Raw genomic sequence first — 144,179 nt, 5'->3', positions numbered from 1 at the left:
TAACCATCGGTCTGTGGGTGGTGGCTGGTTGAGAGTCTTACGTCGATTTGTGCCAGTTGACAACACTTCCTCCAAAAATGAGAAATAAACTGGCTTCCCCGGTCGAAGACTAGTATGGACGGGAATCCATGCAAACAGATGATATTTTCGAGGAATTCCTTGGCTAGGACAGAAGCTGAAGGTAATCCTTTTAACGGAATAAAATGGGCCATCTTGGAAAATAAATCCACCACAACCAGAATAGTATTGTATCCATTACAAGGGGGCAGGTCCGTGATAAAATCTAGTGACAAGGTGTGCCCAGGTGCTGGTGGAATGTCTAAAGGCTGAAGAAGACCGGCGGGTTTTGTATTTTGGCCTTTGTTTTGGGCGCAAACTCCACAGGACATCACGAAAGATTTAATATCCTTTTGCCAGGAAGGCCACCAGAATTGTCGTTTAATTTTTTCCTCAGTTTTGGCAATGCCAGGATGTCCTTCCATCAGGGTATCATGATGACGGGAAATAACCAGTTCTTGCAATTCCTTTTCTGGCAGAAATAAGCGTCCTTGGAAGTAAGGTAGGCCATCGTTGACCGAAAAGTAAGACCCCCTTTGGATCCAATCCTGCAAGGCTTTAGAGTCCAGGAGTTGTTTTAACCGTGCTTGAATGTCTTCAAGGGTTTGTAAAGAGGTTATCCCCAAAATTCTTTGTTCGGGAATTATCGGCACAGGTTCTGAGTTTGTGTCTATTTCTCCCATTCCTATTCGAGATAGCGCGTCCACTTTGCCATTCTTACAGCCGGGGCGGTAAGTGATTACAAAATCAAACTCAGCAAAGAACAAAGCCCATCGGAGCTGACGTGACGATTGAGCCTTGGCAGTTTTTAAATATTGTAAGTTTCGGTGATCAGTGATCACGGTGATGGTATGCCTGGCGCCAAGAAGATAATGCCGTCAAGCCTAAAAGGTGGACTTAATGGCTAATAAATCCTTGTCGGTGATTGCATAATTTACCTCAGGCGGCGAGAACTTTCTGGACCAAAATGTAACGGGGTGCAGTTGGTTGGTTTCAGGGTCTCTCTGAGACAGGACAGCTCCCATGGCTAAGCTGGACGCGTCGGTTTCGACTATATATGGGAGATCGGGATGCGGGTGCTTCAAAATAGGTGCGGACGTGAATTTAGTTTTCAATTCCTGAAAGGCCTGTTCGGCTTCCTCGGTCCATTCGAAGCGTTTATTTTTCCGCAAGAGTGCAGTGATGGGTTGTACCACACGTGAAAATTCCGGGATAAATCTGCGATAAAAATTGGCAAAACCAAGCATGCTTTGGACACCTTTCACCGAACTAGGTGATGGCCATTTGAGGATGGCATCCACTTTTCGTGAGTCGGACTCCTTTAGGTGTCAGGATGAATCCAAGAAACTCAACCTTGGTGGTATGGAAAACACACTTTTCCAGCTTTGCAAACCGTTTGTGCTGGCGCAATTTCTCAAGGACGGCCCGGACATGCTTTCTGTGATCAGATTCCGAAGAGGAGTACACAAGAATGTCATTGATATATACGACAACACAAACATCGATGAGTTACCGAAGGACATCGTTCATGAAGAATTGGAAGGCAGCAGGCGCGTTGCACAACCGGAAAGGCATCACCTGGTACTCGAATAATCCATATTTTGTACGGAAGGCCGTTTTCCATTCGTCGCCTTCTTTTACTCGCACCAGGTGATAAGCCCCCCGTAGATCTAACTTGGTGTATACGCAAGCGTCCTTCACCTGGTCAAGGAGTTCAGGGATCAGAGGCAGAGGGTAAAGGTTTTTAACAGTTATCTGGTTCAATGCGCGGTAGTCGATACATGTTCTAAGGTCGCCTTCTTTTTTGGGCACGAAGAACAAAGCCGAGGATGCCGGAGACTTTGACGGGCGAATGAAACCATTGGCTAGGTATTGATCTAAATATTGTCTGAAATGCAGATTTTCAGGTTCAGTAAGGGCATAAATCCTGCTACAAGGGGGTTGTGCACCGGGCACCAGATCGATTTGGCAATCGTACGATCTGTGGGGAGGTAACGTGTTGGCCTGTTCCTTTTGGAAGACGTCCTGAAAGTCTTGGTATTCCGGAGGTAGTTGCATGGAGACAGGGGTTACAGACGCTAGACTAATCTTCAGATTTTCTGGGTAGCAGGTTTGTGCACAATCCGGGAAGGCTATTCTCTTCGCTCGCCAATCAATTCGAGGATTATGTGTCTCTAACCAAGGGATTCCGAGAATAACATGAAACTGTGGAGCCTTGATTACATCAAACACAACTGCCTCCCGATGGCCGTCCGGACCTATAAGTGTCACCTCAGCCGTGGAATGTGTTACCGGTCCAGAGGCAATTTCGGTTCCATCGACTGTGGTGATGACATCTTTGCTGGGTTTAGGACACAGAGGGAGGTTAATCCTAGAGACCAATTCACGATCCACATAATTTCCTATAGCCCCACTATCGATGTATGCCTTTATTGCATGCAACCGCTTAGGCTGTTCCGGATCTACGAGGACCATTGGCACAATGAAATGCGAGGTCTGAGAGTTAGTTTTCAAGCTCGGCAAGCGGACCCCTACGCTTGTCGGGCGTGGTCGTTTCCCGAAACAGAGTCTTCATGGTTTTTATCAGCGGCTCCTACCACCTTCTTGGGCGGTTTTGCCGGGCAATCTCGTAGAAAGTGTCCAGAGGACCCACAATAAAGACATAATTGCATCTGCCGTCTTCTTTCACATTCTTTTTGAGTTAAAGGTCCTTTAACCCATCCGATTTGCATAGGCTCAGAGACATCAGCACCCTTGGGGTTAGCGTGGGTCTTGACCAACACCCGGGTCTCAAACTTGGACCGATCTGCTTTTCTGTTTTGAAGTCTGTGATCCAATTGGACCACTAAGTCTATATATTCTGTGCATTCTTGGGCGGATTTACAACTTGGCCCAGGACATCTTTAAGTTCTCCGCGTAGACCTCGATAAAATAACGTGATTCTTTTATCCTCTGGCCACTCAGTTTCAAAAATTAGTCTATTAAAGGTTGCAATGTAGGATAGGAGGTCCTCATTGCCCTGTCGCAGGGATAGGAGTTCGTCATCCAGAGCCTGCCCCTGAGAGTGTCGAGCAAATAACCTTTCCATGCTTGCTTGAAATCCTTGAAAATCACGGAGAATCGAGTCATCTTGAGTAACCAGTGGAACTGACCAATCGGCAGCAAAGCTGCTGAGATATGACAATACAAAGGCTACCTTGGTCTGGTCATTAGGGAAGGCCCCAGATCTGCATAGGAAGTGCAAACGACACTGATTCATGAATACAGCGAATCGTTTGGGGTCCCCAGCAAAGCGTTCGGGGGGGGCAAGCGGCATGTTTCCAGGTAGATTCATCTGCACAGGGTTACTGGGAACCACAGGAGCGGGGTTCCCCCCGGTACCAGGTAGAGGAGTGTGTCCAGCTTGACCTTGCAAAAACTTTCTAGCCAGGTCATCAGTTCTTTCCTTTGATACAATCACTTCCCTCCTGAGAGCATTAGTCTCTTGACGAGCGGTGTGTACTTCGGCCCGTAATTCCCCCAGTAGTTGGGCCAACTGATCAGTCTCAGAAGTTTCCATAGCGCCTAGGTGGGAATTTGTAGGAAGGCTTCGCGTTCTGTAACGCTCACCTGACTCCCACGGAGGCGCTGGTCTAGTCTGGGTTGCTGTGGCCTCTTCGAGCGTGATGCGCAGAACTCGGAACACCGACTGAACAGGACCCTCAAATCTTGCTTGTCTGGCCCGTAGGAATATCCTTCTGCAGATGAGAAAGGGGATTAACAGTCTGCAGAATAGTGTGCTTGCTCCCCCTTCCCCCTTTCGTTCTTCTCTAACTTCCTCCGAAATCCCCGGTTGAAGCTCACCTTATGGTTTGAAAGGATGAACTCTCCATCCTGCTTCTGGTGCAGGGGCGCGTGTTTGTCCAGTTACTTCACTGGTTTTCAGAATGGCGCTGGCATAATCCACTTGACTTTTCCGAGCGGAACGCCGTAAGTATGAAGATTACAAAAGTTCAAGTGTTGAGCCTCCTTTTCTGTTGCCTTCCTAACCTGTGATCTGTCCTTTATTTCAGGTGCAGAATGAAGGCGATGCGTTGAGGGATTGACTTGCCGATGGTAAACTCAGGTGAGTTAGTGATGGGGGTGATCCCTCTTAATGTCTTTATATTCCTCCATTAATGTCTTTTGTCCTTTCCCCATAGGGGCCGGGGTGCGGTACCTGCCAACGAAGCGGCGCTTACCCGAAATGAGGAATGATCCACCAACAGAAGACCGGTAAGTGTTATGGCGGAATATTAGGCTTTCCTCATATGTTCCTTCTGCTCACCTTTTGTCTCTTCTTCTCTCCCCTAGGCGCAGAGATGTGGCGACCGGTGCAGACAGTCGCGGTGGAGCCAGAAGAACTCCCTAGGACAGGTGAGTGAAGCGCGGCGCTGCAGCGAGCAAGGCGGTGCTTTTAAATGAAAGTCTTTTCTCAGGAACGCTGGTGTGAAGGTTCCAGATGCAGGTAAGAAGTTTGATAAAATTCTTGGTTTTCACCTTTCTCTTCTCTTCTTTCCTTACAGGTTTTCCAGGATCGAGGCGGGTGTGGCTGGAGACCAGATGCAGGAGCAGACACGGTGAGCGTTCAGCTGCTTGGATGCAGAACAACGCGAAGCGTGAGCTTCTGTCTGGGCGTGGCTTAAATAGCCCCCAAAGTAGTTCCAGGTAAGTATCCTTCCCTGGCCACACCCGAGTGGCAAAATAGTCCCAATAAAAAAATAGTCCCTTTCAGGTCTCAGGGAGGCCTGAATCTTGCAGCATGGTCTGCATCAGGTAAGTGCACAAAACATCTTCCTTTATGAGCCTGGCGCCTATGGCGCCAGGACTGATGTCCAACATGAGCCTGGCGCCAAAGGCGCCAGGACAGAGTCCAAAGAGCCCCTATAAGGGGCCGCTGGGCTTTTACCCGGGGGCATGATGCCTGCTCCCGGGGGGGCTGGGCCTGGCCTGGCGCTCCGGGGGTAGGCATCATGACAGCCCTCACTCCGATGCAGATCCACATTCTTTTTGTATTTCCTGTTCGCTTGTTGCAAATGTGCAGTTGCATCCTTGAAGGCTTGAGTTATCATGGAATGCAAATGGTCCACTGCGGGCATTTCAAGGCTCAGAGGTGAGTCCAGGTCTGAAGTACGAGGGTGATGTCCATATAAGGTATAAAAGGGGCTTTGTCCAGTTCCAGAATGTACCGAGTTATTGTATGCATATTCGGCCACCCATAAAATATCCTTCCAATTACCCTCCGATTGGTGCAACATACATCGTAGGTATTGTTCAAGGGTCTGGTTCGTTCTCTCCGTCTGACCATCCGTCTGTGGGTGGTGGCTGGTTAGTGTCTTACGTTGATTTGTGCCAGTTGACAACACTTCCTCCAAAAATGAGAAATAAACTGGCTTCCCCAGTCGGAGACTAGTATGGACGGGAATCCATGCAAACTGATGATATTTTCGAGGAATTCCTTGGCTAGGACAGAAGCTGAAGGTAATCCTTTCAACGGAATAAAATGGGCCATCTTGGAAAATAAATCCACCACAACCAGAATAGTATTGTATGCATTACAAGGGGGGCAGGTCCGTGATAAAATCTAGTGACAAGGTGTGCCAAGGTGCTGGTGGAATGTCTAAAGGCTGAAGAAGACCGGCGGGTTTTGTCTTTTGGCCTTTGTTTTGGGCGCAAACTCCACAGGACATCACGAAAGATTTAATATCCTTTCGCCAGGAAAGCCACCAGAATTGTTGTTTAATTTTTTCCTCAGTTTTTGCAATGCCAGGATGTCCTTCCATCAGGGTATCATGATGACGGGAAATAACCAGTTCTTGCAATTCCTTTTCTGGCAGAAATAAGCGTCCTTGGAAGTAAGGTAGGCCATCGTTGACCGAAAAGTAAGACCCCCTTTGGATCCAATCCTGCAAGGCTGTAGAGTCCAGGAGTTGTTTTACCCGTGCTTGAATGTCTTCAAGGGTTTGTAAAGAGGTTATCCCCAAAATTCTTTGTTCGGGAATTAACGGCACAGGTTCTGAGTTTGTGTCTATTTCTCACATTCCTATTCGAGATAGCGCGTCCGCTTTGCCATTCTTACAGCCGGGGCGGTAAGTGATTATAAAATCAAACTCAGCAAAGAACAAAGCCCATCGGAGCTGACGTGATGATTGAGCCTTGGCAGTTTTTAAATATTGTAAGTTTCGGTGATCACGGTGATGGTATGCCTGGCGCCAAGAAGATAATGCCGCCAAGCCTTAAAGGCGGACTTAATGGCTAATAATTCTTTGTCAGTGATTGCATAATTTGCCTCAGGCAGCGAGAACTTTCTGGACCAAAATGCTACGGGGTGCAGTTGGTTGGTTTCAGGGTCTCTCTGAGACAGGACAGCTCCCATGGCTAAGCTGGACGCGTCGGTTTCGACTATATATGGGAGATCGGGACGCGGGTGCTTCAAAATAGGTGCGGACGTGAATTTAGTTTTCAATTCCTGAAAGGCCTGTTCGGCTTCCTCGGTCCATTCGAAGCGTTTATTTTTCTGCAAGAGTGTAGTGATGGGTTGTACCACACGTGAAAATTCCGGGATAAATCTGCGATAAAAATTGGCAAAACCAAGCATGCTTTGGACACCTTTCACCGAACTAGGTGATGGCCATTTGAGGATGGCATCCACTTTTCGTGAGTCCATTCAGACCCCTTTAGGTGTCAGGATGAATTCAAGAAACTCAACCTTGGTGGTATGGAAAACTCTCTTTTCCAGCTTTGCAAACAGTTTGTGCTGGCACAATTTCTGAAGGACGGCCCTGTCATGCTTTCTGTGATCAGATTCCGAAGAGGAGTACACAAGAATGTCATCGATATATACGACAACACAAACATCGATGAGTTCCCGAAGGACATCGTTCATGAAGAATTGGAAGGCAGCAGGCGCGTTGCACAACCCGAAAGGCATCACCTGGCAATCGAATAATCCATATTTTGTACGGAAGGGAGTTTTCCATTCGTCGCCTTCTTTTACTCGCACCAGATGATAAGCCCCCCGGAGATCTAACTTGGTGTATACTCAAGCGTCCTTCACCTGGTCAAGGAGTTCAGGGATCAGAGGCAGAGGGTAACAGTTTTTAACAGTTATCTGGTTCAATGCGCGGTAGTCGATACAAGTTCTAAGGTCGCCTTCTTTTTTGGGCACGAAGAACAAAGCCGAGGATGCCGGAGACTTTGACGGGCGAATGAAACCATTGGCTAGGTATTGATCTAAATATTGTCTCAAATGCAGATTCTCAGGTTCAGTAAGGGCATAAATCCTGCTACAAGGGGGTTCTGCACCAGGCACCAGATCGATTTGACAATCGTACGATCTGTGGGGAGGTAACGTGTTGGCCTGTTCCTTTTGGAAGACGTCCTGAAAGTCTTGGTATTCCGGAGGTAGTTGCATGGAGACACGGGTTACAGACGCTAGACTAATCTTCAGATTTTCTGGGTTTCAGGTTTGTGCACAATCCGGGAAGGTTATTCTCTTCGCTCGCCAATCAATTCGCGGATTATGTGTCTCTAACCAAGGGATTCCGAGAATAACCTGAAACTGTGGAGCCTTGATTACATCAAACACAACTGCCTCCCGATGGCCATCCGGACCTATAAGTGTCACCTCAGCAGTGGAATGTGTTACCGGTCCAGAGGCAATTTCGGTTCCATCGACTGTGGTGATGACATCTTTGCTCATTTTAGGACGCAGAGGGAGGTTAATCCTAGAGACCAATTCACGATCCACATAATTTCCTATAGCCCCACTATCGATGTATGCCTTTATTGCATGCAACCGTTTAGGCTGTTCCGGATCTACGAGGACCATTGGCACAATGAAATGCGAGGTCTGAGAGTTAGTTTTCAAGCTCGGCAAGCGGACCCCTACGCTTGTCGGGCATGGTCGTTTCCCGAAACAAAGTCTTCATGGTTTTTATCAGCGGCTCCTACCACCTCCTTGGGCGGTTTTGCCGGGCAATCTCGTAGAAAGTGTCCAGAGGACCCACAATAAAGACATAATTGCATCTGCCGTCTTCTTTCACGTTCTTTTTGAGTTAAAGGTCCTTTAACCCCTCCGGTTTGCATAGGCTCAGAGACATCAGCACCCTTGGGGTTAGCGTGGGTCTTGACCAACACCCGGGTCTCAAACCTGGACCGATCTGCTTTTCTGTTTTGAAGTCTGTGATCCAATTGGACCACTAAGTCTATATATTCTGTGCATTCTTGGGGGCGGATTTACAACTTGGGCCAGGACATCTTTAAGTTCTCCGCGTAGACCTCGATAAAATAACGTGATTCTTTTATCCTCTGGCCACTCAGTTTCCACAATTAGTCTATTAAAGGTTGCAATGTAGGATAGGAGGTCCTGATTGCCCTGTCGCAGGGATAGGAGTTCGTCATCCAGAGCCTGCCCCTGAGAGTGTCGAGCAAATAACCTTTCCATGCTTGCTTGAAATCCTTGAAAATCATGGAGAATCGGGTCATCTTGAGTAACCAGTGGAACTGACCAATCGGCAGCACAGCCGCTGAGATATGACAATACAAAGGCTACCTTGGTCTGGTCATTAGGGAAGGCCCCAGGTCTGCATAGGAAGTGCAAACGACACTGATTCATGAATACGGCGAATCGTTTGGGGTCCCCAGCAAAGCGTTCGGGTGGGGCCAGCGGCATGTTTCCAGGTAGATTAATCTGCACAGGGTTACTGGGAACCACAGGAGCGGGGTTCCCCCCGGAACCGGGTAGAGGAGTGTGTCCAGCTTGACCTTGCAAAAACTGTCTAGCCAGGTCATCAGTTCTTTCCTTTGATACAATCACTTCCCTCCTGAGAGCATTAGTCTCTTGACGAGCGGCGCGTACTTCGGCCCGTAATTCCCTCAGTAGTTGGGCCAACTGATCAGTCTCAGAAGTTTCCATAGCGCCTGGGTGGGAATTTGTAGGAAGGCTTCGCATTCTGTAACGCTCACCTGACTCCCACGGAGGCGCTGGTCTAGTCTGGGTTGCTGTGGCCTCTTCGAGCGTGATGCGCAGAACTCGGAACACCGACTGAACAGGACCCTCAAATCTTGCTTGTCTGGCCCGTAGGAATATCCTTCTGCAGATGAGAAAGGGGATTAACAGTCTGCAGAATAGTGTGCTTGCTCCCCCCTTCCCCCATTCGTTCTTCTCTAACTTCCTCCGAAATCCCCGGTTGAAGCTCACCTTATGGTTTGAAAGGATGAACTCTCCATCCTGCTTCTGGTCCAGGGGCACGTGTTTGTCCAGTTACTTCACTGGTTTTCAGAATGGCGCTGGCAAAATCCACTTGACTTTTCCGAGCGGAACGCCGTAAGTATGAAGATTACAAAAGTTCAAGTGTTGAGCCTCCTTTTCTGTTGCCTTCCTAACCTGTGATCTGTCCTTTATTTCAGGTGCAGAATGAAGGCGATGCGTTGAGGGATTGACTTGCCGATGGTAAACTCAGGTGAGTTAGTGATGGGGGTGATCCCTCTTAATGTCTTTATATTCCTCCAGTAATGTCTTTTGTCCTTTGCCCATCGGGGCCGGGGTGCGGTACCTGCCAACGAAGCTGCACCGACCCAAAATGAGGAATGATCCATCAACAGAAGACGGGTAAGTGTTATGGCGGAATATTAGGCTTTCCTCATATGTTCCTTCTGCTCACCTTTTGTCTCTTCTTCTCTCCCCTAGGCGCAGAGATGTGGCGACCAGTGCAGACAGTCGCTGTGGAGCCAGAAGAACTCCCGAGGACAGGTGAGTGAGGCGCGACGCTGCAGCGAGCAAGGCGGTGCTTTTAAATGAAAGTCTTTTCTCAGGAACGCTGGCGTGAAGGTTCCGCATGCAGGTAAGAAGTTTGATAAACTTCTTGGTTTTCACCTTTCTCTTCTCTTCTTTCCTTACAGGTTTTCCAGGATCGAGGCGGGTGTGGCTGGAGACCAGATGCAGCAGCAGACACGGTGAGCGTTCAGCTGCTTGGATGCAGAACAACGCGAAGCGTGAGCTACTGTCTGGGCGTGGCTTAAATAGCCCCCAAAGTAGTTCCAGGTAAGTATCCTTCCCTGGCCACGCCCAAGTGGCAAAATAGTCCCAATGAAAAAATAGTCCCTTGCAGGTCTCAGGGAGGCCCGAATCTTGCAGCATGGTCTGCATCAGGTAAGTGCACAAAACACCTTCCTTTTTGAGCCTAGCACCTATGGCGCCAGGACTGATGTCCAACATGAGCCTGGCGCCAAAGGCGCCAGGACAGAGTCCAAAGAGCCCCTATAAGGGGCCGCTGGGATTTTACCCGGGGGCATGATGCCTGCTCCCGGGGGTGCTGGGCCTGGCCTGGTGCTCCGGGAGTAGGTATCATGACACGAGACCCGAACTGGGAGCTTTGCTTCTAGCTTCAGCTCAAGCGGAGGAGGAGAGTGAACCTCTGCCTGACCTTCTCAGAGGCATGCCTTTAGATAAGCAAATAGAAGGAGTTAATCTCTCTTCTAATCTGACTTCTGAACAACAGGAGGAGTGCAAAGCTTTGTTAAATCAATTTGCCCCCTTGTTTTCACTTTCACCAGGCTTGACCCCTTGGAGCCAGCATGACATAACTACTGGTGACTGTTTACCTGTCAAAAGCAGGGGTTACAGAATGTCAGAGAATGTAAGAACCCACATCAAAGGAGAAGTCAACAAGATGCTTGATCTCAGGGTAATAGAACCATCTACTAGTCCATGGTGTAGCCCAGTTGTGTTAGTACCAAAGGCAGGATCCAAGGAGTTGAGATTCTGCATGGACTATAAAGCTCTAAATGCAGTCCATAAGACTGATGCCCATCCTTTGTGAAGGACAGATGAGCTTGTGGATAGACTTGGTTCAGCCAAGTTCCTCAGCACATTTGATCTCACGTCAGGCTGTTGGCAAATAGCTCTGACAGACCATGCCAAGGAGAAAACTGCATTCTCCACCCCATTTAGCTTATACCAGTTTAAGGTTATGCCTTTTGGCTTAAAGAATGCACCTGCTACATTCCAAAGGATGGTTAACCAAGTTCTGAATGGGATGTTAGACTTCTGCATGGCATAATTGGATGACATTGCAGTATTCAGCCCTACTTGGAAGGAACATGTTGACCACATAGGATATGTTTTGCAGGCTCTTGAGCAGGCCCAACTGACCATAAAGGCAAGTAAATGTCAAATTGGTCAGAGTAAAGTGGTCTACCTTGGACATGAGGTAGGAGGTGGTGAAATAAGGCCTTAGCTCAGCAAGGTAGAAGCTGTGCACAATTGAACAACACCTAATACTCAAACCCAGGCGAGAGCCTTCTTAGGTCTCACTGGGTATTATAGGAATTTCATTGAGAACTATGGGACCATAGCTTCCCCACTGAATGTAATCTCTTCTCCTAAATTCCCTAAAAAAGAAGGTCAAATGGAATGAGGAGTGCAATCAGGCCTTTGAAAACCTAAAAAGAGCCCTTTGTCAAGCTCCAGTTCTAAGAGCTCCTGACTACCACTAACCCTTCATTGTGCAAATAGATGCTTCCAATACAGGTATAGGTGCAGTCCTTAGTCAACTGGATTAGAAAGGTAGGGAACGCCCCATTTGCTTCATCAGTAGCAAACTGAAGGAACCTGAGACAAGGTGGGCAACTATTGAGAGATAATGTTTTGCAATTGTGTGGTCTCTGAAGAAGTTTAGGCCATACTTGTATGGTTCTACTTTCACCATTCAGACTGTCCACCAACCCTTGAGATGGTTAATGCAAATGAAAGGGGAAAACCCAAAACTGTTAAAATGGTCATTCTGCCTACAAGTGTTTGATTTTACCATTGAGCACAGGTCAGGATGTCACCACCAAAATACTGATGGTCTCTCTAGGATGTTTTCAACCAACTAGCGGTAAGAGGCTCATCCAGGAGTGGATTAGATCACCCTGTCCCTTAGTCTGGGGGGTGGGGGGGGGGGCGAGTGTTAGGGAGAATTCTGTTCTAAGGCTAATTTCCCTTACCCATAGAGTCCCCCAGCAGCTTTGCGGGATTTGAAGGGTTTATTTGTTTCTCCTGCTAAGAGTGAGACCCTTTTATCCCACTCTTAGACAGATTGCTAGTGTGTTTTTTAGGCTATCTTGTGTGCTTATGGACTGTGGGGTTTTTCTCACCCTCATAGGAATCATCTTTTTAACATGTGTGGTACTCAGCACCCTCTGTGCCGTACCACAGGGGTGTCGTAGCGACCCCCAAACAAAGGCTCCATACCCTGGGACTGACTACTGTCTCCCAGGGCATGTAAAGTCCCCATTGACTTTACTGGTCAATAATTATGAACTAAACCAGTACAACCCATCTTACTATGGAAGTATTGGAAAGGGTTAATAGTTTTTCCCTAGTGTTCATATTCAAGGCGGTCCGTACACTCCCTCTCTCAAATGTTTCTGGATGGTGGCAGTGGTTACTACCATAAATATTCGACCGCAAATATTTTCCTATGGGATTTTCCCATTGTTCGAAGCTACCACTTTTTCTGACAGCCTCTAACATACCGCCGGTTTATTTTAATATTAACTTTACTCCGGTATGTTTTTATTGCCAGAACTTTGATAATATTTCTTTCTCGTGTCTTTCTCTATAATCCTAACCCATGTCGGGGATCCTTTGTTCCTCCTTTTGGCGGGCTTCTGCACAGAAGCCCTCCTCTCAGCGCCACTGAATCTGGGGTAGACAGGATGTGTGGGAGGGGGAATAGGCACCCTGGACAGGGTTGCCTACGCAACCCAAGTCGCACTCTGCCCTGATAGGCTGGGGGGGTTCTCCCGCCAGGAGAGCCACCCCACTGTGTGAGTGATAGCTAGGTTGTATGAATAGGGGTCTTGCTGCATAAAAGCAGGGTCCTGAGGACTGGAGGACAAGACGTTGCCACTGGAACTAAGAAACCGAAGAGGAGAGAAGCTGAAAATATCTGCAACGACTGAACCACTGGTGAAGCCCTGCTGCAGATCCTCACCACTTTTCTCCAACGACTTGAGAAGATCTTCCTCTGCAAGAGTCTTCTTCCCTTGAGCTGGTGGGGCCAACCAGTTCACCAATCGCCTTCCAGGACCTGCCTTGGTCGAATCGCCAGTGCCTTGCACTCGGAGACTGGATAGCCAGGCACCAGTCCACCACGACTGCGATTTAAAGTAGCGTACCTTTTATTTGTGTCGGCAGCACTGTGGCTGATTTCATCCCTGGGCAGTGCAGTAACTCAAACCTTCCTCCACAACGAGAGTCTCTCTTCCTCTACTGGATCTCCTGAGCTGCAGGAACTGCCAGGAACTACCGCCACCGCAGGAGCCTCTTCTACTTTTAAGGTACATTGTTATGCCAGGCCTCCCGTTTTGTTGGGTATTGCTAAAGGTGTTTTAAATCCTTTACTTACTTACTGGGTTGGCCGCCCCTACCCTTTAATACTGTCTTTCACCTTCTGCAACTGCCTTTTTGAATTGTTAAACAAATACTTGACTGCAGCTACTAGAACAGTTTGATCCTGGGCACATTGCCTTGTACCACTGACTCTGGAACAGGCCTATTGACTCTGGCTAAACCTGTTACAACTGCCTTCTCTAGATTGTTTCTCAACTAGAAATGTGTTGGTGCACCTAACTCTGATAACCACCTTTTTCTTCCCTCTTTTTAATATTGTGAAGTGTCATTTTGCTCAGTTTTCACCTCAGTATTGCATATGCTAAAGTACTGCCTTGCCTAACTTGTTCACAATCTATTTGGGAAGTGTTACTGGTGTGTTCTAGAGTGATACGTTTTTTGTTGTTCTGAAACGGGTGGGATGCATGTGTGGTATAACAACGTTTGTTTAGTTTGTTATGAAAAAGGAGGAGTGTTAGGTGTGACCCTCCCATGTGTATTGCCCCTTTAAGGGGATGTGTCCCTCCCAAGTGTATTTCCCCTTTAAGATGGACCATGACTGTGTCATGGCCCAAGTTAAGGCACGTGAGACAGAACGGCTGCAGGCTCCAGAAGAGGAGCTACTGAGTTTTTGTCTCATTGCATGCAGGCTGCAGGCCTACATGTGGAGGCCCAAGCCTGCAGGTCTTGATGCCGTGGGTCCCTAGTGCCAGGACAGTGGCAGAGGTCTGCATGGTCAGGGGCCTGGCAGGCTGTGCCCCCACCCCGATGGTGCAGATGCCCCATAGCAACAGCGGGGCCTGCCGGATGTCCAGGGCAGGCCCCAACCCCCACAGGCACTAGGCCTTTCAGGCGCTATAAATAATAGCACCAAGGGTGCCTGCCAGATGGCCTTGGCAGGCAACCCCCAACAACCATGCCCACCACTTTACATAAGTCACCAGGTGTGATTGTGGGGGTGGGCGGGCTTCCATTATCTTATCTCAGTTATCATTTCAACAATTAGGAGCACATATGTCTGATTTACAAATACCTTTTTCAATGGCGCAATCTCATTGAAAACCCTTTGTAAACCAGGCCCTATGACTCAGTAATTATATCTCGGCTTCTCATACTATTTCAACAGAACCACAACTTTGTGATACAACAGTTACCACATATTGAGGGTCCTAGTAATTAAAAGATGTAGCAAGGGTCATGAGTATGCATCTACTATGTAATTATAGAATTTGGGATGCCGGGTAAAACAGGCGGCAAGTTGCATGGGTTGCAGCACACATATGTTTTGCGAGGCACAGCACATGTCGCTCTATTAACAAAACAAAAAAGTCAGTATGGCAGAGTAGTAGCCTTCTGTTTAATGAAATGCCAGATAGCAATGTTCGGAGGACATACCACTAGGTCCCGGATGGAGGAGGCCTAGTAAAACAAAGCGGAAGGCCCGGAAGTATTCAGGTATTTTAACATAACAGGTTATCATGCCATGTTCTTTCTAGAGAGGGAATGCCTGCTACCTTTTTTTGTAGTCAGGCGTTTTATTCTGTTTCGGGGCTGGCTAACTGACACTCAATTATCTGTAAACTTCATTTTTCGACAGCACAAGGGCCCAATTTATACTGGAAATGATTTTTTTTTCTGTATTTTCTCTTCTCACATCATTTAAAAAAAATAATGTACTGTGTCAGTAGTGAAATACAATATATTAAAATAAAAATAATCAAATAAAAACAGTTCTTATTGCAGGGTATCTTATTGGCTTTTATTATGCAAAACTGCCGATGATCTGGTCCTACTGGACCAAACTTCCATAGGACTTCAGAGGCGATTGAACCCCTTGCAGAACTATGCAGAGGAAAACTATGTGCACATACATGAGCAAAAATGCAACATTATAATCCTAAAGCCACCTTGATCAAAGAAAACTGTGAAGTTTAAATGGAAGATGTATGTGAATATGTGCTATGTACAGCACTTGAGAAGTTCCCTAACCATATTTGCTACAATCAGCAGCTTTGTTAAAAGAAAATCAGGCACCTGACTATCCATTTCCCAGCAACAGTTAGTTCATATTGGGCTATTGCTCTATATTTCTTCCTTCTCATTCTCTTGAACACCAGCACCCCTTATCGCATCCTCCTTTAAAAATCTTAAAAATCTTGCACCCTGGTGCCTAGAAATGCAAAATGCAAATAACTTCAGTAAACGCCAAAACCATTGACATTGCAATGCTCGATTTGTATTGCTTCCTTTTCAGAGATGCCTTGAAGTGGCAGGTTATCTTATGAAGAGATAACTGTCTTCTTTTGTGGGTGCCTGGGTAAAGACCAAGGATGCTGGATGGAGGTAATGGAATGGCAACATATAGGGCCTCATTACGACTCGGGCGGTAAGGGGTTTACGGCGGCGTAAACAGCGCCGACCCTTACCGCCTGATTCCGAGGTCCCTTAGCGCCATGGAGGTTTTAACACCCAGGTGTTAAAATCCATGGCGCTAAGGGACCTTGATGTTAATTACGCCACCGTAATTTACGGTGGCGTAATTAACGCCTTCCCCACTCCCATTATGCCCTATGGGGCAAAAATGGGAATGGGGAAGGGTAAATGGGGATTGGGGACTTACCGCCCGGCCAACCTCGGAATGGGGCGGTAAGTCCGCCAACCACCATGGCGTAAACGCCATGGTGGTAAAGGTACGACCCAGGCGGTAACTTACCGCCTGAGTCGTAATGAGGCCCATAATCTCCAATTTAGGGAACCCCCTGGGCCACGGTGGTGCTGAAAAGGAAGGGGAGAACAGAACAGGGCACCTCATATCAGGCTTCCCACCACAGATGACATCTTGGGCCTGCCTGATTCTCATAACATATAGCTCCGCACAAAGATACATTGGCCCTCATTACAAGTCAGGCGTTAAGGGTTTAACGGCGCCGTCGGCGCCGTTAACCCTTAACGCCTGATTCACACTTTAATGCCTGCTTTTTGCAGGCTTTAAAGTCCAAGGCGCTAAGCGACCTTGGTGCTAATTACAGCACCGTAATTTACGGTGCCGTAATTAGCGCCTTCCCCATCCCCATAATGCCCTATGGGGCAAAAATGGGAATGGGGAAGGGCAAATGGGGAATTACCGCCCCACTCACCTTGGAATGGGGCGGTAATTCCGCCATCCACTATGCCGGACTCCGGCATGGACCATGGTGCTAATAGCACCATGGTCCAGCGCCGGAGTCGTAATGAGGCCCATTGTGCCCAATTTGCATTTGCTGCTCATAGCACAAAAACAGTAGTGATTCATTAAAAAAAAACACTTTTCGTGCTGGGACAGCACTCTTTGTGTCCTGGGCAACCACACTGAACCCAACTGCGTCAGAGCAACAAAGGAACGGCAACCGCGAGGGAGGAGACTGTGGTGACATATACAGTAAGTCTCATTTTGGTGTGATAATGGGGCATACCATCGGAGTGGCTTGGGAGGCGACAGGCAAAGGAACATCTACCAACACGAGGTGTGGGCGGGCACCACTGATGTGAATGCATTTTGATCAAATACAAATGGGTTAAGGAGTCAACCTGGAACCTGAGATGTACCTTTTTTGGAGAAATATAAACTGTGAAATAAATCTGATGATATATACCACCAGATCTACTGACCACCTTCTGTAGAACAAACTGCTGCATTCAAAACACACTTAAGAACGTATGTGAACAATGATACCCTTGTATCTTCTTGGTGTCAACCCTTATTACAGTGTGAAGTGACATTTTTAATGCTGTGGAGGCAGAGTGAATAGCCTATGCAATTCGGACAATAGGTCCATCGTCAGGGCTCGTTTTGTCCTTCCAAGCACTAGCGCCACCACTCTTAATTAAACCTTCTCTGTCAAAGGTGAAGGAACATCTACACCCACCAAAGTGCAAACATACCATACTTCACAAACACAATGCAACCGTAGAGCAAAGTGGAGACATCCCAAATCTTTTCTCCTATCCAGAGCAGGGGCAAAGTACAAATGCAGCATGCAAGTACAGGCAACGTTTCCCATAATGGTGGATCTCATGCTGATAGTGCTCACACTATCACACCATGCCAGAAGGAGAATGTGGAGGAGGCTGATCGTCTACCACATCAGGACAACCATCTTCGGAATGCCCGATCAGTAAATGTACACCAGATACCAATTCCAAAAACTGGACATGGTGAAAGAGTGGGAACCTAACATTTAACACAATGTGCTCACATGCCGTATCCCTAGGCGAAAGTGTTATTTGCCCTAACAAATGTTGCAACTCGCTCAGTCCAGCACACCACCTCCTTCGCAGGGGGCATTTCACAACCCACCCAATCCTAATGCTAACATCACGTGCTTCAATGCATCACAGCTCGCTTGCACACCCACAAAGCAAAGCCCAATACCATAGAGACAATGCAGAGTGAAGCACGTGCTCCCTATGCCATTGCACACTTCCCAGGAGTGTGCTGGGGTATCAACTGCCCCTACGCAGCATTGCAGCCTCCCCAACAAACTGAAAACCTATTCCATCAATGCACAAGCCGTCGGTGAAGCCAAGGGCCAAATCATGCATGTCAATGCAGATTACCCAGTATTCACACATGACATCATCATCCTCTGCTACCTGGTCCTGCATCAGGCTCTAACATGTGGATCCTTTGGCGTCATGCTGCTGCCTGGTGAGCATGGCTCATTCCATACACCCCTCCACACAAAAAACACCCATTACAATAATGTACTTTCCACCTAAATGAAAGTAATGCATTTCTGCATATCTCTTTGCCTGGTACAGTGCATACCCACTGCTACAATTCCTACTGGCACCCATCCGAAATCCCTCAAAACCGGAACTGATGCAATGCTGCACGTATTGCCTTTAGAGACACTGTCACACACAGCTTTGGTGTGATGAAATCATGCCTTAATTTCCTATATCGTTTGAGGGTCATGTTGCTATAGACACCACCGGAAGTGTATAAAATTATACTTGCGTTTGCATCCTGAACAACATCACAGCACAGCGGGGCATACCTAGGGAAGTACAGGACGGTTTGTTTCACAACCCGTGTGCTATACCCATACTTCAAACTGGGCAAAGGGCACAGGCTGCCTATAATCATGTAGTACATACTTTCCTCTCTTACACAAGACCCATGTTGTGAGCAGAAACAACACTCGAATTTCTAATGGGCCTCAATGAAGAGAGACGTCATTCATTACCTGTGCTGCTGACTGAACACCCTGAGAAGGCCTGTGTATTGGGGGAATGAGTCATGCCACAACGTGAAAAGCAGGGCATGGGAAAGTTGCCTCCCAATATACGTTACAAACATACATGAAAAACACATAACGTCCATACCACATGAATCAATGCATCACAAACCAGTGCAAACACAAGGACTGCACTTTGGTCTATGAGCACGGCAGCCAGTGAGCCACCAACAAGCACAAGACCATTCTGCATGCACATTCATCAGAAGCATGTATATGCACACACATGCACCACACGCACCACACACACCAACCATGACTTTAAGGACACATACAACAATGCACACTCCTCCCAAGGCAGGTGATTTTCAAAGTTCACAAATGTCAATAGTAAGGAGCTGGTAATGTAGAAAGATGTTGCACATTCACATCATGCCGGCCCATATGCATCGTCTGACAGCACAATCAGTGTGACAGAAGGAATGGAGCACAGAGCACACATGGAACCAGAGAGCACATAATACTTGACTAACAGCCACACACGAGGATATGATTGGACATAGCGATCCAATATAAACAGACGAGGGCATCAAAAAGCAGTCACACACAGAAATCGATACCTCCAACACCATAAATAATGAAACACTTCTGCACTGTTAACCAATTGGTACAATGACCACAAACAAAGGGCACAAAGAGGAACATCACGTGTGCATCCTAGTGAATGTCTTTAAAGATTCCCCTGCATTTCCTCACAATTTCAATCCACTCCATCCTCATTTTCAGGTTTTGACTTGCAACATCTCTCAACCAAACCAGATGGCAATGAGAGAGAGAGAGAGAGAGAGAGAGAGAGAGAACTCCTCACAGAGCAGCTGCTTTCATTCAGCAACTGCACCTCCCAGTTTGCCTGTCTCCCAGCAAGGAGGCATCCACATGCGCAGGTCCTGGATGACATAGGCATGTGGCGGCAGAGGCCGGACGTGCCCATGGGCATGGCTCATTTGGGTCTGACAATCATGAGGACAGTACAGATTCAAGAGACATAGGGGAATTAAATGATTTATCCAGAATTTCAAATTTGGTTCCAGGTAGAAAAGTCAGAGCTCCACCAGCCTCAGTAGTTGTGCAATGTGGCTAACACACACTGGACGTGTTCTCCAGCACAGCACAGATACATCTGAAGCAGCTGTATTTATCTCCTGTTTTTTTTTGTGTACCCGGTTGTCTGGGTACCCTCAACAGATGTCGATTGAACTAGCGCAGTGTTATTAGAAGATTCTGAGCTGCTATGTGTGTCTCATGCTGAACCACCCTGAGACATCATGAGAATGTACTACTACTCCTTCTGGTTTTCCAGCTCTGTAGTAGTTCCTTGAAGACCTCATGTAGGTCACTGTGAATATCCCTAACTGATAAAGAATCAAAATGTCTGCTTATGACTGGCATTAAGCACTGTGGATACATCCTTAATGCTCCCCTCATGCACATTATAGAACAATTACACCCACATTTCAAGGATACCCTGAAAACACACAACTTGCATTCTTCATTTCTCCAAACATTGAAACCAACAACTCCATCTGCCAGTGCCATATAGCCATACAAAAATGGATGTCTCAAAACAAAACCATCAGCTACAGCAAGACAGAGGTCATTCTCTATGGCACCCAACACATTCATCACTTTCGTTTTATATGGCATCTGACCTAGGAACCCTCCCATCATCTGCTTCAGAGGCACCATGCCTGGGAATCCTAATAGACACTGACCTATCCCTTAAACCACATATAAAAGACCTTACCAAAAAAACAAACAACCTGGTAAACATCTTCAGAAAGATAGACCCCTACTTGGAACTTCACCAAAAGATCATTATCGCCAATGCCCTAATACTCTCCAAACTAGAATACTGCAATTCTATCTAAATGGTCTGTCCTTAGATAACCGAAAATCACTCAAAATTATCCAAAATAAAACTGCAAGATGAATACTAAACTACAATCCTTATGACCATATAAATCCAGGTCTAAAAACCCTCTGCTGGTTATGCATCAAAACTAAAATAGAACTGAAATTCCTAAACATTACCCATAGAGCCACCTACTCTGTTAGTCGCTGCCACCTCCAATCATTCCTTCATCTTCCCATTCCACGTATTTACACACAGTCATCAAATGAGACTAAACTAACAACTCTCAAATTTCAGTGCAGAAAACACAGAGGCAAACTTTGTCTTCAATTACAAACAAACTTCCAGACTACATCTAACAAGAACCAAAATTCAACTTAAAAAAAACTAAAAGATCGGTACACTGCCAAAGTCCAATCACAAATCTAACACACCACTTGTTTCAACCTTTATACACCTAACAATTCAACTGCATGACTCCACTCTGCCCTTCTTCCAGACTTCCCCTTTTTCATCAATACAAGCACTTACAAAACTCTGGTGCCCAACTCCACTGCCCCTCCTTCACTGTAGTTAACACTTTCCTCTCCAACCCTTCCCTCTTGCCTCCCATCTCCCTTTTACCTCTTCACTAAACTGCACTTACTTTCATTCAAATCCGACCATCACTTTCTGTCTCCTTGACAATTCTGGATTGTACTATTGTGTTCCTTGAAAGTATTTGCTTAATAACCCTAATTAAATAGAAATGATCTGTGCAGGTTTTTAGGTCCTGGCTTCAACCAGGTCAATACTGAGCCTTGAAGCTCGTGTGCACTGTGCCGCCTGTAAATAAGAAACCAATAAAATAAAATAAATGGAATACTACCTGGAGGCCAATGCAGGTTGATGTGCATGTCTTATCCTCCTCCTTTGGAGGATCCTTACCTGTAAATGACCACAGAAAAGATTTCAGCAAATAGTTCAGGGAAGGACACAATATGAACAACAGGAGGCTACTAGGCCTCTCCAACAAGCACGTTTGATATTCATACAGATAACATCTAACACCAGGAGGCTCAGCAAACATGCAAATTCAATGCATCATCAAATGCAATGTCCCGATCGGGAGCCCATGTGGGTTTCCTGGCTGTGAGTGACAGATATGAACAATCTGATTGCATTCCAAGCATCGGCATACACTCAAACAATTTTGCCACTATACATGCCATGACATCAACATTAATGGAGTCATATCTGCCATGTTCACTTCACCTGTAGGCATTATCCTGTGCATGTACCAAGGTAACATCCAGCAATCACACACCTATGGCATGCATGGCCACTCACTACCAGGTCAAGAACTGACATTAAATTTACGTAGTCATGGATTGCATGTCCTGTAATGCAAACACTAAAGTGTCTCCTTCAATGATCAACATGGCCCATAGCCATGCAGTTATCAAATATTAAAGGCAGGATACAGAAATTACTGATTTTTATCACTGATTTGGTGCAGCCTTTAATATATGAAATCTGTCACTTTTCAGCCCGTACCCTTGAAATTGAGGGGATTCACCCACAGAACCACCCTTTTATCCCATTTCCCCACCTCCCAATAACCATCCCTATTGTGATGCTGGAAATGCATTGGAGTTCCTTGTTCTGTAGTCCTTTTTCATGTGTGTTCTGTTTTATTTTATGCCCAGGAGTCCATGTGGGACTCCTGGCACTGCTGCTTTTCCTCTTTTTGGTTTGGTGTACAGACCCTTGGGATGGCCATATAGCACCCATGTGTGGGGCTATAACCCTGTACCGCTAGTGTATGTTTTAGGGCACCTGTGTGTGGCCCAAAGAGCAGGGTATGGGCTGGTGGCAACTCCAAGCTGACTTTGACAGGTGCTCTAAGTAGCCTCCATTTTGGGATACCCAGGCCCTGCCATTGGAATCAGTTGATTCCTGATAGGAATAACGATGGCCACTGTGGCTTCTTGCTTTCGGAACTGATGGTATATGTGACAACATACTCTCAACAGAGTTAAAAAATCAAGAAAATTATTAGAAGAAAATGGCAAATATTGAAAATGGATCCTTTGTTAACATATTTGTTTAAGAAAGAACCAACCTTCTCATACAGAAAGAGTAAATCTATAAGAGACTTTGTTGTTCGAGCTGATTATCAAACACCAGCGATTGGTTCTAATGTGTTCAGGGGCACTTTACCCTGTAATAATTGTCAGCATTGCCATAATGTGATTAAGGGAACCAGCATTAACCATCCTCATGCAGGAAAAAAGATTTTCCTTGGACACACTAGTACATGTGACACAAGTAATGTAGTGTATGGAATCAAATGTCCATGTGGATTATTTTATGTTGGCCTGACATCAAGAAAAGCCAAAATGAGGTGGACTGAGCACAAATCTAACATCCGATTATGCTGACTCCACTCACCGGTGGCACAACACTTTAAAGAATATAAACGCTCAGTGGCTCAGATGAAAGTGGTGATTTTGGAGCAAGTTAGATGCTCTAAAAGAGGGGGTGACATACAAAAGTTACTGAGACAAAAAGAGGTGGAATGGATTGAGCGGCTAGATACACTTGAACCAAAGGGTATGAATAATGAGTTTGATTTGACTTGCTTTATCTGAAGTGATTTTTTGTTGACCATTTTGAGTACAACTGCTTTTTTTGTTCATTTTTGGAATGGCCCTACTTTTGGGCTTAAAGTGTATATAGACTTCATAACTGAAATTGTAGTGTTGATCCATCCGTGAGGATATGTTCACAATAATAATGATGGAATATGAGTATGTTAAATAAATAAGGGAAATGTTGTCAATTGCCTCTGCTTGCATGGCGAGCGCCCGTGGTACCTGAATGAATTTAGGCATTGAACAGATTGGAATACTCTGTTTGTTTTAATATTTGATTGCAGTTATCGCCAAATCTCTGTTGGGAGAAGAGACGATGAACACCAAGGGAGCATGTCCCAGTTCACTTCATTGTAGAGCAGGGATTTTCTCTGCCTGTACTTAACGTATATAGTGTCCTTTTAGAGAATGGAATTCAGTATAGCAAGTATTATATTGAAGAGATATTAGTATAAGGCTTACCTGCACTGGAATTTACATCCACTGGGAGGTTTTCTTTCCCATGCTCGTAATAAGTATATGAGTGCTTTATTTTTGATTTCCTGACAAACAAGAATCCACAACTGTATGCCAGCTCTGGTACACTCCAGGATTTTTTTTTTACATAGACAATCTGAAGGGAGCTAAGTATAAATAGTTGAAGTTTTTTGAACTGTGTGGCCCGTTGCAGACAGGCTGTCACGTGATGACTTTGTTATCACGTGGGGCGGCACCAAGGGACAGGTATCATATTTACTAACAATCACGTGATCGGGTTGATCACACGACTGATTTAATAGATTTAACTTCATGCATTGCGGGACGGGAGGCTGTGATTGAAGCCAATGCGCCGTTCCCGCGTTGTGTTTGAAATATATTTGTATTTACCAGTATTGGCATTGCTGTAGGTCCCGAACGAAACGTACGTGGGGTCATGTGATCGGATTCACGATCATGTGACTCATCGACATCCTATTTAAAACGCACCGTGGGACGGGAGGCTGTGGTTGCAGCCTTTTTCGCCGTCACCGCGTTGCATTTGTGACACCAGTCGAGTTGTGGGCAAGTAAGTTTTGGAAATTAGATTTTGGCTGTTTTTGATTTATTTTGGAATAGATGTAGCAAGTTGTAGATTGTGGTGGGCAAGAAGTTTATCATTATTGTTTTCTCTACAGAGTAATTGAAATATCTGGCCAGACTTTTTGGAAGATTATTCAGGACGTGACACGGTAGTCAGAATTGACTATAGAGACCCTGGACATCTCCAAGGTCAGTGAAATCTATAGATTGGGTAGCTTAAAATTAATTGGTGGGATACTGGCGCTCGCTGTACCATAGAGGCAATATTAGTACAAATCTCTGATTTTTGTTAAATTTACTTTTAGGGTACAGAGACATTGTTAAAAAAAACACATCAACACCTGAAGAAGGGGTGAAGATAACCCCGAAACGCGTAGTGGACAAAAGTCATGTGATTGTGATTGTGTGGGGAAACAAAACTCCTTTTGTTAAATTTAAACTTATCATAGAAAGTACAAATTCAGCAAATCTTGCTGAACTTTTTCTGAACAAAAAAGTTTTTTTCAAAAAAATATTGTTTTCTGTTAAGAACTTTCTGCTCTTGTTTGATGAAATATCTTTGATGTACTTGATGAAATCGTGAAATTCAGATGGGCTAAAATATTGTAGGAATGATGAATACAATGACCTACTAAAAGACATTTACGGAGTATGCGTTTTTTATGATTTTTGAAAGTTTGATTGAAAAGAGGCTAAATCTTTTGAATTGATTGAAACATTTTAAAGAGATTCTTTCTCAATTAGAGTGACCAGGTACATGCCCCACAGGCTCAGTGTGGCATAAAATTGTATTGGTTTCTTGCTTTCTATTGCCTGTTACCTTGTTTTTCACAAAGTCCTGGGACGCACTGACTCGGTCCCTTCCCCCTGACTGGCTGTTCGGTGTAAGTTCCATATATGGTATTGTGGGGAAGACCAGACCAGACTGGCTGGAGCCTTCCGAATGACGGTATGTTGTGGGTATGCCCTTGGGGTGGGACCTGGGTGAATGAAGTGTATGACCAATATGCACCTCTTGTTATGGGTGTCTGGTTTCTGGTATAAGACACAAAGATTGAGACAGCCCTGCAGGAAACTGGTATGAATGCAGTGTGGAGTGCTGAATGGCTGTGTATTTGTCCCAATACACATTACTTGTTGTGAGTGTCTGGCGGGAGCATAATGGCCTGAATGCACTGTGAGACTGATTGGCTGCCTGCCTGCATGAATGCCCTTCTGAATGATTGGTTCCCTGAGTGTGACCCAGCGGAGTGAATGAGAGACCAAACAGTATAGCTGGGTACCTCTCACTGATGGAAATCGTTCAGAAGCTGAAGTTGATACTGGATGCTTATCCTTGAAACCCAGCAGGAAGAAGAAGACTTGCTGCTGCATTTGCTTCAACCCAATCCGAAAGCTGTCGTGTTTGTCGAGGACTGATCCAAGAGAGGACCTGGCTAGGAGACCTCTCCCCAGGCTATGAGGAAACATTGTGCACTGCTAAACCTTTGATGAAGCTCCCTGGAAGCCAGCCTTCGAAAGACTGTCGACCGGAGATGGGGCCGCCGAGGAATCTGAAGTAAAGCACCCAGACATTCTCTCCACCATCGTCGACCAGGGTTTGGAGGACCGCCATAACCAATGGAGGCCCATTGCAGCCGTGTTGCCCAGAAGTGGGGACAGCTTGATGCCGTGCTTCTGATGACCAGAGCCACAAAACTCCATTGATTAAGACATTTGAATCCAAGGACTCTCTCGCCAGCACCACCGACTGCTTTGTCTAGCCGGAGAAAGTCGAGGCTACCGACACGCCGAGGAGAATCTGCCCATGGGTTTCCCGCCACCCGAAGACTACAAAGACGCCGATGTCCCAATGACCTTGCTGAGCAAAAGTTCTTCATTGACTCCTTGCGGCAACAAACTATCGATGCTGAGGTGCACCGCATGCCTCAATCTCGCTGGATGTCCATGAATGATCGTCAACGAGCACCGCCAGGACCGGAGCTGCTGCCTCGGCGCATCAAACCTTTTCATCGACGACTCTCAATGCTAAGGTTCACCTTCCTCGAAGACTCTCGATGATCCAAGACTCCTGCCTTAAAGGGGGGTCACTCAAGAAGGATCTTTCGACGACCCATCGGAGGAATCTGCTATTCCAGGTACATTGAGGTGGTAGAACCTTTATAGAAGGAAATAAGACTTAATAGACAATGGCCCTCATTACGACCCTGGCGGAAAGGGGAAAACGATGGCGGAAATGCAATACCGCCATCGAATAGCGCTCGGTGTGACTATGACCCGTCACCGCAAAGTACGAAGCCATTAGCGACACCGTAGTGAACGCCAACGCTAACTGCACTAAGCACGCGCGCGCGCGCCATGCCAAACCGCAAACACCACCATGGTGCAACGGTACGCCAATTCCGACCCCAGCGGACATGTACCTAACGCCATCAGGCATGGCGGAATGGACCATTCCGCCATGGCGAGAAGTACGGCATCGCGAATCAACCGTAAACGGCCCCACTGAGTGCCTGTACACCGCTCCCTGCCCACAAAGTACAACTCCCTGTAGGTGCAATGAAGTCACAATGCAACCAGTGAAATGTACAAAGCACCCATGCATGCCAACGAACAAAAGCAACACAAGAGGGGCCAATGGGAGCTGCAGGTCACAGATGGCACGAATACAGAAGCCATCCCAATGGACATGACCACAGTCCCCCACCAAGAAACGCACGCAAACACAGGCACCTGTGACCAGCAACATTCCGAAAATCACATCATTCCACCAGTCCACCTGGCTGACCGCCATCTGTCACACAAAACCCAATCCCCCGCCCCTGAGCATGACAACATCCAAACTGTCATATAGGCAGCCCCCATCCCTGACCTCACGGGCTCAGTAGGCAAACGCGCCCAGCACAGTACCACGCAACTAAACCCCGAAGCAGGAACCCAATGCAGATCTCCTCACAATACATCGCCCCACATATAGGCACATGCCACATCACTTGCAAAGAAAAACGCTACACGGGCCAAATCAGAATAGAAATTTAATGCACAACAAAATCACCAAGCCCATACAGCCATCAGGCCATGAACTCCAAAACACATTTCACCATTGTGGGCTGCATCCGCAAGAAATGACCAGCCACTACTTGTGTGACGCCCTGTCCCATCATGGTACACAGAGCCACAATCACGTACGAAAAGGCAAAAAGGAAGCGCACACAACCGCAGGGCCGTCCCAATGGGGAGGCACTAGTCCAGCTGAAAGGCCGAAATGTTGCTCCGAGCCACCAGTACTGCGTAAGGGCATGTGGGCCACTGGCGATCGTCCCATAAGATCGTAATGCTGCTCCACCGATTAACACGAAGCAGCAGGTGTCGGGAGTAAAATCCATCTGCAGGAGTGGCATACAGATGGCAGTGGCAAAAGGGGAGGAGATACCTGTCAACCAAAAGAAAAGAACAAGAACAGAATGGCCATCAGAACTACATTCGAACAACTCACTTCAATGAGCACACGAAATCCACAGCCATATGCATGCTAGCCCACTCCAAAGGATCATCACCACCCCAAAGCCACTTGCGACTCATAACCATCTATACCTAGGTGTAAACACCATCACGAACGAGTGTACCTGTGCATGCGTCTGCCAAAACAGAATCCATCAGATGGGAATGTTAACGTGCATGGACACAAGTGTCTGAGGGCGCGTCGAGACAGGGAGGGCTCAACAAGGCCAGATAGACGATGGTCCCACTATGGCAGCCCTGCATCACATAGCGTAGGGGAGGCGGATAGATCCCAAGAAGCCCTGTACATGGCAAACTCTGCATCAAATCACCTGCCCATGCATCCATTCATCATTCCCTCATCCCGGGATCAAAACGCCTGAATAATTACTCACATGACATTAGAAACGTCCATTGAGTCTGTGCGTAATGCAGCCTGCTAAATCCACAGTGCCCCAGCCCGTAAATCCAGTGTTGTGAAGTAACATGTATTTGGGAATGGCCGGCCTCATCGCCCACGTAGCTATTGCGCATCCCAAACTATTCATATCAATCATTGCTCCCTCGCCATGGGCCCTGTCTCAAGGACATAGAACAATAGAACGTTATATTTGCAGTCAGACCTGTGGGCATCTCCTCGCCGCTAGCTGGAAACCGAAAGCGCCGCCCTTCGAATTCCTCATTTGCAACATCACGTCGAAAAGGCATCTGTGGCCGTTTGAAATCACTAATTATTCCATCGAGTGCGGCTGTGTGTGAAAATGGCAACTGCCTTCACCCACAAATGGGACGCCCCGCCCGTCGTTGCAACTCGGTACAGTGATGCATGAGGGCCCACCGTTACTCGAGTACTACGTTCCACTGACCCTTCACAAGTCCGTTCGCGACTGCACAGATAGTATGGGAAACAATGGGACCACAGCAGAATGAACATATCAACCAATCTTACACGCCCATCGGGTACAAATACATGATTGCAATAGCAAGATACCATTCCCCGAATTGCAGCGTAGTGCGCGGGACGTGCTCGGCCAAAGGGGAGAGCAGTTTGCACAGGTGGAATCAATCACCACAGGTGGAGGCCATACAGCCTGGAAACACATAAATTGCACACCCAGTCTCCTCCCACAACCACAGCGAAATGCTACCGGCAGGACTCGCGATGTTGGCCCTGGGGGACCTGATAGCACTGCAAGTGCTCCGACTCCAAGAAGAAGACGAACAACAACTACAACCAGCCGCACGGAGGAGACGCAGGAGGAGGAGGAGGCCAAGGCAGGGCCAGCAAGGCCCAGCAGCACAGCCACTACCACCACGCAGGCAGCCCGCAATCCCACGCCTCCGAGCACATCCGTTCAACCTCACTGATGAGCAGATCCACACCCTCTACCGTCTGGACCGGGACACCATAGCCGCCATTGTGGACATGACACAGGCTGACCTAGTCAGCATGATAGATAGCCCAACCGCAATCCCACCCCTACTGAAGGTGGTGTCTGTACTCCACTTCCTGGCCACAGGCACCTACCAGCACACAGTCGGACAGTTGCATGGCATTTCTCAGCCACTGTTCTCACGGACACTATTCCAAGTGCTCGATGCCCTCCTGCAGCACGCAGACGACTACATCTCCCTACCACGCTCGGAGCAGGAAATAACCAACACATAAGTGGGATTCCATGCACTTGCCGGCATACCGGGTTGCATTGGTGCCATCGACTGCACCCATGTTGAATTGGTCGTGCCACATGCCATGGAGGCCCAGTACCGCAACCGAAAACAATTTCATTCCCTGAATGTACAAATGGTGTGTGACTCCAACAGGATCTTTACGCATTGTTGTGCCCGATTCCCTGGATCAACCCATGATTCCATGGTCTTGAGGAACTCTACCATACCACGCTACATGGAGCGACACGCAGGGAACAGATCCTGGCTACTCGGTGAGTCTCATTGCATGCATGATGATGTGGGGTATGTGATTTGGCAATGTACTGGCAGGAAGGGGGGGGGGTGTGCGTACGTATCAATGGCATTCCACATCCTACGTTTCTCGTCCACATACAGGTGATGCTGGATATCCACTGAAGAGATGGCTCCTCACACCAGTCCGGAACCCACGGGACCAGCATGAGGAGGACTACAACCATGCCCACTCACCCACCCGTGTAGTCATTGAGCAGGCATTCGGCCTACTGAAGGGCCGTTTCCGCTGCCTCAGCAGGTCTGGCGGGGCACTCCTGTACCGCCATGAGAAGGTTGCAAAGATGGTGATGGCATGTGTCATGCTCCACAACATGTGCGTACGTAGAAATGTGCCCATGCCCCCTGACGCAGAACTGCAAGCACCGGATGATGGTCATGATGAGGGTGGGGATGTGGCAGCACCTCAAGGAGTCTGCGAGGCACAGGAGGCCCGTGACATTCGTCAGCATCTCATTGATGTATGCTTCTAGCACTCATGCCTGGTGGCTGATACATGGACACGGGACACGTGGCACTGTGTGTGTCTGGAACATGCACGAAATGGACTGTACGCCTATGATGGCCTAGTACACAAAGATCAATGTCCACACATCTCATTGGTTGATCGTGCACTGTTTATGGCATATGTGATATCATGTTGTACACCCTATCGACCCGCCACCCAAGTGAGCCCAACACACCCCCTCCACCCTCCTACCTCCCCCCCGAACACCAGTGTTCAAAGATGCTCATTGTCAGTGGGCTGTCGCTATTGCATGCCCCCTCTGCGGGTATCAGGGGCACCCCTGCCTGTGGAGCGCCGGGTCCTCCCAGATCTACGTTGGGGGCTGCCCTGGACGGAACTTGCAACGGATGATGTGTCTGCCTGCTCACGTCCATGCATGTCCCTAAGGGTTTGCGAGAGCTCAGTGAGCACACGGCGCACTGCGGCAAGTTCGGCACATACGTCTTTGGACGTCGCATGCAGTTCCCCCCTCAGGCTCTCGGTGCTTCTCTCAATTTGTGACCTTAGCGTCTCTGTGCCTCTCTCCATTTCTGCCCTAAGTGTCTCAGTTGATGTTTCTATGTCTGCCTTGGTGCCCCCACATTCATCGGCATGGTCCTTGAGGAGTTTGGCCAGTTGCTGCTGTTGTTCGATCAACTGGTCGAGGGACTGTTGCCTCTGCTGGGCCATGGCCATTTGCGGGGGTGTCGCAGAGGGGCTGTTGACCTCATGTTGCCTTCCCACAGGGCTTGGGGGGGATGGCCAGTCGTCGTCTTGTGGGTGCCCCTGCGTGGTATCCTCATGTTGTACGGGATTGGACAGACAGGGGGATTGGGACAGGTCATGGATGGATCTGACTTCGGCATCCCCGTTTTCTGTGTCCGAGCATGCTGCCATCAATGGGGTGTCACCTATGGTGCTGCTGCCACCAGAGGCAGTGCCTTCTGTGGCATCCATTGGGGGGACCTGTGGTGGTGGTGTTGTGGGCATGCTGGCTGCTGGGGTGCCTGTTGATGTTCCCTCCTCTGTGCTGCCACCTGATTTGTGCTGCTGCCGTGTCTTGATGCGTGCAGCTGAGGTGGAGGGTCTCTGGCCGTTGGTCTTGGCCCTCTTTGCAGGTGTGCTGGTAGGGGTGTCCTGTTGCTCGTCGTTTGGATCGGACCCTGTGGTGGAGTAAAGGAGAGCGAGGGTCATTGATGGGTCTGTGGGAATTGGAATGGCATAGTATCACATGCTTTGGGGTGGTACCTGAGGGTGATTTGGGTCGGGGCCTTGGAGGTGCTTTCATTTGTGTGTGGAGTGAGGGTGCAGTTGTTTGGCAGCCTGCAGTTAGGGTGTGCCTGCTGCACGTGTAGTGCGTGTTTTAGGGGTTTTTAATTATTTATGTATTTATTGTGGTTTTTAACGTGCGCTATCAGGCCGATGTGTGTGGACGTTCTCCTGGACATGTGTTTCTGTTGCACTATGTGGACGCATGGTACTTCACATGGATGGACTGTGTGGATTGTTTTATCTGGCCCACCTACCTGAATCTTCGGATGTCTGCACTCCTTTCTCCATCCCTCCGACTCCCTCAATGCTCTCCATTCCGATGGTGGAGGCCCAGATTTCTTCCCAGGGGGTCAACTTGATGGGTGATTCAGGACCTCCCCCGGTGGCTGTGGCAATGTTGCGGTTGGCAGAGAGTATGCTGCGGACGCGTATCCGCAGGTCGTCCCATCGCTTGCGGCATTGCTGTGGGGTGCGGGGTGCGGTCCCCACCGCACTTACCCGCTGTGCAACCAGAGTCCATATGGCCTTCTTGTTTGCAAGTGCCGTCCTGGTCATTTGCGTGGAGAAGACCACGGCAGCATTCTCCTGGAGGGTCTCTGTTTGCACGGTGAGTTCCTCACGGGAGAAGTGGACCTGCCGCTTGCGGTCGCACGCTTTCTTCGCTGCTTTTCCCATTTTTCTTGGTTTCGCTAGGGTGGTTGACGGGGTGGGGTGTGTCTCAGGGTAGTGTTTTTAGTGGTTGTGTGGTTTTAGTGTATTTATAGGTGTACGCCGGGATGTTTCCCGTTCCGGGCCCGTGTTTTAACTTCCGTTTCCGTATATTTCCGGCCACCGTACTTTCCGGTAGGCGCACACTGCGGTGACCGCTAAGAGGGGTGGCGGTATTGCACCTGGGGCGCCGTACGGCGGCGGTGTGGGCCGTTTTGGGGTCTTTTCCGCCATCGCAGACTTTGCACTTCCGCCATGCCGTGGTGCTCGTGCCCGATGGGTCGGAATGGGCCGCACTTTGCTCCTTCGTGCAATGGCGGAAACGCTATTTACGCTGTGGCGCTCCGGTCAGTCGATTTCCGCAAGGGTCGTAATGAGGGCCAATATATGGACTGGGCTTGTTAATATCTTTATTTACAGGTTGCCCAGGTGGAGAGATTCTCATACAGAACAGTGCCTAGTGGTAGGGGCCCAATATTCAGCCTATTGTTTTAATCAACCTGCTTTCCTCCTATGTCTATTGGTGGTTCCCTTTATTAACTGATTTGGATGACATTTGAACTGAGTACAGTTGATGCATTTAAATGGAATCAAAGACTAATTGTGGTACGACATAGAACATGTATATATTTACCATTTTAGATTAACTTGAGCACAAAGTGTGTTATTATGATGTGTACATAATCAAAGCCTTATTTATATAAAGTACTGTGTTTTCACTAACATAGTGTTTGGACATTCCTTTGTGGGTGTTTGTGGAAGACACTGTACTTAAGAACCAGCCTGCAACACCTCCTTAGAGCTAGACCGTGATTACTGGCCCACGTTTTACCAAATAGAGAATCTTGGCACAGGTGCTCTGTGCCTCTCCTCTGCCAAATAGAGAGCCGGAGTACAGACACCACCTCCAGTCTTTACACCTACTGAAGCCCCTCACATAGAAATACACACAGACACATGTATACATACCCAACTTCTACCCTGCCCCTTCTCCTCCACACTACAAACACTGCCCCACAACATACACACAGGTATGAGGACAAACACTTCACAGCTGACTTCCATCTTCCCCCACCCATCCCTGCATCACCTGTCACTGCCTACGCACACAGGTGTGGCCAGGGTCTGACAGTTAGATTTAGAAAGACTGCTCTGAGCAGTCTCAGAATGGTCTTTCTAAATCGGTCTTTTCAATTTTTGGGAAATTAAAAATACTTTTTCACTCAAAATCAGCCACCAGTATACAAGACCCAGCCAAATATAGGCCGCTCTGTAAGCATCGATATGTGTGAACTAATAGTGTCAACTCTGCGCACCTTACCTTCACACACCTGAAGGTTGTACCTATAGTCTGCCAGGTATAGATGCCAAAGCCCATGATACACATTTGCCGCAAATACAGCGCAGCACTATACGTGGTCTGAAATGCATCAACAGTATGTTCACTGAAACATTCAAGCTGTCATAAATCACAAGATGGAGGCACATGGGTGTTATACTGAACCAGGGGAATTTCCTGCTCAGTGGATATCAGTCAACTGATTACCTTTTCCACTGGCATCAGAACGTCTATGTGAGGGCTTCTCCACCGGTGGCCCGAGCGGACATCTCATTCCTTACCAACATCTCGTTGGTTCACCAATTCAGCTCTGTCATGTAATTCTGCATCTCATTTCTAGTTCAATGTTCCACTCCATATGCATGAATCTGGTCTTGCCACCTGCTGCCTATGGTCAGCTTGTTTTGTCACTGAAAGTGTGCTGCCAGCCCAATTATAAACAGTAAAATGATGTCCCTCAACAAGGTCTCTCTGGGTAACTAACTCCTCATCGGTGAACCTCTTCATCCTAGGTGGGCCCTTATCCTTCTGAGGCTGCCCCATCTCACTCATGATGTAATCAGTGTGCTCTGTCTGGATATATGTAGCAAACATGTCCTGTGACGAGGCTGCACATATGCCAAAGGCGAGTGTGAGGCACAAGTATATTCTGTGCATGCACATCCCTAGTGTAGCAAAAGAATGAGAAGAAAACATGCATGTGAGACCATGACGACCCACATAGGCGTCATGGAGAAAAAATTACCGAGTGAAAAGCTGGAGAAAGTGTAAATGTGAGAGAAAGCGCACCGGGGGTACTCGCCAGCATGCAGATATTTGAGAAAATTGCTGAGGGAAAACCTGGAGAACATGTAAAAGTGAGAGAAAGCTTTCCATGACTGCTCCTCATTGCCAGGCCCTTGACGGGCCCTTCCTGCCTGCATCTTGATCCGGTAAGCCCTCGCTCTGTTCAAGATAAGCCCTGCTATCAGCTGTGCACCTCGCGCCTGCAGCACAAATTATGCATGTAATTATAAATTATTTTTTCTTTTTAAAACTGCATTGTTTGCTAGTGGGTGGCAGATGGCCTGAAGAAGCAATCTCTTTCTTGCTTTGAATACAGCTTGTGGGGTTTTGCCATTCTCATCTATTGGGCCACACTGCTCTGCCCCTTCCAAGATGGCCACATCTTTTTTCTTCAACTAAGGTTCCCTACCTGGCCTGACTCCCACCCCCATTGGTTGCCTGGGCCCTGATAGGCCAATCTAAGCAACCCGGAGACGGGAGCCGGCACAATATACTAGTCCCACGGGAAGGCCTTTTCATTCATTCCCCTCTCAACTTTCCATAGCTGCTCCTCGTTGCAACGTCCTCAGCAGCCCCATTCCTGCCTGCATGTTGATCCGGTGAGCACTCGCTCTGTTCAGGGTAAGCCCTGCTATCAGCTGTGCGCATCATGCCTGCAGCGCATATTTCGCCTTTTAAACAAAGAAAAAAAACAAAAAAATCAGCATTGTTTGCTGGTGGACGGCGGATTGCCTGAAGAATCAATCTCTTTCTTACTTTGAACCCAGGTTGTGGGTTTTTGCCATTCTCATCTATTGGGCCAAACTGATCTCCCGCCCTTCCAAGATGGTAGCATCTTTTTTTTTTCAACTAAGGTTCCCTACCTGGTCTCACTCCTACCCCCATTGGTTGCCTGGGCCATGATAGCCCAATCAAAGCAACCAGGAGGCGGGAGCGGGCACCATCTACTAGGCCCACGGGGATGCCTTTTTATTCATTCCCCTCTCAGCTTTCCATGACTGCTCCTCGTTGCTAGGGCCTCGGCAACCCCCTTCCTGCCTCCATCTTTAACCGGTGAGCACTCGCTCTGTTCAGGGTAAGCCCTGCTATCATTTGTGCACCTCGTGCCTGCAGTGCAAATTTCGCCTTTTAAACAAAAACAAAAAAGAAAAAATCTGCATCATTTGCTGGTCAGTGGCAGATTGCCTGAAGAAGCAATCTCTTTCTTACTTTGAACCCAGCTTGTGAGTTTTTGCCATTCTCATTTATTGGGCCAAGCTGCTCGCCGGCACTTCCAAGATGACTGCATCTTTTTTCTTCAACTAAGGTTCTCTGCCTGGCCTGACTCCCACCGCCATTGGTTGCCTGGTCCCTGATAGCCCAATTAAAGCAACTGGGAGGCGTGAGCCGGCACCATCTACTAGACCCACAGGGAGGCCTTTTCATTCATTGCCCTCTCAGCTTTCCATGACTGCTCCTCATTGCCAGGTCCTCGGGGGCCCCCTTCCTGCCTGCATATTGATCCGGTAAGCACTCGCTCTGTTCAGGGTAAGCCCTGTTCTCAGCTTTGCGCTTTGCGCCTGCAGCTCGAATTTCACCTTTGAAACAAAATGAATAAAGGAAAATCTGCATTGTTTGCTGGTGGTCGGTGGATTGCTTGAAGTAGCAAACTCTTTCTTACTTTAAACCCAGCTTGTGGGTTTTTGCCATTCTCATCTATGCCGCCACACTGCTTGCCGGCCCTTCCAAGATGGCTGCATCTTTTTTCTTCAACTAAGGTTTCCTGCCTGGCCTGACTTCCACCCCATTGGTTTCTCGGGCCCTAATAGCCCAATAAAAGCAACTGTGAGGCTTGAGCCGGCACCATCTACTAGGCCCACGACTAAGGCCCCTGTCTGCTCCCTGTTTGCTACCAGAACGCTAAATATACTTGAAGTTACAACCTCACTCTGCATTGGAAAATTTCTATCTGAAACCATACAGCACCCTGCCCCTTTTTTCTCTCTGGACTTACCAGACTCACCCTGTAGCCTCAAACCTAGCACTTGCCACCTGCTGGTTGCACTACCACTGTCTGTCTGTTTGTTTGCTATTATGCATTTATTTATCTGAATTCCTTTGCTCTGCACTCTCCACTTCTCACCCCTTCCATGCACATTCCCCCTTTTCCCACTGCCATGCACTTACACATTCTCAATGTCACTGGGCCTAGTAAGATCATTGTTTTTGTTCTCCCTTGTTACCCTCCCTTGCCTTGTCGCGATCGGAAACACTTGTGCACGAGTGTGATATAAATAAAATATCAATCAAAACATAGCATGTGCTGTGCAAGCACAAGTTTTGAAACAAGGGTCTTTTGCCAGCACTCCTGCCTTGCTGCATGTATGTTTTGGCCATCTAAGGGCCCACACCATCATCTTGTCTTTCCTTACTGTCCTGTCTAGTTAATCTGTCAGCCCAACAACAACTGCACTCCCTCATCTGGCTTAGGTGACCATACCAATGACACCGTCCTTGCGTGAGTCATTCAGTACCACAGCCAATCATTCCATCCTAGACCACTCCCTGACTTCTGCACCGGTACCATGAATCCCCCAAATGCAACTTATCTGTCTCATCTACATCTAATAACCGACAATATAATCTAAAAGGACAAAAAAATAGAACAAGTAAAGTAGATCATAGCAGTAAAGTGGATAATAAGGAATAATCGTACGAAAATAGTAACGAGATTTAAATTAATGAAATGGATGTAATGCATGATGAATGAACAAAGTGAATGGAGTGGATGAAATCGTTAGAATGGACGAAGCATGCAGAACGGATGAATGCGCTGAGCGGATGAATGCGTTGAGCAGGTGAGTGTTTAGATCGGATGAGTGTTTAGATCGGATGAGTGTTTAGAACAGATGAGTATATTGACCGGATGAGTGTGTAAAGCGGTTGGATGTGTAGAGCGGACGAGTGTGTAGAGCGGATGAGTGCGTAAGTGCAGAGGAGCGTGTAGAATGCAGGAGCGCGTAGAGCCGATGAATGTGCAGAACGGATGAGCGTAGAACGGATGAGTGTGTAGAGCGGACAAGAGTGTAGTGCGGATGAGTACGGAAGTGCGGGAGAGTGTGTAGAATGCTGGAGCAGATGAATGTGCTGACCGGATGAGGGTATAGAGCGGATGAGTATATAGAGCGGTGAGTGTGTAGAGCAGATGACTGCGTATGAACAAACGACTTTGTAGAGCCGATGAGCGCATATAGCAGACAAATACATGGAAAGAACGAGTGCATAGAGCAGATGAGTGCATAGAGCGGATGAGTGCGTGGAGCGGATGAGTGCGTGGAGCGGATGAGTGCATGGAGCGATGAGTGCGTGGAGCAGATGAGTGCATGGAGCAAGTGGGTGAACAGAGCGGATGGGTAAGCAGAGCGGATGGGTGAGCAGAGCGGATGGGTGAGCAGAGCGGAAGAGTGCACAGAGCGGCAGAGTGCACAGAGTGGAGGAGTGCGCAGAGCGGAGGAGTGTGTAGAGTGGATGATTGTGTAGAACAGACTAGTAGGTAGAGCCGACGAGTGTATGGAGCAGATGAGTGCGCAGAGCGGGTGAGTGCGCAGAGCGGGTGAGTGCACAGAGCGGGTGAGTGTGTAGAGCAGGTGAATGCGTAGAGCATGCGAGGGCATAAAGCAGACGAGTGCCTAGAGCGGATGAGTGCCTAGAGCAGATGACTGCCTAGAGCAGATGAGTTGCGTAGAGCAGATGAGTGCATAAAGCAGATGAGTGCGCAGACCGGATGAGTGCGGATTGCATGTAGAGCGGAAGAGTGCCTAGAGCGAAAGAGTGCGTAGAGCGGATGATTGCATAGTGCAGATGAGTACGTAGAGCCGCTGAATGCATAGAGCGGATGGAACGGGTGAAGTATGTGTATGGAATGGGTGACGTATATAGATAGAACGAGTGATGTATGTGATTAGAACGGATGACGTATATGGACGGAACAGGTGATGTATGTGGATGAAACGGGTGATGTGTGTGGATGGATGACGTATGTGGATGGAACGGGTGACGTCTGTGAATGGAAGGGGCGACGTATGTGGATGAAGCGGGTGATGTATGTGGATGGAACGTGTGAAATATGTGGATGGAACAGATGAAGTATGTAGATGGTACGGGAGAAACATGTGGATGAAGTGCATAAAACAACTTAGAATACACAGAACGAATCAGAGTAAATAGAACAGATTCGAATGCATGAAATGGATTGGAGTGTGTGGAACGGACTGGAGTGTGTGGAATGGGTTTGAGTGTGTAGAACGGACTGGAGTAGGTGGAGCGGAGTTGAGTGAGTGGAGCGGATTGGAGTGAGTGGAGCAGACTGGAGTGCGTGGAGCGGACTAGAGTGCGTGGAGCAGACTGGAGTGTGTGGGGCGGACTGGAGTGTGTGGGGAGGACGAGTGCGTGGGGCGGTCTGGAGTGCGTGGGGCGGACTAAAGTGCATGCAGCGGACTGGAGTGCATGGAGCAGACTGGAGTGCATGGAACAGATTGGAGCGCGTAGAATTGCGTAACCTACATAATATGGTTTGGAGTGCATGGAACGTTTGAAAGAGCAGGTAACCCATCATATCACATCACCATGCTTACTCTCTTCTTTACACCACCGTTCAACTAGAACTCAGGGATACTATGACACCATTCGGTATAACTGTTCTCATACCAATATCTGCCGCATACTCCCCATCACTCTAAGTAAACACTGCTGGTTACACACCCCCCAGCCAGGCGTTCTCCTCAGGCCTAACGCAGCCACATTCGGTCTGGATAAATCCTGTCAGAATGAACACATACTTCTGATCTCTCAACCACCACACCTACCGCTAAGAAGCAGCTATTACACAAATGCCACACCAGCTGCACACATATCCGGTGCTCACACGCACCTTTGACTCTCTCTACTCTCTCTACTGACTTGAACTCCGGTTCCCAAGGGCGTTCAACCTACCAGCGCCTTCAGACCATACCAATGGTACATGAGGCGCTATATAAATGCAAAATAACATAACATAACATAGCATACCAACATCTCCATCTCTCAGTTGCTACTCCTCTGTCTAGCAACACTTGTGATCCATTGTCACCCCTACTAGACTCCATTCCACTTTGACTTTCCCATCATCAGAAACAGCCAAGGTGGTCAGACTGAGGGCTGTCACATTCTCAATGTCCGGACTCAAATGTGAGTCCCTCTTAAGCACTTTAAAGCAGATTGGGGACACAGCTGGTCAGATGATCTGGGAGACCATTACGGCTATTGTCAATGAGGAGGGGGTGCATTAAATAGAGAAAATAACATCAAGAAGCATTGGGATGATATGAGGATCCTGAGTCAAAAGAATGGAAGGGTATCCTTTGAGGTCTGTCTCAAGATCCACACCAGTGGCCACAATTGGATGTCATCATAGCAGGTCTAGATCCTTGAGGATGTAAGTCTGATGCTTCAGGTCCATGTCCTTGACCTGGAGGCCCAGATCCCAACCCCTGGAAGGTACCCAAAGGTGACCAAGGCAAACAATGTGGAAAATGGATACATGAGATGTCATGAATGCCTCTGGGGGATTGGTCTGCCTTCCACTCATGGGTCTATACTCATTCGACAATCAAAACAACTGTCTGGCACATATAAGCCTAGTGGCATCTGTTCATCTGTCCACAAACTGAAAACAAACTTCTCCTGTGATGAAAGCCATGTGTACATTTGATTTGAGCACTCATCTGTGTCGGTGCCTGGTGCATCCAAGACATACATGTCAGGTTTTGAGATGTATTTACATGGAAATGGTATGTGTGCTTGTTATCTTCTCATCTGCAGGGGGAACTAGCCTCCCTATGTGCATAAAGGCTTCATGGAATGGATGCAGATCCTGGAGTAAAGGGAGATGTGACAGGAATTTCACTAACCTCATAGTCTATGACAACAGGCCTACACATCTGCAGGACTAGATGCTAAGGTCTGTGAGACATTGCATTGCCCCTCACTGTGCCTATGGAATTGCTATCGATGTTAATAAGTCTGACACATTTGTTAGCTGTCAGGGTATGTGAGATGTTTGTGTGGGGAAATGCCAGGGTCTGTGAAACTTGATTGCCATGTGTCTATGCTGTCATGCTTGTCTGACCTGTATCTGTGTCCATACTGACATGCACATGTTTACTACAAACATGACTACTTGAGTACATCTCAGAGTGGTCTGCAGAAACATTAAGATTTGTACATACCTCAATGGTAGTATATGTTATCCTATTTTGCAGTGCCACAAACAGCTGAAGAGGGGAATTTATTGAATGACCAGCAACATAGCAGGGAGAAGGCATCAAGAAGTGGTCTTAGACCAATTCCACTCACCATTACCTCAAGCTCAAAGGAGAGGCATGTGACAGGTTGTTGATACATCTGAGGCTGGAGGGACTGTTATTGTTGTGGACACCCCAGCAGCAGAAGGAGAGGGAAATGTGTCCCAGGACACAAAGGAGCCATGGAGCATGTGAACCTCACTTGATGTGGCAGGGTTGGGTGTGGATGGGGGTCAAAAAAGTTTGAGGGGGTGTCCTCTCCATCTGGTACAGTATCTGAGAGGAAACCCATGCTGCATAGATAGGTATGTGGCAGGGGGCTGTGCAGGGTCCCATGGGGGTGTCTGTGCGGGCTCCAGCCCTTAACACGTCTGAAGCTATGCCACATTTCTGCTGTGATGCCTCTATCCACGCACATCCAAGGCTGGGTGTGTCTGGCTAGATGCATCAGAGCAGGAAAGTAGATTGGCAGCAGAGTTGTGTGTTATGATAGCGTGCATAGCACTGTCACCTGATGAGACCATGCAGGAAACAGTGTGAACCCCAGTGATAGCTGGATTGCAGAGAACCAATGCTCTCCATAATACCGTGGTTGCGGATCAACAGCAGGCTGCTCACCATCAGGGAAAGGTGGCGGTTATGCTCTTTAGCCACATGGCAGCAGAGTTGGATTAGGACAAATGTTAGGCCCGGTCACCCAAAAGAAAGTGGCTCACCCCTCGCCTCAAAAAAGTGGCCCACCCCTCGCCTCACTACCCTTGTCCTCTGATGACATCACCGGAAGTGATGTCATTTGACCCCACCCCAAAGTGACATCGGGGGAAGCGACGAAACATGACCTTTCACCCCTTGACAAAACAGGAAGTGGAATCAAATATCATTGTTCCCAAGTACACTAAATTACTGTGAATCCAAGCAGACGTCCAAGGCCAAACGATAATCGGGGTAATTCAAAGAATTTAGCGCACAAGTGGCGCACGCGGCTGGCACACAGTGTGCACGTGCAGCAGTCTGCGCCAGCTGCGTGCGCCAAAACCCATTTCAACGCACAGTGGATTCATGGATTTCAACATGAGCAGCTGTGGCACAGAGTGGCGCAGCGACCCTGCAGCAGCGCCAGTTACTCCCCCAACCCCACTCTGTGCGCCATGACCAGCGCACAAATCCAGTACATGGCGCAAAGGCCAGTGGACCAGCATACAGCCCCCCAACCACAAAAATGCGTGTAAAACTTCCCGCGCATGTCCCAGAATACACATACCCCTCCCGCGGCAGCAAAAACGCATGAAAAACTCCCCACGCAACCCTCTGAATACACATACCCCGCTCGTGCCAGGTAAATACCTTAGAAAAAGAACCCCCTCTGTGGCGTCGGCTGCCTGTGGGGCATCCCCAGGGTGGATGGGGTGCCTGCGTGTATTTGGGGGGTGCGCATGAAGTATCACATGCGATAGGCCTTGTGCGAGCGGGTATGTGTACTCTGGGGGTGCGCGGGATGTTTTACACGCGATAGGCCTTGGCCGAGCAGGGTACGTGTATTCAGAGGGGTACGCAGGGATTTTTACACGCGATAGGTCTTGGCCGATCGGGGTACGTGTATTCCGAGGGGTCCGTGGGATGTTTTACATGTGATAGGCCTTGTGCGAGCGGGGTACATGTATTTCAGGGGTGCGTGTGAAATATCACACACGATAGGCCTTGGCCGAGCGGGGTACGTGTATTTCAGGGGTGCACATGAAGTATCACACGTGATAGGCCTTGTGTGAGCAGGGTACGTGTATTTCGGGGGTGCGCGTGAAGTTTCACACATGATAGGCCTTGTGTGAGTGGGGTACATGTATTCTGAGGGGTGCGCAGGGAGTTTTACACATGTTTTTGCTGCCGCAGGAGGGGTACACGTATTCCGAGGGGTGCGTGGGACGTTTTACACACAATAGGCCTTGTGCGAGTGGGGTACATGTATTTCAGGGGTGCGCGTGAAGTATCACACGCGATAGGCCTTGTTCGAGCGGGGTATGTGTATTTTGGGGGTGCCAGTGAAGTATCACACGCGATAGGCCTTGTGCGAGCGGGGTACGTGTGTTCTGAGGGGTGCACAGGGAGTTTTACATGCGTTTTCGCTGTCCCAGAAGGGGTATGTGTATTCTGGGGGTGCACGGGACGTTTAACACGCGTAGGCCTTGGCCGAGCGGGGTACGTGTATTCTGAGGGGTGCGCGGGGAGTTTTACATGCGTTTTCACTGCCACGAGAGGGGTACGTGTATTCTGGGGGTACACGGGATGTTTAAAACGTGATAGGCCTTGGCCGAGCGGGGTACGTGTATTCTGAGGTGTGCGCAGGGAGTTTTATATGCATTTTCGCTGCCGCAGGAGGTATACATGTTTTCCTGTGGTGTCCCAACGCGAATTGGCAGTGTGTGTCCTCCCAGGCCCTGCAGGCAGCCCACAACACAGGGGACTACCCTTCACCCCTGGCCATGCCCCGCAGGCAGCCCATCCACCCTGGCCATGCCCCCAAGCCAGCTCACATGTCACCATGCACAAGTGAGCACTGACACATGTCCCCCTGCGCCCCCACCCACCCAGCAGTGACAGGCACCTGCCAGCAGTCCCCGACTCATGTCCCTGCACCCCCACCCACCCAGCAGTGACAGGCACCTGCCAGCAGACCCCAACTCATGTCCCCCCACCCACTCACCCACCCAGCAGTGACAGGCACCTGCCAGCAGGCCCCGACTCATGTCCCCCCCAACACGTCATCACAATCCACAATCATGGGCCATATGGTGACCCAAATCACACCCCATGCCACCCCAGTCCAAACACACAACCAAGTATTACATCCACCCCACATAGAAATCCCCATCACATGATACATCCCAAATGGCAAGTATGCACATCAACACATTTCCGTCAGACACACACAATGGGTGCATGCAATTGAGAAAACACACATTGTTACATGCATGAAACCAAAGAGAGAATACCACACATTGAAGTATGAAATAAAAATGTATTAAACACAAAAGCAAGGGAATGAAATGAAACACACAATAATGGAAATAATTAAGAAATAGCTGCATGTCCAAAATATAAAATAAAAATGTGAGAAAGGAGAATCCAAATCAATCCAAAAGCACATGGGTCCAAAGTGTCTGTCTGTCAAAACAAATCCAAATTGAAAAAATAAGACAAAACCATTGATCCATGGAACAAAAAAAAAAGAAGTGAAATCCAGTGTTGAACTATATACAAAGTACAAATCCAGGGTCCATGAGCCCAACCATTGAAAGGAAACCTACAAAAAACCCTACATAATGAACAATTATATACAAAAAGGTGGGGCATTGTCCAAGCACCCCAAAATAAATAAAAACAGAAAGGAATCCTAACACTAATTAACTATATACGATGGCGGCAGGCAAGTCCTACGGCTCACTCTGTGATGTCCCGGGCCAGGGCATCATCGCACTCCATGTCGATGTCCCGGAGGCGGGCCTCTCCCCTGGCCCCGAAGTCTCGCAGGGATGCAGTCATGGCCTGTTCCAACTCCCTACGAGTTGCCTCAAGGCACTCAGCCCGCCTCAACACCCTGCGCATGGAGAACTCCGCCCTGACCATAGTGAGCCATGCCTCTTCCGCCCGCCGCCGCTCCGCATCTATCCGTTGGCCCAACGGCTGCCACACGGAAGACACTCCTATTCCAGGGTCCTCCTGCCCTCCAGCTGATGCCTGCCCCTCTGATGTTGATGGCCCTGAGCCATCATCGCTCCCACCTTGAGCCTGCTGCTGCTGTTCATGTGCCCTGCCCGATGATGCCGCCACATCCTCCATCTGCTGGTCTCCAGTTGGTGGGGGGTCCACCCCTGCTGGACCTCCGACTCCTGACTGTGGCAGGGATGTGATCTCCACCAATCTGGCTGTGTTAGTCGGGCCAGGTCTACAGGGGGCCCTGGTGGAATCTGGGCCGGAAGACGGCAGGGAGAACGACTGGCGCATAGTCTCCACAGAGGAGGAGAGGGCCGCCAGAGTGCTCGACACATGTAGGAACCCTCCGACCAGGGCCCCTCCCAACTGTGCCACATTGCCACACAGCTCTTCGTGATGGCATGCGTGGTCCCCCCAGGAGGCACGCACGTCACCACGAATGTCACTCGTGCGCAACGCGACACCAATCGGGACAGACCCCATACGGTCATGGGTCTACTCGTCTGCAGGTAGTGGAGTGCCAGATGATGTGGGCCTCCCCCCTACCTGCAGACGGCCTGGGATAGGGCATCCCTGCTGGTGCATGGTGGTGCAGTCACAGGGTCAGGGACAGTGACATGCACAGGCTCCTCTGCGGCGACCTGTGCTGCCTTCTGCCCCTGGCCCTGGACTGCAACACTTGCACCAGTGGTACCACCACCACCAGGCCCCATTTACAGGTCAGTAGTGGCCTCTTCCTCCACTGTGTAGACCACCAACCTGGATGGGTCTGCACTGTCTTCCGCCATCGCAAGCCCCTGTGGGGGCTAACCCGGCCCTTCCGCTGCAGCCATAGTGGCAGATGCGGCACCAGTCCCCTCGCTCCCGAATGATGGTAATTCCTGGGAGGGTGGCTGGGCCTTGCGTCGCCAGCCGGTGGAGGCATCCCTGCCGCTATGCTCCACAGTGCCGTCTCCGACCTCTTCTTCACTGGATGCTGTGTAGAGGGAGACATAGAACACAAGCATCAGGGTACTGTACAATAGTCCCCTAGACAGGAAGCAATAGCACATGAGTGGCACTGTCAAACGTCACTTCCATCCTGTCCCTCCACAACATATGGGTCAATGCAGGCAACACACATGCAGAAACAGGCACGGCGCATGCAATCAACATTAGCATCCATGTACAAGGGCATCTATTGACATAAATGTTGTCTTCAAACTCACATGCATCATGGCTCATACTGATCCCATGTACACACATCACTGGAGGCTCATGCATCTGGCCTCGTACAACACAGACACAGTGGATACAAGGATGACTAGACTACATCAGTGAACCAACACATTGTCACGGACAAGTGTCATGCATCCATGGCGTTTCAACGTCACACACACACTACTCATACACACAGACATGTATACCATACATGCCCATGACAGCAGCACCCATCTCTCACACTCCATCCATGTCCAAGAACAGAGACAGGCAAGCATTCATGTGTGCATTCCGCATGCTGCTCCCCATGTTGCATTGTAACACATGCACCATCCATGTTGTTCACACATGACTGGTCTGACATGCAGCACCATGATGTCCCTGCACACACACATCCATGCACACACACATCCATACATGACCTATGTTACACATACAGGCAAGTAGCTGACTACCAGCACACTGCAACATGCCCTGCTTCACACAGCAATGCATGGCCACTTACCGCTCAACTCCAGATGGGTCTGCCTCTGAAGGATCTGGACGTGTAGCACTGGGCTTATGCGTTCCAGGATCCTCGTCTGGATGTTGGTCAGGCTGACCCAGCACCCCTCTCCATCCTCTGCCTTCAAGAGGTGCCGGCCTTGCTGAGGGTCCTGGACCTGAAGTCCTCCCGGCACTTCCGGTCGTGTCACGGGTTGCCATCCCCTCCGCGTTGATGGCAACCACTACATCCTCCCAGATCCTCTCCCGTCCTTCCTTGTTGGTGCGCGATGGTGTGAAGAGGGCATCATAATGCTCCAGAACTTGCTCCACCAGGATTCCAACTTCCTTATCGCTGAAGCTGGTAGCCCTCTGCCTCTCTGGCTGGGGGTCGCCAGTGGTCTCTGGTGGTGTTTGCCCTGACATGGTGACCCCCGAGGCAGGTGTGGGTGGGCAGCTGTGTCCTGGGGCTGGGCTGTAGAGCGATTTTATACCAGTCGGGAGTCTTCTGTTCCAGCAGGGGTGGACACAGCAACTGGACCCCTGCAGATGGCTGACGTGCAGGCACCAAATAGCAGGGCACGTGGGCAACAGGCAGGCAGCAGCAGATGGCAGGTAGAAGCGTGCTCAGGGCTCAGGGGGGCCTTCTGTGCAGGAGCCTGGTCTTCCGTGTGTTGTCGCGTGGCCAGCTTGATACGGAGTGATTTGACATGTGAAAAAACTGCACGTCAGCGTGTAAATCGAGGAAAGGCCCTTAGCATGTAAGCGCGTCTGTGACGTTATGCGCATGGGCGTTTCCCTCATGACAGGTGCATAGTGATTCAGCACGTGAAAAAACAGCACGTCCGCGTGTTAATGCATGTAATCCGAGGAAAGGGCCTAAGCGCGTAAGTGACGTGACGTGCGCGGGTGTTTCCCTCAGCACGGGTTAAAGGTGAGCGGGGCCAGCAGTTTGCTGTACGTGCCTTTCATGGAGACCGACGTGTGTGTTGCTACTTCGTGTTGTTTTGCACACCATCACAACTTCACAGCAGATGAAAGACGTATCTCTTTTGGCAGGTGTATTGGCTACGCGTGTTTTTCATTATCACGGTAGTCTGACAGTGAGTCGCGCACGCTATTTTTCCCACTGCGGGTGCCCCTGTGTATCGCCTACCCATTTTCGAGGTCATAGTAGCCTGTGTGTCCCACGCGTACGTGTTTTTCGTGTCCCTGGGTGCCACCGCGTACTGCGGGAGGTTAATTCCACACACGTGGGCTACCAGGGGTTGCGTGCACAGTTTTACTGCAGTTTTGGGGTGCCTGAGCGTTGCGTGACCCGTCACTTTGTCACATGTCTCACATACGGCCTTGCAGGTGCAGGGGTCCTGTTAACATCTTGTATCCCACCCCCTTCACCCCAATTGCCCAGGACAATTGTCGTGTACACCTCCCATTGGCACTACTCCATCTGTGCCGGCACTACTCCATCTGTGCCATGGCTGGGAGGCCACGAAAGGTGAGGGGCGCCTCAGCTGGGCATACTCCACGTGGCGGGTGTCTTCAGGGACGTGGCCATGGTGACCAGGGAGTAGGGGGACTCCAGGGTGTCCAGGGTGGCTGCAGAGGGGGAAGAGGCAGGGGTGCAGCAGCTCGGCACGATGTTGTGCCACGTGTTGGTGCAGTCATGCCACCACCCCCTGCGGCTCCAGGAGATGCCATTCTCGCATCTGACACTGGCGCCCATGTGACACGGCAGTCGGTTGCATTGACTTCCGCGGGCGCAAGTATAGTGGTAGCTGCAGGTGCAGCTGTGGACACCACCACCCAGGCTCAGGGTCTGCCAGTGAAGGCTGCGTTGGCACTTGAAGAGTCCATGGCAGAATCCCAGGTGGTCAGGAGGCACACCGTACGTGCATGCAGGGCTGCCCTGACTGAGGGACGTGTTCCTGGGGTAGCAATGTCATCTGCTGCCCCGACCAGCCGGGTGTTGGCAAGTGCAGGGGCAGATGCAGCCGACAACACCCCGGTTGTGAGTCTATCAGCCAGGACAGTCCCGGTCAATGACCCTGGCACAGAGGATGTTGCTGCACAGGGTCCATTCCAGGGCAGCCAGCAGCCACTGATGCAAGTCAGGGCCTCACTCCCTCGGCTCATTCCACCAGCACCACTGTCCATACTGATCAGGGCGGCAATTGCCAGCTAGAGTCCGGACCAGCGTCCAAGAGAAGGAAGGTTGCACCTGCAGTACAGGCTGGACCCCAGACACAGCTACGGTCTCCAGCACATCGAGGAAGAAGCCTTTCTGCAAGCAGGAACTGGACTTCCTCATGGACTACGTGCGGGACCACAACCGTGACATGCTAGTGGGGCCGAATTGTCAAACTACGGCTGCCCATCGTGATAACCACTGGAAGCAAGTTGCGGAACATGTGAGTGCATTCGGCCACGAGGTACGCACGACACAAGAGTGCAAAAAGTGTTGGAATGACCTCAAACGCAGTGCTAAGGCGAAGCGAGCCTCAAATTACAACAGGACTCTGGTGACTGGCAGTGGGCCGGCACCTGAGGAGGAAGACCTCACTCCGTACGAGTCACTCGTTACGGAGTTCATACCACCAGAATTGGTGGAAGGAGTGGGAGAGATGCAGGACTTTGATGCCCAGTCCAGTGAGTGTTGTTGCATGTTTGTCAAGGCCATGTGTGTTTTACTTGTGTGATGTGTTGTGCATGACTGGCACTACATGTCATGTGTACATGGTTCTCATGTGCAAGTCATGCAATGCTTCACTGAGGCATGCCTGCTGTGCAGGATGGTGGACATGTAGAGCAGATGGGGACTGTCCTAATCACCACACTTGCACCCTACTCACATGCTAGTCACCCGGATACCGCTCCAGTCCATGTTCCAGCTCACTGGCCCTTCTGCATGTAGCCTGGGGTGTCCTTCCTCTCAGCACTGGGACTATGTCATTGCATGACTGACGTGCATGTGTCCTCTGCCTGCATGCGGGTACTCCACGTAGGCATGCTCCCTTGCCCCTCCACCCCCCTGCAGCCCAATTTCACCATTGCACTGGTGTGCATCATTTTTCCGTGATGCAATGCCCTGTTCAACCCTCCTGTGTACATGCAAACTTCCACCAGCCAAATGGCCAGACACATGCAGTGGGGTACATCCTCTGTCCTTCATGCAGGGTGTCTCACTTGGACTGTGCAGATGGCAGATGCTCCACAGGGACATGAGTGCCCATTCATGCTCCATGTGCATTCCATGCATGCCCCTATGTGTCCTTGACTTTATGATCATTGTAGTATGTGTCCAGGGTGACCTACATTTCATGGCATTTCATCAGTCTTCCCATGCCCACTCTGGCTCAGTCCTGCGTCCAACACATGTTTAGGGTGTGACAGTCTGTGTGGGGCACAGGCCTCACCCTGTTTCAGGCCCACTGACCCTGTCCAACTGGTGTAGTGTCTTCTGCACACATGGGTGTACTACTGAGGGTTCATCATGTGTCCTGCTTACTGTCCCATCATCATATGCTGTGTTGTCAGTTGACTCAGATGATGCAATTGATGCTAGTCAACAATGTCTGCCAATACACAGGTCTTTGGTCATCCTTTTGATACCATGCAAGCCATCCCTGCATTTCCACTCAGGGGGAGGGGTGGTTTGCTTGTAGCCATGCAACCCATTGCATGCACATTGCACATGATGCCTGAACTTGCCCTTGCACTGCCTTCACATATATTGATGCACATCATAATGCACTTGTTCATGTAGATAGTGGGTAACGTACACATGTACTGCACTGCATCAACCCACTTCTGAGCTGTGTTACACCGTTCTACATGCCTGCTCACTGATGCCATGTCAAAGTGAACTTGCATCCATGGCAGGTTCTCAGTTGTGTCTGACATGTCTGCTTGAAGCGTTGGCTGTCTTTGTGATGTCTATGTGTGTGTGTGTTATGTGCTTCTAACATGTGTACTGATGTGATGCTGTTTCCCTGCAGTACATGATCTATTACCATTTGGGTATCCTGTACATGCATCATTTGGTTATTGATTAGATTTGTCATTTTCATGTGATGCTCAAGGTGTATCTGCAACACAATGGCTGCTCAATGTGCTGTGTGCTGATCAGTGTGTTGCAGGAGACATACACAGCACACGGCTTTGGGATTAGGTTTACTGAGTGGGAGCAAGACATGACTGCCAATTCAGAACATCAGGGGGCAGCAATGGAAAACATCGCTGTGAGCATGGAGCGTGTGGCCCAATCCGTGCTCCCCCCTGCTAGGCAGGTTCTTCTCCAGCGGCGGGCGGAACAGTCCATGACCAGCTCACTCAGGCTGGGCATGGCAGCCTCAGACAGGGCACGCCAGGCTGAAATGTCTTCGCATCAAGGAATTGCTGCTCACGCAGAGGCACACATGGGGGCCCTAAGGGCTGAGTATGAGTCCCTCAGATCCACTCTGGGTGTCCTCTTGATGTCCCAGACGGTGCGGTCAGATGAGAGGTTTGAGCAGCTTGAGCGTACCATCTCGGCTGAGCTACGTGCTTGCCGGGAGGTGCATCAGTTGTCCAGCCAAGCCACGCAGGAAGAACTCTGTGTTACATGTGTTACCTTGCAAGAGGAATCAAGTGTATCATGGGAGGTTCTGCATGCTAACCTACGTGTATTCGCCGCACAGAACCAGGCTCACCCGTCCAGCAGACTTGCTGCCGACGAGGGGCAAGCTGCACCTAGGCATGGGCGGGCTCCTGTGCCACGTCAACCTTTTCAGGATGAGGCTGACTCGGACGACCAGATATCTCCCACACAGTTCGGGCTGTGCAGGCGTTGAGCCCATGGAGTTGTTTTTTTTTTGTCTCAATATCATCGCATGTAGGTGTTGAGGTGCACCCTGTACCTCCCCCTCCTGGGTGCCCCCCCCGGGTTGTATGGGGCCATTTTTGATTTTTGATTTTAGTTTAGTTAGTTAATATTGACTATTTGATAGTTATTTTAATTAGGTTATGTAGGTTGTTCATTGTTAGTTTAATTAGTTAATATAGTTTAATATTGTTTGTCTATTGTGCATTCATGTGATGGTGTGGTGCTTTGTGGCTTTTGAAAGCATCCACTGTCTGTTCCAGCTGGGCCCTTCAAGCTTGTCTCATGTATGTGTTTGCAGCTTGGGGTCCTGACTCACATAGGCCATTCCTGCTTCCCTTATCCATGGGCTTGCTAGGATGATTCGGTGTAACAAACATTTACACAAGGGCTTTGGACTTTCGTCATTACTGTGGCCTGTCTGCTGCTGTACTACTTGTGCTAACACCCCTAGTGGGAATTTGTAGCGTTTTTTCCACCCCATGTCTGTAATCAATTTGGGTGAGTACGTGATTGATGTCTCCATTAATTGATGTGGATTGTGATGTATTTTCTTTTCTTGCCTGTATATGTGCTTCATGCCCTTCATGCTGTAGACAGTAGCCTGCACCCTTGGCCTGTCAAAGTCACACTGATGGTGGGAGGAGTTTGGATGTAGGTCTGTAACCTGGCCCAGTGACAACCAGCATGAAGACACACACACAGGGAACTTTCAAGCCTTATTAATATCTTGTATGCCCTTTCTGTAGGAAAATGAGTCTCCCCACTACCTTTGCCAGCAGACACAGGGACCAGTAATCCTGATGACTTGCCACATTCGGTGGTGCAGACGTGTGCAGGTGTGCACAAGCAGAAGCACAGGGCTTGTGCTCAGACGTCTGACAGAAGCAGACATGTTTCCAGGAGCTCCAGGCAAGGTGAGCAGCACAAGGGCCCACACCACAGCCAACCTTCCACCAGGCCACTTGCACAAGCATGCTAAGTAGCAATAGTTCTGGGGAGCTTAGTCAGGCATTGTTGGAGAAGGGAACAGTACAGCTGACATGTGTTGAGGGCCAAATCGAAAGTGGCTTTACAAGTTGTCAGGGGCACAAGCAGGGGCCATCGAACATATCCTTGAGTACCCCCTGCTCAATTGAAGCAGAGCTATTAGGGCGGTAGCGTTCCTAACCAGAAACTGATACAGCGCACAGGGACACCGTACGTGGCACAGACTTGTGTGCAGTGCATATCATTTGCATGTGCAAATGGCCACCTGCACTACCTATTGAAATCCGCGGCTACCAGAACACAACTCGTACTGAAGTTGCACGTCGCTATACTCGTGTAGCAGCTCACCCAGGGACCATTGTATCATGTGTGATTCCTAAAGCATTGGTCTTCCATTTCCTGCTCGCCCACATGCGCCTGCATTACTGCATTGACAATGTATGAACCATGAGGGGGCCAAGCTAACGCATGGGTACAAAGCAGCAGACAGGAGTGTTTGTTTGTGGAGGAGTCACTTACTTTGGGGCATGGATGGTGTTGTGTGTGTGTTGTTAACACACATTCAGATTAGTAACTCATGCTCTCTTTGCAGCACTGAACTGCTTCTGTTACCAGACCTGAGAGTGTGCAGGCAGGAGGCCAGCACTCACCCCAGAGATAAGTCTCTCTTTGGCTTGCATTTGACTCATTTGGTACAAGGTGCATGATGAACATGTTTTCTCAGATTGAGTATGTGTTATTGTGAATAGTAGTTTAATGTATTTTGACTACTTTCCCTTGCCAATCCGACTTCCCTATCCTGCCCCTCTTTCCGGTTATCCTGCATACCAATGCCTGTCCAAACAACATATCTCTGACACTCCTTCCCTGCCGGGTTCTCAGAGGCCTGTGTAAGTTTGACCTTGCAGGCGCCCAGACCACAGAGAGGGTGGTTGGTTCGTACCACTCCTGCGCCTGGACACCGGAGCTGTGACACTACCCATCAGTTGTTGCATCCTCATGGTATCTTATGTACCGTAAATGGTACCCATCCTGTAGGACCATTGTTCAACTGTGCTACCTTGGTTGTTCTATCATTGTGCTTATACATGTGCTTTGACATTTCCTGCTACTTCAAGTCATCTACTGGAGACTCTTCCTGGGTTTTTTGGTGCCTACAGGCTTTTTCCTTGGTTTGTGGGTTTGGCTCCTTAGAGTTCTCTGCGATTTGGTATTTTTACCAGTCAAGGTGGCCTCTGAGGGGGCTGGACCCTATTTACACACAAGCTTGAACATGGAGACCAAGGGGTAGGATGATCCTGTAGCCAGGTAGACTTGAAGGAAGAAGGCTACATACCACAGACACAGTTGTTCAGAAGGTCACGGTGATGTGTAAATGAGGGAGGGCCTTTTGTTGTTGGACAGTTGGCTTGGGCTACAGTGTTTTGGGCACTCTGACATTGTAATTGTGGGGTACTATGTACATGAAGTGTTGTGCTGGTCAATGCCTGTTCCTGTGTTATCTTTACTTTTCAGGTGTCAGGGGATTGGTGTGGTTTGACATGCTGGAGTGTTCAGATGTGATGTGTACAGGACACTGAGGGTCACTTTATTTCACATGCATATATTGAGTGCATGTCCCTAATGACTCTCACAGTGCACAATGATCCACCACATGTACAACCACTCTTCCATGGGCACAGGTGCACCCAGATTGCATTCTCGGGCACGCTGTGTCCCTGCAGCACATGATCTATTACCATTTGGGTATCCTGTACATGCATCATTTGGTTATTGATTAGATTTGTCATTTTCATGTGATGCCCAAGGTGTATCTGCAACACAATGGCTGCTCAATGTGCTGTGTGCTGATCAGTGTGTTGCAGGAGACATACACAGCACACGGCTTTGGGATTAGGGATTTTGCCATGCCCAATGTGCATGTGAACAGGCATTCAGTGTTGTGTTCATGCTACGACTGGTGGAAAGCATTTGTGTCTGACGTTGAATGTGTGGGAGGTTGTTGGTCAGTCATTTCATCTGATTCCATGTCAGGCATCATTGTCTCATGCCAGTTTTCATTTATGACATGTCACTTCGGATCTTATTGGTCATGTGTTGGCCTTTTGCTATTGCATGCCATGTCATGGTGTGGCAGACAAGGGTGACGTGGGTTGGGAGGGTTTGGGTGACATACCAGGGATTGTGATGGCCTGTTTTGCAGGGGGGGTGATACACACCTTGCATGTGTTCCTTTTGGTCACACAGGATTGGTTATGTTTAAGTAGCTAGGGATGCACGCAATGTAGCACTTCCGTGGCAACATTCTCAGGGTGGTAAGGTTGTGACAGTTGACTGTCTCTTTGTCATCATCGATTGTCACCTGGTATGTGCCAGGCCTGTGTTCATTCTGCAGGGTTGGGAGTTTTGGTGAAAAATGTGGCCACAAGCTGGGTCCGGGCTGCCTCACCAGGTGCCCTTTCCCCTCCCATGGGCAGCGCCTGTGCCTGTGGTTGGGGATGTTGGGGCACCACCATGTCCACCGGTACGTCCTGCCATGTTGCAACATTGTGCAGGACACATGCTAACACAATGATCCTGCACACTACTGGGGGTGCATATAGTAGCTTGCCGTCAGAGAGGTCAAGGGAGCAGAAGCGTGACTTGAGCACTCCAAATGTGCGCTCCACTATGCCCCTGGTTGCAATATGGGCAGCGTTGTATCTTACCTGGGGTGGTGTGGTGGGGTTCCGGATTGGCATCATCATGTGGTTGCTCAGAGGGTAGGCACTGTCCCCTGGGGAGGTGATAATGGTTGTGATTATTGAGGTTTATGTATTTGGCTGTGTGACATGCATGCATGTGCACAGGCATTTGTACTCACCTAGGAGCCATGTGTCGCCATGTTGCCCAGCTTCCAGGGCCCCGCTGAGGGCGGACATTCTGTATATGAAACTGTCATGGGTAGACCCAGGGTAGTTTGCATAGACATAGGTGATGATTCCCTTTGCATCGCATTCGACCTGCACGTTGATGGAATGCCAGTGCTTGCGGTTTTGATAGATGTGCTCAGTGGCCCTAGGTGGACATAGGGTCACATGGGTGCAATCCATGGCACTGAGCACTTTGGGGAAGTGTGCCACCCTGTAAAAGTCCTGGACCACGGCCTGCCTTTCTGCGGGTGTTCTGGGCATGTATATGTGCCTGCGGACTGAGGGGCGCGCAGTGATGATTGCAAACACCTGGTATAGGCAGCGTGACTGCGTGGCCTGTGAGACCCCCCCACTATGGCAGTTGTCCGCTGAAATTACCCAGTGGCCAAAAAATGCAGGACATTGAGCACCTTCTCCAAGGGGCTCAATGCTTGGGAGCACAGGGTGGGTGATGTAAGGTCATCTTCCCACTCCCTGACCAGGTCTAGGATGATACGGGGTGGAAACCTATACCTGCCATAGACCTGGTCATCAGGCATCCCAAAAAGGCTTGTCCAGGGAAAGAAAATGCGGGCCCTGGCTATTCTCTTCCTCCTGTGGTGTCCCACGATCAGTGCTGCAACAAATGGGGCATTCAACGTAGCTGGATATACGTGTTTGTTGTTTTCGCGCACTTTTATACTGTGCGTGGGGACACTTCCACGTGCCTTCGTGTGGCGGATGTGTTGACGCCTATGCACGTCTTTTGCCATGCGCGGGTTTCCCGTTTTCGATTCCATGAGTATGTGTTGTTCGTGTGCGTGTGGGCATTCCGTGTATTTCCCTGCAGTACTTCCCCAGTTATGTCTTCTTTTTCATGCATTGTTCCCCATTCCGCGTGTTACGCCCCGTGTCCTGCCCCCTTTTCTGTGTGTGCGCCGACGTTGTGCGCTTTCCCTGTGCGTGTCGCCCACGGCGTTCCGGATGTTGCAATGACGTGTGCTTCCAAGTGCGCCACGCGCAGATTTGGCGCACATCCTTGGGAAAACACTCGCAGGCCCTTCCTTGAATCACACGCGTGTGCGTGCACTTGCTTTTTCACGCTTGCGCCAGCTTGTGCTGAGATTTTCAGGTGCACATTTGTTCCATGAATCGGCCCCCAAATGGCATTGTATAGCACTTACGCTTAAGCTCTTTTTAATAGATTAAATATGCATACAATATCACCCAACCTGTGTTGGTACTCATTTATCGAAAAAACAGTTCATTTCAAACAATCATATATTTTTGTAAAAAATGGATTTTTTGTGCAAAGAACGCATTTTAGTGTAAAGATCTCTCGTGTACATATATCACTAACACACAATACAACCATTATTATTCTCAACCAAATCCAATTTAGTAAAGAATTTATAAATCTCAGTTGTAGTAGTAATATTCCTACTTTGAAAGTCCACCATTATACATCAACTACAAGTATCCAAGATTGTTCTAACAATATTCCATCCATCATTGGATTTCCTTTTGTATAGTTTTGACTTGACATCAATTGGCCAGTACTTTCATAACCATTGGTCAACGTCTTCTTCAGGATAAGTAGACTTATTCAAAGGCTTTATCAATGCTACAATACATAAAGCAACAGCAACACCATGTTTAAAACACTTAAAAATGCTTAAAAACATAGACAACAACATCACAAACATTAAAAAATACAATCTCCTTCTTCCTCAATATGCAACAATTATTTCATAAATGGGGAGCAAACTCAAACTCAATTTTTTATAGACTCAAACCCAATAGGCTAGGGGTCCATCGACCTCCTTGTGCGGAGACATAAACCAATTACCACTTTAGAGATGGGCCAATCAATCCCCAACTGTCTTCAATCAGAACCAGGAAACCCCACTTACTGTGAACTCCTAAACTCGCTCAGTTTGTCCCCCAAGGTCGAAAAATCACTTGCCCGCCGTTGGTAAGCAATAGAAGAATTTGTATTTATATTTATAGAGAAAAAGGCATTCTCATATGTACCTTCAAAAGTCGTTTTTAAGGTCTCTTTTTTTCTTTTTTTAGAAAAGAAGAGTGGTTCTAGTGGTTTCCCACTGCATCTTCTCGCTAACTTCAGCGAACATTTTGGATTTTTCCTTTTTTCTTTTTTCACTACAATGTAATAGTTTCAGCTAATTTCAATTCCTACAATCACCAAAAAGAAATGATGAAAAAAACGGGTAGATCCAGTGCCTCGCGTTTTACTAAGAAACAATTTGTTTCCCATATGTAATAACATTATTTAATCCTTATGTTTAGATGTTTAAGATACCAGTGACTATGAGACCTATTTGGCATTATAAAGATGACGACTTTTACCTTCAAGGCGCCTAAAGGACTTAACACACGTTGTTCCTGGCTATGAGGCTCATGGGATTTCCTCCATCAAATATGAACTGAAAAAAGCCAGGACGAAATAGTCATTAAAGCTTTTGATTAGTCTCAGTTGCAAACCTAAGCTAATTCACCTCGCTTGTATCTTCCGGGTTATGGCTCTTCATGTGTCCGAAAAGCGTCACACTGCTTCAAAAAGAGCAACAGCCACTCGTTCCAGCCCGTTATGGCGCAGATGTTACTGCATAATGTGATCAGTTGCCGCGAGCTGACCGCTGGCTTTACTTCCTCCTTGATTAGTAAGTGTAGCCGCGCCCGAATCAACAAATCCCGCGGCATCTCTTTCAAACATGAAAGAGATAAAAAGAGGACTAGAGAATTCCTCACCCCTTCCTGATTCGGGAATAGGGTCCTAGAGGTAAAAAACAGACTGTTTCTTAAATAGATGTAAACGCTTTTGAGTTAACAAATCCTCTGACATCTCTTTCGAATGTGAAAGAGATAGAGAAAGGACTGGGAGATTTACTTAGCCCAATAGGATCCTCAGAATGGGACAAGGGATGCAGTTCTTCAAATCGAGATAGGACTAAAAAGCTAGTCTGTCCAAATAAAAATGTTCCTCACAATACATAAAGAAGAATTCAAATTAAAAAATTCAGCCCTATATGAGCCTAAAGTAAAGTATTAAATAACAGAAAAGGAGCTAATCCTCAAAGTATTCTTTCAGTGAGGAAGCTATTTCCTCAAATTGCTCCACCAGCAACAGACTAAAGCAAGGCATCACAGAGTGATGTACAAATATTAAAGAGCTAGATAGTGTCTCGAGATAGAAGAAAGAAGAGCTACTCTTTGCATAACTAGGCATAGTGAGGGTGCATAGCGTAAGCAGCTAGAAGGCTGAAAAAAACACCCCAATTATATAGTGTGTTCTTGATAACAGGACACTGATGTTTCGAGTTCTTGATGTTTAACAATTCTGGACATATATATTAAGGTATATTGACCATGGAAAGTATATTAGTTCCATTCTTCCTGTGAGTAAAGCCCATTAGTATAGCTCTTAGTATGATAAATCCACCATTGTTCCCTTTGTGAGAGCCTTTTGGCAGTGTTTGCTAAATCTGTACCTCTTACTTTCTCTATGGCCCACCATTTTAAAGTATCTGGATTATGATTAAATTCCAGAAAGTGAGCCACAAGGGGCACATTAGGATGTTTATTCCTGATTTGAGATCTATGTTCTTTGACTCTTAATTTCACTGGGTGCAATGTCTTTCCTATGTATGTCTTTTCACAAGGACATACAATAGCATAGATTACATTGCTGCTTTTGGACGTAGTGTGGTCCCTCAGTGCCCATTTCCTCTTATTGATAGTTACATTCTGGCAGGCTGTAGTAAGGATACAGTTACAGCATCCACCACAGGGATAATGGCCTAGGACTGCTGGCATACCCCATAGGGTAATAATCGATGGTTGTTTATCTTGTATACTGTTCCTATCTGCTTTGCAGATCCAGTTTTTTATATTCTTTTCCTTTTTTAAAAGCAAACATCAGTTTACCAATGTAGGTAGATTTAATTGGAGCAGATGCCAATGTTTTGCTATGATCTTCTTTATCTTATTTTGGTGTGTATTAAATGTTAATGCATATACAAATCAATCATTTGGTGGTCTATGTTCACCATCTTTTTTGGACAATAGTATCTCTCGGTGTTGATATCTCGCTCTTTCTTTAGAATTTCTAAGCAGTTTGGATGGATATCCTCTATCTTTTAATCTGTTTTCAATAATCTTAGATTGTTTTGCAAAATCTATTAACCTGGAACAGTTTTGTCGAGCTCTAAGAAACTGACCGCATGGAATATTTGATTTAAGCGCCTGTGAATGGATACTTCCATGGTGGAGAATGGTATTCCTATCTAACTCTTTTCTATATAAATCCACCATCAATACACCATTGACTTCTTTGATCAATAAGTCCAAAAAGAAAATGTCCTTGTTATTTGACTGAATAGTAAATTTCAGATTAGGATTCAACTCATTTATCCACTCAAAGAAAGCAAGATGATCACCTTCTTTTTGGTCGCATATTATTAATATGTTGTCAATGTATCTTTTGTAGAATTTCAATGCTTTTTTAAAAGGGTAATGGCCTGCCAGAATGTTACACTCTTTAAAGGCCGAGATGTATAATGTTGCATAATTAGGGGCAAAAGCTGCCCCCATTGCAGTACCTTTGACCTGCATAAAGTGCGAGATCTTAAAGCGAAAGAAATTTTTGGTTAACGCAATCTCTAGTAACTCAACTAAGAAGTTACTGGGTACTGTGTCTGTATCTGCCCTTTTAGCTAGACATTTCTTGATCACTCTTAGTGAGTCTATTTGCAGAATATTAGAATACAGAGATTCAACATCAAGAGTAATCAACAGGTCACTGTCGGAGTCAGAAGGTGAGGATTCCACAGCTCTAATCACATCGGTGGAGTCTGCTAAATAGGTAGGTGGAAGTTTAGCCAGGGTTTCATAAAGAAATCCAAATATTGACCAATAGGTTTGAAATAGACCTGCAAAGGGATACGATGGGCCTCCATGGGGATTGATGGTACTCTTATGTATTTTAGGCAAAATATATATCAAAGGGGTCCTATCATATTAGGAGTCAGAAACAAAAAATATTTTTTGTTCAGAATACCCTTTTCTAACGCTATGTTGCACAGTTCTCGGATGTCCTTCAGGATAGACTCAGTGGGAACGCCTTGTAATTTAACATATGTATCTGTATTATTTAATTGTCTCATCATTTCTTCATCATATTTATGAGCGTCCCAAACCACTATCCCCCCTCCCTTGTCAGTCTTTTTTATTACCACAGATTTATAATTTCTTAAGGACTGCAAGCATTTCCAATCTGTTTTGAGAAATTGAAACTATGTCCTTGTGTTTTTTTCTCAGTTTTTACCCTCATAAATGGCCCCAACATCTCATAATACAGCTTTTTCAAAGGTCGCTGTCTCCTTTGAGATCATATGCATCGTGGGGGTAAAAATGGAAACAGGTTTAAACAGGGTATTTGCCCCGGTCAGTTGACTATTCATTTCACTTACTCCAAAGAAATCTTTTAGTCTGAATTTGCATAGAAAAGCTTGCAGTTCCATTTCTGTCTCCATCTGACTTGGGTTCTTCATAGGGATGAAGAAGAAACCCTTTCACAAGAGTAACCTTTCTTCTGGTGATAGTGTCCTATTTGAGAAATACTGCAGAAGGTGAACTTACCTTCTGTAAGACCTTCTTCTCGTTTCAAACACAATTTGTAAAGGTGGTGGTCCTACCTGTTGAGGTGGAAAAGGGAGTTCCTGGAGTGGAAAAGGCAAGCCTTGTCCTTGGATATTGAACCCTTGGGGGTGGCCATAGGGGGGAAAGTAAGGAAAACATTTTTTATATGCTCTCCTCCCTCCCCTTGAGTGCCCTCTGTTTCTCTGTCTATGGTTATATTGGTTTCCTCTTTGACCTCTCTGACTACTATCTCTGTCATCCGAAGAAGTATTAGAGAATGTCAATCGCTTTGCTCTTGTGGGTACTCCCATTGTATTATTATCCTGGTCCTTCCAATATTGAGGTCCTGGGTAATCGGGGCTCAAATAGGGATATGCTAACTCCTTGGAGAAATTCTTAATATCTTTAGCTAATTTTTCCATCATTTTAGTTTTCGTTATTTTAATGAACTCATTAACTTATTTTTCGATGGTTTCAAATGTTTCTTTGATGTTTTATATAGTTTTGTCTGTAGTGAATGCTAATTCCGCTTTCTGAATTTTTTCTTCTTTTATCATGCTCTTTTTTTATAGCTGTATTTATCGTCAGCAGCATCCAATCCCTACTGCATTTAGTACCAATGCCTCTGCCAGTTGTTCTTCACTAAACCATACTGTGCCAGATGCGGCCATGATCAGAGTCCGTACGGGACATTTCCAACTTCATTGAAGACAGAATCGCTGTGAGGGATAAAATAAAACCTCACTGCTTAACAGAAATAGGGTGAAAACACCTTCTTCCCACTCAGCAAATGGTTGCTGCTCTTAAATCCAAAAACAATGGTGGGGACCCCTACATGGGCATCTGGGGTGAAATCAGTATACACTAAACAGATGTGATGCCCTATGTCCTGAAAAATTCAATACATGTATTTCAGAAACTGCATACTGAGGACCAGAGACTGTGTTCTTGTTAAAAATATATCATTTTATTCCATTGTAATTTCATAAAAACATGTAGATACATCATTTCTAAACATACCAATAGTGAAAAAAACAGTTAATTTCAAACTATCATACATTTTTGTAAAAAAATGATTTTTTTGTGCAAAGAACGCATTTTAGAGTAAACATCTCTCATGTACATATATCACTAACACACAATACAACCATTAGTATTCTCAACCAAATCCAATTTAGTAAAGAATTTCTAAATATCATTTGTAGTAGTAATATTCCTACTTTGAAGGTCCACCATTATACATCAACTACAAGTATCCAAGATTGTTCTAACATTATTCTTCTCATCATTGGATTTCCTTTGTATAGTTTCGATTTGACATCAATTGGTCAGTACTTTCATAACCACTGGTCAACGTCTTCTTCAGAATTAGTAGACTTATTCAAAGGCTTTATCAATGCTACAATACATAAAGCAACAACAACACCATGTTTAAAACATATAAAATGCTTAAAAACATAGACAACAGCATCACAAACATCATTAAAAAACACAATATCCTTCTTCCTCAATATGCAAAAATTATTTCTTAAATGGGGAGCAAACTCAATCTCAATTTTGTATAGACTCATACCCAATAGACTAGATGGGGAACAAACTTAAACTTAGTTTTGTATAGACTCAAACCCAATAGGCTGGGGGTCCACCAACCTCCTTGTGCGGAGAAGTAAACCAATTACAACTTTAAAGATGGGTCAATCAATCCCCAACTGTCTTCAATCAGAAATGAAAACCCCCCTTACTGTGAACTCCTAAACTCGCTCAGTTAGTCCCCTGAGGTCAAACAATGACTTGCCCCCCGTTGGTAAGCACTAGAAGAATTTTATTTATATTTATAGAGAAGAAATGCAATCTCATATATACTTTCAAAAGTCATTTTTAAGCTCTCTTTTTTCTTTTTTAGCAAAGAAGTGTGGTACTAGTGGTTTCCCAACGCATCTTCTCGTTAACTTCAGCGAACATTTGGGATTTTTCTTTATTTCTTTTTTCACTTCAATGTTATAGTTTCAGCTAATTTCAATTCCTATGGACACCAAAAAGACATTATGAAAAAAACTAGTAGAGCCAGTGCCTCGTGTTTTACTAAAGAACTATTTGTTTCCCATATGTAATAACACTATTTAGTCCTTATGTTTAGATATTTAAGAAACCAGTGACTATGAGAACTATTTGGTATTAATAACACAGTCTCTGGTCCTCAGTATGCAGTTTCTGAAATACATTTATTGAGTTTTTCAGGTTATAAGGCATCACATCTGTTTAGTGTATGTTGATTTCACCCCAGATGCCCATGTAGGGGTCCCCACCTTTGTTTTTGCATTTATCAACCTGAGAAGGATGAAAGGCTTTTTGAAAAACAATGGTTTTTTTTTTTGTTTTCTATTTTTTTTCTTCCAAACTGGGCCAGGCATGGCCAGAAACCGGCCCGACCCCCCAGGGACGAATCCGACCCTGCATGGCAGCAGCACTTAGCAGGGGTGGCTTATTTGGGCTGCCAAAATCAATGCCGTCCTCCTCCACTTATAATAACTTGTAATAATAAGTTGTTATTTATAAAGTGCTTTTATCCAAACTGCTCTACCTAGAACTTATTTACATACATTATTATCCAATTGAAATTGGTACACTTCCACTACCTCAAGTGGGGTCTACACACTTGACATAACTTCAGGCCCCTCCCGTAGTGTCCCGCTCTCTACACCTTTGAATATGCCATTGTTCTAGCCTGAGATGAAGATCCATTCCTAGTTGTTGTTTACTGCATAGCAGCCACAAGTAACAATATCTGCCTCTTTTAGGGTTTGCAGCACAACAGATGTCTTTGTACAACTGATTTCTTATGTTTATGTTGCTCACAGTTGGCATTGTCCTTTATCCATCACTCTTAATGTGTCTGGTGTACATGTCAATGCATGGTGGATATTTATGCTGGTTGTTGGGGTTACACTACACATGACTCACATGGGCATGAAGACATGAGATTCCCAATGGCCATTGTGTGGTGCACCTTTCCATGTAGTAGAGCCTTTTCTATCTGACAAATATGTATCTCTCAGGGTTTTTAGGGTCCTCGTCATGTGCCATGCAATGGTTTACCTTTGGGATTCCTTTGTGTATTTTTGTGATATGTGTTGGGCATTTAATAGACTTGTGCACCATGTTATGGTGGCTATTGCTGTCAATGAGTAGGATATTCATGTGCAATAAGCTCAGCCATGCAACAATTTGTCATCATTTTTTGGGTAATCAGGTGGATGTGCAACCAATGATTTGTCAGCATTGGAATCGAGAATGTGGCCATTGTGGCATGGGCCAGGCTGGACTGGCCTATAGGGAACTCTGGAGATTGCTCAGCAGCCCTCTGCACCATGGGCCTCTTTTATGCTGCAACCTATTTTATTTCCACATTTTCTCATAGGGAAAGGCTTGGGCTTGCTGAAAATGTGTAATTTTTAAACACTTTGACATTATTTCCAGGGTCTCTTTTGGTCCCCAGTCCACCCCTGGGCATTGGGGAAGCCCTGCAGGTGGGAGTTTGCACCTCAACATGGGGTCTTTTGCATGTGGGTTGGATCTTGTGATGCTGACTTACTTGTCAGGGCTCATCCTCAACACATCCAAGCAGGTGGCATCACTTCTGGATGCAACTGAAATGGCATGATCTATGGAATGCTTCCTGAGTTATCCTTAATATGTATTGAAAGCTGCATGTTTGGCAATGTTGTGGCTAGCATGGACTTGTCAGAGGTGCATGGCACATGTGGCAGTGTGTGATGGCATGACTCTAGTGTTTGTCATGGACTTACATGTACTGGTTTCTCTAATAGGGCATCCTTTTGTGACGGGTCTCACTATCTGTTTTTCAGTTGCTGTCTGACAATGGTACACCATGTTAAGCTTGTTGGATGGACATTGTTTCTCTTGTGAACTGTAGGTTACCTAAGGCACATGGTGGAGATGGTATGAGGATGGTTGGCAGGGGTGTCACATTTACACTGGCATGGCATGTGCATTGTCATGTTTGATATCTGTTTTGTTTTTAGATGCTATTTTCATCCAATTTCATTCTCTGTAGGTAACAATACAACATTGGTAAAACCTCTGTTTCTGTTGTGGTCTTCTTCCTGGAGTGTAGTTCAAGGCTGGTGTAGGAGAGTCTCCCTCATTTGTTTAATTGCGTGAGTGCTTTTCAATGGTGATCTGTGCTGATCTAGGTCTGGTGCACTGTTTGTGGATCTTTCTCTTGCCTTCTATTTATATATGAGTGGCCTTTGCCATGGATTTCATTGATGATTTTGCATTTTGCAGGGATTTTGTGCGCATTGCTCTGTAAGCTGGTAACAGGTGTTGCATGAGGATATGCACACACCTTGTGTTGACTTTGGCTATGTTTCTGCATGGCGCCTGAGGCACATTTGTGTGTTTTGTCAACTTGGCATGTTATGTTATCTTACACTAACCGGGGTACCCGGCATTGCCCGTGTCCTGATCGAGTAGTGTTTCATGTGTGCTGGAGGATGTTGCTCTTGTCCTCATATCAGCAAGTCTTGCTTCAGTTTGCTCTGGCATCTCATTTGCCCTGGAGAAAGTTGCTCTTGTCCTCTGGTCGACAAGTCATGCTGCTGTTTGTTGTGTTTCAGAAGCTCTTGATATGGATTTTCGCATTGCATCAGATGGAGCTTTTCCTAGCGATGTTCATTTCTTTGGGTGGCATGTTTCAGTCATTATATGGCTTCAGCACATTTGAGAAAGTGTACAAGAAAGATTGATTGATTTTGCTCTCTTCTTGTGAATGAACATAAGAAAACTAACCTTGCCATTTCCCATATTTGGAGTGGTGTGATACACAGGTTTTTTTTTTTTATTCCCTTTAAAAATGCTTTAATAAACACTTTGAAACTGTGTACAGTAGTAATACATTTCAGAGGAATAACCAACACATCAAACATTTTGCTTTAGACACTTTTCCAAATGTTGCCTCCTTCTAGTACCTACTGTAGTGAATCGTGGTGAGCATCAGTAAATGAGGGTGTCTCCAGAGTGAATCTTTTGCATCAAAACATAGACTACTATCTTTCCCCAGACAAATGAGGAAACCATGCAAAATTTGGTTGCAGTGGGCCAACGGTGTGGATTTGTACATTGCCAGACAAACATTGACACACACATCCCCAAAAAACTTTGCATATGTTTTTTGCATCCAAACATAGACTTTTGATTTTGCCCTAGACAAATGATGAATCCATGCAAAATGTGGTAGACTTGGGTTCAACGGTGGGGATTTGTATAGCTGGACAAACATACATACATACATACACTCCTCCTTATATATAAAGCTTTGTATAACCGTTCCTGCCATATTTAATGGCATTGAAGCACTGTCAGAAAAGCGGCCATTCAGAAGAGCATGGTCTGAATAGATTAGAGAGAGGAGCAATGCAATGCATGAAACAGAATTTGTGTTTAAGGTACTCTACAGATAGCAAAAATGTCTAGTGTGGAAACATTTCAAGCTGAAGAGTGTCTAGGGAAGGGTGAAAGGCTGCATTAAAGATGATGGAGACTCTGTGACTGCTGGAACAATTTCCAAGTTATGGGACTCAGCTGTAAAGTTATGGGGTACTGCCCTAAAAGTGTATGAATTTCCCAAGGGTAACTGTCTACAGTTGAAGGATCTGCTATACAGTCACATGAACTAGATATTGAGTATATCTCTTACCTTGACTCAGCAACGTTGGTGCAGCACATCTTACCTGAGAGGCATTTTCCTCGTCATGCTTCAATATCCATCTCTGATTGCTTGATATTCCATACTCAGAAACATCAAAATCCTTGCACCATATGGTTAAGGCCACATCAGTGCTCTCACGAAAGCCTATGTATTTGCCAAGCAGAGCTGTAGGCATCAGAGCCCACCGGAGTGAGACTGGTGTAGCACATGGACACATCCCACATCATCTTGTTGAACTCCTGCTGGTAGAAACCCTCTTTCCCTAACATCTTGAGCAGGGCCGGCAGGGCTATGCTACACTGCACTGCAAACAGGTCTCTGGGAAGTTCGCACAGGACAACTCGCCCCCCTTCTACAGGGAAGAGTCAAGATCTGATAGTGTGTTCGGTCTTGTTAGCCACTGATGTGGGAGGTTGTGTTATGGTTAAAGTGACCTTAGTCAGACTCTGTGTTGGTGTGCTAATGACTAGTCCTGTGCCGACCCTCTGCAAGAGGTTTTTGTGTGTAGTGTAAATTGGTAGGATGTCTTAGAGGGAAATCAGTCAGAGCAATGAGGCAAAAGGCTTTGCAAGGCCATCTAATCATGGGGATTTGGCAGCATAGGTCTGGGAACAGAAGAAATATATTATCATGAAATCATGAGTAATGATACACTAATAACACTAAAGCGCATACAACTTGGTGCTCCATAATTAGCGTGTCCTTAACATAATGTACCAAGAGAACACTAATGAGCTGACTGACAGCCAGCGAGCAGAAGAAAAAAAGTATTGTTTATACTATTATTTTTGTATTATGTACGCTCATGTTTAAGTGTATGTGCTTGTTGAGCGCTCACTGCCCAACTATTTCTTGTCTGGCTTCGTGATGATGCATGAATGTAGAACAAAGCAGTGCAATTAGTGGCATAATGCGTTTTTCGTAGGAAGATTTTTTGAAACTTAGACCCTGATGAATATATATACATTCTGGAAGAATAGGATCATATTAATTTATAGACTGTATTCTATAAAGTATATTGTTTATCATTATTTGAGTAGATATACCCTTACAGACACAGAATGCAACGTTTCTCGAAATCACTCAGGTGCTTTAACATTCTTAGCATGTTTCTTCTCCCTGATGAAACAGGCAATCTGGGATTCTTGAAAGAAGCGAGGGGTTTTACTCTGCCTTAGATATATGAGGAATATTATAGACATTATTTGTTCATGTAAACTACTTTCCGTCTGTTGAAAAAAGTGCAGGAGGTTTACAGAGGGTGTTATAATGTCCACCACTCGGATGTGCACATTCTTTTCACCTTTGCGAGTACTAATGTACGATTGGACAATCGGACTGAAGGAGGATTGTTTTCTCACAATGAAAAGGGAAACACATATTCACAAACAGCAAGCACGGGTGCTTGTAGGGAAAGTCCAGCAATCCCCCAGAGTGTGAGTGAAACAAGCAGAGGGCAATGAAAAATGCGCAGCTATTATCACAGCACTGCTGCTTCATGAAACACTGCAGCTCCACTTTCATTGCAGTTCCATAAACCGGTATTGAAATACATTTTTCTTTTTGAAAATATGTATGATTTCAGGGTCACTCAGAGGCCCTCATTAGGACTCCGGCGCTAAACCATGGTGCTATTAGCACCATGGTCCATGCTGGAGTCCGCCATGGAGAAAGGGGGAATTACCTCCCCATTCCAAAGTTGGCGGGGCGGTAATTCCCCCTTTCTCCATGGCCCTTCCCCATTCCCATTTTTGCCCCATAGGGCTCAATGGGAATGGGGAAGGCGGCAATTACGGTACCACAAATTTCAGTACCGTAATTGCCATCAAGGTCCCTTTGCGAACCCCTACTTTAACGGCTGTTCCAGACCAGCCGTTCAGGTTGTGAGCCGCAAAGGGACCTCGTAGTAAGGCGTTAAGGGGTTAACGGCACCGCAGCCTTTTACAGCGCTGTTAACCCCTTAACGCCTGGGTCCTAATGAGGCCCAGAGTATTTTATTACATAATGCACGCAGAGAGCCTGTGCGTTCCCTGAGAACCAACAAATACACTAGGAGTGAGCAGGCACAGTGGACTTATGTATTCTAAAGGTCTGGCCAGTGAATCATTTATGCTGGTACCTCCAACAAATAAAGGGTTCAGGGTTCATACCTTTATGAATTCATTGATGATTTTCAAGACTTCTTCTCCTTCCCATATGTCCCTCTTAAGCTCCCTCATATTTCCAACTGTCTCTCTGTAATCGATCCTTAGATAATACTCCAGTGCTAAATGTTGATCTTTAAAAACACATATCTACCTCCTACCTTCATAGGTCAGAAATTTTATCCCACCATATAATAATTGCAGTGGAATTGACTTGTCAACAATGCATTTTCTCTACTTCCACAGATGCCAAGATAATCCTGATGACAAATTCGGTCAACCCATCACCCGCTGTTGCACTAAATCGTTGATTTCCACGCATGTCCACATGTGACTCGATTATTGACCCTGTCACCTCCATGGCCTTCCTCTTTACTCTTTCATTTTCTCCGAAAAAGTATTGAACTTTGCAGTGTGAATCTTCTGCCTCCCCCGCCTCCTCCTTCAGACAGTTCTCCATGCAACACTGCTCTCTCTTCAAACTCCTACTCCTGTGTACATAATTCCAATCATTGGCTGCCCCCCACCTAAACCTTGCTAACTCTGTCTACCCTTGAGCCTCACCTAACACCAACCAGAGTCCTATTTTCCCCTTTACTCTCCTTGCTCTGTTCCACTGCAGATCTGTAGATCAGGGGTCTCCAACCTTTATGTTAGCTAGAGCTACTTCTAGTGGAGGACCAATAGTGGAGAGCTACTAGCAGGCGATATCGTGGATGGGGATGTTCATAAACATTGGAATTTTTACTAATTTCTTTGGGCTCTTTAGTTCCCCTTTTTAAGTAGAGGGAATAACATATGCCTTTAAAATTATAATAATAAGTTTAAAAACCTCTGTACTGCATTATTTTCTATTAGTAGCTTTCTCATAAAAAGACTATCACAAGGTAGGAAAACGATTGGGACATTCAATATGAAGGCTGGCAATGCATGCTATCCACCTGTGCTCTGTAGTCTGGTGTTTAACTTGATACAGGAACTCTGATGGAGTCACTCAGATGCTCAACGGTGAGGCTAGTTCAAAAATGTTACTTGAGGAAGTTCATATATGAAACAAAAAAAAATCCCTGAGATAGGTGGAAATAAACAGAGAAGTCACATTTAAGGCTGCTGTGCAAAGAATATTGTATTCTGTGTAATAAACTAGTCTGCAGTAATTGGTGTGAGATTGTCTGCTTTTTAACTGAATGTCCCCTTGCACGCTGACAATCTCCACTTCCATTGAAAAACTGTTCAGGTTGAACAGCTCACTCATTTGTTCTGCAAATTCACAAAGATTGACTTCCATGAAGGGGTTTTCGGTAAACATCACACAGGGTACTCTATCTTTGCAAAATCCCTGAACCAGTCACTCAACTCTTCCTTAAGTCTGCTCAGGAGATTGCTGCATTTTACAATGTTCAGGAGTTCACCACTAGCTGTATACTCTGTCAGCTTTTGAATTACCGAAGGAATATGCTGCATTTTCCTTTTCAGCACTTGTACTGCACTTATCACTTCAGCAATGGTTTTACCTCTGCCTTGCAGTTCACAGTTCAGAGTGTTTAATTTCTCTCTAACATCTGCCAGAAATACCAAATAAAGAAGCCAGGAAATGCTGCATAATTGGCTATCATGTTTTCATTCCTTGACCCAATGAAATCTTTGATTTCTGGCAAAAGTGAAAGAAATCAACTGAGTATGTTTCCCCTGCTAAGCCATCAGATATCTGTGTGTATTAATAGATGTGCGGAGAATAGTTCTTCCAGGGATATTTTGAACATTCTGTGCTGTCTGGCCTTTGTACACATTGAATTAATACTTCTCACAACAGAGTCATTACATGATCAAACCCCATCACTTTGGCACACATTGCCTGTTGAATGATTCAATGGTGGTGCAATAATGGAGGGGAATCAGGATTTCCTTTATAGCACACAACAAAACCAGAATGGCGCCTGGACATTGCTGATGCACCATTGTTGTTATTGCCACCAAGTTGTTCAATGTTTTTTTTTCTTCAAAATAATGTTTGTGGATTTCAGAGGCAGCAATGTCACAAATTACTCTTTATTGGTAAAGTCTTCAAACACAATTAGAACAAACAGAGCCAGCTAAGCAGTATCACTTGCATCAACTGATTCATCACATTGAATGGAAATTAAAATGCATGTGCTCAGATCTTTTTCTAGCTGCCCCAACACATTGCCTGATAGTGCAGATAACCTCCTTGCACATCTGAAATGTCAAACATAATTTAAGGGGAGTTTTTAAAATCTTTTAAAACTGACTCTGCCATGAGAGTCATCACACCTTTTAAACTACAACTGCACCATCTGTAAAAGTACATTTGTTTTCCGTCAATTAATTTTCAACTTTGAAGGATGCCTCTGTTGCAGCATTTGCTTTCTTTGCTGGTTGGGTAAAAAATGATTGTTGCATCTGCAGGGCAGCTTTTAGATCAGCTACTTTTTGGGATCACAGACGGCTTCCTTTAGAAACATTCTTTTCATAATTTGAATGCATTGTTGCAAAATGCCTCTCGACATTACTCTTTTTCCCCACTGCAACCTTGGCACTGCAGATTAAACACACACTTCCCTTTTACACATGAGAAAAAGAAATCAGACTTTTGTTGGATGGTGTGCCTACTTCTGCATCCATGATTTCAACAAGTGTAATTTGTACTTTTCGTTTGGGACAGCACTTGCACTGTAATCGCAGGAGGAATTTAATGTGTTATTATGGTTTTAAAAATAATTGAGCACAAACAAAGTACTTCTTAGTCAAAACATAAAAACCAGTGCCATTTTAACACATCCCCAATTCCTGCAACTATTAAGTTTGTGGCATGCACCTATGCCAAGTCACAGAATTGAGCCAAGGATGATCAAGGTCAAAGCCTACTTTGTTGACTGCCCTTAAAAGTCCTAAAGTCAGAAGCATGGTATGAAGACATGATCAGGGCAGAAGGGGAGAAAATCAATGTTGGCTCTGCAACATTCAGTCCTCTATACTGGAATCTCTGGTACAATGAATGGCTGATGAGACTCTCTGCCTGTCAAATTAAGTGGCATGGGACAACGTGAGGTCCAGAGCAACAATAAAACAATTGTAGGTTACAGCATGGGGGCCATGAACCGGTGCATGAGGAGAGACTATTTTGTCTCTAAAATCAATAAATCGGGCTCCATGTAAGGGCATTAAAGCCTGAAACTTCTCCTCCTCACAATTGCACCTTCACTACTTTAACACACACACACACACTAAAAGAAGTTTTGTACAGTCAGGTAGGTATGTCGATTGTCACAAACCTTTAGGTTGTTGTTATGATTGATGATAAGAATATTTTACCGTGGGCACAAAAGCAAATTTGTTGTTGCATGCCAAGCTATTCAACATGGATATTGGCTAAAATTTCAGGTGAGCTAACGCTACAAATGATGGAAGAGGTGCTAACATCAGAGACTTTGAGGGAGTGGCAAACTTACTTGTGTGGGACATCTAACTTTGTTTATGCATTCTAATGTGATTATTCCTAGTGAAGCTTCAATGTTACAAGTAGTTAACTCTCTCCTTCACATCTGAAGCCACAAGTAAGGAATGCTGTGAGCATGACCATCTCCTATCCCCCTACACTGTTAATCACTTTTGCATGTCCAGCTCTCTATTTCCACCCTGTAATTAAGTTTCAGTTGCCATATTGATGAAGCAGCCTTCCCACTTTTAAGTGAGAATCACTTGCTAATTTTGCAAGATGCATGCTAACACTTCACTAAATCTCATCCCAGCAAGGGAGGAGACAGAAACCCTGTTACCCAGAGTGAGTTTAAGCAAAGCAGCCACCCTTTTTATGTTTTAGTTTTTGGTGACAAACATGAAGAATATCCCACAGGGGCAAAATTACACTCCTGCACCCATGGTTCAACCAGTACGGTTTGACGGCCCCCTTTTCCTCCATGTACTCTTCACCTATGCCCATGGCATGCAAGTACTAACCCCATATCACAATTACAATTGCCAAAAATGCATGCATATCAACTGAGATACTAACAAGGAAAATGAGCCCAGGATGAACCAGAGCCATTTAGCTACCATACTTAGGGGCCGATTCATGGAACAAACGTGCGCCGAAAATCCCAGCGCAAGCAGGCGAAAGGAGGCGCAAGCGTGAGAAAGCAAGCACACGCGCACGCGTGCGATTCAAGGAAGGCGCTGTGCTATTTTCCCATTGGTTGTGCGCCAAATCCGTGCATGGCGCACATTGGCGCATACGTCGCTAAGCGCACAGCAAAAGCGCACATAGCGTGGCGCACACAACAAAAGTAGGCGTAACAGGGGGCGTAACAGGCGGAATGGGGAATAACGTGTGAAAAAGAAGGCGTAACTGGGGAAGTAAAGCAGGGAACTACACGGAACGCCCACACACACACGAACAACCCGTATTCATGGATTCCAATACGGGAAACCCATGCACGGCAAAAAACACGCACAGGCATCAACGCGTCCGCCACACGAAGGCAGGCGGAAGCGTCCCCGCGCACAGTATAAATGTGCGCGCAAACAACAAACACGTATATACAGCTATGATGAATGCCCCATTTGTCACAGCACTGATCGTGGGACACTGCAGGAGGAGGAGAATAGCTAGGGCACGCATTTTTTCACCACGGACAAGCCTTTTTGGGATGCCTGACGACCAGGTCTATGGCAGGTATAGGATTCCACCCCTTATCATCCTAGACTTGGTCAGCGAGTGGGAAGATGACCTAACATCCCCCACCGTCTGCTCCCAAGCATTGAGCCCCTTGGAGAAGGTGCTCAATGTCCTGCATTTTTTGGCCACTGGGTCTTTTCAGCGGACTACTGCCATAGTGGGGGGGGGTCTCACAGGCCACGCAGTCACGCTGCCTACACCAGGTCTTGGCAATCATGACTGCATGCCCCTCAGTCCGCAGGCACATACACATGCCCAGAACACCTGCAGAAAGGCAGGCCATTGTCCAGGACTTTTACAGGGTGGCACACTTCCCCAAAGTGCTCGGTGTAAGAGATTGCACCCATGTGGCCCTACGTCCACATAGGGCCACTGAGCACATCTACCGAAACCGCAAGCACTGGCATTCCATCAATGTACAGGTGGTATGCGATGCAAAGGGAATCATCACCTCTGTCTATGCAAACTACCCTGGCTCACCCATGACAGTTTCATATACAGAATGTCCGCCCTGAGCCGGGCCCTGGAAGCTGGGCAGCATGGCGACACATGGCTCCTAGGTGAGTACAAATGCCTGTGTACATGCATGCATGTCACACACACAAATACACAAACCTCAATAATCACAACCATTATCACCTCTACAGGGGACAGTGCCTACCCTCTGAGCAAGCACATGATGATGCCAATCCGGAACCCCACCACACCACCCCAGGTAAGATACAACGTGGCCTATATTGCAACCAGGGCCATAGTGAAGCGCACATTCGGAGTGCTCAAGTCACGCGTCCGCTCCCTTGACCGCTCTGGCGGGCAGCTACTCTATGCACCCTCAGTAGTGTGCAGGATCATTGTGGCAGCATGTGTCCTGCACAATGTTGCAACACGGCAGGGTGTACCGGTGGGCATGGTGGTGCCCCTACATCCACAACCACAGGCAAAGGCGCTGCCCATGGGAGGGGATAGGGCACGTGGAGAGGAACCACAGACCCAGCTTGTGGGCAGATTTTTCACCTAAACTCCCCACCTTGCGGAGTCCACACAGGCCTGGCACATACCAGGTGACAATCGATGATGACAAAGGGACAGTCAACTGTCACAACCTTACCACCCTGAGATTGTTGCCATGGAATTGCAACATTGTGTGCATCCCTAGCTACTTAAACACAAGCAATCCTGTGTGACCAAAAGGCACACATGCAAGGTGTGAATCACACAGACCTGCCAAACAGGCCATGACTATCACTGGTATGTCACTCAAACCCTCCAAAACCACAACATGACATGGCAAGCAATAACCATACACCAACACAGTAACAATAAGGTACATATTGCCATGTGAAAAATGTAAATTGGCATCAGACAATTATGCCTGACATGGAATCAGATGAAATGACTGACCAACAACCCCCACCCAAAATAAGTCATACCCAAATGCATTCCAAAAGTTGTAGTTGAAACATAACAATGAATGCCTATCTACATGCACAATGTGCATTGCAAAATCAACACTGCAGCTACTGTGTGCCGTGTCCACGTCCTGCAACACACTGCTCAGCACACAGCACAGTGAACAGACATTGGGCCTCATTAGGACCCTGGCGGAGAGGGTTTTACGCCAGCGTAGTGCATGGCGTACCTCTCCGCCATACTACGAGTTCCCGTAGCGCCATGGCGGCCTTTTCCGCCTGGTTTTACCAGGCGGAGAAAACCATGGCGCTACGGGACCTCGTTGTTAATTACGCCGCCGTACTTTACGGCGGCGTAATTAACTCCTTCCCCACTCCCATTATACCCTATGGGGCGAAAATGGGAATGGGGAAGGGCAGAATGGGGATTGGGGATTTACCGCCCCGCCAAGGTCGGAATGGGGCGGTAAATCCGCCAACCCCCATGGCGCTATCGACGGCTTTCCGCCGTGCTTCGCGGTGCATTTAGCACCGCGAAATCCGCCTGGGTCGTAATGAGGCCCATTGTGTGTGATGCACACCCTGAGCATGGCATCTAAGCGACAAACTACATAAAAAAACAAATTAGGCATTTACAGGATCCACAAATGGTCAGAGAACATGTGCTGCAGGGACACAATGGGCACCAAAAGGCAAACAGAGTGTACACGTGGACATGGAGGGGTAGTTGTACATGTAGTGGATCATAGTGCGAGCGTGTGGGTCAGTATGAAAATGCACTCAACATATGCATGTGAAATCAAGTGACCATCAGTGTCGTCTACACATCACATGTGAACATTCACCATGTGTATACCCCAGCATGTCAAACCACAACTATCCCCTCACACCTGAAAGGTAAACACAACACATGAACAGGCAGAATACATCATGTACATAGGAAAGCACAATTACAATTTCAGGGTGCTCATCACACTGCAGGGCAAGGCAACTATTAACAAGAAAACACCCCCCCTCCCTCACAAATCACCACGACCCACTGAACAACTGCATCTGTGTCATTCATCGTACATCCTTGAATTCCACCTGGCCACAGCATCACCATTCCCCTTTGTCACCATCTCCCACCTTGTGTGTAAAAAGTTGCCACCTAGATTTGCAAAGTATGTACACATTGGGTGGTCCTGTCCTCCCTGAGTTCTGTATACTGCTCACAATTTGAGGCAGCAAATGATTCAACCTTCCTAGGAACCCCATGCAGAGGTGCAGGGATCCCGAGCATGGGTTGAGAAAACAACCATTAACAATGTTTGGTTTTTTAAAAAGTAGCCTTATTTTTGTTTCTTAAATGGCTTTTTCTTGTAACTTTTTGTAAAAACAAACATTCAATTAGAATCAAAGATATAGAAAAAGAGTAAAGCATGGAAAGCACAGTCAAGCACCAGGGTTTTAACGTCACATAATTTCAATCAAAAACTGGTAAAAGATCAGTCTCTCTCGGTCTTGGACCAGCCTTGGCTGGCCACTATCATTAAAACTATTTCTACATAGAAATGACAATAACCCACCCAGGCCACTATATGTAAAAGAATTGAATTGCAAATTATAATACTGGACAGCATTGTAACTAAAAGGTTATGTTTCAATATGAAGTAATATGACATATACCTCTATTCCATGCTCTTGCTAAACATAAAGAGTTTCTGCATATTAGCTACGCAGACTTGTGATAAGTTGACTTAGAACACTGTTAAACTCCTTCTTTGTTGCTACAACACAGTTCCTTACCAGTTTTTGGCAAGATTGAAGAACACCAGTGCAAAGGTGGAACTGGGGTGCAGAGTGACGGAGGAGGGGCAAGGGAGCATGCCTACATGGAGTCCCCGCATGCAGGCAGAGGAGACATGCATGACGGAAGCATTGCATTACTTACACATCAGAACCATGTACACGTCACATGTAGCGGCAATCATGCACAACACATCCCACAAGTGAAACACACACGTCCTCAACAAACACGCATCAACATTAACTGGACTGGGCATCAAAGTCCAGCATCTCTCCCACTCCTTCGACCAATTCAAATGGTATGAACTCCGCAACGAGTGCCTCATGCGGAGTGAGCTCTTCCTCCTCTGGTGCAGGCCCACCACCAGTCACCAGAGTCAAGTTGTAATTAGAGGCAAGCTTAGCCTTAGTGCTGCGTTTGATGTCATTCCAACGCTTTTTGCACTCTTGCGCCGTGCGCACCTCATGGCCGAATTAACTGACATGTTCCGCAACATGCTTCCAGTGGGTGTCACGTTGGGCAGCCGTAGTCTGACTATTGGCACCCACTAGCATGTCACTGCTGTGGCCCCGCACGTAGTCCACGAGGAAGTCCAGTTCCTGCTTACAGAAAGGCTTCTTCCACGACGTGCAGGAGGTCGTGGCTGTGTGTGGGGTCCCAGCCTGTGCTGCAGGTGCAACCTTCCTCCTCTTGGACTGTGGCACAGATCCTGGCTGGCTAATGCCGCCCTGACCAGTATGGCCAGTGGGTTCGGTGGATTGAGCCAAGGGAGTGGCAGATGGAGGGATGACCAAAGGACTGACTTGTGTCAGTGGCAGCTGGATGCCCCCTAATGGACCCTGCGCAGCAACATCAGCTGTGGCAGGGTCATTGACCGCAACGGTCCTGGTTGGCAGACTCACAACCGGGGTGCTGTTGGGTGCATCTGCCCCTGCACTTGCCAACACCCGGCTGTTCGGGGCAGCAGATGACATGACTGCCCCAGGGACACGTGTCTTGGTCTGAGCAGCCCGGCCTGCCCCTATGGTTTCCCCCCTGGCCTGTTGGAGATCTACCAAGGGCTCTTCAAGTGCCAACGCAGCCTGCGCTGGCAGACCCCGAGCCTGGGTGGCGGTGTCCACAGCTGCACCTGCAGCTACCACTACCCTTGGGCCCGTGGCAGTCGATGGAACGGACTGCCGGGTCACACGGGCGCCAGTGCCAGATGCAGAAGCTGCATCCCCCGGAACCACAGGGGGTGGTGGCATGACTGCACCGACACATGGCACAACATTGTGCTCAAGTGGCGCACCCCTGCCTCTTCCCCCTCTGTGGCCGCCCTAGACACCCTGGAGTCCCCCTACTCCCCGGTCACCACCGCCACGTCCCCGACCACGCCCGCCACGAGGAGTACGCCCAGCTGAGGCGCCCCTCACCTTTGGTGGCCTCCCAACCATGGCAGACATTTGGTAGTGCCGGCACAGATGGAGTGGTGCCAATGGGAGGTGTACACCACAATTGACCTGGGCAATTGGGGTGAAGGGGGTGGGAAGCAAGATGTTAACAGCCCCCCTGCACCTGCAAGGCTGTATGTGACCCCGGTGATGTAGTGACGGGTCACGCAACGCTCAGGCACCCCAAAACTGCAGTAAAACCGTGCACGCAACCCTGCAGCCTACGTGCGTGGATTCAACCTCCCGCAGTACGCGGTGGCACCCAGTAACACGAATAACGCGTACGCGTAGGACACGCAGGCTACTATGACATCGAAAATGGGTGTGATTCACAGGGGCACCCGCAGTGGGAAAAAGAGTGGGTGCGACTCACCGTCCGACTAGCGCGATGCAGAAAAACACTCGTAGCCAATACACCCGCCAAAAGAAGAGATACGTCCTTGATAGCTGTGAAGTTGTGATGGCGCGCGAAACAACAGGAAGCAGTAACACACGTCGGTCTCCATGAAAGGCACGTACAGCGAACTGCTGGGCCAGCTCACCTTTAACCCCTGCTGAGGGAAACGCACGCGTGCATCACGTCACTTACGCGCATGGGCCCTTTCCTCGTATTACACGCAGACATGCAGTTTTTCACGCACGCTGAAATGCCCATGCACGCCTGTGCGCGTCACGTCACAGGGGCGCTTGCGCTTGAGGGGCCTTCTGTCCAATGAAATTGCGTATGCGTGCAGACGCGCTTACGCGCTAAGGGCCTTTCCTCGAATTACACGCTGATGTGCCGAATTTTCACGTGCCAAATCACTCCGTATCAAGCTGGCCACGCGTAAGCACACGGAAGACCACGCTCCTGCCCAGAAGGCCGAACTACTGCCCCCCAGAGCCCCGAGCACGCTCCCACCTGCCATTGGCTGCTGCCTGACTGCCTGCTGCCCACGTGCCCTGCCATTTGCTGCCTGCACATCAGCCAGGGGTGCTGTTGCTGTGACCACCTCTGCTGGAACCGAAGACTCCCGACTGGGATTCCATCGCTCCACAGCCCAGCCCCAGGACCCAGTTGCCCACCCACTCCTGCCTCTGGGGTTGTCATGTCGGGCACTGCAACATCTGGCACCACTGACAACCCCCGGCCAGAGAGGCAGAGGGGCACCAGCTTCAGTGCCAGTGAAGTTGGTGTCCTGGTGGAGCAAGTCCTGGGGCAATATGATGCCCTCTTCAGAAGTTCCTGCGCCGACAAGGAAGGACGGACTCGGATCTGGACTGACATCGTGACTGTCATCAACGCGGATGGGGTGGCAGTCTGCGACTTCCAACATGTCAAGAAGCGCTGGGAGGACTTCAGGTCCAGGACCCTGAACAAGGCCCGGCGCCACTTGAAGGCAGCGGATGCCAAGGGGCGCCGGGGGCACTTGTCAGAAGATCAGATGAGGGTCCTGGAACGCATATCCCCAGTGCTCCACGTCCAGGTCCTTGAGAGGCAGACCCGTCTGGAGTCGAGCGGTAAGTGTACATGCATCCTGATTGTGAGCTGTGCGTGTGGTGATGTTTCAGTAGTGTGCAGGTTGCACATGTTTGTATGGGGTCTAGTATGGGTGGGGGTGTACAGGGCCGTGAGGCTAACACATGCAAGGGCTGTAATGTGTGAGACATGGATGGTGCTTGTGTGTGTAGGCTTGCATGCCAAATGCAGTTGTGTGGGCACACATGTTTGGATGAATGTGTATGTAAGTAGACATGTTTGTGATGTCACACATGTATGTTGTTTTCAGCTGCATGTATCAGCACTGTGTACATGTGCATTTGTGTGTATTTGACAAGGGTGCAACAGTGATGCAACATGGATGCATTTGACAGCGGGATGTGGAAGCCTGATTGGCAGATGTGACATGGATGCCCATCTGAACACTGCGACACTTGGCAGAGGTGTACACATGCATGCAAGTGTGGTGGTGTGTGTACATGTGTGGTGCACTTCCTGTGTTGCATGTGATCTCTGGCTCAGCTTTGCCTGCTCATGCTGTTGTATGTGTATGGATGGTGCTGGCAGTTGCGATATGGCTGTGGTATGGCTCATGTGTGCGAGTTGAAATGACATGTGTGTTGGGGATTGTGATGGCATGTCTGAGGTTTGCCAATGCCACTCATGTACAACTGTCATGTGTGTATGTGTCCATTGTACAGTGCCCTGATGCCTGTGTTTTATTTCTCCCTGTCTGCAGCGTCAACTGATGAAGAGGGCGGAGAAGGTGCTGTGGAGCACAGCGGCGGGGATCCCACCGCCAGCCGGAGACGCAAGGCCCGGCTCCCCTCCCATGTTGTCATCTCGTCGGGGAGTGAGGAGTCCGGTGCCGCGTCCCATACCGCAGCTGCCGGGGGGAGGTCCAAGAGGCGGAGGTTGGAGTTGGACTCCTCAGCAGCAGAAGGGGCAGCTGGGACCCCACAGGGCCCAACGGGGGAAGATGGCACGGAGTCATCCAGGTTGGTGGGGGGTTTGGTGGAGGAGGAGGCCGTGCAAGCAACAGAGACGGGGTCTGGAGGTGGGGATCCCACTGGTGCTAGTGGTGCAGTGCAGGACCAGCGACAGGAGGCAGCACAGGCCGCCGCGGAGGTGCCTGTGTGCAATCCTGTCCCTGATCCTGTCCCTGCATCATCTTGCACCAGCAGGGATGCCTACGTCCACACCCGTTTTCAGGCAGGGGATGAGCGAACGACAACTGGCCTTCCTTTGCCTGCGGACGTGGCTATCCGGGTCCGGGTTGAGCCTGTCCATACTGGTGTGGCGTTGCGTCAATGGGCCATGCGAGGTGACCTGCAGTCTTTTCATGAGGAGACTGCACGTCATCTCGAATGGCTCGTTGACCACGTCAGCCTACTGGGACAGGTCCCCCAGGCCGGATTCCTCCGTTTGATGGGGCTTGCTACGACCCCCTCCTCAACTGAGCCCCCTACGCGCCAGTCGTCCACCGTGCCATCTTCCCACCCATCAGTCACCTGGGTGCCCTGTGGAGCTGCCTCTGACGGTGCGGCCAGGCTGGTGGAGGAGGCATCCCTGCCACAGTCGGGAGTCGGACGTCCAGCAGGGGTGGCCACATCAACGACTGCACCCCAGCCGGCGGAGGATGTGCAGGCAGCAGGAGGCAGTGCACGGGCAGAGGCACAGCAGCAGCAGCAACGTGGTGGGAGCCATGAAGGCTCGGGTCCTTCAACATCGGAGGGGCAGGCATCGGCCGGAGGGCAGGAGGACCCAGGACAGAGAGTGTCTTCCGTGTGGCAGCAGTTGGGCCACGCCATAGATGCGGAGCGGCAGCAGGTGGAAGAGGCACGGTTCACAATGGTCAGGGCGGAGAACTCCATGCGGAGGGCCCTGAGGCGGGCCGAGTGCCTCGAGGCAATCCGCAGGGGGTTGGAGGTGGACACGTCGACGGCCCTGCGGACCCTCGGGGCCATGGAAGAGGACCGCCTCCGGGACATTGAGCAGGAGTTCGATGATGCCCTTGCCCGGGACATCCAAAAGTGAGCCGTCAGACTAGCCCGCTGCCCTTGTACATAGTTATGTAGGTAGTGTTAGGTTTCCTTTTTTTTTAAAATTTTTTTTTGGACCTTTTGGACACTGGCCACATTTTTGTATATAGTTTATTTTATTAGTTAGTGTAGTTAGATAGGTTTCCTTTCTTTTGTTGGGATAATGGGCCCTGGCTTGTTCGTCTGAACATAGCTCACTGTTGGATTTTATTTTTCTTTCACAATTTACCCATGGAGCAATGGCTTTCAATTATTATTTCCCATTGGATTTTCTTTTGTGGACTGTGACTTTGGACACCATTCCTTTGGATTATGTTTTTGGTTTTGCTTTTTTTCACGGACATGCTTCTTTTCATTTTTGTACATTCCCATTTCTGTTTCTTTATTTTTGAATCTATTTATGTTTCCTTTAATACATATTTTTAATCTAACTTCAATGTGTAGTATCATCTCATTGGTTTCATGCATGTCATGATATGGGTTTTGAGATTCACTGACACCCATTGAGTGTATGTGAGGATCATGTGTTTGTTTCGAAACTTTCAATTGGTGTTCTGTCATGTAATTGCCATTTCTGAGTGGGTGGATGCAATACTCGGGTGGGTGTTTTGCATTTGGAAGCTGGCCATAGGGACCAGGGATCTAGATTGTGATGACATGTTGGCTGGGGAACATGAGTGGGGGCCTGGTGGAGGCTGCCCCTGGACTGCTGGGGGGTGGGGGTGGTGGGGAACATGAGTTGGACATGGGTGGGGGCCTGCTGGCAGGTGCCCCACAGTGCTGGGGGGTGGGGGTGGTGGGGAACATGAGTTGGACATGGGTGGGGGCCTGCTGGCAGGTGCCCCACAGTGCTGGGGGGTGGGGGTTGGTGGGGAACATGAGTTGGACATGGGTAGGGGCCTGGTGGAGGCTGCCCCTGCACTGCTGGGGGGTGGGGGTGGTGGGAGACAGGGGTGGGGGCCTGGTGGAGGGTGCCCCTGGATGGTGGGGGGTGGGGGTGGTGGGAGACATGGGTGGGGGCCTGGTGGAGGCTTCCCCTCCACTGCTGGGGGGTGGGGTGGTGGGGAACATGAGTTGGACATGGGTGGGGCCTGCTGGCAGGTGCCCCACAGTGCTGGGGGGGGTGGTGGGGAACATGAGTTGGACATGGGTGGGGGCCTGGTGGAGGGTGCCCCTGGATGCTGGGGGGTGAGGGTTATGGAAGACATGGGTGGGAGCCTGGTGGAGGCCGCCCCTGCACTGCTGGGGGGTGGGGGTGGTGGGGAACATGAGTTGGACATGGGTGGGGGCCTGGTGGAGGCTGCCCCTGCACTGCTGGGGGGTGGGGGTGATGGGAGACATGGGTGGGGGCCTGGTGCAGGCTGCTCCTGCACTGCTGGGGGGTGGGTGTGGTGGGGGACATGGGTGGGGGCCTGGTGGAGGGTGCCCCTGGATGCTGGGGGGTGGGGGTGGTGGGAGACATGGGTGGGGGCCTGGTGGAGGGTGCCCCTGCACTGCTGGGGGGTGGGGGTGGTGGGGAACATGAGTTGGACATGGGTGGGGGCCTGCTGGCAGGTGCCCCACAGTGCTGGGGGGTGGGGGTGGTGGGGAACATGAGTTGGACATGGGTGGGGGCCTGCTGGCAGGTGCCCCACAGTGCTGGGGGGTGGGGGCGGTGGGGAACATGAGTTGGACATGGGTGGGGGCCTGGTGGAGGCTGCCCCTCCACTGCTGGGGGGTGGGGGTGGTGGGGAACATGAGTTGGACATGGGTGGGGGCCTGCTGGCAGGTGCCCCACAGTGCTGGGGAGTGGGGGTGGTGGGGAACATGAGTTGGACATGGGTGGGGGCCTGGTGGAGGCTGCCCCTGCACTGCTGGGGGGTGGGGGTGGTGGGAGACATGGGTGGGGGCCTGGTGGAGGGTGGCCCTGGATGCTGGGGGTTGGGGGTGGTGGGAGACATGGGTGGGGGCCTGGTGGAGGGTGCCCCTGGATTCTTGGTGGTGGGGGTTATGGGAGATATGGGTGGGGGCCTGGTGGAGGCTGCCCCTGCACTGCTGGGGGGTGGGGGTGGTGGGGAACATGAGTTAGACATGGGTGGGGGCCTGGTGGAGGGTGCCCCTGGATGCTGGTGGGTGGGGGTGGTGTGAGACATGGGTGGGGGCCTGGTGGAGGGTGCCCCTGGATGCTGGGGGTTGGGGGTTATGGGAGACATGGGTGGAGGCCTGGTGGAGGCTGCCCCTGCACTGCTGGGTGGTGGGGGTGGTGGGGAACATGGGTGGGGGCCTGGTGGAGGGTGCCCCTGGATGCTGGGGGTTGGGGGTGGTGGGAGACATGGGTGGGGGCCTGGTGGAGGGTGCCCCTGGATGCTGGGTGGTGGGGGTTATGGGAGACATTGGTGGGGGCCTGGTGGAGGCTGCCCCTGCACTGCTGGGGGGTGGGGGTGGTGGGGAACATGAGTTGGGCATGGGTGGGGGCCTGGTGGAGGGTGCCCCTGGATGCTGGTGGGTGGGGGTGGTGTGAGACATGGGTGGGGCCTGGTGGAGGGTGCCCCTGGATGCTGGGGGGTGGGGGTTATGGGAGACATGGGTGGGGGCCTGGTGGAGGCTGCCCCTGCACTGCTGGGGGTGGGTGTAGTGGGGAACATGAGTTGGACATGGGTGTGGGCCTGGTGGAGGGTGCCCCTGGATGCTGGGGGGGTGGGGGTGGTGGGAGACATGGGTGGGGGCCTGGTGGAGGGTGCCCCTGCACTGCTGGGGGGTGGGGGTTATGGGAGACATGGGTGGGGGCCTGCTGGCAGGTGCCCCTGCACTGCTGGGGGGTGGGGCTGGTGGGGAACATGAGTTGGATATGGGTGGGGGCCTGCTGGCTGGTTCCCCACAGTGCTGGGGGGTGGGGGTGGTGTGGAACATGAGTTGGACATGGGTGGGGGCCTGATGGAGGGTGCCCCTGGATGCTGGGGGGTGGGGGTTATGGGAGACATTGGTGGGGGCCTGGTGGAGGCTGCCCCTGCACTGCTGGGGGGTGGAGGTGGTGGGGAACATGAGTTGGACATTGGTGGGGGCCTGGTGGAGGCTGCCCCTGCACTGCTGGGGGGTGGGGGTGGTGGGGAACATGAGTTGGACATGGGTGGGGGCCTGCTGGCAGGTGCCCCACAGTACTGGGGGGTGGGGGTGGTGGGGAACATGAGTTGGACGTGGGTGGGGGCCTGGTGGAGGCTGCCCCTGCACTGCTGGGGGGTGGGGGTAATGGGAGGCATGGGTGGGGGCCTGGTGGAGGCTGCTCCTGCACTGCTGGGGGGCGCGGGTGGTGGGAGACATGGGTGGGGGCCTGGCGGAGGATGCCCCTGGATGCTGGAGTGTGGGGGTGGTGGGAGACATGGGTGGGGGCCTGGTGGAGGGTGCCCCACAGTGCTGGAGGGTGGGGGGGTGGGGAACATGAGTTGGACATGTGTGGGGGCCTGGTGGAGGCTGCCCCTGCACTGCTGGGGGGTGGGGGTGATGGGAGGCATGGGTGGGGGCCTGGTGGAGGCTTCTCCTGCACTGCTGGGGGGTGGGGGTGGTGGGAGACATGGGTGGGGGCCTGGTGGAAGCTGCCCCTGCACTGCTGGGGGGGTGGGGGTGGTGGGGAACATGAGTTGGACATGGGTGGGGGCCTGCTGGCAGGTGCCCCACAGTGCTGGGGGGTGGGGGCGGTGGGGAACATGAGTTGGACATGGGTGGGGGCATGCTGGCAGGGGCCCCACAGTGCTGGGGGGTGGGGGTGGTGGGGAACATGAGTTGGACATGGGTGGGGGCCTGCTGGCAGGTGCCCCACAGTGCTGGGGGGTGGGGGTGGTGGGGAACATGAGTTGGACATGGGTGGGGGCCTGCTGGCAGGTGCCCCACAGTGCTGGGGGGTGGGGGTTGGTGGGGAACATGTGTTGGACATGGGTGGGGGCCTGGTGGAGGCTGCCCCTGCACTGCTGGGGGGTGGGGGTGGTGGGAGACATGGGTGGGGGCCTGGTGGAGGGTGCCCCCGGATGGTGGGGGGTGGGGGTGGTGGGAGACATGGGTGGGGGCCTGGTGGAGGCTGCCCCTGCACTGCTGGGGGGTGGGGGTGGTGGGGAACATGAGTTGGACATGGGTGGGGGCCTGCTGGCAGGAGCCCCACAGTGCTGGGGGCGGGGGTGGTGGGGAACATGAGTTGGACATGGGTGGGGGCCTGGTGAAGGGTGCCCCTGGATGCTGGGGGTTGGGGGTTATGGGAGACATGGGTGGGGGCCTGGTGGAGGCCGCCCCTGCACTTCTGGGGGGTGGGGGTGCTGGGGAACATGAGTTGGACATGGGTGGGGGACTGGTGGAGGCTGCCCCTGCACCTCTGGGGGGTGGGGGTGATGGGAGACATGGGTGGGGGCCTGGTGGAGGCTGCTCCTGCACTGCTGGGGGGTGGGGGTGGTGGGAGACATGGGTGGGGGCCTGGTGGAGGGTGCCTCTGTATGCTGGGGGGTGGCGGTGGTGGGAGACATGGGTGGGGGCCTGGTGGAGGGAGCCCCTGCACTGCTGGGGGGTGGGGGCAGTGGCGAACATGAGTTGGACATGGGTGGGGGCCTGCTGGCAGGTGCCCCACAGTGCTGGGGGGTGGGGGTGGTGGGGAACATGAGTTGGACATGGGTGGGGGCCTTCTGGCAGGTGCCCCACAGTGCTGGGGGGTGGGGGTGGTGGGTAACATGAGTTGGACATGGGAGGGGGCCTGGTGGAGGCTGCCCCTCCACTGCTGGGGGGTGGGGGTGGTGGGGAACATGAGTTGGACATGGGTGAGGGCCTGCTGGCAGGTGCCCCACAGTGCTGGGGGGTGGGGGTGGTGGGGAACATGAGTTGGACATGGGTGGGGGCCTGGTGGAGGCTGCCCCTGCACTGCTGAGGGGTGGGGGTGGTGGGAGACATGGGTGGGGGCCTGGTGGAGGGTGCCCCTGGATGCTGGGGGTTGGGGGTGGTGGGAGACATGGGTGGGGGCCTGGTGGAGGGTGCCCCTGGATGCTGGGTGGTGGGGGTTATGGGAGATATGGGTGGGGGCCTGGTGGAGGCTGCCCCTGCACTGCTGGGGGGTGGGGGTGGTGGGGAACATGAGTTGGACATGGGTGGGGGCCTGGTGGAGGGTGCCCCTGGATGCTGGGGGGTGGGGGTTATAGGAGACATGGGTGGGGGCCTGGTGGAGGCTGTCCCTGCACTGCTGCGGGGTGGGGGTGGTGGGGAACATGGGTGGGGGCCTGGTGGAGGCTGCCCCTGGATGCTGGGGGGTGGGGGTTATAGGAGACATGGGTGGGGGCCTGGTGGAGGCTGCTCCTGCACTGCTGGGGAGTGGGGGTGGTGGGAGACATGGGTGGGGGCCTGGCAGAGGGTGCCCCTGGATGCTGGGGGTTGGGGGTGGTGGGAGACATGGGTGGGGGCCTGGTGGAGGGTGCCCATGGATGCTGGGTGGTGGGGGTTATTGGAGACATTGGTGGGGGCCTGGTGGAGGCTGCCCCTGCACTGCTGGGGGGTGGGGGTGGTGGGGAACATGAGTTGGACATGGGTGGGGGCCTGGTGGAGGGTGACCCTGGATGCTGGTGGGTGGGGGTGGTGTGAGACATGGGTGGGGGCCTAGTGGAGGGTGCCCCTGGATGCTGGGGGTGGGGGTTATGGGAGACATGGGTGGGGGCCTGGTGGAGGCTGCCCCTGCACTGCTGGGGGGTGGGGCTGGTGGGGAACATGAGTTGGATATGGGTGGGGGCCTGCTGGCTGGTTTCCCTCAGTGCTGGGGGGTGGGGGTGGTGGGGAACATGAGTTGGACATGGGTGGGGGCCTGGTGGAGGTTGCCCCTGGATGCTGGGGGGTGGGGTTATGGGAGACATGGGTGGGGGCCTGGTGGAGGCTGCCCCTGCACTGCTGGGGGGTGGAGGTGGTGGGGAACATGTGTTGGACATTGGTGGGGGCCTGGTGGAGGCTGTCCCTGCACTGCTGGGGGGTGGGGGTGGTGGGGAACATGAGTTGGACATGGGTGGGGGCCTGCTGGCAGGTGCCCCACAGTGCTGGGGGATGGGGGTGGTGGGGAACATGAGTTGGACATGGGTGGGGACCTGGTGGAGGCTGCCCCTGCACTGCTGGGGGGGGGTGATGGGAGGCATGGGTGGGGGCCTGGTGGAGGCTGCTCCTGCACTGCTGGGGAGTGGGGGTGGTGGGAGACATGGGTGGGGGCCTGGCAGAGGGTGCCCCTGGATGCTGGAGTGTGGGGGTGGTGGGAGACATGGGTGGGGGCCTGGTGGAGGGTGCCCCTGCACTGCTGGGGGGTGGGGGTGGTGGGGAACATGAGTTGGACATGGGTGGGGGCCTGCTGGCAGGTGCCCCACAGTGCTGGGGGGTGGGGGTGGTTGGGGAACATGAGTTGGACATGGGTGGGGGCCTGGTGGAGGCTGCCCCTGCACTGCTGGGGGATGGGGGTGGTGGGAGACATGGGCTGGGGCCTGGTGGAAGGTGCCCCTGGATTCTGGGGGGTTGGGGTGGTGGGAGACATGGGTAGGGGCCTGGTGGAGGGTGCCCCTGGATGCTGGGTGGTGGGGGTTATGGGAGACATGGGTGGGGGCATGGCGGAGGCTGCACCTGCACTGCTGGATGGTTTGGGTGGTGGGGAACATGAGTTGGACATGGGTGGGGGCCTGGTGGAGGGTGCCCCTTGATGCTGGGGGGTGGGGGTGGTGGGAGACATGGGTGGGGGCCTGGTGGAGGGTGCCCCTGGATGCTGGGGGGTCGGGGTTATGGGAGACATGGGTGGGGGCCTGGTGGAGGCTGCCCCTGCACTGCTGGGGGCTGGGGCTGGTGGGGAACATGAGTTGGACATGGGTGGGGGCCTGGTGGAGGGTGCCCCTGGATGCTGGGAGGGCTATGGGAGACATGGGTGGGGGCCTGGTGGAGGCTGCCCCTGCACTGCTGGGGGGTGGGGGTGGTGGGGAACACGAGTTGGACATGGGTGGGGGCCTGGTGGAGGCTGCCCCTGCACTGCTGGGGGGTGGGGGTGGCGGGGAACATGAGTTGGACATGAGTGGGGGCCTGGTGGAGGCTGCCCCTGCACTGCTGGGGGGTGGGGGTGGTGGGGAACATGAGTTGGACATGGGTGGGGGCCTGCCGGCAGGTGCCCCACAGTGCTGGGGGGTGGGGGTGGTGGGGAACATGAGTTGGACATGGGTGAGGGCCTGGTGGAGGCTGCCCCTGCACTGCTGGGGGTTGGGGGTGGTGGGAGACATGGGTGGGGGCCTGGTGGAGGGTGCCCCTGGATGCTGGGGGGTGGGGGTGGTGGGAGACATGGGTGGGGGCCTGGTGGAGGGTGCCCCTGGATGCTGGGTGGTGGGGGTTATGGGAGACATGGGTGGGGGCCTGGTGGAGGCTGCCCCTGCACTGCTGGGGGGTGGGGGTGGTGGGGAACATGAATTGGACATGGGTGGGGGCCTGGTGGAGGGTGCCCCTGGATTCTGGGGGGTGGGGGTTATGGGCGACATGGGTGGGGGCCTGATGGAGGCTGCCCCTGCACTTCTGGGGGTGGGGGTGGTGGGGAACATGAGTTGGACATGGGTGGGGGCCTGGTGGAGGGTGCCCCTGGATGCTGTGGGGGTGGTGGGAGACATGGGTGGGGGCCTGGTGGAGGGTGCCCCTGCACTGCTGGGGGGTGGGGTTTATGGGAGACATGGGTGGGGGCCTGCTGGCAGGTGCTCCTGCACTGCTGGGGGGTGGGGGTGGTGGGGAACATGAGTTGGACATGGGTGGGGGCCTGCTGGCAGGTGCCCCACAGTGCTGGGGGGTGGGAGTGGTGGGGAACATGAGTTGGACATGGGTGGGGGCCTGGTGGAGGGTGACCCTGGATGCTGGTGGGTGGGGGTGGTGTGAGACATGGGTGGGGGCCTAGTGGAGGGTGCCCCTGGATGCTGGGGGTGGGGGTTATGGGAGACATGGGTGGGGGCCTGGTGGAGGCTGCCCCTGCACTGCTGGGGGGTGGGGCTGGTGGGGAACATGAGTTGGATATGGGTGGGGGCCTGCTGGCTGGTTTCCCTCAGTGCTGGGGGGTGGGGGTGGTGGGGAACATGAGTTGGACATGGGTGGGGGCCTGGTGGAGGTTGCCCCTGGATGCTGGGGGGTGGGGTTATGGGAGACATGGGTGGGGGCCTGGTGGAGGCTGCCCCTGCACTGCTGGGGGGTGGAGGTGGTGGGGAACATGTGTTGGACATTGGTGGGGGCCTGGTGGAGGCTGTCCCTGCACTGCTGGGGGGTGGGGGTGGTGGGGAACATGAGTTGGACATGGGTGGGGGCCTGCTGGCAGGTGCCCCACAGTGCTGGGGGATGGGGGTGGTGGGGAACATGAGTTGGACATGGGTGGGGACCTGGTGGAGGCTGCCCCTGCACTGCTGGGGGGGGGTGATGGGAGGCATGGGTGGGGGCCTGGTGGAGGCTGCTCCTGCACTGCTGGGGAGTGGGGGTGGTGGGAGACATGGGTGGGGGCCTGGCAGAGGGTGCCCCTGGATGCTGGAGTGTGGGGGTGGTGGGAGACATGGGTGGGGGCCTGGTGGAGGGTGCCCCTGCACTGCTGGGGGGTGGGGGTGGTGGGGAACATGAGTTGGACATGGGTGGGGGCCTGCTGGCAGGTGCCCCACAGTGCTGGGGGGTGGGGGTGGTTGGGGAACATGAGTTGGACATGGGTGGGGGCCTGGTGGAGGCTGCCCCTGCACTGCTGGGGGATGGGGGTGGTGGGAGACATGGGCTGGGGCCTGGTGGAAGGTGCCCCTGGATTCTGGGGGGTTGGGGTGGTGGGAGACATGGGTAGGGGCCTGGTGGAGGGTGCCCCTGGATGCTGGGTGGTGGGGGTTATGGGAGACATGGGTGGGGGCATGGCGGAGGCTGCACCTGCACTGCTGGATGGTTTGGGTGGTGGGGAACATGAGTTGGACATGGGTGGGGGCCTGGTGGAGGGTGCCCCTTGATGCTGGGGGGTGGGGGTGGTGGGAGACATGGGTGGGGGCCTGGTGGAGGGTGCCCCTGGATGCTGGGGGGTCGGGGTTATGGGAGACATGGGTGGGGGCCTGGTGGAGGCTGCCCCTGCACTGCTGGGGGCTGGGGCTGGTGGGGAACATGAGTTGGACATGGGTGGGGGCCTGGTGGAGGGTGCCCCTGGATGCTGGGAGGGCTATGGGAGACATGGGTGGGGGCCTGGTGGAGGCTGCCCCTGCACTGCTGGGGGGTGGGGGTGGTGGGGAACACGAGTTGGACATGGGTGGGGGCCTGGTGGAGGCTGCCCCTGCACTGCTGGGGGGTGGGGGTGGCGGGGAACATGAGTTGGACATGAGTGGGGGCCTGGTGGAGGCTGCCCCTGCACTGCTGGGGGGTGGGGGTGGTGGGGAACATGAGTTGGACATGGGTGGGGGCCTGCCGGCAGGTGCCCCACAGTGCTGGGGGGTGGGGGTGGTGGGGAACATGAGTTGGACATGGGTGAGGGCCTGGTGGAGGCTGCCCCTGCACTGCTGGGGGTTGGGGGTGGTGGGAGACATGGGTGGGGGCCTGGTGGAGGGTGCCCCTGGATGCTGGGGGGTGGGGGTGGTGGGAGACATGGGTGGGGGCCTGGTGGAGGGTGCCCCTGGATGCTGGGTGGTGGGGGTTATGGGAGACATGGGTGGGGGCCTGGTGGAGGCTGCCCCTGCACTGCTGGGGGGTGGGGGTGGTGGGGAACATGAATTGGACATGGGTGGGGGCCTGGTGGAGGGTGCCCCTGGATTCTGGGGGGTGGGGGTTATGGGCGACATGGGTGGGGGCCTGATGGAGGCTGCCCCTGCACTTCTGGGGGTGGGGGTGGTGGGGAACATGAGTTGGACATGGGTGGGGGCCTGGTGGAGGGTGCCCCTGGATGCTGTGGGGGTGGTGGGAGACATGGGTGGGGGCCTGGTGGAGGGTGCCCCTGCACTGCTGGGGGGTGGGGTTTATGGGAGACATGGGTGGGGGCCTGCTGGCAGGTGCTCCTGCACTGCTGGGGGGTGGGGGTGGTGGGGAACATGAGTTGGACATGGGTGGGGGCCTGCTGGCAGGTGCCCCACAGTGCTGGGGGGTGGGAGTGGTGGGGAACATGAGTTGGACATGGGTGGGGTCCTGGTGGAGGCTGCCCCTGCACTGCTGGGGGGTGGGGGTGGTGGGAGACATGGGTGTGGGCCTGATGGAGGGTGCCCCTGCACTGCTGGGGGGTGGGGGTTATGGGAGACATGGGTGGGGGCCTGCTGGCAGGTGCCCCTGCACTGCTGGGGGGTGGGGGTGGTGGGGAACATGAGTTGGACATGGGTGGAGTCCTGCTGGCAGGTGCCCCACAGTGCTGGGGGGTGGGGGTGGTGGGGAACATGAGTTGGACATGGGTGGGGGCCTGTTGGAGGCTGCCCCTGCACTGCTAGGGTGTGGGGGTGATGGGAGACATGGGTGGGGGCCTGGTGGAGGCTGCTCCTGCACTGCTGGGGGGTGGGGGTGGTGGGAGACATGGGTGGGGGCCTGGTGGAGGCTGTCCCTGGTGGCTGGGGGTGCAGGGGGACATGCGTTGGTGGGCAGTAGTGCAAGTTGACATGTGGGTTGGCTGGGGGGCATGGCCATGGTGGATGGGGTGCCTGCAGGACATGTTCAGGGTAGGCCCCTGTGGTGTGAGCCACCTGCAGGGGCCGTGGAGGGTGTAGAGGGAACACCTGGGAGGACCCACACGTGCAATTCACGTGTGGTGCTCCCCGCGCACCCCTGTAATACACGTACCCTGATGGAATCGCGTGTGAAACTTCCCACGCACCCCAAGATACACGTAGCCAGGAGATTCGCGTGTGTAACTTCCCGTGCACCCCTGATATACATGTACCCTGCTGACTTCGCGTGTGAAACTTCCCACGCACCCCAAGATACACGTAGCCAGGAGATTTGCGTGTGTAACTTCCTGTGCACCCCGAAATACACGTAGCCAGGAGATTCGCATGTGGAACTTCCCGCGCACCCCGAAATAACGTAGCCAGGACATTTGCGTGTGGAACTTCCAGCGCACCCCTGGAATACACGTACCCTGCTGACTTTGCGTGTGAAACTTCCCACGCACCCCAAGATACACGTAGCCAGGAGATTCGCGTGTGTAACTTCCCGCGCACCCCTGATATACATGTACCCTGCTGAATTTGCGTGTGAAACTTCCCACGCACCCCAAGATACACGTAGCCAGGAGATTCGCTTGTGTAACTTCCCGCGCACCCCGAAATACACTTAGCCAGGAGATTCGCGTGTGGAACTTCCCGCGCACCCCGAAATACACGTAGCCAGGACATTCGCGTGTGGAACTTCCCGCGCACCCCTGGAATACACGTACCCTGCTGACTTTGTGTGTGAAACTTCCCACGCACCCCAAGATACACATAGCCAGGAGATTTGCGAGTGTAACTTCCTGCGCACCCCTGATATACATGTACCATGCTGACTTTGCGTGTTAAACTTCCCACGCACCCCAAGATACATGTAGCCAGGAGATTTGCGTGTGTAACTTCCCACGCACCCCGAAATACACGTAGCCAGGAGATTCGCGTGTGGAACTTCCCGCGCACCCCGAAATACAAGTAGCCAGGACATTTGCGTGTGGAACTTCCCGCGCACCCCTGGAATACACGTACCTTGCTGACTTCGCGTGTGAAACTTCCCACGCACCCCAAGATACACATAGCCAGGAAATTCGCGTGTGTAACTTCCCGCGCACCCCTGAAATACATGTACCCTGCTGACTTCGCGTGTGAAACTTCCCACGCACCCCAAGATACACGTAGCCAGGAGATTCGCGTGTGTAACTTCCCGCGCACCCCGAAATACACGTAGCCAGGACATTCACGTGTGGAACTTCCCGCACACCCCTGGAATACACGTACCCTGCTGATATCGCGTGTGAAACTTCCCGCGCACCCCGAAATACATGTAGCCTGGACATTCACGTGTGGAACTTCCTGCGCACCCCTGGAATACACGTACCCTGCTGATATCGCGTATGAAACTTCCCGCGCACCCCGAAATACACGTAGCCAGGACATTCGCGTGTGGAACTTCCCGCGCACCCCTGATATACACGTACCCTGCTGAATTCACGTGTGAAAATTCCTGCGCACCCCTGATGTACACGTACCCTGATGGAATCGCGTGTGGAACTTCAAGCGCACCCCTGAAATATATGTACCCAGCTGTAATGACGTGAGGTGTTTCCCGCGCACCCCAGTGGTACACATAGCCCGCTTGCCGTGCTGGTACAGGGTTGGCGCAGCCCTTTGCGCTGGATTGGGGATTTTGATGGCTTTTCCCTGCGCTAGGGTGTTCTTGGGGGCGTAACTGGCGCTGCTGCAGGGTCACTGCGTCACTGTGCGCCACGGCTGGTTTTCGTAGCTGGGATCCATGAATACGCTGTGCGCGGAAATGGGTTTTGGCGCACACGGCTAGTGCAGGGATTCGCACGCGCACACTGTGCGCCAGCCGCGTGCGCCACTTGTGCGCTGAATTCTATGAATTACCCCCAAAATGTGTAATTACAAATGCACTGGTTAAATTAGAGGTGGATTGAGATAAAGGATGACTTAAGATGGGGCACATAAGGTCTGGAGGTCAGTCCCTCTCCTATCTCGAAATAATAGCAGAAGTGTGTGTTCATGCTTTTATGGTGTGTCTACGTGCAGGTTGTGGATTGCTGTGTTGTGCTTGTCTGGGCTTGTTTGAAGTGTGATGCCTTTGTTGATGATGCTGATATCTGCCGTTTGAGACACTTGCTCCATGATGATGCAGTTCTCATCACTGCAGCACAACGGGCAGTGAGTAGCAGTATTCTGAACTGATGCAGCCAACATAGTAATGCCAGGCAATTAACGTCAATGCCACCAACGAGAGCATGTGATAACCATGGAAAAGTGAAAGGGGTTGTCAGTGTTTGGGGGACTGTGCTTGCAAACAGTGTAGCAGTGATAGCAGTGTACCCGACACAAATAAGGTGGCAATGGATACAATACCTGCCGGTTTCCGTGATTTGGTTGTGGTCATTATTACAGTGTTTGCAGACTTCTTGATCTGTTTAATTTTGGGGTCCTAGGCAGGTCAAGTTCAGGTTGTGGCTACGAGTGAAACAACAGTAAGCAATGCCGCAAGAACCAGTTAGACCGTCACATGAATGTGATAATACCTGTAACTGAAAGTTTCCAGGATGATTGGTCTGTTTTGTTTTACCATTTTGTACCATCGTTTTTATGCACTCGGATAGATTATACTTTGGTAAGTGGAACAGGCACAATTATGCCTGTCACAATATACTTTCACTACACTGGTGCTCCTAGTAGTTGTCAAGTGATATTTTGTGGATCTGATGTGTTTGCTACAAGTTGGGTTGTCACAATTCTGTGCCAGTCTTTCCATGCCTTCAGGTACAGTAGAAAGACGCAAGTTTTATAAGATACTAGCTGATATACCCAGTGTTGCTCAGGATTTTATTTTCTATTTGTAGCTGTATGCTTTTCGGAAAGGCTCCGTAAGAAAGGTGAAAAGAAAAATGTACTACATTTTTCGATTGTTTCTCATTTAAAAAAAAAGATTCTCATAAATAGTACACTACACAATGTATTGTTCTTCTTAAAAACTCATTTTGAAACGTATGGAGATTTCTGAGCAGTATGATGAGTGACATGATGCCGACAATGCCAACAACTATGGACCCAAAGTTCAATGTTACTAAAGTACATGTTCATTGTAAGGCTTGTTTATAAACAACGTTTTTTGTTTCCCTTCGCGGTGAACATGTCATTTCAATTGCATTGAGGAGCAATTTGTAATGCATAGCCTTGTGACATTACACAGCCTAGGTGGGTTGATATTGCGAAGCAGCATGATAGGTGACCCAACTTTCAGTCGAAGGTGATGTGGTGGCATTCCTGGGAGGGGTCGAGTGAGTTGAGAAATTCTGTTGGATAGTTTACGACTCTGTCATTATCCACCACCATACCGTTGTTGTACTCAGTAACTGTGCCCGGAAGCATATCCTGAATCTGATCATAGGGCCTGGACCTCGAGTTTTGTTCCTCATGTTGGGACCAGTCCTTCTATGACTACATTGAGGTGTTGCCTGTTTCAGGCAACCGTCTCATATGTGAAGGTGCTAAAATCTAGGGAAAGGGGTGAGGTGGCCAAATGTCATGTAGCTAGTAATGCCCAGAGGGTCCTAATAGTTAACTATGTACAATTTGGTTCAGATTGATAAAACAGTGTGGAATTGTATAAGGAACAATGCTTCACCAAGCCACACACCCACAGACAAATGTTGACTTGTGCTGAAATCCTGGGAACGGGATAGGGTGTCCACATTTAATGTTGCCAGCAATGTCCAGAGGGTACTAACAGGTAACTATACAAAAGTTGATGCAATTTTAAGAAGCAGGGTGAAATTGTATAAGGATCAATGCTTCACCAAGTCACAAACCTGCAAGCCCACAAACAAATGTTGACTTGTGCTGAAAATCCAGGGAAAGCCGTGGGGTGTCCAAATGGCATGCAGCTAGTGATGTACGGAGGGTCCTATCAGGTATACAGCATTTGGTGCTGATTGGTGAAACAGTGTGGAATTGTATAGGGAACAACGCTTTTCCAAGCCGAAAACACATTGGGCCTCATTATGAGTCACCCGGTCTGGAAATAACGGTGGCGGTAAACCTGCCACCACCGTTGTTTACGGTTCGGGTGATCTCGAGTTCTGCAGGCGGGAGGTGTCATTCCTGCCAGGTCTGACCTGGCTGGTTTAACACCAACCGCCTGCATGCGGACGTAGAAACACCGGCACCATCAAGAGATGGTGCCAGTGTTTCCACTTACCCACTCCCATTGAGTCCTATGGGACTCAATGGGAATGGGGATTTACTGAATTCCGCCTCCGGAATTCTCAGGTCACCGGGGTCATAATGCCCCGGTAATTCCGAGAATTATGGAGGCGGAATGGTAATACGAGTCTGGTGGTAACCTGCCGGAATTTAAGGCACGGTTACCACCGGACTCGTAATGAGACCCATTATGACTTCTGACTTCATTATGACTGCTGAAATCTGGAAATTGAGTGGGGTGCCGAAATGTCATGTAGCCAGTAATTGCCAGAGTGTCCTAACAGCTAGCCATGCAAAACTTGGTGCAGATTGGTGAAACAGTGTGGAATTGTGTAAGGAACAACACTTTTCCACAAACCAACAAATGCATTTTGACTTTTGCTGAAATCCAGGGAAAGGGGTGGGGTGTCTGAATATCATGTAGCCAGTAATGTCTGGAAGGTCCTAACAGGTGACTGTGCAACATATGGTGAAGATTAGTGAAACGGTGTGGAATTGTATAGGGAACATATTAAAATCCACAAAGCCACAAACCCACACCCACATTTTCACTTTTGCTATAATCCGGGGCAAGGGATGGGGCATCCTGATGTCATGTAGCCAGCAATATCTGGAGGGTCCTACCAGGTGCTTTTGCAAAGTGTGGTTCAGATTGGTGTAACGGTGTGGAATAGGGAACATATTTGAAGCCACAATCCCACACACCCACAGATGTTCACTTTAAGGCTGCATTCCAGGGGAAGGGGTGGGGTGTCCAGATGTCATGTACCCAGTAATGTCAGGAGGGTCCTAACAAGTGACTGTGCAAAATGTGGTGCAAATTGGTGAAATGGTGTGGAATTGTATAGGGAACATAAGTGAAGCCACAAACCCACAAATGTTCACTTTTATGTATCTAGATGCCTTCCAGACCCTTTGGTAGCTCCGTTATTTTAAAATAAGTACGGTTGCCACCATGCTGTGTTATGTGCCCATCAGTGTGTTAATCATTCACATTTTTTAAGCAGCTGAAGCATTTATTCAGCGAGGGGTGTTCCAGAAACATCTCCTTTGCTTTGAAAGGCACTACTCTGGGTTTCAGCATATTGATTTAACATATTTAATAGTTGGATCACTGTCACTTCACTTAGTGAGATGTTGACTGCAAATGTGGCAAATGGTTTCTTCAAAAGGTCTCAGTAGATATTTTATGTGTTCTTACATGAACCACTGTCATTAATTAAGCAATATGCCCCGAGCGGCGGGAGCATTACCGACTCAGGTAATGCCCCGGGCCCCATAGTTATAGGCCCTGAGCGATACATGAAAGTAAATACAACCTTAACTTTGTCAAGCAGTAACATCAAACAGATAAAGATAGTGCGTGCAACCCACCGGGGTACTGATAAACAAACATAAGTGACCATTTTCTTAAACAAACAGGTATGTTAAGTTAAAGAAAACATTTATTGCATTTTAACTTGCAGAAAAAATGAAATTTAATTCGAAAACATGTGTTGCTTTATCTAGCTATAAAATCAAATTTCATCGAACATGACAAAACATTATAATTTGCAGCACAAGACTGCAATAATACATAAGAATGGTTTACTTGAAAGGTTACAGTATACATGAAAGTAAATACAACCTTAACTTTATCAAGCAGTAACATCAAAAAGTTAATCATATAGAAGTTTCCAATTGGATTGATGAGCATGTTAATACAAAAGCACAGTTCATGTGCAAAAGTTAATGTATGCGAACTGCAAGGACAAGTGAAATGTAGGTAATTGCAAACTTAAGTGTGTGTAATTTTTCAGTGTGAATTGAATTCAACGTTTCCGAGGAAAGTAAATGGACAGTTTGCAAATTGTGGAAAAGAGTTTATTGATGAAACAGGATTTTGAAAGGTGAGTGATGAAGTTGCAGAGCAGTATGGAACACATTTGGGAAATAAAGGTAGACTGTTTTTCTTATTTGCTGTGGATGAAGATTCGGAAGGAGAAAGGTTGCTGGATCCATGATGAAGAATAGATGACCACTTTTTTCTTTCTGCTGCTTGAGGCTGCCAGTAACTCTCTATGGAAGAGGAATTACGATGTCCAATGACAGACATAATTTGACGCGATTCCAGTCCTGCATTAGAATGTAGTCGTACTGCTGTCGCACGAATAGAGTGACTTGTGTATTTGGCTTCAAGATGAGCGCGATGACTGATTTTTATCATGAAATTGCCAAGAGTGTTTTCGCCTAATGGTTTATTGGAGTACCATGTTTTTTCTGTTAGAAGGTCTTGTTCAGTGAGGCGACGAGGAGCTACAAAAAACAAGGTGCATCAGGAGGAATCCGGGATATGTAATGCATTAGAGACTTCACTGGACAGTCATGGGCATCAGGAATGGCGTACATGCGGCCTCGTAGGTTGCTGTGGGCTCTTTCTAAAAGAGGATGGTGATTCTTAGTGAGCTCATTGTATGTAAGGCTTGCGTACTGATTACCATTTTCATCGGTAACAACAGTGAAAGCAGTGGCGGAAAACAATCTAAGACCTTCCTGCCCATGACTAGCAAAATGGATTTGAATGTCAAACCACACTTTGTATTGTAGGGTATCTGGAGAATGAATGGTGAATACGTCATTTCTGTAGGTCTAGGGGAGAGCTAGCATTTTTGTGCGCTGCAGTGTCTTTGCCTGCTTTGCATAGATATTTGATTACACTGACAAATACATTATTTGCACATAAAAAGGCTTGATTGTGCATTATGTTGATGTTTCGGCTAAAGGGTGGATTATTAAGATGCCGATTGATGCCAGAGCGCAATGAAATTAGGCTTTGTGGCTGGTATTCAGTACCACCTGCAGTGCGAACTTCGGCATAAAAATGCCGAAGAAGTGTTGCCGAGGATTGTATGGGTTATGCTTCAAAGGATGTGCTGTGCCCTTTTTGGAAAAGCCAACTTTTAAATGTTTCAATGGCCCATTTTGTTGCCTGTTCGGTGTTTGCTTCAGATTTCCCAAGTTCAATGGCATGCAAATCCACATTGGCCACAGAAGCATGTCTGCTTGTAGCTGTTTTCTCACTGGTAGAGGTAGCTGAAGGACTAGTACCAGTGTGACTGTGTTGTCTGTCTTTTATTTCACTGTCACTGTTTTCCATCCAGTCCTCTAACGTGTGCGAGCCAAGGAGATGGCAGTTTATATTGCTCACCATGTTCATGTTAAAAATAGTTTTGCTGTTCACCGTTTCGGTTCCTGTGCCCTGCGCAGCTGTTTTTAACGATTTGAAGTGACACCTTTAAACTTTACACAGAGAAAATCACGAAGCGTATTGTCAAAGTCTGAAACGGAATACTGCAGTGAAGAAAGAAATGTTGTTTGAAGTTGCGGCGCAAGGACCAAAGAATGAAGGGAATCCTGCTGAGGTACAGACCGTGTTTCAGCCAATCAGGTAAGCTGCTGGTACCCCTCCGGGGTACTAATTAAGCATAACTCCATATGACAATATTTTCTGCAAGGTGTGCGTGTACACTTCCATATTTCACTCTAACATTCTTTGAAACATGTCAAAAAAGTACAGTTCCAACATCTGGGAACATCTTGCACAAGTTGTTGAAATCGCAAGTGGTGTTTTGCATGAATTCTAGCTATGGTTCCTGTTAGGGAGAATTCTCAGAAATGTGCTAATTCCCTCTACCTTAGAGACGCCCAGCAACTTTGCTGGATTTTGAGGGCTTGATTTTTTTAACCTGTATAGAGTGAGACCCTTTTTCCCACTCTCTCATGTGTTTTGCTGTGATTTTGTACACTGTGTTTCATTTTGGTTGTGGAGTCTGACAAACTCCATATGCATCATCTTTTACATTGTGTCACACAGCACCTCCAGTGCAGAGACACAGGGCGTCTCTCAGATTTCCCAAAGGTTTAAATTCCTTCTCTGGGATTAACTACTGTTTCCCAGAGCAGTAAAGTGAAATTGACTTTACTTACATTTGTACATTTCTAGACCTAGCACACACTATCTTACAATAGCGTGCTGGAGGGGTTACTTAGTATCCTCTTTCTCTAGCTTCTCATGTAACATTTGTATGTTACCCTTTCCTCGCTGAATGGCTGGTGGCAGTGGTTTACTTTTTACTGCCACTATGGGATTTTACCACAGGCTGCGTTCGCAGCCACGGTAAAACACCCATGAATGGCATTTTTGTCAAAATGGCCCTGGTCTTCTTTTGTCACCATTTCTTTGTGGAAATGTCCTTCTTGAGATTTACTCTATGTGCCAAACCAGGTTTGGTTACTTTGTTCATTTTGCCTTTCACAGGATTCCTGAGTGAAGCTCGCCTCTGGCTCCAGGGTGTCTGGCGGGGGAAGGAAGCAAGGGAGGTGCCTGTAATTCCCTGTGCTTAGTCTCCCAGGAGACAGGAATGCACTCTTTGGTGATTGGCCGATGGTTGTCCAGCAAGGACAGCCACCCTGCTGGGTGACCGACAGCTAGGCTAGAATGAATGGGAGCAAGCTGCATAAAAGGCACGGCTTTTTGGCTTTCAAGGCTGAGTCGACTACTGGACAAAGGAATCCAAAGAAGAACTTGAAGAGGATGCCTGCTGCAACTCCTAGACTATTGATTTTCCCGGTGAAGCCCTGCTGCTGTGCTGAAACTTCAAATTTGTATCGACAGAGAAGCCGCTGCAAGGAAGACTTCTCTCTTTGAGTTGGTCGGGCCAATCAACTCCAAAGTAAGCCACCTGGGCATCCTCTCAAAGCTGGCCGAGTATCCAGTGCAGTTGCTGCTGGAACCGGACAGCTAGGGAGAGGAACACCAGTTTGTGTGCGTTGCTTTTAAGCTGGCCAAGAGCTCCAGGAAGATCCTCTGGACTCCCAGGAAGCAGGACTGACCGAACCTGAGGCCCCTCAACATAGTGTGGGACCTCAGACGCAAGGAAAGCCCATCTCAACAGCCAGGAACCGTGTTGTTGCTATTTGCAGTAGACGCAAGGAGCTGATACACCGAACACCCACTTGTTTGAAGTTTGCCGGTTGCGAGCAGCGACCATCCCATGGCAGTGCAGGATACCCCGGAAGTCCTCCCTCTTGTCCCCACGACTGAGGCCCAGGAACAGCGAGAACTGCAGAGCTGCACAGAAACAGAAGTCATCTGCAGCACCTTTTCTTCAACCTAAAGGTACTGTACAGTCTAAGAGAACTTACCTCTTGTTGTGTAGCCACTGTCCTCATTGGACTCTTGCTTGGTTGCATGTGTAGAGTTGGTTGCAGCTTCTTTACTTCACAAGCCTAATCAGCTTGTGGCCCGACTTTGATTTTCTTCTATTCTACCAAGTATTTTTAAACATTGAAAACATACTTTCTACTTACCTGCAAGAAGAGCTTCAGTTCACCTTGACTTTTGCTAACGTAGCATTGGCTGGCCTGGCTCCCTGAATGACTCTACTCTCTTCTGCTTATTTGTTTTGCCTTCCTTCCAAGAAAGGGTTAACTGACTTTGCATTGGGGGGTTGTTTTGAAAGTACTTACCTAATAAAGAATAACTGTGTGAGTACTTGCTTTATCCTCAACTCTCTTTTCTTTAACACTACTCCCTAGAATATTCAAAATGCAACAGTGATATATTAATGCCAACAGCAACCTAGCTATTGAAGTCACGTGAGGGTGTTGGTAGTGCCTGTGTGGCATCCCAAATGGGTGTTTGCTGATTTAGATAACCAAGTGTGTATTTTTGGAGTGTATTTGTGTGTTGCTTTATATTGCTCCCTTCTCAAGAAGTCTTATTCTAACTGACTGATAAATAAATTAATAATCGTTTAATCAAGACACCTTGTGTGTAACAGTTTGAATACTTGTCACTGTGAATCTCTGTGTAACTCACCTACAGCTCACATTGACCCCTCTTGAGATAAGCCTGGCTGTTCAAAACGCTACTAACCTCTGTAGTACAGACATATACCAAAGGTTGTGTTCCTATTGCCAGGAGGTCAGGGTTCTTGTAGTGCACACAAAGGGTACTGCATACAATCTTGCCTAACAGTTCCCATGCCTTTACAGAATTTTTAAAATTGCATTTTTTCTTTTTTTTTGCAGCTCACTCCAAAGTAGCAATGCTGCTATTCTTCAAAATGTAATGACTTTTTGATATACCTCATTTACTGTAATTTATAAAACACCTTTCTAAAAGGCACTGAACGCACTGCAATAGTTGGTACACGAACAAATAGCACAATAAAGGAAATTTATAACATACCAAGTTAAAGGTGAACATAGGTAGGTATAAAACAACATTTAAAGCTGGGCTTAAATCATTATGTGTAAAAGGAGAGTTTAAAATGTGTTGTTTTAGATGGTTCTTAAATAATGGCAACGAAAAGTATGACTGACTGTCCTCCGTAAGAGCATTCAAGACTGTTGGAGCAAGAAGATGAAAAGAATGACAATGAGAATGTCACGAAGATGACATTGAGAGGTAAGACAAATCTGAGACGAGCAAAGTGTCCTAGTCACTTGATAGAAGAAAACAAAATCACAAAGATAAGCAGGTGCAAGCACAGGAAGACATTTAAATGTAGCACAGAGAAAACGAACCGGAAACAAGCTAAATGTCAAGGGTGGCACTCTATTAAGAGTGGCACAGGACACCCAGGAAGGATTGGGTGGTTGTGCCAAAGTAAAGAGGACAGAATAGTTCACAAACAGCGGAAAGAAAGGAGAGTGAAGAGTAGACAAGTGTAGAAAGGGGAAAGGTACAGGATAGATTCCCTCTTGGGGTGTATGCAGATATAGGATGATAGGGTACAAGGTAGAAAGCACAGAAAAGCAGGGAAGCAATGTAGTAGCAGAGCGTGATCGGCTGCTTGGCAGGAGCCTGGAAGGCAAGGATGGAAGATAGCAGCGGAGCGTGGTCGGCTGCAAGGCTGGATCCTGGAAGGCAAAAACGGAAGGTAGCAGCGGAGAGTGATCAGCTGCTATGCAGAGGAACTGCATCAAAGATACGTAGCTCGAAGCAAAAAGGTGCTGGAAGGACTCTTAATGCAAGAGCCTGAGCCCCTGCAGGCAGCAGCTTTCATACTGCCTAGCCTAGCCCAGCACAGAGGCAGGCTAATTGGTCGCACCTGGCTATGCACAACTGCAGACAATCGGCCACATCCCTCTCTGTTCCTGAGCAGGTGGAAGCAGAGCAAATCCCTAAGGCTTCTGGGGATTGTAGTTCCGAAGATGATGAATAGGAAGGGCCAGGAATAGATGGTTGTAGTCAAGTGCATTATGGTAAGTGTAGTTTCGCAAATGGGAAATAAAGTCCAAGAAGTGAATATCAGTTGATCCAAGAGTTTTCCACAGATAAATGAATACCAATTTGTCCATCTTGATCGCCAATGTAGGCGCCCATGGCGCAGGCATGACAGTATGCCCCCCTCCAGGCCCCTCTCCAGGCTCCCTGAAGACCGACCTACAAGAGGAATGTCCATCATACCATGAAAGAGTCTCATACCAAAAAGGCACATCATGAAGCACCAAAAACTGTTTAAGGCTGAAAGGTGAGAGTCTTGAAGGGAGGAGACATTACCAATGTTCTGAACCTTTGAGGTAGAATTCAGAAAAAATAAAGTCTTTGGAGCACAAAACCCAACAGTGCGTTCAAGAACAGAGGAACTGTGAAGATCTACTGCAGGCTCCATGGCAAATATTGTTTTGAAAGTAGTGGTCTTCCTTAGTGCTGGCAGCGGTACAGTACTGAGAGGTGGAACCAGAGATACAGCTGAATTGGTTGCTCTAGGAAGGTTTTCCAAGGCGTCAGAAGCCGCAATGACAAAGTCAAGATTTGCTACAGAGACTTCAGGAGTCACAGCGGCGGGTTCTCCATGAGTTGCAGGAAGTTCAGAAGCCACAGCAGTAGGGAGATCATGAATGGCAGTAGGTAGCTCCAGTGCTGTAGTATCTGGGAGAGTAGGTGCCATAGGAGAACCAGCGTGCAGGGACGCATCTGAGACTGATAGAATAGAGTCTGGTAGTTTAAGTGCTGCAGAGGCACCAGCAGGAACAACCGGAGCTGTAGTCTTAAACAAAGAGCTGTTAACTGGCTTAGCAACAGGTACTGTCCTTGCAGGCAGAGAGGAAGGGGGTGCTTCTACTGCAGTAAGAGTGATGTGAGATGCTGCATCAATAGCAGATTCGATTCAGAAGTACTAGCAGGAGAAGCAGCAGAGATTGGGCTAGCAGATACTGTAACAGGTAGCATGACAGATGTGGGGTCAGGATAAGGTAGGCCTTCTGATGACTGGCCTTCAAAGTCTGGTGTGCTCAGGTTGCTTGGTGGGACTGGGGTATTGACTGTTGGAAAAGCTGGATTCCTGACAGGTACTGGGTATTGTTCAGGATCTGACTCATGATCTGGTGTACAAAAACCCCTAGAAGCAGAGTACATCTCTGATTTGGTCACTTTAGTAGAGGCTGTAAGTGTGAGTAAAGGACAGTCTTCAAGGGTAAGAATGGAACTATCCTTGGACTCAGCAGGATCTCCAGTCAGAAGATTACACTTGATTTGTGGTGTAATGGCAATGTGAGCGATTTGACCCACCGAAGGAGTTAACTTTTCACTATCTGAACAACAGCCTGAGTTACTGTGGCTAGTAAGTGAATGAGCTGTGTCAAACTTTAGAAGGGATGCATATGCTAAATTTAGGTCTTCCATCTGCTTGGTATGTCTCTATCTTTTTCTGCATTGCCATTCCAGGCCTTATCATGTCGATCTCTAAAGACAGAATGTCGGGTGTTAGACATAGTGTCAGATGGTCTGGTAAATAGTGTCCCTTTGCTAAGTTCTTACAATGCAAATAGACAAAATCATCATAGAAGTCTTCGGTGTGTCTTTTAAGGCGTAAGAGCTGCTCTTATAACTGGTATGTTCCTTTAGATAGTTCTACAACTTCAAAATCTGGGTTAGTAGAAAGGCCAGGTGTAGCGATATGAAGACTGACCTTAGTTTTGTCTTGGTTAGTAGTTACTGGGGAAGCATTAAGACTACCGATGGTCAGTATTGGTCTTTTGTACCCAGGACCAGCAGCACTAACCTCAGGATACTGAATGTCTTGGCCTGTTAAATGAGTGTTATCAGTGGTCTGGGGAGATTGTGTAGCTTGCCAAACTGATCTTAAGCATTTCACTTGGGCAACTACGTACTCTGGTTGAGGGTCTGTCACAATGAGTGCAATATCATTGACTATAGCAGTGTTAGAAGAAATGCCAGAAGGCGCAGGAGTGATTTCCACTGTTTGGGCTAACAAAATCTGCAAGAATTCATTATCTTGTTGTTGCTCTTCAACAGATAAGGACTGCGGATCATAGTCGCAAATGTCATAATAGTTATACATGGAAGAAGGATTAGCAAGCCAGTGAGTGTAGTACCGTGCTTGTAAATCTTTGTTTACTAAGGCGAGACTGTTCTTTAAACTAAAGTTCTTGTTTGCTGTCTTTAGGGAAACTGTAGATTTTTGCAAAGGTTTCGTAACCCGAAAGGAAAGCAGCCTTGGTCTGTGTATGCCTTTCCTGTCTATGGAACAAGACATTTTTTGCTCTTGCATTCTGTCAAGGATGGCACTCTATTAAGAGTGGCACAGGACACCCAGGAAGGATTGGGTGGTTGTGCCAAAGTAAAGAGGACAGAATAGTTCACACACAGCGGAAAGAAAGGAGAGCGAAGAGTAGACAAGTGTAGAAAGGGGAAAGGTACAGGATAGATTCCCTCTTGGGGTGTATGCAGATATAGGATACAAGTATTCCACGAACCTTAGGAAAACTCTAAACTTCTGCACAGTTTGCTATAACAGAGGCCCACACTGTTTGCTCATGGCTTGGAACAACAGCTATGGGTGTCTGTAACATAAAAACTAGACAAGGGAAAGGGCAGAGGTTGCCTGACGGAAACCAACAGACAAGCTCTGTACAAGGGGTTTACAAACAGAACAAGAGAAGACACTAACAGATAAATCCAGGGAAAAGGAAGTTGAATAGCAGAAGGAAATGAAGGGAAAGCCGTATAACAGGATTGGATAGGGAGAAAGAACTGAAGGTTGAAAACAAGTAAGAAAGCAAGGGAGCAGCAGCCAGGAAACAGAGGAACTGTAATATCTGAAACTAAAATAATGAAGGTAAACTGATGTAGATAACAGAGGACGATAGGGTACAAGGTAGAAAGCACAGAAAAGCAGGGAAGCAATGGACCACCCCAAAAGGAGCAGGACTGTAAGGAAGGAAGCCCCGAGGGATAGGGCTTAGGGCAACGGAGTGAATCAGGCTTCATGGCAAGGAGCCCAGAAGGGCCGGCCAGCAAGGAGTGAGCCCAGAGGAGTAGGGCCGCAGAACTGCAGAAGGGTGCAGGAGGACTGTAGAAGGCTGCTAGACTGGAAGCCCAGCGGACGAAGACTGTAGGTTGAAGGCAATGGAGTGATCTGCTGTAAGGCAGGAGCCTGGGAGGCAATGGCGGATGGTAGCAGCGGAGAGTGATCGGGATCGGCTGCAAGGCAGGAACCTGGAAGGCAAGGGCGGAAGGTAGCAGCGGAGCGTGATCAGCTGCAAGGCAGGAGCCAGGAAGGCAATGGCGGAAGGTAGCAACAGAGCGTGATCGGCTGCTTGGCTGGAGCCTGGAAGGCAATGGCGGAAGATAGCAGCGGAGCGTGGTCGGCTGCAAGGCTGGATCCTGGAAGGCAAAAACGGAAGGTAGCAGCGGAGAGTGATCAGCTGCTATGCAGAGGAACCGCATCAAAGATACGTAGCTCGAAGCAAAAAGGTGCTGGAAGGACTCTTAATGCAAGAGACTGAGCCCCTGCAGGCAGCAGCTTTCATACTGCCTAGCCCAGCACAGAGGCAGGCTAATTGGTCGCACCTGGCTATGCACAACTGCAGACAATAGGCCACCTCCCTCTCTGTTCCTGAGCAGGTGGAAGCAGAGCAAATCCCTAAGGCTTCTGGGGATTGTAGTTCCGAAGATGATGAATAGGAAGGGCCAGGAATAGATGGTTGTAGTCAAGTGCATTATGGTAAGTGTAGTTTCGCAAATGGGAAATAAAGTCCAAGAAGTGAATATCAGTTGATCCAAGAGTTTTCCACAGATAAATGAATACCAATTTGTCCATCTTGATCGCCAATGTAGGCGCCCATGGCGCAGGCATGACACTAAAATGGGAAACCAGTGAAGCTGAGCTGAATGCGAAATTTGTGAAGAAACCCCAAGACAAAAAGGAACATGAATCACATCATGTAATAAAGAATGAGGTTCCCTGATGTACAGTGGACAGTAAATGAGACGTGAAAGAACCATAGCTTGGAAAAGGAGTGTAGAGAAAGAAAAGGCAAGAAGATGCCATAGTTTAAGAATATTAAACATTTGAAAACAACAATTGGGCACAACAGAGAGAATTTGTTCTTGGCAGGGCAGATTAGCCACCAAGGTATGAGCACTCTTAGAAATTGTCACTGGCAGTGGAGGGAATGCAATTAATGGGGAGGGAAGATAGCAGAAGTTGCAAGAACAAACATAGGGTCTGATTCACAGAAGCATTTTAAAATGACACAATCCCATTGGAAAACGCTCTGTAAATCAGGCCCCTTATGTCTGCCTTCTTTGTATTAAGAACAAGAAAATGACAAGCCATTAATGAACTGGTAGATGATATACAAGACAAGTCATTGAGGTAGGTAGTTGGAAAATGAGTGAAAGAATAGGAAAATGTGGGTGGTAGCATAGAAGTGTGATCGAAGGCCTTATTCCATAATTATTGAGGCTAGTGTGATAGTGTACCGTCTAAAAAGAAAAAGATGAAGGAATGAACCCTGAGGCACCCCGAGATGAAGTGAGGAAGTGATTTAGGTGAAGACCCTTTAACCTTTCAAAGAGAGATAGAAACAGAAAAAGAGATCAGAGGAGAAGTCGACTGACTAAGCAACATTGAATGAGCAACAGCATGAAATGCACAACTAAGGTGTAACATAAGCAGAATACATGGGAGCTTATGAAGGCAAGCATGAAGAGTTGCTTTAGAGACAGTCAAAGAGTGGTCTCAGTAGGGAATACAGAGCAAAAACGAGTTTGAAAAGGAGAACGTAGAGAATGAGCAGCTAGGTAGGCAGAAAGCTGTGCATGCAAAATGCTTTCCTAAACTTTAGATACCTAAGGAAGATGAGATATGGGACAGAATGTAGACAGAGCAGGCACATTTAAATTGGCATCCTGTAAAAGAGCAATTAGAGTAGACTTTTTGAAGGTGCGCAGAAAACAACTAGATTGAACTGAAGTGTTGTAAAGAGCAAACAAGGGTGGCCTGGCCTATGGGGAACTCGGGAGATTTCTCAGTAGGGCTCTGCACCATGGACCTCTTGTGCTGTGGTGACCTATGTTATTTCCACATTTTCTCAAAGGAAAATAAAATGGCTTGCTGTGCTGACAATGTGTAATATGGTACCACTGTGGACATTATTTCCAGGGCCTCTTTTGGTTCCCAGTCCACTCCTGTGAAAGATCAAAAAATGAGACAGAGTAGAAAAGATAGGGTTGACGAACAATACTGGTAGAGGGTCAATAGGGGAAGTGGTTGGTTGAGAATGAGAAATGATTTAATCAAAATCAGTTTCAAATATGTTGCAAAATGAGAAAAAAGGTATAGTAAACAAATGTGTGCGACTCGCAGAACGGATCTGCTTAAGTGAGAATTTGATAGTTTTGACTTTCTTTATTGAGCTCTTCCAGGGAGGAGTTAGAAACGTTTTAAGAGTTGAAAAAGCTGTTAAGGAAAATAACCCACAGATAAAATGAAACTGAAAATAATTAGCCTTGGTGTCTCTAATGGTGGTAATAAATAACATTGCAAGAAATAGAAGGAATGAGAATTCAAAGGGGTTTCATTTTTCAAACATTTATTTTTGGCATGGTGAAGTAGAGTTCTAAGAAGCATCATTGGACAAGATAGCAAAGGATATAACAAGCATAGCCTATTCAAAGGAAATTATGATCCAAAATGTGTTTAAAGATTTTAATGAATGCAATTAGGTGTACAAGGCAATAATACAACCATCAAATGTCAAAAATAGTTGATGTAAAACCTGATAAATAGGATATAATGGGGATTAGTACAAGGTAAGCCAAGTATCCTTATATTATACAGTATCAAACTGTGCTAGGGAATTTTGAATAATGGGAGGGAACAAACAATAACAAACATCAAGACAAAACACCAACTGGACAGAATACACACAGGAGGAGGAAGAAGGGAAGGGGATGAAGGGTAGGGTACAAATATATCATGCATTTTTACAGGATAGTGATTCACAGGTCACTGATACAAAATTACACAGATAAGAAGTAATTAAATGGTTACCATTTCAACTTTTTTTGTAAATCAGGGGTAGAAGCATTACATCCTTCCAATCTGTAAATATTACACATAAAACCCACCAAAATGTATAATGAATTTGATTTAGGTTTTCCAATTGGTCGTGATATTATGGATTGCCACCATTAAGCATAAATCAAACAAATATCTAGCATGTTTATTGACTAAGTTGTTATGAAGCCTGGAGCTACCTAAGATATGAATATCAAAACAAAAATCCATAGTAAGGTTAAAATGCATTTGATGGTATTTCACACAGAGTCCCAGAATGATTTAACATATTGGCAGTCTGTAAATATATGTTTAAAAGAACCTTGAGCTCGTAAGCAACTCCAGCAATTATCATTAGGTGATCAACCAGATTTGAAAAGGGATACAGGGGTGATAAAGACTCTATGATGGAAAAGGTTCAAGGTTTGGATAAGACTTGCAGAGGTCGCAATTTTAGAAATATTTTGCCATTGGGAAGGCCAGAAAAACTGATGATCCAACAGTACACACTCTCTTCCCCAGTCATTATGAAGACAATAAATCCTTGGAGTAGGTGAAGAATGTAATACGATGTTATATTAGATAGAGGCTGTTGTATTAGAGTTGAGCATATGAAGTAGTCTTAGCGCATCAGGATTTTTGGAACTATACATCAGTGTCTCAAAATGTTCTACTATTGCAGCAGTAATTGTAAGAAATTGCATCAGGGAAGAGCGAGGCATATGAAATTTGACAATAAATTCATCAAATGTAAATGGAATACACATTTAAATCACTGGTGACAGAATCTGATGCCCTTAGAGAGCTACGGCTTCCAGGAAATGGATTTACCTTTGATTTTAATCAAGGGGTTATGCCAAATGAAAGGGGATATGAATGAGGATTGCTTAGCTATAGATGGGAACATAAACATCTTCAGGGAAAGGGTGGATTGGCGAAGACTGGAATATTTAGTACATTTATTTTTCCCTTTAATTAGGTAGAGGTCCGCAAGGGACATTGGGGAGGCCATAGCTCTCACCAGGCAAACCCAGTTAAGCACCTGAAATGAAATATCCTGAACAAAACCACCACTGTGTTTGCTTAACAGTAAAGGCTAGATAATATTTTTGGAAATCGGGGAAACCTACCCCTCCATGGGAATGGGATCTTTTAAGCTTACTCAGCAAAATTCTATGTTTTTTCCTCCCCCATAAGAATTTCGTAAAACAAGAATCTATAGATTTGAAGAAGGAAGGAGAAAGAGGAATAGGCAACATATATAGAAGATAGAGTATTATAGGGGAGATTATCATCTTGATCGATTCCGTTCTAACCCACCAGGAGAGATACACAGTGGACCAAGAAGATACTAATTGTTTGACTCTGGCTAACGTGCTATCTGAGTTATGTTTACAAATACCATTGATCGAGGCAGAAATGTGGATACCTAAATATTTGAATCCTCAGCCACACCATTTCATACCTAGAGTATTAGTGTGAAACGGGCTGCAATGTATATTGAGTGGAAGAACCTCAGATTTGTCGGTATAAAGTTTGTATCCTAAAGAATCTGAAAATCTGGATATAATATTAAGTAAATGTTGGGTGGCCAACAGTTTTTTTTTTTTTTTTAAGAATACAAATACATCATTGGCATAAGCCGCTATTTTAATATGTAAGTTGTCAAATGGGACTCCCAAAATAAAATCATTTTGTCTTATAGCTTCAAGAAAGGGTTCTAATGCAATAATAAACAGGATAGGAGATAATGGGCAGCCCTGATGTGTTCCTTTAGATAGGGAAAAGAAGGAAGATAATTGTCCATTTACAAAGATTGCCGTTTTGGAGTTGGAATATAGGACCATTAATCATCGATATAAGAGGGGGAGCAAAACCATGCCACTTGAGCGCATGGAACATAAAGTCCCCTTCTACTATATCAAAAGCTATTTCAGCATCGAGAGCTATTGCAGCAAAGGGGTCATTTGATTTGTTTAGAATGTCAATGATGTCCAAAAAAAATCTGGTATGGGATGAGGACACTCTGCCCTTTACATAACCTACTTGGTCTTGCTTAAGGAGATTGGGTAGGAAAGGGAGGATTCTATTGTCGAGAATTTTTGCATAAATCTTACAGTCAGTATTGATAAGGGAAATTGGACAGTGATTTTGGGGGAGTTTGGGTCTTTATCAGGTTTGGGGAATACTATTAGCATAGCTTCTGAGAAAGAACCTTGGGCCATGTTATTTAAAATAAAATGTGAGAAAAGATTGCTTATCTTAGGGACTAGAAGATTGGAGAAATGGGCAAAGAAATCAATAGGGAAGCCGTCCGGTCCTGGGGCTTTACCTTAGCTTTTTTGAGGTTTCTAATTGCTAAAAGTATTTCTGGGGAAGTAATTAGAACATTAAGAGAAGAAAGGTCATTTTGAGGATAAGAGTAGCGATGTGTGTTATATAGGAAATCATTAATAACAGCATTATTAGGAGGAGCTTCAGAAGTATATAAATTGGAGTAAAATTCCTTAATAACATGCAACATTTCTTTATCAGACAATTTTCTGTTTCCCAAATGATATTTAATATCAACAATTTTGGATTTCTCCTTCTTAAGTTTAAGGTAAGAAGACAAAGTTTTACTGGTTTTATTGGAAAATTGGTATATTTTGTCATTATATTTAAGCAGATTGGAACAAGAGTATTGTGTAATTGGCTTATTGTATTGAAATTTTAGTTTAAAAAAGTCCCTAAGGACTACGGGAGAGTTAGTACGGGCAAATTGAGTTTCTAAAGGTTTAAGCCGTTTGAGAATGGATTCAGATTCAGCTTTAAGGTTTTTCTTCTTGTTCGCTATGTAAGAGATCATATGACCTCTAGGGACTGCTTTATAGCGGTCCCAATTATTGGGAATAGTAGTATCTTGATCTTTATTTTCCGAGAAAAAAATATTATATTGTTCTGTGATAAAGTGTGTAAAAGATGCATCATTTAATAGAGTAGTGTTAAATCTCCACCCCCGAGAGTTATTAAAGGATATTGGGGTAGCAATTTTAATTTGCACTGGAGCATTATCAGAGATTGTGATGGGTTCTATCTGGGCATCAAGTAGAAGGCTAACCATAAAATTAGGGATAAAAATATAATCCAGCCATGAAAAGCAGTTTTGGGGTGTAGAATAAAAGATGAATTCCGAGTCAATGGGATGTAGTATATGCCAAGCATCACTAAGGCCAATTTCAGAAATAAAATTAATAAGTTGTGTATGGGATGTAGTGTTAGTGTATCACACATAGGATTTCTGCCCATAAAAGGGTCTATAACATGATTACAATCTCCACATACAATCAAATTGAGGGGGTTACTATGTAATATATGATTTCTGAGTTGTTTACAAAAGAAAGGATCTGCAAAGGTAGATCCATAAATATTAAACATTCAATATGTTGTGAATAACCCATCTTCCCAACTGGTCAGATTCTGTAGATATAACTTTACACTTAAGGGTTTTGTTGATAAATTTAATTACACCTTTCTTTTTTCCGTTGGCTGCACTTCAAAAGACCTGGGCCACCCAACGTCGCTTGAGCTTTGCTGCTTTGTCAACAGAAAGATGTGATTCTTGTATACAAGCTATAGAGGGCTTCAATCTATTGAGATGTGAAATAACTTTTTGTTTCTTAATGGGATTATATAATCCCTTAACATTCCAAGATACAATGTTGAGAGGCATCACTCGAGAAAAAGGATAAATATGTAATAAAGTAAACTGTAATATCATTACAACAGTAACTTTAAAGCATAAAAACCTGTTAGCATGTAAAATTAAATGAGTACCCAACAGGGAAAGGGACAGCATGAAATGTGTGAGACATAAGGGAAGAGGGTAAGACAAATAACATAGACAGGAAAATTGGTAAAGAATGTTGTGGTAAAAAAAATCAGAGAAACTATGGCGAACAGGAACCAGCCACACCAATCCATGTCCAAAAATAAAGAAGTGGGGGAAGGAGAGCCCAGGAAGAGCAAAAAGGATGGCCTGCCTTTCTCCGCTCGGGCAAAGGTTGTCGAGTTTCAAAATGAAGAACGCACGTTGTCGTAAAATGTGTTCATGTAAAGGGGTTAGTGGTATCCATATCAGACCTTTTGTGAGATTGTATATAGTGTCATATATCCTTTGTGTTATGGAAGCTTGAGGTGTGCTCGTTTAGAGTGACTTTCAGGATAGCAGGGAGGATAATGCCATACCTGGCATTTAATTGCCTCATAGTGGGTCGGAAAGTTAGAAGATCTCTTTTTCTTGCAGCTGTTATCTTGGAAACATCTTGTGTCATAAAAACGTTGTTCCCTTTCCATGTTAGTTGTTTAAGTTGTTTGACATTTACATGATGAGGGTAATGTGCATGAAGTCAAGAAGGGCTAAAATCATAGTTCTGGAAGGATTTTGAGAATTGGAGGCTAAGTTACTAGGGCCAATTTGATGAGCTCTCTGGATGTTGAGTTGCACAGAGGGCGGTCGGCTAAGAATTTGAGGAAGAAACACATACAAGAAGGCAGTAGGATCTTCTCTTTCGATTCCCTCCAGAAGGCCGACAATACACAGGTTATTTCTCCGATTCCTGTTTTCAAGGTTTTCAGTCTGTTGTTGTAGGAAGGCAGCTTGCGTTTCTAAGTTAGCAACCTTATTGGAAATATCTTCAGCATTACTAACTCGTTTCTCAACTTCATTCTTGTGAGATTCAAAAGCAGACAATTTATTGTCAAGTAGTTGCACCTTAGCATTTGTATCCTCAATGAAGGGCTTTAGAGCTCTAATTTCTGACAAAATGGTCTGCATTACTGGGTCTGCTGTGTCTTCTTTGGGTGTCAGAGACTCGCTTTTCTGTCTCTTTAGGCTGGTGGGAGACGACACACAAGCCTCTTTAGTTTGCCCCTTTTTAGTAGCCATATCATATATATATATATATGGGGATATACGTACAAATTAAGTTCAACAGAAAAACTGATCTCTCTTCTTCAATAACTTAGGTTTCTTGTCTTTTTCCTTCCCTATCTGCTCTCTCCTTATAACTCTATTACGAAGCAGTCATTGGATAGCCTGAACAAAGCCGGGTACTACATTTAAGGGTTAAAAACTTAAGGCAGAAGCGCAAACAATATGAGTCAGGAGGTGACGCAAGAATACTAAGCATGAATCATATGGTTTAGCTCTAGGATGCAGTTTTAAGCTTTAACAATCATCAATGTGCAGTGAAAGCAGCACTCTCCATTCAAACACAGTTTGGAGTGCTTATAATGTCATTTATCTCAGTGATATTACATTAAACTGAAGTGAATATAAGAAAAAGGTAGAAAATACCCCTTGTTGTATAAGAAATATATTCTCTTGAAGTAGAGGCAGTCCAAAATACTGGTGAAATATTGAAAGAAGCATCAAAAACAAAGAAAAAGGAGAAATAAAATAGTTTGTTTATAATGTAAGGGGTTGAAACCGTTAAAAGAGAAGAGAAAATCCTGAGTTATGAAGAAACCGTTGATCCAACACAGGGCACGCCATCCGCATCGTGGCAGCCGACCAGCTGACAGGAAAAGTTGGCTGCCTGCGTTACGGGATGACGTAGTTACAATGCGGCCCTCCTGAGGTTCCAAGAACAGGTGTGCTGGCTGTAGGAATCCTTACACGGCCCTCCTCGGACTTATGGCATTAAAGAGTGGCATTACAGGGGTGCACACATCCAGAAAAAAGGTGCATTTAAATTACAATTATGATGGCAATTCCTTCGCAGGAGCGGAGCGCCCTGAACTGGATGGACCCCAGACGGCCCATAAGACTGGGGGTCTCCAAACAGCCCTTTAAGATAAGCAGCAGCACCCTCAAAATAGATGGGCATGCAGATTCATACTCTTGCATCAAATAATAATGATAACTCAATAGTTTGGCAAAGGGAGTCCGTTTAATGACAAGTACAGAAAAACTGGGCGTTCAATGAACATCAGCAACCACTCGATCTTCCTTCTCGCTTAAAACTCCAATTAATTTCAGATAAAACACAAACCTTTATACCAAAAAATCGTCATCATTGATGTGTAATCTTAAAAACCTAACATGTAACTTGATTGGTTATAGGAAGGTAACTTTAACATAGGTACTAAATCTGTATATGGTAACAGGAAGAGAGGAATGGATAATAATCTCAGGTGGGGCAACTAAGCCCTTCCTTCAAACTGGCCACTGTAAACGTCACTAAAATGATAACGTCCCATTGGCTCTACTCTCTATAGGACCCTTAGATTACATGGCCCACTATGATTGGGTTGGCATCGATCTCACACATATATGTCCACTTGTGCTTGGCAGCATGCAGAATAATTAGCCAGGTGCAGTGAGTAAGTCTGCACCCCAGCTTCCCTCAAATTTATGTCACAATCATCCATCACCTTGGTGGCCGTGTGTCAATAACTGCTTTGTAGTTTGGCCTTGAGTCTGCTTCTTGGTCTGAGAAAGTTAAGGAGTATGGGTACGGCAAGGCTCCATGCCAAGTCTCATCCCTTTCAGCCTGCCTTGCCACGTGATTAGGACACCGTGAAATCAGCCTCTTCTTCATGTATTTTCGTGTATTTGATTTACTTCTGCCAGTCTTCTACCATCTGTGGCTTATCTCGACCTTGCTGAACAGGTGACTCTGTTCTTTTTTCACTTTATTTGTTGGCATTGCTAGCCTATTCCAGCCTGATATGACCTTGGCTTCTTTGCATGGTTACCTTCAGCTGAGTTTCTCTCTGTCTATAATCCTTGATTTGGTTGCTGCGGCCGTCTCCTCTTGAGACCTTCAGTAGCCTCTATTCAATTCTGCTCATGTGCGTAGTGGATTTTCACTCATCTATAAAAGTGCTTTTGAGGCAGATATGTGTATGGTTGGCATATGCCGCAATCTATTTTACTACTAAGCATAAGCAAGCTTCACAATTTATTTGCTCTTGCTCTCTATTGCGTATGTATACGTTTAAACTGGCTTAATGTCTTCATCGTGCATATGGCATAAGTTTCTTCATCTTGAAATCAACTGTTTCACCTTAGGCCCAAGATGTCACTTATGCATGGCATTTAGGGGGTAATTCATAGAATCCGGTGTACAAGTGGCGCATGCGGCTGGCGCACAGTGTGTGTGTGTGCGGCAGTCTGCGCCAGCCGCATTCGCCAAAATCCATTTCCGCGCACAGCGTATTCATGGATTTTAACATCCATAACCAGTCATGGGGCAGAGTGGCGCAGCGACCCTGCAGCAGCGCCAGTTACGCCCCCAACCCTGCCCCATGCGCCATGAACAGCGCACAAATCCCATACATGGCGCACAGGCCAGTGGACCAGCATACAGCCCCCCAACCACGAAAACGTCTGTAAAACTCCCCGCGCACCCCTCCAAATACACATACCCCGCTTGCACCGGGGTGCACGTGGAGAATCATACGCGAAAGGGCTTGGACGAGCGGGGTACGTGTATTTCGGGGGTACACATGTGATAGGTCCTGTGCGAGCGGGGTATGTGTATTACGGGGATGCGCGTGGAGAATCAAACGCGATACCCCTTGTGCGAGCGGGTACGTGTATTTAGGGGGTGGGCGTGGAGAATCACACATGATAGGCCTTGTGTGAGCGGGTACGTGTATTTCGGGGTGCGCATGGAGAATCACATGCGATAGGCCCTGTGCGAGCGGGGTATGTGTATTTCGGGGGTGCGAGTGGAGAATAACACACGATAGGCCTTGTGCGAGTGGGTACGTGTATTTCGGGGGTACGCATGGAGAATCACACGCGATAGGCCCTGTGCGAGCGGGGTACGGGTATTTCGGGGGTGCGCATGGAGAATGACATGCAATAGACCTTGTGCGAGTGGGTACGTGTATTTCGGGGGTGTGCGTGGAGAATCACACGCGATAGGCCTTGTGCGAGCGGGGTACGTGTATTCTGAGGGGTGCGCGGGGAGAATCACATGCGAAAGACCTTGTGCCAGCGGGGTACGTGTAATAAGGGGTTGCACGTGGAGAATCACACGCGATAGGCCCTGTGCGAGCGGGGTCCGTGTATTTTGGGGGTGGGCGTGGAGAATCACACGCGATAGGCCCTGTGAGCGGGGTATGTGTATTCTGAGTGGTGCGCGGGGAGTTTCACACGCGATTTAGCTGTGTGGGTCCTCCCAGGTGTGCCCTGTACCCCCTCCCCAACCCCTGCAGCCAGCCCACACCACAGGGGACTACCCTGCACCCCTGGTCATATCCCGTAGGCAGCCCATCTACCCTGGCCATGCCCCCCAGCCAGCCCACATGTCACCATGCACCAGTGAGCACTGACTCATGTCCCCCTGCAACCCCACCCACCCAGCATTGACGGGCACCTGCCAACAGGCCCCAAATCATGTCCCCCTGCACCCCCACGCCCCCAGCATTGACGGGCACCTGCCAGCAGGCCCCGACTCATGTCCCCCTGCACCCCACACCCACAGCATTGACGGGCACCTGCCAGCAGGCCCTGACTCATGTCCCCCTGCCCCCCCACCCACCCAGCATTGATGGGCACCTGCCAGCAGGCCCCGACTCATGTCCCCACCCAACATGTCATAAAGATGCACATTCATGGGCCTCATGTCCACCAAAATCCCACTGCACGCCACCCCAGTCTTGAGAAACAATCAAGTTTCCCATCCACCCCACACCAAAGGCCTATTTCATGACACAAACCAAAAGTCAACTATGCACATCAACACATGTCCGTTCACACACACACACTGGGTGCCAGTGATTGTGGAAACCCACATTGTGACATGCAGTAGACCAATGAGCGAATACCACACATGGAAGTAATAAATCAAAATGTATTGTGCACAAAATGAATAAAATGGAATCAAAGCATGAAAATTATATTAAACAAGAAAAAAAATGCATATCCAAAAATATTTAAAAAAAGAAATGAAGTCACAATCGAAAGTAATCCAAAATAAAGTTAGTCCTAACTCTCCGTCCACCAAAGCAAATCCAAAGGAAACGTACATTCAAAAATCCATTGATCCATTGTGATTTAAAATAATATTTTTCCAGAAATCCACAGTTCAACTATGTACAACGATTGAAACCAGGGTCCATGAGCCCAACAAACGAATTGAAACCTATTAAAAAAAACTCTACCTAATGAAGAACTATAAACAAAAACTTGGGGCTTTGTCCAGGCGTCCCAAAAGAAATAAAAAGAGAAAGGAAACCTAACACTTACTAACTATATACAATGGCGTCGGGCAAGTCCTACAGCTCACTCTGTGATGATGTGGGCCAGGGCATCATCGAACTCCATGTCAATCTCCTGGAGGCGGGCCTCTGCCCTGGCCCTGAGGTCTCGCAGGGATGCCGTCATGGCCTGTTCCAACTCCATGCGAGTTGCCTCGAGGAACTCAGCCCGCCACAACGCCCGGCGCATGGAGAACTCCGCCCTGACCATGGGGAGCCGCGCCTCTTCCACCCGCCGCCGCATGGAAGACACTCCCATTCCAGGGTCCTCCTGCCCTCTGGCCGATGCCTGCCCCTCTGATGTTGATGGCCCCAAGCCATCATCGCTCCCACCTTGAGCCTGCTGCTGTCCATGTGCCCTGTCCGATGATGCCTACACATCCTCCATCTGGTGGTCTCCAGTTGGTGGGGTGTCCACCACTGCTGGACCGCCGACTCCGACTGTGGCAGGGATGGGATCTCCACCAAGCTGGCTGTGTTGGTCAGGCCAGGTCCACAGGGGGCCTTGGTGGAATCTGGGCCAGAAGACGGCAGGGAGAACAACTGGATCATAGTCTCCACAGAGGAGGAGATGTCCACGAGAGTGCGCGACACATGTAGGAACCCTCCGACTATGGCCCCTCCCAACTGTGCCATGTTGCCACGCAGCTCTTCATGATGGGGTGTGTGGTCCCCCCAGGAAGCACACAAGTCATCACGAATGACACGCGTGCGCAACACGACACCAATCAGGACGGAGCCCATACGTTCATGGAACTCCTCATCCGCAGGTAGTGGAGAGCCAGATGACTTGGGCCTCCCCCCTACCTGCAGATGGGCCTCGGATGGGGCATCCCCGCTGGTGCATGGTGGTGCAGTCACACGGTCAGGGACAGCGACATGCACAGGCCCCTCCGAAACGACCAGTGCTGCCTCCTGACCCTGGCCCTGGCTTGCAACACTTGCACCAGTGGTACTACCCCCACCAGGCCCCATGTGCGGCTCAGTAGCGGGCTCCTCCTCCTCTGTTGAGACCACCAACCTGGATGTCTCTGCACCGTCTTCCGCCATTGCAAGCCCCTGTGGGGGCTCACCCAGCCCTTCCGCTACAGCCATAGTGGCAGACGCGGCACCAGTCCCCTCGCTCCCAGATGATGGCAATTCCTGGGAGGGTGGCTGGGCCGTGCGTCACCGCCTGGTGGAGGCATCCCCGCCACTTTGCTCCACAGCGACGTCCCCACCCTCTTCTTCACTCGACTCTGCATAGAGGGAGACATAGAATACAAGCATCAGGGTACTGTACAATAGTCCCCTAGACAGGAAGCAATAACACATGAGTGGCATTGTCAAACGGCACTTCCATCCTGTCCCTCCACAACACATGTGTCAACGCAGGCAAAACACATGCAGAAACAGGCACGGTGCATGCAATCAACATCAGCATCCATGTACAAGGGCCTCTATTGACATAAAAGTTGCCTTAAAACTCACATGCATCATGGCTCATACTGATCCCATGCACACACATCACCGGAGGGTCATGCATCATGGCTCGAACACCACATACACAGTGGATAAAGGGGTGACTAGACTGCATAAGTGAATATACACATCGTCACGGACATGTGTCATGCATCCATGGTGTTTCAAAGTCACACACACGCTTCTCAGACACACAGACATGTACACCATACATGTACATGAGAGCAGCACCCATCTCTCACCCCCATCCATGTCCAAGAACAGGGACAGGCATGCATTCATGTGTGCATTCCGCATGCTGCTCCCCATGTTGCATTGGAACACATGCACCATCCATGTGGTTCACGCATTACTGGTCTCACATGCATTACCATGATGTCCCTGCACACACACATCCATACATGGCCTATATTACACATACAGGCAAGTAGTTGACTACCAGCACACTGCAACATGCCCTGTTTCACACAGCAATGCATGGCCACTTACCGCTCATCTCCAGACAAGTCTTCCTCTGAAGGATCTGGGCGTGGAGCGCTGGGCTTATGCGTTCCAGGACCCTCTTCTGGATGTTGGTCAGGCTGACCCGGCACCCCTCTGCATCCTCTGCCTTCATAAGGTGCCGGGCCTTGTTGAGGGTCCTGGACCTGAAGTCCTCCCAGAGCTTCTGACGTGCTTGATGTCGTGGGATGCCACCCCCTTCGCGTTGATGGCAACCACTACGTCCTCCCAGATTCTCTCCCATCCTTCCATGTCGGCACGCAATGGTGTGAAGAGGGCATCATAATGCCCCAGAACTTGCTCCACCAGGACACCAACTTCCTTCTCACTGAAGCTGGTGGCCCTCTGCCTCTCTGGCTGGATGGTGTTTGCCCCGACATGGCGACCCCCGAGGCAGGTGTGGGTGGGCAACTGGGGTTCTGGGGCTGGGCTGTGGAGCGATGGTATCCCAGTCGGGAGTCTTCTGTTCCAGCAGGGGTGGACACAGCAACTGGACCCCTGCAGATGGCTGACGTGCAGGCACCAAATAGCAGGGCACGTGGGCAGCAGGCAGGCAGGCAGCATCAGATGACAGGTGGGAACGTGCTCGGGGCTCTAGGGGGCAGATAAATGGCATTTTGGGCAGGAGCATGGTCTTCCGTATGTTTTCGCGTGGCCATCTTGATACGGAGTGATTTGGCACGTGGAAAAAGTGCACGTCAGCGTGTAAATCGTGGAAAGGAACTTAGCGCGTAAGCGCATCTGTGACATTACACACGCGGGTTTTTCCCTCGTGACGGGTGCTTAGTGATTCAGCACGTGAAAAAACAGCACGTCCGCGTGTCAATGCGTGTAATCCGAGGAAAGGGCCTACGCGCGTAAGTGACGTGACTGCACAGGCGTTTCCCTCAGCATGGGTTAAGGGTGAGTGGTTCCCGGCAGTTCGCTGTACGTACCTTTCGTGGAGACCGACGTGTGTGTTGCTACTTCGCATTGTTTTGCGCACCATCACTACTTCACAGTGGATCAAGGACATATCTCTTCTTTTGGCTGGGGTATTGACTACGCATGTTTTTCATTATCACGCTAGTCTGATGGTGAGTCACGCATGCTGTTTTTCCCACTGCGGGTGCCCCTGTATGTCATGTACCCATTTTCGAGATCATAGTAGCCACGCGTACATGTTTTTCGTGTCCCTGGGTGCCACCACGTACTGCGGAAGGTTAATTCCACACACGTGTGCTACCGGGGTGCGTTCACTGTCTTACTGCAGTTTTGGGGTGCCTGAGCATTGTGTGACCTGTCACTTCATCACCGGGGTCACATACAGCCTTGCAGGTGCAGTGTTGCTTATAACATCTTGTATCCCACCCCCTTCACCCCAATTGCCCAGGACAATTGTCGTGTACACCTCCCATTGGAAATTCTCCATCTGTGCCGGTACTACTCCATCTGTGCCATGGTTGGGAGGCCACCAAAGGTGAGGGGCGCCTCAGCTGGGCGTACTCCTCATGGCGGGCGTGGTCAGGGACTTGGCTGGAGGTGACCAGGGAGTAGGAGGACTCCAGGGTGTCCAGGGTGGCTGCAGAGGGGGAAGAGGCAGGGGTGCGGCAGCTCATGACGATATTGTGCCACGTGTTGGTGCAGTCATGCCACCGCCCCCTGCGGCTCCGGGAGATGCAGTACTTGCATCTGGCACTGGTGTCCGTGTGATCCGGCAGTCCGTTTCATCGACTGCCACGGGCCCAAGGGTAGTGGTAGCTGCAGGTGCAGCTGAGGACACCATCACCCAGGCTCAGGGTCTGCCAGCGCAGGCTGCGTTGGCACTTGAAGAGTCCATGGAGGATTTCCAGCAGGTCAGGAGGAAGACCGTAGGTGCGTGCAGGGCTGCCCTGACCGAGACACGTGTCCCTGGGGCAGTGATGTCATCTGCTTCCCTGACCAGCCGGGTGTTGGCAAGTGCAGGGGCAGATGCAGCCAACAACACCCCAGTTGTGAGTCTACCAACCAGGACAGTCGCGGTCAATAACCCTGGCACAGCGGATGTTGCTGCGCAGGGTCCATTCCAGGGCACCCAGCAGCCACTGACGCAAGTAAGGCCTTCGGTCGTCCTTCCATCTGCCACTCCCTTGCTTCCATCCTCCGGTGCCACTGGCCATACTGATCAGGGCGGCATTCGCCAGCCAGGGTCCGCGCCACTATCCAAGAGGAGGAAGGTTGCATCTGCAGCACACGCTGGGACCCCGGACACAGCCACAGCCTCCTTTACGTCAAGGAAGAAGCCTTTCTGTGCGCAGGAACTGGACTCCCTTGTGGATTACGTGCAGGCCCACAGCCGTGACATGCTAGTGCGGCCGAATTGTAAAACTATGGCTGCCCACCAGAATACCCACTGGAAGCATGTTGCGGATAATGTGAGTGCATTCGGCCATGAGGTGCGCACAGCTGCCGAGTGCAAGAAGCGTTGGAATGACCTCAAACGCAGCACTAAGGCCAAGCATGCCTCAAATTACAACATGACTCTCGTGACTGGCGGTGGGCCACCACCTGAGGAGGATGACCTCACTCCGCACAAGGCACTCGTTGCAGAGTTCATAACAGAAGAATTGGTCAGAGTGGGAGAGATACAGGACTTTGATATTTCCGTAATCGAATCCATGAATACGGGTTGTTCGCGTGCGTGTGGGCGTTCAGTGTATTTCCCTGCAGTACTTCCCCAGTTACGCCTTCTTTTTCACGCGGTGTTCCCCATTCTGCGTGTTATGCCCTGTGTCCCGCCCCCTTTTTGGTGTGTGCGCGGATGTTGTGCGCTTTCTCTGTGCACTTCGTTCACAGCATTCGGGATGTTTCAATGACGTGTGTGCCTGTGTGCACCACGCACGCGTTTGGCGCACATCCCGAGGGAAACACGCACAGGGACTTCCATGACTTCCGTGTTTTTTCACGCTTGCGCCAGCTTGCACCAAGCTTTTCGGCGCATGTTTGTTCCATAAATCGGCCTGTTAGTCTCTTTATCAGCATTCTTAGGTCATTATATACTCTATATGTGTATCAGTCCGATCTCTCATGACGTCACCAGTCATCTTCGTTTAGTATCTTCTTGGTTTCTTTGGGTATTCCATTCTGACAAACGTCCTTGTGTCATGTCTGTGGATATGGATTTCTCAGTGGGTACCTTACTGTCCAGGTTTGCTTAGGTGTTGGTACTTCAATAGGTGTTGTTACCCCGATAGGCACTGGGCAGAGCCCAACTGCGGCTCTCTGCTGGTTTATTTGTTCACCAAATGTCACATATCTTGGCGTGAATGCTCCTGGCACTTCAAAGGGGGTGGCTGGAGTGCGGATGATGCCTGGCACTTCCTATTCACTCCCCCTCTGGCAGGTTCATCGACCAATCCCACTTCTTTCGTTGCATTTACCCCTCTGTCATCCTCTGGACCTGGACCTCTAGGTCTGCAGAAATGTTCCTTTGGGGTCCATTTCTTTATCACTCTCTTTAAACATCCTGCTGTTCTTACGTGCTCGTCTTTGTTCCATGTCATTAGTTGACATTCTCCACTTGCATTGCAATAGATCCATTTTCCCACATATTTTCTATGTCTCTTCGGATACCGCAACTTTGTTCCTTCTGGTGCATGAACACTGGCCTTCACAAAGTCTCTTATTTCTTCATCAATCAGGTCCTTGGGCTTCCATCCTGACTCAACGTCAATCATGATTTTCATCCCTATGGCCTTTTTTTTGCAGTTTTCTGCCACTGAGAGATTATGAGCTTGATAATATAGAATCCAAGAAATATCATCACCAACAGGGTTCCTAGGATCTGGAATACATCTGCAATCCATTATGGAACCCAAGAAAACAGTGATCCAAACCAACTGTCATTATCAACTTTGTCAGCTTCATCAATCATCTGATTCTGTAGTTTTGTCAGCATACCTTTGTCTTCTGTTAAGGTACCATTTTAGTCATTGTGAGATGGTATAAATGTGCATGATTTTTGCACAAACACCTCCATCCATAGCTGTGATCATGTCTAGGACATATCTGTTCTGGAGAGTCATTAGTCAAATCGCTCTTAACTTTTCCTTGATTGCATTGATTGCATTGAATCCCTTTATAGTTGTGTTGATGGTCTGCAGTAACTCCCATCTGGTTATCTGCAACCATTTAGTATTTGCTCCAATCTGAACTCTTGGCATCAGGATTGTCGCCAACACTGATGAGCTCAAGCTGAATATCATGTGCTTTTATGGGATTGCATGAAAGGCTTCTTCTGATTTGGCAGAAAAGTAATTCTCTCTCTTCATTCAGCTCATCGGTTCCACAGATCTTTTTTATCATGTGAGCATCTGCTTTCGGGAAACTGTCAATATTCAGGTCACTTTTTGGAATCACCAATGCTGGAACATGGACATTCACCAATGTGCATATACCTCCCCAATCTTCGGCAACCTAATATATGCTTTGGATCCACATGCCCAATAATGATCCATGATCACTGCCGCACCATGTGCCATTCCTGTAGCATCAAAAATTCGTCCACAGTTCTGATTTTCTCCCATATTTCTTGTACCATTGTTTCTGAAGCACAGTTTGGAATTCTCCAATGGCACTATATGTTGGGGTCCTCCTCTGTTTTCGACCCATGTTAGCAGTCTTACCAGTCTCGGCCATAATGGTTTGCATACCATCTATGCATTTTCAATGGTTTCCTTATAGTGTCAAATATAATCACCCATGCGCTGTAGATCACTAATCCTTTCTCCCATCCGTCTGTTGAAAGCACTGTTCCCCAGATTTGCATTTGACCTCTGTTCTTCGATCTCACGCTTCTTCCAGAGATTTCCCTTGGACTTTCAGTTTCTTGGTTGTTTCTCTACTGATATCTGCTCCTTTAACTCCAGGCTTTTCATATCTTATCACAATGTTCTTTGTTCTGCCGTTGTTTCTTGTATTTATGTCTTGTACATAATCATCTTCATCTGGATCAGTCATTTCAGTTGCCCATTTGAGTGAAACATCACTTCCCATGAACTGACCTCAGGTCTTGCACATTGCTATGTGTGACAGGCAGTGTGCTGTCTTCACATCTACTTCAACAGCTACAGAGATGTTTGACTTCCCCATGCTGTAAGGTAGGAGTACACACACAAAGCCTTCTTCCTCTGAAGTTCACCTTCCAACTTACTTCAATAGTTGGTAGCATATGTTTTTCCCAAGTGTGCTGTGCTGTCCAAGTATTTGTTCAATTTGTTATTGTCTTCTTGTGTGCTCCTTCTAATTCTTAATGTCTTCCTGTAGTTTGCTATAGCTACATCCTTAAACACATCCGTATAGCTTCTTCTTGCCGGGGGTTTCTCAGGTATCTTCATCAATGATCCAGGCATTTTCATTTGTAATATTTGAGTAGGAGAAGGTTTGGTAAGTCTTCCTTTATCCTTCTGTTTTTTTGTTTGTTTCTGGCCCTGTTTATAATTGTCCATATTGATTCTGCCAGTATCTCAGCACTTGATTGTCTTGCAGGATTTAAACTTGACCTCTTCACCACTGGGTCAAGCATGCTTGTCAGTGCTGTCTCTGTTCGTCCATTCTCTAGAGTCTTTTGTCTCTTTAAAAGTTCAGCTTTCTCCATCTGTCTCTCAACTTCTCTTGGTGTGGAACTTCTCATTGTTGTTTGTTCAAGCTTCCCCCATTCTCTGGAATGTGATTCTGAACTTATTGACACTAGACCAGGTGTGTATGTGCTCGTTGTTTGTGAATGTGTACCTTCCCTTGACCCCTTCTTGTGTTTACTTGCTGACCCTGTCTCAGGCATTGTTATTTATTTGTTACCCCAAGTTTTGCGTGTGTCTCATTATTTATCACATCCATCTCAAGTTCAGTCACTCTATAATTGTTTCTAGGAACTGGAATGAATATGTAAGGTCTGGGTACCTTTGTAGGTTGCACATGTACATCATTAGGTGGGTGCACGGGAAACTGAGCGCTCTGTGCTCCAATGAAAAATGCAGTTCTAATCGTCAATGACAGTAATATGATATTGAATACTATGCATATGTAAGTAATACACTTGTAAGTAACTTTACAGCATTTGTTCCTTGGCCAATATGTATGTCTCTCCTCCTGAGGGAGGACAACGTTACTGCTCCGGTTTCCCATTCTATAATTTAAGGAAGCAAAACTAACTTTAATACATACTAACATTTGCCATTTTTATCTGGATTCTGCTGTCTCTGTTTGCAGATTATGCAATCTAGACGGCTTTTCCTCCTTGTCCGAATACTGGACTGTCTCTGGAAACAGTCCTTTCTCTAAAAACAAAAGTTCAAAATAAGGCAATAAGTTCAGCAAGTCTTTTAATTTGCATCTTAAAAAATGGACCAGTTCCCAGTCAATAGGCCTCATTACGAGTATGGAGGTAGCCATTGTGCTATTAGCGCCATGGCTGCCTCCATACCGGGCTCCAATACCGGGTTGCTTTAATGGGGAATAACTGGATCATTCCAACATTGGAGGACCCAGTAATTCCTCCTTGAAGGAACCATTCCTCATTTCCATTGAACCCCTACAGGGCTCAATGGGAATGGGGAGGGAGCTAATAACGGGCACGTTAATAATGGCCGTTATTAGCTCCCTGTTCCCCTCGCGGGACCTGGAAAAGACGTCTGGTTTTACCAGACGTCTGTTCCGGGTCCCGCAAAGGGAACCTCGTAATAGGCGCTCCCGTTATGAAGGGTGGCGGTCCCGTACCGGCATCCTTCATTACGAGACCGCCAGGGTCATAATGAGGCCCAAAGTCTTTTATCTGTTTCGCTCCAGATGACATGTCGTTCCTTTTTGTCAGCATAAACAAAAGCAAAGTCCTTGGCAACATCTTCATGATCTGTCTCTCGAAGGATGTTTTACAATCTTCTCTGGTGTTTCTGCTGATGATTATAAAGTTCGACCTGCATTATGACACCATGCAGGAGCATACTCATCTGTACAGAGTTTGCCGGGTCTCTAATGAAAGTGAGGACATCAACACTGGCATGTCTCCCCACAAGTTTTGGAAAGTCTTCAATTAAGCAAAGGAAAACATTACTAACTAGTCTGCTATCTTCTCGTGACAGGGACATTTGTCTTGTCCTCGCTGTATTCCGGAAGCAAAAGAAACTGACCTCAATACTAACCCGAAATAGATCAGAATGTCTTTGGTGAGGTCACTTTTGCCTGACACCATGAGGAAGTCCAAATAATGCTTCTGTATTGAAAGAGTCAGTATACTGTATTCTCTTCCAATTTACATATCCTCGATCAAAATCTGGCATACCCTTTCTTTTCAAGGCTTCAGTGTGCCTCAGTCCAAAGTCCAAAATCGACAATCTAATTTTGTGGCTTATAAGTGCAATTCTTCTTCTTCACCCTGCAACTAGGATGCACAGAGTGTTTGTGTTTTTTTTTTCCTTATTTTGATCAAAGAAAGTGTCCAAATTAAGCCACAATTTGCACAAATTGTCCCTTGTCTCTGCTTTGCTGGTCATGTGTCCTTCTTCCTCATCATGGATCTTGTCTGCACGTGCTGTGATTCTTCCCCATCATCTGTAGTCTCTACACGGTGGGGTGTAGGCAGACGGTCTTCTCCGATGTATGGCTTGATGTTGCCAAAAAGATCCAAGCTCTTCTTCCCTGTAGTTTGACTGCAGATGGTGTAACGTCCTCTACTCTAAAGGGGCTGTTGAACCTCGGCTCGTCCCACTTTTTTCTTGTGTGGTTTCTCACCAGGACTGTGTCCCCAGGGAATATGGGAGGAATGTGTAATTTCGGAACTGGGTCTGTTGTAGTATCTCCTTCTGTGTTCTGTACTGCCCTGCACCCGTCTTGTCATCGCTGCAGTTGTCCTGAAATGACAGTGAGACACAATGTCTTGCAATTCAAGTAGTTTTGCATTTCCAATCCTAACACTTCTCCTGTTGGCTGGGCATCACATCTAGCTCTGTTTTGGGCAATGGCATGTGCATCCTTCTGCCTGTCACGATTCTGTGCGGCGTGAGATGATGGTCAGAACAAGGGTGGTTTCTGAGTGCATACAATGCAAGTGGAAAACAGTGTAGCCATCCCTTCTTCAGAGTAAGCTTCATCTTGGCTATCCTTTCTTTTAACAAGCCGTTGAGCTTCTCACATTTGCCGTTCCCTTGAGGATGATACGCCGAAGAAAACTTGTGCTTTATAACAAACAACAAGCTAATCTGTTCCAATATTGCATTATCACAATGAGGACCATTGTCTGATCTCATGACTTCACACACTCCCCACCTGTGAAACACCTCCCTCACCAAAAATGTGACCGCACAGGTAGAGTCTGGGTGTGTACATGGATCTGCTTCTATCCATCTAGAGAATGGACACACCACAACAATTAGATGCCTGTCCCCGTTACATACTTGAATCATGTCAACGTAGTCAATATGCAAGTGCTGAAAAGGCCCCTTAGGCCTTGGGATAACTCCTCTAATCACACATAGTGCATGCCCAGCCGTGAACTGCTGGCACATTATATAGTTCACCATAGAAAATGCAACATGGTCTGCCCAATTTGATATGAACCATTGATTCTGCAATCCTTGCTGCTAAATTCTCCTTTGTCATGTGTGCTGGATAGTGTAACTGTTCTAATGCTATCTTTAATAAGGCTATAGGCATCACCAGTTTTTCAGTGCTGTCTTGTCGCCACAAGCACTCAGAGGGCTTTAAAGAACACCATTGTCGCTTCCATAGGTTCTTCTCCTCCTGGGGTGCCTGCCCCTGGAGCTCCACTAACTGGGTTCTCACCAAATTGCTATAGTCTTCAGGCTCGCTTTGTGCAGTCATTCTCTCATGCACATCAGTTATTTCCACACTCATGATTATTTCTTCTTTAGTCACCACACGCTTGGCTTCAGTGTCTGCTGCTTGATCTCTACGATCTAATGACCTGCTAGACCCGCTAGACAAACATGCCTTAACCATAGCCAACATTCTTTCCGAACTTGACTTCTATCAAAATATTAATGAACTCACACATAATAAAGGGAGAACGTTAGATTGGGTGGCTGACAACAATTGCACAGCCAACATCCTCTCTATCTCTCAGCAACCATGGACAGACCACTTTCTCATGTCCTTCACACTGTCCACAACTAAACCACTCCCGCAAGTCACACCTATCGCCCCGCCTTGTTTAATAAGAAACAAAAAGAATATTAACGTGGATAAAGTGATCCCTGCCATCCTTCCGACCCTCAACTCTCTGGCTGACAACCTGGACCCAGGCACTTTGTTCAATGAGCACAATAAAATGATGCTATCTGCACTTGACAAAATTGTTCCACTCAAACTCAGATCAAGCAAGCCCAAATCTCATCTAAACAAGTGGTTTACCCCTCAGCTAAGGGACCTGCGACTCTTAAAAAGGAACTGTGAAACCACTTGGAGACGACTCCCTTCAGAAGATAACAAGTCCAAACTAGCCAAAATCGCTGCCCAGTACAAGAAGGAAATGTGTATGGCTAAACGCAATTCATACAATGAACGGATATTTAACGCCAACTCCAACATGAAAGAATTATTTATCATACTCAAGGAATTAGAGTCTCCGATCCGCATACGTGATATCTGCATCAAAAACATAATTTGGTGCTGTGACATTCAACAGGCACTTTCTAACAAAGTAACCACCCTCCAAAATAAAATAGCCAATAAAAAAGCCTCCCTCAATTTGCTATCCCAACCAAACATTCTGGACCTTCCCTTCACTGAAAACTCCTCTAACAGACATGCCAGATTCCACTTCACTAAAACATCTATATTCGAAGTAGGAAAAGTCATCCTTTCACTCAAGCGTCCAACTGCCAGGGTGACCTATGCCCAGCACATATTATAAAAGATGCAGCAAGAGACCTTGCCCCTTTTATATCTAAACTAATCAATGCCTCATTCTCATCTGTCAGCATCCCCACCAACCTCAAGCAATCTTGGGTACTTCCACTGATAAAGAAGAAAATGCAAGATCCATTAATACCCACCAACTACCGTCCTATTACGACGGTACCCTTTCTGCTCAAAATACTTGATAAGGTTGAATATACTCAGATCCAAAAATTTCGTGAACATCATAAACTCTTAGGAGCAAGACAATCAGGTTTCCAACCCCTAAATGGGACAGAAACGGCCCTCATCGACTTAAAAACCCAAGTTGATGAATTAAGAGATAAAGGCAAAACAGCTCTCCTCCTACTTCTCAACCTCTCTGCCGCATTCGACCTTGCAGACCACAAGGTCCTATGTGGCCATCTGGACTCAACGGCCCACTTCTCCACTGAGGCCATCACCTGGATAGAATCATTCCTGAGTAATAGAACCACGAGGGCCTTCTCCCCCTCAGCTGCGGCCGACTCCATTCCTATCACATGTGGTGTCCCCCAGGGCTCGTCGGTCTGACCCACTTTATATAATATGTTTACCAAGCCCCTGTTCAATGATCTGGACCTTCTGGGTATCACCTACACTAACCATGCAGATGATACCCAGATTCTCCTCCCACTTTCTGGGGATCATAACAAGGATTTGATGTTGGTGAATAGAGTGTATCTCATCATCCAGGCATGGATGGTCGCCCATGGTCTATGCCTGAATGATGACAAGACTGAGCTTATCATCCTGGGCACCCATTCCAACCTTAACAAACTCGGACAGGAATACTCCTCCTTAATTATTGACGGGAACATTATCAAGGTGGCGAAGGAGGTAAAAACTCTTGACTTCTACCTGGATTCCACCGTCTCCTTCAACAAACAAGTGAAATCAATGGCCTCCGCCACCGCCTACACTTGTAAGCTCATTAGGACTGGCAAATCTTTTTTGTCGAATGACAACTGTATGATCCTGGCCTGAGCCCTAATACTTTCTAGGCTTGATTATTTCAACGCCCTCTACATCGGCGCCAATAAAACTATCATCCAGAGGATACAAATCCTACAAAACAATGCCATAAGAGCTGCACTTGGTGTGACCAAAAGATCACATATTTCAGCGACCAGACGTCAAAACAATTAGCTTTCGACCCATAACAAAATCCTCCTAAAATCTGCCTCACTCCCCCACAAAGCCCTAAATAATGCAGCCCCTAGCTATCTTGCTCATACATTCCATAGGAGATCCTCCACCAGACAGACAGGAATGGGTAATGTCAACTGCCTCACCATTCCCAGATTTAAGCTCACAAAGGCAGGGGATAGCAGCTTTCCTGTGAAACCGGCCCAACTGGGAATTCCCTGCCACACCCTCTTAGAGAAGATCAACCTTACATGAATTTCAGATGGAAATACATGAACCTATTGAAATCTACTGACCTCTAGGCTTATCCGCCACAAGAACTCTTCTCTGCACTTATCTGCCACACAATTGTCTACTTTGTGATTTAACTGTATATATGTTTCACTTTGTCTATCTTCTGTATTGCCATTTATGGTTTAACATGTATACATGCTTATTCCTGATTACTCCCTGTAATATTGTAACCTAAGCCTTGCATTTTCTGTAACTGTTGCGCCCTGATACCCCCGGGTCCGGTGCGCATTAGAAATGAATAAAACAAACAAACAAACAAACGTGAGACAAAATCTGTCCGTTTCGTGTGGGCAGCACATTTCACAACCGCTATGCCCTCTGCGAGTTGTAGTGCCTTAATGAGCCTGTCCAACAAGGCTGCATGCTGCACTGGCATACCGTCCGCTCTGAGGTAGCCCCTCCTTTTCTAATGCGCCAGGCCTGCTTTGACGTCACATAGGCGGAGTCACTGTACACTGTCACTTCCTGGTCTGTGTGATTCTCGAGTAAGAGTATTAACACCAATAATTCTGCAGCTCGTGCTGAATAGTGTGAGGGTAATTGTGCACTAAGGACTACTCGAAATTCCCCATTTGCCGTGTGTTTCATCACAGCAGCGCCTGTATATCTCTGTCCATCATTTTGATCAATCCTCGAAGAACCATCAACGAAGACGATTTCTCCTCCTGCCAATGCATTTCTTTTACTCTGGGAATCTCATTGTAGAATTCTTCATAGTTCGGGGAATCATGTATTGACTCTCCTTCAGGGACTGGCTCTGCTATAAACATAGCTGGGTTCACCATTTTGCATCTAACTATATTAATCATTGGATTTGATATAATCACTTCATAAGCAGAAGCTCTCTGAGATGTCAATGTGACTTTTGGTTTCTCTAAAATGGCAAATAGTGCATGCTTGACAAATAACGTCATTGGGCATCCCATTACAATGGTTGTAGCCTTCTCTATGGCGAATGCTGCGGCAGGTAAACATTGTTCGCACCCCTCATCACTGGGTCTAAATTCCCACTGTAGTATGCACTGGGCTTTTACCCCAGTGTGGTTCTCTGTATTAGTACTGCTGTCATAACACTGCCATTTGTGTGTGAAAACAGGTAGAATTCCTCTGCATAGTTGGGAATCCCAAAAAGTGGTGCCGTGCAAATGGCCTTTTCTAAATCAACAAACCCTTCTTCCATAGTCTCGGTCTACACATTTTTTTTCTATCATTGCTTGTGCTTTCTTCAAGGCTTGTTACAAGGGTCTGGTATAGTAACTGTAGTCAAAGACCCATGCCCTGACATAATTGCATAATCCGATAAAACTCTGCATTTGTTTTATCATGTGTGGTTTGGTTGTCTTTGAAAAGGCTTCAGCTCTTTCAGGGGTAACCTTTTTCCCCCTCATGTGAGATTAGCTGGCCCATATACAGCATTTCTTGTTGACAATATTGTAACTTCTCCTTGTCAGCTGTATATCCTTTCTCAGCCAGTATAGTCAATAGCTGAATAGAATCATGTCTGCACTTTTCCTCTGTCGTGCTGCAAATTAGAATGGCATCCACGTATTGTAAGACAATACTCTCTAATGCGATATTGCTCAAGTCCATCTGCAGGACTGCTGAAAATCGAAGGAGACTCACAGTCCCATTGAGGCAGCCTTGTGCTTTTTAGATGAACCTGTCTGAATGTTAACAATGTCAAATCTTGTGAGTCCTTGTGCAGTGGGATTGAGAAAAATGCATTTTTCAAGTCAATCACTGTGAAATACCTTGTTTCAACGGGTATATCACATAGGATCGTGGACGGGCTAGGGACTAGAGGGAACGTGGCCTTGACTATCTGGTTTAATGGTCGTAAATCTTGGATTAATCGCCAAGACCCCCTTTCCCTTTTTTCACTGTATAAATTGAAGTATTGCATGATGACTCTGACATCACTAAGATGCCCTTCTCCATCATGGCAGAGATTGTCTTAAACATCCCTTCATCTGCTTCCCTAGACATGGGAAACTGTCATGCTCTTGGTAAAATTGCTCCTGGTTTCAATTTAATCTTCACTTCTTTGACTCCTTTCAATAAGCCACGTCATAGGGGCCTGTGGTCCACACTGAGACAGGCACCTTTGCCATGTTGTCCTCAAAGTATTCAGGACGTTTTTGTGCCAGCATCTTTCTCTGATGCACTTCTCTTTTGATCATTTCTACCAAATAGATGAGATTAACCTCATCTTCACTTGTTTGTTCTTCAAACAGATAGTCATCAGTGACGTCAGTCAATCTGTAACCTTCCCCAATGGCGATTAGTACACACCATTGCCTGCCTTCATTTCCCCTTGCACTATGGCTGCTTGTATTGTCAAGGGAAACACTTGTCACTTTTCCACATGCATATGTATTCTTGGTCTGAATGAAAACTCATCTGGGGTTCTCATGGTTTTGTCTGCAAGGCCTGGTAGCCATGACATTAATATGCGCACTACATAAGCAAATATTTCTGGTTCCAATATAATAGCGTTCATAGCCGTTTGACCTGCATATGCTCTAACCATTTTGCCTACGTTCAGGTAATGCATTCCTGGAGTTGAACATACTATGCCCTTCTCCGTGAACGAGATTGTCATGTTTAGCTTTGTCATTAGGTCTCATCCCAATATATTCACCAGGGCTTGCCTTGAATATAGCAGTGGCACATTCATGTCACATTCTCCTATAGAGACTGGAAGTTCTTTTGTAAAAGGAACATGACTTGTTGCTCCTTTGAAGCCCTGAGTATTTATGGCATCGCCGGACAAAGAAAATGTGCCTTCATGTATGCACGAGCGTGTTGCACCTGTGTCAACTAAGAAAGAATATTCTTTATCCCCTATACAGACATCTACCCTTGGTTCCTCGTGAGGGTTCAGTGTCACTGTTAGGATAGAACACATCAGGTCTCCCAGTGAGCTGTCCTAGTCTATATATAATCTTGTCCCATTCTGAGTGAACGTATTTCCCCTGTCACTTGTGGCTTTTCTCACTCCTGAATTCAGTACCTGTCCTGTACCTGTTGTTTGTGACAGTTGCATTGGTGACTGCTGAGACTGTCCCTGTGGAAAATTTGTCAAATTTTGGGGTTGCAAACTCTGCTGTACTCCCAGCGCTTGCTGCTGCACCATGTGATTCTGTGCAACTCCATTTCCACCCTGCTTCGAGAATACAGATGGACTCACCATCCCTCTTGTGAGCTGTTTGTTTTGCACCATGCCTTGACTTCTGCATGTGCGTTCTAGATGTCCTGTCATTCCACACATCCAGCATGTTGGCGGTGGTCTGATTACTTGCCCATTTTGCATACCCTGGCTTCCATCTTGCATATTTTGAAAACCTCTATGATTGTTCTAAAACCCTCCCTGATTAATCTGCCATCCTCTTCCTCGAAGGCCTCTTCCCCTTGGGTAAAGCCCGTTATTGCTTTGATGAAACTGTCTTTGACTATTGGTCTGCTGCATGTTTGCTCCATCTGTATTAATTATCATTGCCCCCTCAATGGCATACTTCAATAATGTTTTCTGCCCCAAATTAGCCTCTTTACCTTTCCATCCAGCGTCCTTTTTGCGATTCTTTTCTTGCAGCAGCCTGCAATAGTACACGATGGTCAACTGGATTTCAGACCATGGCTTTCCCTCAATCCCTACCAATTTCTTGAGCTGCTTCTGTACCTGTTCGGGCAGCCCATGGCACAATATATGGTAAAACACGGGGTAATAGATTTCCCCCAAGATTCATGAGTTTCCAGCAGCCAGGCGTCTTGGAAATTCTGAATGTAAAGCAAAGGATCATCTGACTCCTTCATATTGTGTGACATTAAAGCTCCCATATCAGAACTGTCCAGGTACAGCACTCGAAGAGCTTTCCATACTTGCAATTGTTAAACGGCGCTCTGGCTAACCATAGTCACTCCAGGGTAACCTGCTCGTGCCCACACATCGTCAGCTCTATCACAAACTATGATGATTAAAAGACCCTTAATATCCCCTTTAACTAACATGTTCCCTCCTATCATTTTTTCTAACCCATGTATCCATTTTCTGGCTCCTGATGTTGACATTAGGAGCTTATTTTTCAGGTTGTGTCTGTCCATGTGAGGCCAAGGTACATATTGTGGTCTCGATCCTCCTTTTTCTAGTAAAGGGAACTGTGAAACATGACACTCCTCTTCCTATCTCATAATTTTTCTGTCTACCGTAGGGGTAATCTTCCCGCATCGCTGTCTACTTGGCAATGTCCTTAGTCTGCTCACATAGGGTGGTGGAGGCACCCCCCTCTGACTGTATGATACTCCTTCATGCCAATCTGATTGTGTGGCCGATTCTGATGCCTTAGGTGCTGACCCACTAGAATCTGACCACCTTACTCCCTTTCCCCTAGAGAAGCATTTCTTGCGTCTTCTCTTGTCTTCTCTTTCTTCACATTCTTCTCTTTCTGTGTCCGATATTGTCTGTGCCCAACTCGTGCAACTTCTCTCATCCTCCTGATTTTTGGTTAGGGTCAGCCTATCTAATACCAACTCTCTATTTCTGCTACTTCGTGAGGCGTCCTCAGTATCGTACAACTGAGTGCTCTCAGGATGCTTGTTCTCTCCTTTCCCATGGGGTACTTTTCTAGCCCCATCTCATCATGTATTCTATTGATCATCTCTTCGATGCTTCTGATGTTGAAGTCATCTTTGATATTTGCCCTAGACGTGCCTGGTACTGAATCATACTCAGGAAAGTATTCTTCTATATCTTCCCAGTCTACTTCTGGATCTGGTTTTTAAACCTCTCTTTGCAGATATTTGAGATCCCGTGCTCTCTGTCTTTTAATCTACATTCTATGTCGTCATCAAACTCTCTACGCTTCCTCACTTCCTCTCTGACCTTATCCTCTTCTTGTTTCTTCGCATCTCTTTGTTCATTTGCCCTTCGCATTTCCTCATCCTTTCGTCTTTTTATTCTCTTCTCCCGTATCTTTTGTTCTTCTTCTTCTATTCTCCTTTGTTCTATTCTATCTAGATCATCAGCCGTTCTCTGCTTATGCTCGCATCTTCTCTTCTTTTCTGCCTTTTCCTTTTTTCTGACCTGTTCATCACAATATAACTGCTCTAGTTTCTGCATCTCCTTTTCCTTAGCCCATTCGTCTATTGTTCGGTTTTCCTTTTCCTTTCTCTCTAACTCATCCCATACTCCCTTTTGTCTCACATCCTCAATGCCTTTAACACTGAGTTTCAATCAAATCTGACCCCCATCTATTCGTTCTGTGCGAATGCCATCTCGTCAGACCTATCCTCATTTCTTTTCCATCTCTTTCCCTCTCTTCCCGTATCTAGAGATGTACTTGCTTGTGTTTGGTCTCCTTTTTCCTTTTTGTGCCTCTCCTTGTCCTTCTGGACTTTGGAGGTAATATCTCTGTCTCTATTTTTCTCTGGGCTTTCGTCACTACTTACGTAGGTGACTCATACACTGGGTGCTATATCTTGTGGCTGCTTTAAGCTCCCTCAACGGGTATAATCCATCGTCATTATCAACTTTGCTTCTCATTTCAGATGGGGCGGGTGGCGCAGAAGGATCCTTACCCCCCTCTGTGTATATATTCAGTATCCAATCTATCAGTGTCTCCTCGTCCTTTTCTTGTTGATACATCTTCCAAAGCTCTAAAATAGGTAGGTGTTTGTCTAACTTTTTGCCAGTATACGTAGCGTGCAAATATGTCATCATGTGCTGGAGGGCCGTTTTAGATAGCGATCCTCCCTGGGCCATGGCATAAACATTTTGTTTGTGGTCCCTTTAACCCATTCTGCACTGTACTGTTTAAGCTTAGGTGCATGCTTCGGCAGCTGTTTGCACATGTGCGCCAATGGGGTAATGTCTTCCATGTTTAACCTATTTATCTCATCTTCTATACAACGCTTTACGTTTCACAACCACGATCAACACTATGAGCGAGCACCAATCGTTGCAAGCTCCAATCCCATTTTTTCAACAAAAATTTCACTTTTACTTTTGTTAACTACAAACACCAAAATATGCCATGCAGCATCATATTATCACAATCCTGCAATTTTCATGCTATTTTTTTTAAATGTTTACCTTCTGACGTCATAGATAAAAAAAGAAACATGAAACAGACAAGACAAACTCCGGCTGGCTACACAAATCTCATGCCATCTGCTTCCTCAGATGCATTCTGCCCCTAATTGTATTCCGACATGGAATTCCCATTTCTTTCAGATCATCTTTAATCGATTCTGGTCTTCTACGCCGTCCTATCAATTCAGGACTTTAAATGAAGGCTTCTTTTAGCGCTCTTTTAAAACCTAGGAAAATGGGCATATACTCTCAACCTCGGTCACTACCGATATCTCTCTCTTTTGTTCGCCACCCTCAAGTCAATATTTTCCCCTTATATATACATTATACTCTTACTCTAATGTTATTTTTATCCCACCCCCCTCCGTTGCCTTCCCTTACTTATTTCAAGGCCTGCAAATTTTTGTCAGAGCATTCAGTCTTTTTCACTCACCATTCACATGTTTTTCCTCGCCGGATGCTCGGAACTACCGCCTTCCTTAATGCCTTTCCGAGCTGCTCATCCGATCGGCTGCTCATAGAAATGTGAAGGGATTTTTGGGGGAAAGCAAAGGTTCCTTCAGACCCAACCTGCAGGGTTTTAAATTAAACTAGCCACTGGCTACGGAGAGCTTCTTGTTCTATCAGCCAGATGGCAAAGGACTTGTGATATTGCAGAAGACCCAAAGTTACTTATGTCGACGGTCAATGGGTGTCTTTCCTAATCTAACCATCTAATCTCTGCTACCAAGTGAATTGGATGGACCCCCGCTGGCCCATAAGACTGGGGGGTCTTCAAACAGCCCCTTAAAATGAGCAGCAGCACCCTCGAGATAGATGGGGATGCAGATTCATACTCTTGATCAAATAATAATGACAACTCAATAGTTTGGCAAAGGGAGTCCATTTAATGACAAGTACAGAAAACGGGGAGTTCAATGAACATCAGCAACCACTCGATCTTCCTTCTCGCTTAAAACTCCAATTAATTTATCGTCATCATTGATGTGTAATCTTAAAAACCTAACATGTAACTTGATCGGTTATAGGATGGTAACTTTTACTTATGTACTATATCTGTATATGGTAACGGGGAGAGGGGATTGGATAATAATATCAGGTGGGGCAACTAAGCTCTTCCTTCAAACTGGCCACTATAAACGTCACTAAAAGTACGACGTCCCATTGGCTCTACTCTCTATAGGACCCTTAGATGATACGGTCCACTATGATTGGGTTGGCATCAATCCCACACATACTTTTCCACTTGCGCTTAGCAGCATGCAGAATAATTAGCCAGGTGCAGGGAGTAAGTCTGCATCCCAGCTTCCCTCCTATTCATGTTACAACCATCCATCCGTGTGTCAATAATTGCCTTGTAGTCTGGCCTTGAGTCTGCTTCTTGGTCTGAGAAAGTTAAGGAGTATGGGTACGGCAAAGCTCCATGCGTAGGTGTGAAAGTCTGATGCTTTTCAGCCTACCTTGCCACGTGACTAGGACACTATGAAATCACCCCTTTGGTCATGCATTTTCGTGTATTTGATTTACTTCTGCCAGTCTTCTACCATCTGTGGCTTATCTTGACCTTGCTGAACAGGATACTCTGTCATTTTTCTCTTTAATTGTCGGCATTGCTAGCCTATTCCAGCCTGATATGACCTTGGATTCTTTGCATGGTTACCTTCAGCTGAGTTTCTCCCCGTCTTTAATCCTTGATTTGGTTGCTGCGACCTTCTCCTCTTGAGACCTTTAGTAACCTCTATTCAATTCTGCTCATGTGCGTAGTGAATTTTCACTCATCTATAGAAGTGCTTTTGAGGTAGATATGTGTATGGTTGGTGCTTGCCGCAATCTATTTTACTACTAAGCATAAGCAAGCGTCACAATTTCTTTGCTTTTGCGGGCTCTTGCGTATGTGCGCGTTTAAACTGGCTTAATGTCTTCATCATGCATATGGCATAAGTTTCTTCATCTTGAAATCAACTGTTTCACCTTAGGCCCAAGATGTCACTTATCCATGGCATTTAGTCTCTTTATCAGCATTCTTAGGTCATTTTATACTCTATATGTGTGCCAGTCTGATCTCTCATGATGTCACCAGACGTCTTCTTTTAGTATCTTCTTGGCTTCTTCTGGTATTCCATTCTGACAAACGTCCTTGTGTCGTGTCTGTGGCTATGGATTTCTCAGTGGGTACCTTACTGTCCAGGTTTGCTTAGGTGTCTGTACTTCAATAGGTGCTGATATCCCGATAGGCACTGGGCAGAGCCCAACTGCGTCTCTCTGCTGGTTTATTTGTTCTCCATAAGTCACATATCTTGGTCTTGAACGTTCCTGGAACGTCAAAGGGGGTGGCTGGAGTGCAGATGATGTCTGACACTTCCTCTTTAGCCCAATTCAGGCGACCGCTCTCATTGGCTCCAAGCCAGGCCCCCCCCCCGTTTCCAAACTTTGAACAATGCGTTTTATGAGAAATTATATTTTTCATGGAACGAGGGACCGGCAATTGAAATAAAAGCAAATAAATGGTACAGTGAAATCAACTGCATGTTAAAGACATTAATTACAAACTGAAAGACGATTAACTGTTTGTATTAAAAACTACAAAACATGCCTGTTTCCAGAAGAACAAGAAACTTTAATTTAAAAAAAATGAAAATACAATTGATATTTCCAGTCTGCTCTAGACAACTGGAATGTATTCAATCGCACAAACACTGAAAAAAGCCAATTTAACAGAGTAAACGGAAAACATGCCAGATTCCAGGAGAAAAAGAATATGCCACGAATACTGAAATTGAAGGGAACGTTTCTACTCTGCTCTAGACAATTGCAAAAAATGAAATCACTGAAAAACTGGAAAAATATTAAATGTTTGTACACAACATTTCCAGAAATAAAATAAAACATAATAAAGAAATACAAATTAAAATGGAAATATCTACTCTGCTCTAGGCAAGTGGAAGGTATTCAGTCACACAGCAATGGATTGTTCATCACTTATCATTTTCTCAGAAAATATAAACTTAAATAAAAAAGATAAAAGAATCAATCACAACAAATTAAATAAAAGAAGAAACTGTATTCAATTAAATGAAAAATAAATGAACTGAAAGCAGAATAAAAGCGTCTAACAATGTTCTAAAATGTAATGCTATAATTAAGAAAATAAAAACGACTGAGTCCGCACCTTGATGACTGGGCACTGGCTCAGTGAATCAGGCCTTGATTTATTTTCTCATATAATACAAAAAACGTCGGCTGAAAATAATTCAAAATATTTATTTTCCTGAATTAAAAGGATTCAACTAAACAAAATGGACATTTTGACTAAGAATGTCTTTGGGAAATTATTGAAGCTATTTCAATCTATGAAATACTCGTATATATATGAGCATTTCAAATTCCATTTCTAAGGTTTTCAACAATTTCGACCTTCAATTTCTAATGGATTGACTCTGTCAAGCCGATTGAAATCCTATTGTTTAGATATACAAGCATCGGATTCAAGCCTGTTTGCCTAAATATTAATTCTGGGCTGATAGGATCTGATAAATGAAGGGAGTGGAAGAACTATTTCACGTTATATGTGAGTCAAGGTAGACCCAGAAAGAGTATTTCGTTTTTATTTTGATGTAGTTGCAACCAATTAAATCATTCCTATCTTATGATTGGTGGATACCTTAAAGTTATCCATCACAGAGTTTAGGCGATAATAATATATGTTAACTAGATTTGGGAATGAAGGACTCTCGAAAGAGTGGGTGAGTTTGCATATAGGAGTGGTGATATCACCCAGGGGTACTTGCCATGTTCTTTCAGAATGTAAATCACAAATCACATAAGCTATAGAGGTGTTGAGGCTGTTGGATTTATTACTGGAATCTGTAAGAAGCACCTGGTTGTCCATGTTGTGGAACATTGTGGAGAGGAGTAGCAGGCAATTCAGAGGCATTAAACCATTGTCTTCTTCATGGAAAACCTTGTCCAACATAGGGTAAATGGCTGCCTTGGTCCTATGACTAGGAGGAGAACATCTCCAGAAACAAGCACTGGCACTGTTAACAGTTTGGGCTTTTGTGTAGTCATGGGATAGGTATTTGCCAGGCACTGCTGTAGTGGTAATAACTGACAATTGATGGTAGTCACTGCAAAATAGTGTGAGTACATGGGCATACAATAGCAGAGCCTAGCAAATGCCTAATACATATACACACGCCAAATCTGTTGCCGTTGCCAATGCTTGTTTTTAACAGGACTTCAGTGTAGGACATGCTTAGGGCTTATATATCGAGTGGCTGTAGGCAGACCTGGCAAAGACAGTTTTATCAGTAGCGCCTTTACAGCTCCAATTAATTCTTAACTTTCAGAAACTACTTAGAAAAAATACTAGCAAGCACACCAAGCACAAAGTTTGATTATAAGGCTTGGTAAACCAGGCCCAAAGAGATCCTAGGAGGATGTGTTTTGAGCAAAGAGGGGCAGAAAGTGGATGGGATTGGTAATAAGGATTAACCCTTCTATGGGCTGTCAATGGGTGGGAAAATACTCAAACAACACCTACAAGCTTTGTATCCCTCCTCATATGTAATTTCTCCCTAGCTGTACTCGAATCTAACAGCTTTGTCTTATAGGTGGGGCTCAAGCGCCACATTATATCAAAACTAAAGAAGACAACGGGCCTCATTACGAGCCTTGCACTGGCGGTATGAAGGGGGCCGGTACGGGACCATCACCTTTCAATCCGTCAGGGCTAATTACGAGGTTCCCTTTGCGGGACCCGGATCAGACGTCTGGTGAAACCAGACGTCTTTTCCGGGTCCCGCGAGGGGAAGACGCAGCTAACAATGGGACACTTGTAATGTGCCCGTTGTTACCTCCCTCCCCATTCCCATCGAGCCCTATGGGCGCTCAAATGGGAATGGGGAATGGTTCCTGCAAGGAGGACCTACCGGGTCCTCCTATGTCGGAATGACCCGGTAAATCCCCATTGCAGGAACCCGGTAATGGATCCCGGTTTGGAGGCAGCCTGAGCTTTGAGAATAGATGCAGGGATAGAAACTGTTGATATTATTGTTCCCCCATTGTTCGGCTCTTAGTATATGAAACACTCCACACACTGTACATACTCTGCTATACATTGTTGCTGGTAGATACACCATTCTCACCTACAATATATAGAAATAGTGAAAATCGGTTAGAGAATTGAAAGACTAGATACAAAGTTAAGAAACATAATTTAGCCACATCTGTCACAGCATATGTTATGGTGCTTGTGATTTAAATATTTGCCACTGAAGTTGAGGGTCTGCATTGAATTGAGCTGCACCGACAAGCCAGTGTAAGGCATGCTCATTTCAGATCTTGAGAAAGGAAGGTGACTGTCCACTTGTAAAATAGATATTGTTTGGAAATGGTGCCAAAACTCCACTGTTGATAAATGAGCTGATACAATGATCTTTCCTCTTCACTTATCACTGAGTATTTCAAAAGCTTTCAAACATATCGCATTAAAAGCGTTGAATACAGGCAATTTATATTATCCGAGCGCATCTTTGGGGTAAAAGAACAATACATTATCCTGCATTGACAGCAGCCCATCTAGCTGCACACATCATTTTAAACAGAGACTGCTGGCTGTAGCTTATATAGGGAGCTGATGGGCTCATAAATGCCTTGCAAGGCACAAATGGAGATCTATTGGAGAGATTGAGCATTCGGAGCTCTCTGTGTCCTGCCTAATATTGCTACGTGTGCCTGCGTGCTTGAGGGGCCCACCCAGGCCACAACACTTGCGACGAGGCGGGCGGCATTGAAGCCAACGCGGACGGCAAGAAGCTATATCACGCGTACAGCAGCCATGTTTGTCTATAGCTACCCACAGAAAAATGTCTTATTGTGCTTATTGAAATCATATGAGCTCTTATAGAAATGCTACTTTAAACGTATATAACTTCATCAAGATTCAATAATAAAATGGGTTTCTATCGCTACTGGTTTCTCACAAGATTATATAAGCTATTTATTGGAACTGTATGAAGTATTTTTGTATGGTCAATTCTAGTCAGTGCTTTGAGTCTTTGTTGTCAAATTATTCAGTAGACACTGTCTATATGACTAGCATG

The sequence above is a fragment of the Ambystoma mexicanum genome, chromosome 7q (assembly GCF_040938575.1).
Source record: "Ambystoma mexicanum isolate Mex_15411 chromosome 7q, UKY_AmexF1_1, whole genome shotgun sequence".
Classification (NCBI taxonomy): Eukaryota; Metazoa; Chordata; class Amphibia; order Caudata; family Ambystomatidae; genus Ambystoma; species Ambystoma mexicanum.
This window is presented reverse-complemented; position numbering follows the sequence as displayed.